At 56.3% G+C, this 114,477-nt stretch overlaps 2 protein-coding genes across 26 annotated transcripts; one reads left to right on the forward strand and one right to left on the reverse strand.

Annotated features, from left to right (window-relative positions):
• Nucleotides 1-24,298: 24,298 nt before the first annotated feature.
• GPC1 (glypican 1) lies at nucleotides 24,299-55,168 on the forward strand. The gene is made up of 9 exons (XM_070620235.1): nucleotides 24,299-24,739; nucleotides 46,197-46,355; nucleotides 49,512-49,903; nucleotides 50,618-50,783; nucleotides 51,649-51,779; nucleotides 51,866-51,985; nucleotides 52,081-52,214; nucleotides 52,588-52,763; nucleotides 53,101-55,168. Exons 1-9 carry the CDS (start codon nucleotides 24,574-24,576, stop codon nucleotides 53,331-53,333), a joined length of 1,677 nt encoding a protein of 558 aa, XP_070476336.1. The 5' UTR covers nucleotides 24,299-24,573; the 3' UTR covers nucleotides 53,334-55,168.
• Nucleotides 55,169-55,778: 610 nt separating this feature from the next.
• Nucleotides 55,779-111,676, reverse strand: ANKMY1 (ankyrin repeat and MYND domain containing 1). 25 transcript variants are annotated; one of them, XM_070620218.1, is made up of 19 exons: nucleotides 111,539-111,676; nucleotides 110,757-110,919; nucleotides 109,659-109,848; nucleotides 106,383-106,526; nucleotides 101,343-101,815; nucleotides 99,343-99,559; nucleotides 98,798-98,962; nucleotides 94,736-95,208; nucleotides 92,321-92,492; nucleotides 90,838-90,978; nucleotides 90,255-90,395; nucleotides 87,725-87,832; nucleotides 85,769-85,900; nucleotides 82,993-83,106; nucleotides 82,506-82,671; nucleotides 66,523-66,601; nucleotides 65,425-65,585; nucleotides 57,369-57,467; nucleotides 55,779-56,325 (listed from the first exon to the last, which is right to left on the reverse strand). In XM_070620218.1, exons 2-18 carry the CDS (start codon nucleotides 110,900-110,902, stop codon nucleotides 57,415-57,417), a joined length of 3,075 nt encoding a protein of 1,024 aa, XP_070476319.1. In that variant the 5' UTR covers nucleotides 110,903-110,919; nucleotides 111,539-111,676; the 3' UTR covers nucleotides 55,779-56,325; nucleotides 57,369-57,414. The 25 variants fall into 25 exon arrangements, with proteins under 25 accessions (XP_070476319.1, XP_070476318.1, XP_070476309.1 ...); XM_070620217.1 differs by having other exon boundaries at nucleotides 111,386-111,624; XM_070620209.1 differs by lacking the exons at nucleotides 55,779-56,325; nucleotides 57,369-57,467 and adding exons at nucleotides 64,123-64,346; nucleotides 65,287-65,313 and having other exon boundaries at nucleotides 111,386-111,624.
• Nucleotides 111,677-114,477: the final 2,801 nt, after the last annotated feature.

Genomic DNA, 114,477 nt, shown 5'->3' on the forward strand with positions numbered 1-114,477 from the left:
CAGGCTCAGCAGTCCGTCCACCCACAGCCCATCCTCTGTTCGCATGTCTTCAAAGGGAGCGCAGGAGATGCCACCTGCACCCCCCGCCCCGATCCTCCTCCTGACACTTTGGACCACTTGGAGGATTCCAGACCAGTCGCCGTATTCACTCCCTGCAGACCAGCTCCCCAGGAGCATCTCAAAGTAGGGTGTGGCTGGCCGGACGCGGATGGGTCCTTGGCTGTGTCCGCGGACGCTCAGGAAGGTGGCCTCAGAGCCGCTGCCTGCCATCTGTTACCCATGGGAGCAGAATGAAAATGTTGGGTCAGAGTGAAGGACCCACGGGGAACACCCCAAAATGCCAGCCCCGCTTGCCCCGGCTGCTTGTTTTCCTCTTTTCCAGATGTTTTGCACCTGTGTCTGAATCACTTTTACAATAGACAGGAGTGTAGAAATGTGAACCAAGCTAGCAGGCCTGAAGGGGCCGCAGCAGCAGCCTCAGGGAAGTAGGCACCACGATGGAGGCCTGGCATTGCCTCAAGCGGGGTGGGTGAAGTGGGTGGCGGGAGGCTCATGGAGCACGGGGCCAGCTCTCCCTCGGGAGCAGCCGACACCAGGCTCTGCACTCACTTTTATTCCATGCAGTTCACGCATTTGCCACGATCACCTTAGTAAGTGGCTGTCACTAACCTCTTTACCCAATGAGGAAATGAAGTTCAGAGAGGGTTGGCGACTTACCCAAGAGCCACCGCCAGGAGGAGAGGCCGGGATGGAGCCCAGGTCCTTAGACTCCTGACCTCGCTCTTGGCCGAGTGCCCACTGGGCATGTGGGATGCAGCAGGAGTCAGGGTCCCAGCACCCCGGAGCCCTCCTGGCAGGCCACGCCAGGCCTTAGACACACAGGCATGCCATAAGACGAGGCTGGTCGTCAGTCTGAGGACGTGTGGAAGTGTGAGCATCCACGGAAAACGGAGGGTAGAGCTCAGCCTTTGAAGCACTGGGAAGGGCACTGGGCCTGCGACCCCAACTGACTGAAGACCCCAGGAGATGCCCCCACACAGGAGGTGCCCCCAACATGCATCCCGGGCCACGAGGGCACAGGACTCACAGCTCAGAGTGTGCCCGGGAGACAGGAGGACACAGCTGTGGGGCAGGAACCAACTGCATGGGCCATGTGGCTACAACTGGCCCCCTGCATCCCTTCACACGGACATGGCTTCAAGAACAGCCTCAGTCCCCAGAAGCCCGGTCTGGAAGATGAGGGGTGAACAGCCCAGCCCGGACAGGGAGGGCTGGCTCCCAGCTCAGCGGTCAGCCTCTCTTCCAGCACCACTCGGATCTGGAATCCTTGACAAGATGCCAACGCCCGTGACCTCCTCTCTCCAGAGCCCAGCACCCAGCTCAGGTGGCAGAACAACTTAATGAGATGCTGGTACAAGCCGGGCCGTGCCATCCACAGGGACCAAAGGGGAAGGCCAGATCTCATGTCCCCCAAGGTGAGGCCAGGAGGGTACTGGGCCAGCAGCCAGAGAGACCCCTTCTCCTCACTTTCCACACATGACTTCCCTTCTCTGGCCTCAGCTTCTCCATCGGAGGATTGAGGGCAATGGGTAGAAGGGCCTGAGATCAAAGCAGAGAAGTGTCTGAATTGGGAGACAGGAAGCCTGAAGCCAGAGGATGGGCAGGTGGCCCAGCCCCGGTCCCCGCAGATGCTGCACCCACACCCCTGCCCTCGGGGACCCACAGCCCAGAAGGTGGGGCTGTCGTGCCTGCCCAGACAGGGCCCGGCAGGGCCAGGCTGGAGGACGCAGACATCAAAGGAGCCAGGCTGCCCACAAAGGGAGACAGGCTGGAGCATGAAGGCCACGCTCCTCTGCGAGTGTTTGCCTGCTGCCAGGTGAAAAGCTGGCCCCCCGAAGAGGGAGGGCGTCCTTGCCAACAGGAGGCAGCCCCCCGAGCACCATACCCCAGTCAAGCCCGTCCCGTGGTCCCACCTCCGAGTCCTCTCGAGGCCCAGGCCAGGAAGCGCCTTTGACCCAGCATTCCCGCCCCTGTGTCCCCAGCAGACGGCAATGCATGTGTCCCCCACAAAGGGGCAAGGATGTCCTCAGCGGCCCTACCAGTAACAGCCCCTGAGGCAGACAGAATAAGGCCTCTGAGACATCCACATCCTTAAGCCCCAGAGCCTGTGACTCACCCCTTTAAAGGAGAAAGGGACTTTGAAGACGGGATTAAATGGAGGAGCCTGCGGTGGGAGCGCATCCTGGATTCCCCGGGGCCAGTGTCAGAGCAGGGTCCTTAGAAGAGGGAGGCCGGGGGTCAGGGAAGTGAGCCCGGAAGCAGAGGTGGGGTCAAGGGGCCACCAGCCAAGGGACGCAGGGGCCTCAAGAAGCTGGAAAGGGCTCCAGAAGGAGCCAGCCCTGCCGACACCCTGATTTTGGACGTCTGAGCTCCAGAATGGTGAGAGAATAAAGCTGTGTTGGTTTAGCCCTCATTCGAGGATGACTTGTCAGAGCAGCCCCAGAAACTCATGGCCCCTATTGAGCGCCATCCAGGTGCCAGCCGAGAAAGGGGAGACCCAGAGCATGGTCACCTCACACAGGGGACACGCGGCCGACAGTCTGGGGAGTCTCTGCGCCACGTGGAGCGAGGGGCCCGGCAGGAGCGAGCTCATGCTGGAGGTGCCCCCTAGAAAAGTGCAGCCTGGACAGCACTCCTCTCTGTGGGGCCAGGGCAGTGGCACCCACAGCCAGAAGGAGTCGGGGGCCTGGAAAGAGAATGGTTAAGTTTGGCTTTTCCATCTGGGTGAGGTGTGTTCACAGTGCGTGTGAAAACATCCCACTGGACAAGTGGCTGCCACACTGTGCCTCTGTCCGTCCACACAGCCCCCTAGACAACAGGGGTCTCCGTCCCCACCCTCAGTCAGGGACCCCGAGGCGCAAGCCTGGAGCACAGCCCCTGAGCAGGGAGCTGGGACTGCCCACCCCCCTATCCTCCCTCCCTGAGGCCACCCTGGGCCCAGGCATTTAATCACACCTGGGAGAGGGGGCTCCCTCAGACAAGCCCATCGGCTCAGGCAGAGTCTTACCAACAAAAGCAGGCTCTGCCCCTCACACCCCCAGGGACCCTCTGCAGTGTCAGGGAAGAACAGGGAGCCAGAGGCCGAGGAGAAGAAGGAACGCCCCAAAGATAAGGCCCTTCCCTCCCAGCACTCCCACCCCAATGCAGATGGGAGCGGTCCTTGGCTGGCAGCCAGTGCCTACCCTGCCCAGCCCACTGCCGGACCCAGGCCCTCTCTGCCCTGAGGCGAGTGCTCAGCAGACTCCTGCCCTCCAGGGATGGTCTAAGCCACGAGTCCCACTGTGTCCGGGGTGCAGAGAACTGTCCTTGTCTGCCGAGAGAACACACTGCCAGAGGGCCTCAGCCCTGCACCCCAGGATTCCTGCCCATCAGTGCCTCCCCCCAGGCCCAGAGCAGGGCCCTCCTCCCTCCCCAGGCTGAGCTCCACTGCTCCAGGCTGAGGCCCCACCCAGGAGCTCCCTTTCTCCTCTCATCAAACTCATGGCAGCATTGGTCACACTCTCCACGGCCTGTCCCTGCCCCGCCTCCAGGCTCAGGGCCCTGCCCTCTGCCCTTATTGCCTCTCCATCCTGTCTCAGGCCCTCTGGTGCTCACTGATTCCTTTTGGCTGCGTGTCTTCACTGAGCAGGCCGGAAGGACAGAGAGAGGCCTGTCACAACCAGGGTACCCAACTCCGGCTGCCCACCCTGGGCGACCTCTCCAGGAGCATGGCCCCCAGGCCCCCAGCCTCAACTCCCCCATGCCCCATACCAGCTGTGACCTTTCCCTCTTCAGGAACCCCTCAGCCAAAGCCTCAGTGTGACATCCTCACACCCACCCGAGCCCACCTTCACCTGTCCTTTCTGTTCTCGTCTCCTGACCACCACTATGGGCAGTGAAACAGAGGAATTCTACCCAATCCCAAAGAACGGATGGTTCCAGCAAAGTTCAAACAGTTCCAGAGCATAGAACATAGAAGGAAAGCATGATGCTGACATCAAAATGCAGCAAACACTGCACTAAAGATCAATCTCTGTGAAGATCCATGCAAGAAAACAGGTGCTAGCCTGTTCGCACATTTAGAGCATCATAGCTCTTGAAAGTGGGGACGATTGCAGGGGGCCGTTACCCGCACGGTTCGTGGGCATCAGAGAAGGCATCTGATGAAATTCAGCATTCATTCTCATGGAAAGTTTGACAAGGTAATGACATAGAAACAGATGGACACCTCCCTCCATGGCAAAGATCCCTCCCTCGGCCCCACACCGGCATCGTTTGATGGGGAAACATATATTTAATCCGTAAGACCAGAGCGAGACCAGCTGTCCACACCAGCACTATTGCACCGCATCGCTGCAGAGGTGCTGGCTGTCAGCAAGAAAAGAGGAGAAACCAGAGGTCTTCACATGGCAAAGAGAGAGGTAAAGTTAGTACTACTTTAGGATAATCAAGGAAACATGGTTATAAGCCAACGGAGAATGTTGCATGATGACTAAGTACAAAAATAATTTGTAGAAACCTGTAGCTTTCACAAATACAGGACATAAATTGTAGAAGATAAAACGGAAGAGAAGATCCCATTAAAAATAGCAACAAAACTGATGAAATCCCAAGGAATAAACTTAACGAGACATGAAAAACTCTACATGGAAGAAATTTGAACATGTGTCTGCAAGACACAGATATGTTTTGAATAAATGAAAAGGCAGACTACGTCCTTGTGTGGGCAGATTCAATATCAGAAGGATGTCAATCCTCCATAGCTCTATCTAAAACGTTACGGTGATTCCCATTAACCATGTTAAACAGAAAAGCAAATGTTTAAATCAAAACATGTTATGAAGCATTATAATTAAAACCATGTGGTGCCATCACACCACACACGTGAACAGACTAGCAGCGGGAAGAGGCAGCCTGGGTATCAACATAAACACACATGAGCACGTGGGGGGGGGACCTGGGTTGTTCAATATGTAACAAGTGACCACAGGACGACTAGAGCTCGCTTGGGGAAAGGGTTATATATACATCTCACTTGTGACACCAAAAAGTCAAAGCCATAAGTACAAACAATGAAACCACGAGTGTCTTCAAAGAACCTATGAGAATGTTCTATGTCCATATCTTAGAGAGGGGAAGACCTTCTACACATGACAAAACCTAAAAGCCCTAAAAACTTGGTACAAATCGACTACTTAGGGGGACTTTTGCTTCTGTTCAGGATGGAAGAAGTCACAAGAGAAGGTCACACCCACCTGACAAGAACAACCTTCAAAACCATAATCTTGGAGCCTCTGGGTCACACACAGTCACCCCTTTGGCTGAGCAAAGCCGACCGGTAAGCAGAGAATGGCTGACATTTTCACAAATTCTTAAGGACCCGGTGGGGGCTGCCGTGGCAGTGTGGAAGCCCAGACACAAGAGGAGCCCACAGTCGGGGACCCACGCTTGCCCCAGGCCCCTCCGAGTCCTGGGACCTTGCAGGGGGTGTTGGAGAGCACAGGACGCCCAGCCAGTCAGGATTTGAGGGGTACAGGTGGACTGGGAGAAACCCACCTGCACCCCTGATTCTGCCTGAAGCCAGGCAGGTGTCCTCTGCTGCAGGGGCACAGGAACCCACCTGTGTTGGGGACACTGAGAATGAGGCTGGTCGTTGCCTTTGAGAATTGAGGGGGCCGACATGGAAACCCTGCAGCCAGCCAGCACCACGGGTGGGAGAAGGGCAGGAGAGCAGAGACCCTGGGGGCCCAGCACCATCCGGTTCGGTGCTCGGGTCGCGGGTCTGTAGCTTAGTTAATGGGATGGCCCCAGGGCTGTTGTCGGTTTGGACAATGCACTGTAGTCATGTCAGACGTCAGCATCGGGGGCAGCGGGTGAAGGGTCTCCGGGAACTCTTCTGTTAAGGTACAATTGTTTCCAAATAGAAAGTTAAAAATAGAAACAACAGAGGTGAGGAGCAGCTTACACTTCCTCTCCTTGTCCTCCAGGTGGGGAGAAACGGGGTGAGGACGCAGTGAGCTCAAAGGGGAACGCGGTTGTAGGAAGCTAAAGATCAGGGGTTGGCCGCGTGCGCCTGGGCGTGCACCCTTTGTGAGCACAGAGGGTGAATGCACGTACACGTGTGTTGTGTGTCTACTGCAGGCCTGGATCTGGCCCTGCTCCCTGCAAAGGATGGCCCGCCTCTGAGAGGGCTCCAGAAGGTCCTGGGGGAGGGGAGGGCGTGGGCGGGAAGCAGACCGCTCTGTACACACCTCAGCATCCCTGAATTCTGACCAAGGGATTTATTATTTATCCAGAAACATTCACTAATGGAAACGTTTTAAAATAGTAACCCGTGGATGCTGGGGAGGCCGGCGTAGGCACCCTGCCCTCCTGCCTTTCACCCCCTCCACGGCCTCTCTGGGCACCGCCCTCTGAACCTGATGTGGAGAAGCCAGTAGCTTCCCCAGGGCTCCTCCTGGGCTGGGCCTCCCAGGGGCCTCCCTTGCCCCATGACCCCTTGATGCCTCCGGTCCCCTGTCCCCATGGAGGTCACTGCCCCTTCCCCACAGGTCTCAGGCTGAGCCTGATGATCCATGCGATGCCGAGGGCAGCGGGAGCAGGTGGGAAGAGACGAGGCTGGCACGAGGAAGCTTCTGCCCCAGCTGCTCCCACCCCTGAGCTGGGCTGTGGGCTCCACTTCCATGAGCTCAGGAATCCAGGCCAGGGCTGGGCGCGCTGTGCGAGTGACTTGGAGAACCCTCCCTAAGGCTCGCATGCCGGGAGGACACGGCACCTTTGATGGAGAGGCCCGGCCCGGCTGGGTTCCCCTCTCTCTGAAGGCTTCCTGCAGCTGCTCTGAGGGCAGGGAAGGAAAGCCAGACCTGACAGGCCCTCCTTGGCCTCAGAGCAGCTGGCTAGGTGGCTGTCCACCCTGGCTGAGTAAGGGCACCTCAGCTGGTCAAGGAGGCATCTGTTGTGGCACTGGCCCAGCTCTGCCACCACACCTTCCCCCAGGCCCAGGCAGCTTGCTGGTGCCAGTCAAGAACCCAGCCTGGCTGGGGTTGGGGCCAGGGTCCCATCTCCTGGGCTGCGGTCAGCTCTGACTACATGCCTGGGCCCAGGCCTGACTGCACCGCCACCTCAGCCCCCAGCTCTGGGGCCCAGCCTCAGACCAGACTGCTGAGAGGCCTGGCTGTTCCCTGGCCTCTGCCGGGCCCCACCCGCTTCACGGCATAGCCACCACACCCTGCCTCCTCCAGGATGAGCCTTCACTCCCATCTCCCAAATGCGGCGGCCTCTCTCACAAACCCTCCAGAAGCCTGAGCCCGGCTGCAGCTGTCTCTGCCATCTGCATTCCCAAGGGCCACCAACCACCCCAAAGGGCCACCTGTCCTGAGTGCCACAAGGCCATAGCTATCACACCTCAGACCTCGGACTTGCACGTTCTCTCCAAGACAGGCCCTGTCCTCCCCTGCAGACTCTCAGCGTGGAACTGGTGAAGGGCGAGGCTCCTGGCTCCCCTCCCCCACCACCACCCGAGGGCTGGAGCATCCCAGGGAGGGACTGGAGGCAAGGCCTGCGTCACCCCCGGGTGGATGCTGGCGGGCCGTGGCCCAAGGCTGCCAGGGTGGAAACAGAAGCATTGAGAGGGGCCAGACCACCCTGGCTGGGGACTGGATCTGCCCATCACCTCCAAAGGTGCCCGTTGTGCCTGGGAGAGGGAGGGGCAAAGACTGAGGGAGGGGCAAACAGAGAGAAGAGGGGTGCTCAGGGAGAGGGAGGGGCAACAGGGAGAGGGAGGGGCACACAGGAGCACCACACAGAGCTTGGCACCCATGTGCCATCTGCAGGGTGGGTGGCGGCTGGAAGGACTCAGGTCCAGTCAGGACACCGGGTTCCAGCTCTGCTCTCCCCTGACCGGCCACATGGCCAGGCAGTGGCCTTAGTGGACCCTGAGCACGGCCCTCTGCGCCTCGTCTTGCCTCCGCCTCCCAGAAGCCTGCATGGGTGGGTTCCCAGGTTCAGAGCCCTCTGGACGCTGGGGGCCTTTGGGTCCAGTGCAGGGAGGGCCCCAGGACGGGTCACTGTGCCAGGGAGAGGTTCTCAAGGCACGTCCTGGGACAGCGGGGACTCCCATTGATGGCCACCCGTCCCCTTCCCTCTCTGCCCGGCTTCATCGCTGCGAAATCCCCGGGGTGGCTGCTCCCAGTGTGAGAGCTGAAGTTCTTCAAGGAGAGCTGGCCGGGCGGGCCGAGGGTTCAGGTCCACCCTGGGGCAGGGAGTCCTGTGCAGGCATGGGGGCAGTTCCTGCCAAGCCCTCCACCCGTCCTGAGGCCCAGGTAACCAGAGACACCGTGGGTATCAAAAGCAGAGGCACCTGCAGATGGATCCCAGGGGCTCTGGAGCCTGGGCAGCGGTCAGTTTTATGTGTCCACTCAGCTAAGCTAGAGTCCCCAGGGATTCAACCAAACACTAACCTGGGTGTTTCTGCGAAGGCATTTCATGGATCGGGGAGCATCTACAGTCAGTGACTTCAGTGAAGGAGATGACCCCCATGACAGGGGTGGGCCTCATCCAATCAAGCGAAGGCCTCAAGAGCCAGACAGGTTACCAGGAGAAAGAGGAATTCTGCCTATGGATGGCAGCATGGCTCCTGCCCAAGAGGGTCCAGCCTGCTGACCTGCCTTATAGATCTGTGAATTTTGGACTCCCCAGCCAGCCCCCAAATCTCCTTACATGTGTATCAAATGTCCTGTTGGTTCCATCTCTCTGTGGAGCCCTCACTGATACAATGGGGCCAGAAGGACAGGATGTGTGCCCCCTTCCCTGCAAGCGCCCAGAGAGCTTCGGGCTTGTCCACCTTATAGATGGAGGTGGGGTCTGTGTAAGCTATTCTTTCAATTAAGCCTTTTCTGCTAAAAATAAAGTTTGCAAACCAGTGTTGGAGCAAAACCTCATCAATGCCCAGAGGGAGGCCCTGCGGCCAAGGGCGGAAGTGACTGAATAGGTCAAGGGCAAGGCCGAGGGAAGCCCAGGTGCAGGCGAGGGTGCTGCCCACCCCCCAGCCTCCCACCTTGTCCCATCTACCATGTGGGGATGGAGCTGCAGGCAAGGGGTGGGAGACGGACCTGGCAGGCAGCCCCCAGCAGCCATGCCAGCAGCCTGGCCCCTCTGCGTGCATCGATCCCTGGCTGGCAGCCCCAGCTCTGTCATCAATCACCCAGAGTGGATTGAGCTTCACTTCTGGAAGATTCCAGAACAACCTGCTTCCACGGCTCCCTTTCTTTCTTGAGAAGAGCCAGTGGCCTCCTCTTTCTCCAACCCACAGGGACCTGGGGTGGGGCTCCAGGTCATTTTCCTAGGGGCTGAGTGCCCCCTTTGCCCCCAGTTGTGCATTTGGGACCCTCAGGAGGAGGGTTGGCTGTGGCGGCCCCAAGGGCTTAGGGACGCTGCCTGGCTCTTGCCTCAGTGGAGCAGAACTGGGCGCCCCATGGCCAGGCCCGGAAGACAGGCAGACCTGAACCAGAGCAAGACCCACGGGCCCCTCAGAGCCCCCAGACATGCGCCCCAAGGGGCCTGCCTCCCATTTGCTCTCTGCCTTTCCACTCCCCATCCAGGGAATCCAGAGAGGGCTGGGGCCTCAGAAAAGATTCAGGCGACGACTGGGAAATGAACCCGGGGTGGGCCACAAAACAGTGGAAGTGTGCTGGTCTGCACAGAGCTCTCTCCACAATGCACCCCCAGGGCAGGCCTGTGGGTTAAGAACTTAACTTGCCCAAGCAGAGGTCTGGCCTCTGCCCTCGGCTTCTGGGAGGCAATCTCTGAGCCTTGGAACATCCTCCCCAGTAGGAGTGACTTTGTTTTCCTGGGGTCCTCGGCCACACCAAATAGTGACAATGTGCCTTAGGGTGGGGTCTTTGGGTCACGTGGTATGAGTCAACCTCAGGAGGGGCTGGAGACTGAGGTCACCACTTGGACATCAATCCATGCATCAGTCAGTTGCGTCTACTGAGTGGTGGCCTGGTAGGAGCTCTGGACGTGGGGCCAGTGAGCTCTCTGGTTGGCGGGACTCTGTGACTAAGGTCACCTGTCGATGCTGGGAGGGCACCGCCTCCTGACTCCCCAGAGAAGACGGTGGAAGCTTTGTGTCAGGTGTTTCTCCTGGGCTCTGCTCTGTGCTTCTCTCCCAGCTGACTTTAAACTGTCTCCTTTTCCTGGGAAAACCCGCACAACTCCGGGTATAACAGCTTCCGTGGTTCTGTGAGTTTCTAGTGAATTATTGTGCTTGAGGGTGGTCTTGGGGACCCCAAGCGTGCCCCTGGTGTCAGAAGTGGGGGTGGTTGTGTTGGGCTGTTCCCTCCAACTTGAGCCAGGTGAACCTGGGCGAGGCCCCAGCCTGCACCCCCACCTCCCTGAGCTGCCATGGGGACACCTGTCCTGTTGTCCCAGGGAGTCCCAGACATGGGGGGGCTGGAGGTCATCCACTCACTCCTCTGAAGACAAACGACCTTGTTCACGGTGGGGTGAAGAAGGGGGCGTCTGTGAACATCTGAATGAGTCTGGCCACGGCCCCGGGGCCTCGGTCTCTTTAGCTGGAGGATGGTGTGGGGACAGGGGCAGCACTGGGGTGGATTTCCACCTCAGCCACCTCCCGGGGCCGCATTGCATCACGCTGGGTGGCCTGGTCCGAGGCCCCACCTCCACCCACTGGCCGGGCTCCCCTCAGGGCCATCTGTGCAGACCTCAAATTTTAAGCAGAATCAAAGGTTTTTTTGAGTCTAGGCAAAAATCTTGTGATTTTTTTTTTCAAATACTTTGGGCTTGGCAAATTCCAAGCTGGACTGGGCCAAGTGCTCCTTCCTCCTGTAATTTAAAGAAGAAAAAAAGAACAAAAAACAAAACCACTGTGCATTTCAGAGGAAACTTGGCCTGCACGCCATCCAGGCTGCCAGTCACCAAAATCGCAGCGCGGAGAACCTACGCCGTGTCCGAACAGCCTCACAGAGCTTTTTCTCAAGTTTCGTAATTTCCTATCTTATTTTATTATTATTCTGTCATTGCAGGGAGGTAGGAGCAGGCCCAGGCCCCAGGTGGCCAGGTGAGGCCTCCAAGATCCCCCTGCCCCGGGCTGCCAGGCATCAGGGCTGGCGTCCGGGAGTCAGCAGGCCAGGGCCAGACCCCGGCTGTGGGCAGCTTGCCAGGGGCTCCTGTGTTCTGAACCCTTGCCCTCCACCCTGCCCATCCACTTCAGAGGTCAAGGACCCAACAGACACTTTCCTGAGCTCCTCACGTGCCAGGACAGACACGGACAGGCAGACACCACCAGCGTGGCCCGGAAGAAAGGCCGTGATGGGCTCTGCTCAGCACTCCAGGGGGCATATGGGGAGGGGCAGCTCCACTGCCGCAGGGACAGGGGCCGGGGAAGGAGCATGAAGAAGGCTGGGGTCACAGCTGATGTTTGACCTGAGTCTTACTTTATGTGGGGTTCCCCGAGAAAACACATGGGGGGCAAAAAGGATAAAGGATAGGATGGCCTCCTGGGAGCAGGCCCCAGGCAGAGGGACCCTGGAAAGACCGAGATCCCTGGCTGGCCTCTCAGGAGAGGTGGGCAGTTCCCGAAGATGCCTCCTGCTGTCCGGTTCACTGGACATGCTGACTAGGCTCCTTCCTGAGCTGCCCATGTCCTGAATTAGTGGGTTTTCTGTGGCCCTCGGTGGAGGAGGGATCCTCACAGGGCCCCATGCCCTCTGCAGACGAGCACCACACCCCTGGGAGCCACTGAGCCACACACTCACGTGTCACGACAAGCCGCCAAGCCCATTCACAGGACCAGGAGCCAAGTGTCCACAACTTTGAGCAGTGGTTTCTGCTCAGATTAAGGGGTGCGCATCTTCATTTCCGCCATGTGCCCTGCTCTGCAGATCCACCCAGGGCACAGAGGCCTGCCAAGCACACCAGATCCACAAGAGCTGGGCCCAGACCAGCACTCAGGCCTCAGGAGGGGTGGCTGTCTCTGCCCTCCAGCCCTTGGGCAGCACTCAGTCGTGCTCCTTGAAGCACCATCTTCCAGATGACCAACTGGACAAAGATTTGTGGGAGCAGAGACTGCAGCCCCCTGGGGATCAGCTCCTGGGCATGGTGGGGGATGGCTCTGTCTGTTTGGGGTACACAAGAGGAAGGATGCTTGGGGTCTCAGTAGCCCTCTGCTCACACAACTCACTCATGCAGGAGTCCTCCTCCCAAGAAGCTGGAGGACATGGAATCTCTCCTGCAGACCCCCACCCCTTTCCAGGTAACCCTGGGAAAAGCCATGCCACCAGGCTGCCCGAGGCAGGATGACGCCATCATGAGCATGGGCGATGCCAACTGAGGACACTGAGCAGGCCATGAGAAGCCCAGGGGGAGGACGGGAGGTGGTCTGGCTCTACAGAGGACTTGCCAGACTGTGGGACTTACACCACCAGAAGCTGGCTAAGGCAGGCCAGGCCCTGCAGGTGCCGTCAGTCACTGCCCAGTTCAACAGCAGCCAGAACAAGGCAGAGATGGTGTGATTCTAATTCTACCCACAGTCCCAGGTACGTGGACACCTGCCCTGAGCCTGGAGGGGCCCACTGGAGCAGAATTCACCCAGATCACCAGAACTGAAGCGCTTGGAGGCTGACTAGCAAACCATAGCCAGGATGGGATTGCAAATGCCTCAATTCCAAGTCTGGTTTAATCCTGGAATGCAGGGATGGTTCGGCATCAGTAAATCCATAAATACAATTCACTGCGTTAAAAAGTGAGGAGATAAAAATGATATGATCATCAAAACAGATGTTGAAAAAATTGCATATCTTTCATACTAAAACTTTAAAAAGAAACCTCTTAGCAGAGAACGAATAGAAGAAAACTTTGCTAACTGGATCAAGGTTTCTCCTAGCAACCTTCAGCCAACATCATGATTAACGGTAAATCTTCAACAGCGTTCCCCTTCCAGTCGGGAGAAAAGACAAGTGTCTTCATCATTACCAATATTTCTATACTATTTCATCACTTGCCAATACCATACTTGAGATCCAAGCAAAGGCAATAACATACGAAAAAAAGAAATGAAAGGCACAAACATTTACAAATTAAAAGATCAAGTTTTGACTATTTCTGGAGGCTACCAAGAAATCGGAAGGTGGTCAACTGAAAAACTATTAGAACTAATTAGATCATTTAGTAAAGCTGAAAGGTAAAAAAAAAAAATCCACGTTCAATGGTCAATAACGTTCCTGACACCACATCCACCAATGAAAACGTACTGTCAAAAATACAGCTCACAGAGCCAGCCCTGATGGCCTGCTGGTTAAAGTTTGGTGTTCCACTTCGGCGGCCCAGGTTTGGTTCCAGGCTGCAGAACCACACCGCCCGTCCGTCAGTAGCCGTGCTGTGACAGCATCCCACATACGGGAAGGAGAAGACTTGTAGCTGGAACATACAACCATGCACTGGAGCTTTGGGGAGAAAAAGAAGGAGAGAGAGAGGAAGATTGGCGACAGATGTTAGCTCTGGGCGACTCTTTCCCAGCAAAAAAGAAAAAAGAAAGAAAAAGAAAAAGACTGTGGATAGTAAAAAAAAAAAAAAAAAAAAAAATACTGCTTAACAATAGCCAAAAAAAATCTAAAAATAAATCCAAAATATAAAAAGCCTAGATACTAAAAATTATAAAACGTTGCTGAAATGCAATAAAAACAACTAAATAAAGGATGAAATTTGAAATACATAAAATTCTCAACTTTGAGAAAAAAAATCAGTCCTCCCAGAACTAATCTATAAATCCAGGGCGGTTCTCATCCATTAATAATGGGATTTGACAGGTTGAACCCAACGTTCTCATGGAGGAGAACATTTGAAAGAATAGCCAAGAAATTTTGAAAATTAATAAATATGGGCCCCATAAAACTACAGTATTTGAAACACTGTGGTCTTGGCCCAGACAGAAATATGCAAGGAGATCAAAGGATGAGAGTCCAGAAATAGACCTGTGGATGTTGGAATGCATATTTACTGGCATTTCACATCAGAGAGAGGGAGGAGGAAATGTCTGCAACACAGATTCCAGGCAAAGATCTTTAACCCGTAGAGAGCTCCTCAGAAATCAATACAAAAAAAACCAACAACGAAGGTGAAAAATGGCAGTGGATTTGAGTAGACGGACTCACACACAAGGGCCTGGGGAATTTATGAAACATGTTCGACTTCCCAGTAGTCGTGGAGTACAGATGGAAACACTCAGAGGCGTGACCTCTCGTCGCCAGGTTGGCAAATGACAAGCATATACGTAACCAGTTTCTTCATCTGACCTGGGCTTCGGGGGGACAATTTGGCCAGATCTATTAAAATATTAAAATGCCCATCCCATAACTCGGCAGATGTGTTTCTGATCACCTCGTCTACAGAAATAGTCACGTGTGCTCACACAAAGCCATTGATGCAGTTTCATATTGCTTTGTTCGGAATAACAAAACTCAGAGGTGTGGTTAAATAGAGAGAAAATGCAGCCATTTTTCAAAATATGGCAACGAACAAGGGAGATCTGTAGCTGTTAACGTGGAAAGAAGCTCCAGGACTTAAGACTCAATTTTTTAAAAAAGCTGTACCGCAATGTTCCTAATAGACCTGAACTATTATGGCCTCTCAGAGATGTCCACATAAGAACCCAGAGAAAGTTCTAGAAAGGCATGCCTGCAGTGTTAACGTCAACCACTCTGGGTGGGGAATGTGATTTAGGGTGTCATGAGGGACTGGTTTTTCACATACTTCTGAATTCAGAGTCTTAACAATCACATGTAAATACATTACTAGAGTATTTTTTTTTTTTAAGTTTTTAGAAAGCTTTAAATTCTGGTTATTGGACACACAAACCAGATCCTGCCTGAGAAGAGTGGTCCTCACCTGCTCGGCCCTCCTCCTGCCCCAGCGCCTCCGTCCACCCTGGCAGGGCTGCAGCAAACGCTCCCCCTCTCCGAGGCCCTGCGGGCTGACCCTCCTGAGTGACTTCCCATCACGTGTTCAGACCACGTGTGTCACGTGTAAGTCCCATGTTCCAGGCCCTCCTGCTAACCTGTACCTAAGGCCACTCCGAGTGTCAGGGGTCCACTCAGCACAGCTACAGCCTGTCGCTGTGGGTGTTTCCAACCCCTGGCGGGCAGGGGGAGGCTGGCCAGCAAACGAGGTCTCTCTGTGTGTTTTTGAAGTACATTTTCCACAATTGCAATTAAATAGAAATGCCTGATTCTGGACGGCTTGAAGGTGCAGCTGTAGAAATGGTCATTTGGCGAGAATAGCTCCTTCCGGAAAATCTGCAGCCAGGGTAGGAAGGAGCCTGAGGCCAAGAGGAAGTGGCTCCAGGCTGGGGGTCTCTCTGAGGCAGTGAGAGGGGTCGGCAGGCAGACTGGCCACTGACCCTCTGCTCTGTCAGAAGACGGACACATTTGCACTTAGCGTCTGAGCCTCATTCAGAACACAGCCCTGAGGGGTGTGCCCCGTCCCCACACAAGGGGCCTGGAGGATCAGTAACTAGGACATCTGGAGTCTTCATGGGAGGACAAAATCCTGGGGGCAGGCCAGTCGGACCGGACCAAGCATGTGGGAAATTTGCAGCGGATGGATACAAGGGTGCTGATGTGGGGCTGTGTCAGACACCAGGGCCAAAGTGCCTGTCTCCACTGCCCCTTCCCCCACTGGGAGTTCTCGAGTTGAGAAGCCAGAGGTGGGGGTCAGGGAAAGGGCCCCTCTGCCCCACCCTGGCCTGGAGTGGGCTGCTGCCTTAAAGGATAGATGAATTAATAAACACTTAGACCAGATCCTCTCAAAGAATGCCCTGGGGCCTGTTGTGGTCCACGACCTGTGTGTGACAGGGAAGCAGCAAATTAAGAGCGTTTGTTTTGAAGCCTCTACGGCAATTTGGCACTGAGATGACCTTGCTTTTGCACATTATAACAGTGTCGATCCATCTGCAGTGGACGGGAGGCTGAAAACCCAACCTGAACCCCTGGCCCTCACCTCAGAGTTCGAGAAGCTCTTGTCTCAGGTGCATCTCCTTGATTCCTCCCTCCCTCCCGAGGGGACCTGCCTTCAGATGGCAGGAAGAACCCCAGCTAGACCAAACGGCAATTCTATGTTTTATTTTTTGAGCACCCACCATACTGTTTTCCACAGTGGCTGCACCATTTTACATTCTCACCAGCAACGAATAAGCGTTTCAAATTCTCCACCTTTTGGCCAACACTTGCTATATTCCATCTTTTTTATTGTAGCCAGCCTAGTGGGTGTGAAATGGCATCTCATTGTGGTTTTGGTTTGCATTTCCCTAGTGACTAATGATGTTGAGCAGCTTTTCATGTGCTTGCTGGCTATTTGCATATTATCTTTGGAAAAATGTGTATTCAAGCCTTCTGCCCATCCTTTAATTGGGTTGTTTGACCTATATAAATATATTTCAGGGCCAGCCCGGTGGCTCCGAGATTAAGCGTGCACGTTCCACTTCGGCTGCCCGGGGTTTGCCGGTTCAGATCCCGGGTGTGGACATGGCACCGCTTGGCAAGCCATGCTGTGGTAGGCGTCCCACATATAAAGTGGAGGAAGATGAGCATGGATGTTAGCTCCGGGCCAGTCTTCCTCAGCAAAAAGAGGAGGATTGGCAGCAGATGTTAGCTCAGAGCTAATCTTCCTAAAAAAAAAAATTAAAAATTAAATATATTTCAATATACATATAATGTATTCTGGCTGCTAGATCTTTATCAGAGATGCGATCTGCAAGCAGTTTTTCCCACTCTGTGGGTTGTCTTTTCACTTTCTTGATTGTGTCCCTTGATGCATAGAAGTTTTTAATTTTGATGAAGTCCAATTTATCTAGTTTTTTCTTTTTCTTTTTTTTTTTTTGTTGTTGGGAAAGATTCGCCCTCAGCTAACATCCTTGGCAGTCTTCCTCTCTCTTTTTTTTCCCCCTCCTCAAAGCCCCAGTACATGGTTGCATATTGTAGTTGTAACTCCTTCTAGTTGTTCCGTGTGAGCAGCTGCCACAGCATGGCTACTGACAGACGGGTGGTGTGGTTCTATGCCCGGGAACCAAACCTGGGCTGCCAAAGTGGAGCATGCCGAACTTTAACCACTAGGTCATCAGGGTGGTTCTCTAGTTTTTTCTTTTGTTGCCTGTGCTTTTGTTACCCTAAGAGCCCATCGCCAAACCCAAGGGCATGAAGATTTTGCCCAGTGTCTCCTTCTAAGAAACGTTGAGCTCTTCCATCCAAGTCTTTGGTCCATTCTGAGTTCATTTTTGTGTATGTTGTGAGGTAGGGGTACAAGTTCAGTTCTCCCAGCACCATCTGTTGAAGGGACTATTCTTTCTCTCAGTGAGTGGTCCTGGAACCCTTGTTGAAGAATCAAATGACCATATACGTATATGGGCTGATTTCTGCCTCTCTATTCTATTCCATTGGTCTCCAAGTCTGTCTTTACACCACTGTCATTTTTTATTGGTTTTATAGCTATGTAGTGAGTTTTAAAATTGGGAAGCATAAGCCCCCCAATTTTTCTTTTCTTTTTTAAGATTATTTGGCTATTCAGGGGACAACCTTGTTTCATGCCCACTTTTCCCATGAGAAAATGGAGGCAGCAGGAGATGGAGTGTCAGGTGTGCAGGCCTCTTGCTCTCAGCCCGTGGTTGCCAGCCAGGGCCACTGAGGCCACAGGCACCTCCCCTCCTGCAGGCCTGTGGCTCCTGGATGCCAGCCCCAAACACAGCGACGGAGGCCAGCCCCGGACAGGGAGATGGATGCCGGCCCTACTGTTCCTTGCTCCACTGGCACTGCCTGACGAGGGCGCTCCAACTTAGGCCCCTTGTCTCATGCTGTCTCCCTGGGGAAGCCCCTGGGAACCACAGCCCTGCATCCCAGGGCACCTGCATCGGGAGGAGCAAAGGTTGGGGCAGCAGGACAGGAGGGGGGGTCTGTTCCACAAGCACGGCTCATTGGAGGAATGGAGTCTTGCCGAGTCACCATGTGCCATGCATTTGGGCATCGCAGCCTACGACATGAGCACAGGTTTCGCGCCTGCAGGCGAGTGAATCGGGGTGAATGAGGTCGTGGAGAGAGAGGAGACACTAATCAGATGGTGAGGCAGAGGATTTCCCGCTGGACCCAGGTGTGGCTAGGGCAGCCCCGCCATGGCAGTGGGCAGGGAGCATGAGGCAGCCACAGAGATCTGCCAAACGCCCAGCATTCGAGGAGGAATCTGGCTGAACACAACCGACCGAATTTTAAGCAATGGTACAGCTTCCGAAAAGCTAGGTGGTGGCTTGTTTTAGGTGCTAACTTGTTCCTTCCTAAAAATGACCACTGGAAACCAGGTTCTCCCCCAGACACATGGTGGGTCCCTGGTCACCGTGGTGTGGACAGCGCCCGTCCTTCTGGACCAGCTCCATCCGGGGGTGAGTTTTCCACTGGGTTCTCGGAGGATGCCTTGAACTCGGGCTCGCCCTGGAAACTGCTCTTTTCTGGGGGATGGAGCAAGCCCTGAGGCCAGGCCTGTCCACACCCTCCGGGCAGGGTGAGGAAGGGACAGTGTAAGGCCTCACACGGCAAAAGACTGACTCCCTCCAGGACAGGAGCCACGTCTGCATGGACACAAAACCCTCAGCTCCAGAGTTCTGGAGCTGCATCAACCTGAGGCCTGTCCTAAGATTAGGAGGAGACCCCGGGGGTGAACCAGGGATGTCGGGGGAAAGGCGAGAGTTTGGTTTGGTTAATGGAATGGTCGACCGTGAGATGACAAGTGGGCAAGGCCCACAGCACGGCAGCTAAGGGCCTCCATGCTTTGTTTTGGAGGCAGAGTCGTCATGGACTTTTGATTGAAGCTGGTTTTGGAAAGATCAGCCTGGCTGTGCAGACTGGAGAAGCAAAGACTAGGGATGAGGGGCAGGGAGGGGCAGGCAGAAGCCATGTGGGGAGGGAGAGCAGGTGGGTCCAGCAGGAAAGCAGCAAGCCCTTGGCGTCCCCGGTGCCCATGTAGAAGTGTTTCTGCACCCACACCAGGCGTTGGAGTACTTTGTCCCAAAACGTCTGACCGTGCCTGGGTGCCCTGTGTCCAGGCATCCCCCTTCCTCCTGGGGACGGGCCAAAGAGCCAGGAGGGGCAGGAAAACAGCACAGGGAAGATGGCATCAGGTCGGGCCCAGAGCTGAGGGAGGGAGTGTCCTCCAGCTGGGAGCGCGGATGAGAAAAACAGACGCCAGCTCTGGAAGAGGCAGCTCCTCCTGGAGGTGCGGCCCCACCGCCCACTTGGGTGACCAAGCCTCATTCTGAAGCCACTTCCCCTCTGCTGGCTGTGGATAAGGGAGGCCCACCCAGGCTCCTGGCTGATCAAGGGGCTCAGCAGAGCCCAGCAGGCTGCCAAGGAGCTTTGCCTTGAAGGTTGTTGCCCCCAGCAGGGGGTTTGCAGAGGGATGGAAGGTGGGTTCAGGTAGGACCCTTGGGAATAGTGGTGCCCATGTTTTCTCTGTCCTGCAAACTCCATGCTCCGTGTGGGACCTCCCCCACGCTCCCACCCCGCTCCTGAGCGGCAGCCTCCCGGTTTGGGGAGCAAGGGTTCCCTGCAGCTCAGACTCAGATTTAGCTTCTCTGGATTGGGGACCAGGCCCAAGCGTGGAGTCGGGGGGCTTCCAGAGTCCCACTGAGTGTCCAGGCAGAGCCAGGATCAGCACCGCATTTCAGTGTGGGCTGCAGCAATCCCTCCAGGCGGGTCTTGGGCCGAGGTCCTTTATAAGAACAGGAGACCAGACAGGTGCCCTGAGCTGATCAGTGAGAGACTCCTGCGTTTTCCCCATGAGTCACCAGCGAGGGGCAGGGAGCCGGAGTAAACTGGTGGCATCCACAAGGCAGCAAAACCCAGGGGTGGCTCCTCCTCCCAGCTCCAAGGCTTTTCAGTGACAGTGATGGAGTGAGCCCTCGATTCTTTCCGATAGTAGCCCTGGCTGCTGTTTGCAGAAAGCCTTGTCTACCCAGGATTGACTTCCTCCCAGTCAGCCACACCCTGTGGCATCCACTTCCTCCCTCAGGCTGCTTGCTGCCCAGGGGTCCCCAGTGCCCTGCAGAGAAGTGGGGACCCTGTGTCCTCCGCTGCCCCCCAGGGCATCACAACACTTCCTGGGGCCCCAGCAGGCTCTGTGCCCTCTGACCCCGGGCATCTTACTGCCAGCAGGATGGGCCCTCTTTGGGGACACTATTGGCACCGACGTTCTGAGCAGGCACACGCGGAGGGAAGCGACTTGAAAGGTTCATTCTCTTTGGAAACTGGCTTTGGGGTCCCCAGTAGCTAGGAAAGGAAGCGCTGGTCCACAGGAACCCCGAGGGAGCCGAAGCTGAATCATTTTTGAGGAAGAAGTGGAGGCCAGCAGGCCCGCAGCCCTAACATCTGGGAACGGGTGACCTGCTGGCTCCCCAGTCTTCGGAGCAGTGAGGGCGCAGCAGTGAGCCGACCCGCCTGGCCCGGTTGGAGGCAGGAAGTGGGGGGCGGGTGCTGCCCTCCAGGACGGGGGTCACTCCTCAAGAAGACGGAAACGTGGGAGGGCCCACACGCCCCTTCTGAGATGACTCTAAATGGCCCCTTTCTTCTCGGCCCTCACTGGGTGGCAAACCCAGTCTCTGTCACGCGCCCACTGCCTGAGGGACAAACGCAGCTTTCCCCTCTTATGAGTAAACAGCTCTCACTCATTGCTTCCTTCCTTCCATCACACCTCTGTGCCCACAGAGTCTGGACGGGTGAGGACCCCAAGCAGGAGGGGGTGTCTTGGTCGGAGCCACAGCAGCCCTCTTGGGCTGGGCAAGCAGCACACACAGGGAGGGCTCGGTCAGCCCCCCCTCCACCCCCGGGACTCCCGCCGAGACCCTCACCCTGATGACCACGCGTCATGGGAGAGCATATGCAACGTCATGGTGGGGGGAGAACAGGGTGAAACGGTGGCCTGGGAGGCTGATGTGGCCCCTCCCCAGTGTAACCAGCCCTGGCTCCCCATGCCCCGGCTGCTTGTGTCAAGCTGTGTCCTGGCCTGGCCACCCTGCAACCCTCATCCTGGGCTGTCCTGGGGCGGCCCCACATCTGAGGGACCAGGGCCCTGGTGCTAAGTAGGGCGGGACCGGCAGAGACAGCCTGTGTGTCGGGAACAGATGGTCCTGGCTGCCGGCCCTTGGGGGCAGCTCCTCTGGGCTGCACGGCCTGGGATGGAGCCCTTTCTCTCACCCAGTAACGATGTCCACAAGTCCGTAAGAAGGAGGCACAAGCCTTGGGTCAGGGAGCAAGGAAGAAGACCCCATGGTCAGACAACTGGAGGAAAGCCAGGGGAGGAGCGTTGGGGATGCAGACAGCATCTCCTCTCCGTGCCTGTCACCTGCCTCTGGTAGCCTACAGCAAAGCCACCTCCAGCCATCACCGAGTGGTTGGCTGCCCCCTGCACTTGGCTTCCCTGCTCCTTGTCATCCAGATGCTCTGGCAGGCGCCACCCTCACGCAGAGCTGGGAGGACGGGCCCGCCTGCTGTCCCTCTGGGTCAGGTGCCAACACCACAGCAGGGCCCCTGGTCAAAGCCCCTGACCCTGGCCCCTGAGGGCAGGCCGCCCAGAGCTGGGTGCGCGCTGGTCACGGTGGCAGCATCTATCCTGCACTGCACGGGCAGCCACCATGCTGAGCGCATCTCTCAGCGCCTCTCCTAGATCCTCACGGGAGAGCTTAGGAGACTAAGCCGAGTGCAGCATCCAAAATCACACGGCTGCTAAGTGGTGGGGCCCGGATTTGAACTCAGGTCTCGGCTTCCTTTAGTCAGGGACAGGACCAGCTAGTTAGTGCCAGAGACGGACAAGAGACCATGCATTTGCTTTCTGCTCACGCTTTTTCCTCCAGTTGGCTTTCTGTTGCTTTCAATCAAGTGTCCTGAGGAGCACAAGCTAGAAAGAAACTGCCCTGGTGGGAGGCACAATGCGCCCTGGGAAGCCGTGCAGGCCGCCCACACCTGGGCACTCCTGTCCCAGCCCAGCTTGAGCCTCAAGCACGGGAGGCCGAGCACCCACAAAGCACCCAATGTGGACGAGACCAAGAGAGGAACAAACAGCCAGAGCCCCAGACTCCTGGCTGAGGGAGGGGAGGCTGTGGGCCACCTGTGCCCCACTGGGGACCTGGCAATCTACATGGGCCACCCCCATGGTCTTCCTTACAGCCATTCTTGAAAGAGACACTGTGCTTCTCACCTGCCCCGTTCCCCTTAACATCATGGCAATGAGAGCTCAGGATTCGCCTGGGGAACAACATGCTTCCTCCCTCGGGGAAGGGCCCTGGCTGGGAGTGTCGTGATCTGCAAAGGGACCTCGCAGGTGGCGGTAAGGACTTCTCTGGGGGGTGGAGCCATCACACACCTGGGAGGTACTCAGGCAGGGGATGTGCCCATGACCACCATGTCCTTGAAACCTGCTGTGTGAGCGTGACTCACGGACAGCCTGGCCACGCTGCTGTGCGGAGGCAGGGAAATGCACAGGACGCTGAGGAGCTCCCCAGTCTAGCCGGATTGTAAGGAGGTAACAGTCATGACGACAACAACAATAGAGAGAGTAGGTGACTCTCGAGCCTCAAGCGGAGGTGAGCTCCTACAGCAAGGGCCTGGGCCAGGTGTCCCTCAGCCTATCCAGGGTGGCCTGAGCCAGGCATGCAGGGGAGGAGGGATCCAGGTGGCAGTGCCAGATCCAGGCGGGAAGAAGGTGTTGCTGCACAGGGGTCTGTGAGCCACCAATGTGCTGAGGCAGCAGGTGCATGGGGAGGGCAGGAGCGCTGGACACTTGGGTGGGGTTCCCGCAGGCTCCACCTCGCACAGTGACTCAGTGTCTCCGTGAAGGGAGCAGCCTTCTTTGGAAGGCAGCGCAGGAGACCCCAGGGGAGGGATGGAGCACAAGCCCACAGGCATGGATGGGGGGATGTGGGTAGCACCCCATGGGCCTGTTCCCTGCTGCGAGAAGAAACCACAACCCTGAGATTCAGGCACCCTTACTGGCCAGCGACGGTTATCTTGGGGTCCTCTGCCAAAGGTGTCAATTTACGTGCTTCCTCCATTTCCACGGATCAGGATCTGGATTCATGGCTTAGCCCAGGCCTGGTGGTCTCTGGGACCTTTGCCCACGTGGCAGAGGGGAGAGTAGGCAGGTTGGGGGAGGGGCGCAGCAGCCAGGGAAGAGAGAAACAGAAGCCCTCCGCATACCAGCGCCCTCAGCTTCTCACAGACCCCGACCCACCTCCCCTCTGCAGCTAAGGGCACTGCCCGCTCACTCCGCCAGGTGCCCCGCCAGCCTCACCCAGGACCTCTCCTGGCACTCTCTGTCACCGCGTCACACACTCCTCATCCTCCAGCAATCTGACCGGTTGTTGGCCTCGACCCCCATCCCTTCTCCAAGAGGTCACGTGCCACGGCCCAGCTGCCCAAACCCACAGACACGCTTCTGCCCCCCTCACTTTTGTTTCTCCAGCATCCAAAGAACCACGTGGAGGAACCAAAAACAGGATGACCATCTCCAACACCTAAGCAGGTCGTTGGCTCCATACAGGGCTTGGAGAAGGTGGGGTCTAGTCCCTTGGCTAGCTTCCCGCCTACAGACCCCCACCCTCCCCCACAAAAACATCACATGTGAGCTGGAACCGTGAGAGAAGCGGCTGAAAACGCGATGGGGGACGAGGGGCTGGTAAACGGGTGCGGGAGAGGAGGGAGGCAGCGAACCGATGTGTGGGCGGCGGGCAGCGGGGACCCAGGCGCTGCAGGAGCGGACTCGCGGGGCGCGCTGCCAGGGCGCAGGAAGGCAGGGCCGGAGCAAAGGAGAACCAGGATGGGAGAGATGCGGATTTCGGCTGGGGGCGGGGACGCCCCTGATAGGCGCGCGGAAGGCGTGATGTCACGTCCGGCGGGGGAAGCCCTGCCTCAGCACCCCCGCCCCCGCCCCCACAGGTGGTGCCGCCGCCCCGGGCTCTGGGCGTGGGGGCCCGCCCTCGGGGACCCCGGCCGCAGCCCGCGCGGTCCCCCGTTCCTTCGCCTCCCTCAAGCAGTCAATAGATCTGCGCGAGCCGGGCGGGCCCCCAGTCCCCGGAGAGCGGGAGGAGCGCCCGGTGCGCCCCGGATCGCGCCCCCGCGCCGCGCCCCGCCCCGCCCCGCCCCGCCCCGCCCGGTGCTCCCCTCTCCTCCCGCCCTGCGCGCCCCTCCCCTGCCCTCCCCTCCCCGCCCGTCTCCCCGGCCGCCGAGGGGCCGGGCCGGCGGCGGGGGAGGCGCCGAGCCGGGACTGCGCGCTCGCCCGCCGCGCTTTGGGCGGCCCGACCGAGCGGCTGGACCTCGCGCCCCGCGCCGCGGCCGCCGCCGGCTTTTGTTGTCTCCGCCTCCTCGGCCTCCGGACCGCGAGCCGCGCGCCGGGACCTTGGCTCTGCCCTTCGCGGGCGGGGGCTTCGCGGGCCCGGCCGGGACCCTAGAGGGGCGCGGGCGGGCTGCTGGGGGCGCCGCCGGCCCCGCCATGGAGCTCCGGGCCCGAGGCTGGTGGCTGCTGTGCGCGGCCGCCGCGCTGGCCGCCTGCGCCCGCGGGGACCCTGCCAGCAAGAGCCGGAGCTGCGGCGAAGTCCGCCAGATCTACGGGGCCAAGGGCTTCAGCCTGAGCGACGTGCCCCAGGCGGAGATCTCGGGTGAGTGAGGGCGCGGCGCCCGGGGGCCCCAACCTGGCTGGGCTGCGGGCCCCGGACCCCGGCGTGCCCGGGTCTCCCCCTGCGGCCCCCATTCTTTCCTGCTCTCTCTTGGTTTGCCCTGCGCGGCCCCTCGCCCCGGGCGCTCGAATCCCGCCGCCTGTGCCCGGCCACCCGGACCCCTAGTGGTCCCCTGCGCCTTCGTTTGTCTGCACCCCTTCGGGCCCTCGCCTCCGAGCTCCGCGCCGCCCTGCCTCCCCCCGGTCTCCTCCGCTCCGCTCGGTCACTCCCAGCCCCCAACTCGCACACCCGCCCCTTCCCCGCGGAGCTTTCCTCGCCGGGCGGTGGGCCGGGCGGTCCCTGGCTCCGTGCCTCCTCCAGGGCCACGGCTCGAGCTGGGCGTCTTCGGCCACCGGCTCGGCCCAGCGCGGCGGCGGGGCAGGAGTCCGAGTCCCGGGGCGCTCCGGCCCACCTCGGCGCCAGCCAGGGCTGAGCTGCGGGGCCGGCCATCGGGGCGCAGCTGAAGGTGGCCGCGGGCTAGGGACTCCAACTCGGCTGTCCGGGCCTTTCCAAGAGGCGCCTCGTGTCGGGCCCGGGGAGTCCCGCGGGGTCCCTAGCAGGGCAGCCTAGGGGCCCCTGCGAGACAGGGAGCGAGCTGTGCGCTTGGCGGGGGGGCGGGGAAGGCGCGACCTCTTCCACCTCGAGCGGGAACGCCGCCTGGCAGGGATTCCTGATTCCTGCGGGGGAACTTGTGCTCGCCTGGTGCTCTCGCCCCGCCTGCCGCTCTGGGCCGCTGGAGTCCAGCTGCAGGTGGTCGGCGCCTTGGATCCCGCCCAGGGGCCATGTCATTTCTCTGTAAGAGCGTGGATTCTCCCAGGCGGCCTCAGCCCTGCAGCTGCCCGCAGTCTTGCCACCCCCTCCCTGCTGGCTTCTGATGAGCTTTGGGAACAGAAGTGGATGTGAGAGTGAGGGGTGGAGCACAGTGTCCTAAGGACCTCCAGGACCCCCAGGCTTCATCCTCAAACTGCACACGTGTCCAGAGCCGCACTGGGTCTGGTCTGTCTGGGGCACAGTGGACAAGGGCAGAGCAAACCAGATTCCTGCTCTTGGGGGGCTCTTTCCAAACGGGCGGGGGGTCAGGCAGGTAAGCGAGGCACTCAAATGGTGGCACAGGAACAGAGAATGACTAGGGCCACGGAATTCTGAATGATAGAGGAGTGCATGGGGGCGGGGGCCATGGCCATGCCTATGCCTTGCTGGGGACTGGGAGGAGGCAGCCAGGCTCTGGCCCCCTGGCCCCTAGAAGGGCAGATGCACAGAAGGCTGCCTTGAGAGATCCCTTGACACCTCCCCTGAGGTTTTGGAGAGGCCCCTCTCAAGGATCCCAGGGCAGGCCTTGCTGTGCCTCCCTCTGCTGACGGGGCCCTGTCAGTGTCCCAGCTCCCTCCCGGGTTGGAGGTGGGATGGGTTTGGGGGGCACACCAGCACAGGCCCTGGGCAGAGTTTGGTTCATGCTCCACCCCCACCTCTGCTCCTCCCCCCACATAAACAGGAACCTTTGCCCGGCCTCCCTGGCCATCCTGCTGGATCCCTCCTCAGAGCACAGGGTCTCAGGGTGGCTGAGCAGCTGCCCCCACCCAGCCCTGCCTCTTGGACAGAAGCCTTCTCCTCTGCCCCACCGCCCTCCTTCCCACATCCACTTGGCCGTGGTGCCCCAGGGGCCATCCTAAACTTGCTCACATTCACACGCCTCTGTTCTAGTTAGGCCGAGAGCCAGAGTGGCAGAGTTTGGGCAGCCGCCAAGGGCTAGGAGAGAGCCAGGCAAACTGGAGAAACTGAGGAGGGGCTGGGCTGGGAGGCTGGGTCTTGGCCCCCTGGGGTTAGGGTATACAGTTGGTTGCGGCCGGCATGAGCAAAGTATGTGGCTATCAGTGTGATGAGTGGGGGCGGGGTGCTGTCCGTCCCGCTGGGGGAGTATGGCCGCGCAGCAGCTGTCCCAGCATCGCGCTGGCCAGGGCTTCGGGCGCCGCCCACCTCTGGATCTGGAAAGCCGGAGACCGGGCAGGGTTGCTGCCCTCCCTGCCGATGGCCTGCGGCTCCTCCGTCCCAGCGCCAAGGGCTCCTCCAGGGGAGGTGCTCTCCCCGACCCCACATGGCCACACCCCCCTGAAGAAGGCTAGAAGTGAAGAGTGCCCTGGGGGCCCAGGCGCCAAGGAGAGCACCAGTGCCACGTGGGGGAAGGAAGCAGGGTGACCTCTCAGGGCAGCGGCCAGCCGGCCAGCCATGTCCCCTTCTGCTCCGGGTGACTAGTGCTGGCCTCCGCGGACCAGGCGCCCTCTGGTGGGCCCGCGGCGGCACACTGCTCTCCAGGAGCCGGGCGGAAGGTCCCCTCTCCTGCAGGCCCAGCAGCCAGACTTCTCCAGCGTGGGGACCCTTGGGGGTGGACCCCTGTTGAGAGTCCCCTGGCTCAGCTGGCCCCCCGGCTGGGTAGGGCAGAGACCCAATGCTTCCTCGGGGCTGGGAGGGAAGGAGGGCTGCCCTGGCTCTGCAGGGGACCTTTCCAGTCTCTGCCTGAGGGAGCAGAAATGGTGGTGGGCTCCTAAGAGGGGACCATCAGAGTGTGTTACTCTCCGTTTCTGACTGTGTGTGGTTTTTTGGACAGCCAGGCCAGGCAGTGGTGACAGGTGAGGCTCAGGCGTTGGGGGCAGCGGCTGGGGAAGGCCACCATGTGGCCCTCCCTCAGACCAGAGCGTTGTACAGGAAGCAGGGGCCAGGCACTGAACCGCCGCTGGAACCCTCTGCCGTGCTGGGAAATGCCCACCCTGGCTCGTGCTGAATCACAGCCCTTCCTGGCAGGGGCTCCCTCCTCCTGCCAGGTTGCTTCTGGTCCCCAGATGTTTCCTAAGCACCTGCCGGGGCTGCCAGCACTCGACACAATTCATCCCGAATTTTTCTGACCCTTTGCTGGGTCCTGGGACAGGGACCGCCTCTGTCTGTTCACCTCTGTTGTAGCCGCAGAACTGGGCCCAGCTCCCGGGGCTGAGCAGGTTCTCAGTGAACACTTGCTGGGGTCCCATGAATGTCCTGCTTTGTGCTGGGTCATGCAGGGTGGGTAGTGGGAGATGCAGACAGGTCCAGCGTTGGGAGTTAGAGGTCGGGGGGCATGGGACTGTCAGTGCAACCAGAACCGGCCAGCTGCTCCTCTACCCCAAGAATCAGGGTGGCACCAGCATGCAGGTGGAGCCCATACCGAGGACCACACCTCAGGCCCTGCTGTAGCAATCTTTGCTTCTCTGGGCTGGCTGTGACCTCATGGGGGGGGGGTGCGGGGTGGCGCACAGATTATGAGGGGAGGGTCCTCAGAAGCCGTGGGCCTCCCCCAACCTTGTCCTAGAAAGGGCTGTCCTGGCTGGGCCGGAGAGAGCCCACCCGGCGTCTGTCTCTCAGCCACGATCAACGGGGCTCTTGCAAGCCACCTGGTGCACAGCCTATCCCAAGACCAGAAGGTTCTGTGTCCCTTGTCCCGTTCAGAAGGCAGAAGCCTCCGTGTGTCTAATCTGGGTCCCCAAGGTGGTCAGCAGCCTCGGGCTGGGCCGCTGCTCAGTCCTCCACCATTCGAGCTGAGGTTTCATCATCCCCATCGTGAGGACAGGGCTTCGAGGGGGGGTGGCCCAAGGGAGCCAGGATTCGACAGGGCCACCTGCCTGATGCAATGGCTTGGGCCCCTTGCTCCAGCCTCTGTGCTGGACGTGCTGCTGTGCTCCTCCGGGAGGCAGGACGTCCTCCCCGGGCCAGGACAGGCAGCGTCCTGCCGCTTTGGCCTCCCACCCCTGTCGGCCTCTCTGTGCCTCTGTGTCTTCACATGTGACAATGGGAATAGTCACGACCACCCCCAAAGGTTGCTGGGAGGCAGAGCGTGTGGACACTGTGGACTGTGTGGGTGGCCTGAGGCCACATCCTCCCCCTTGTCCCCTTGGCTCCAGAGGTCTTCTGCGGAGGCATGAACCAGGCTCCATGTGACTCACTTCCCGGTAGTGTCTCGTTCACATGTTGGATAAGGAGGGGTCTTTGTAGACCTGGTTTCAGAGGAGTAAACCGAGGCCCAGAGAACCCATATAACTTTTTTCAGGGCACTCAGCCCATGTGGAGCTCTGGGGCCTAGAGTGCAGTCTGCAGACCCCAAAGCCTGTCACATTAACTGCTGCTCAGTCCCATGGTCTGTGTTTTCTGCAAACCTCGTGCCATCCCAGCCTGGAGGCCTGAGATGGGACCGTGAGGTCCTGGCCCTAATGGGCCACCAGCTGCCTTCTCCTGTCGGCTCTCCTCGGCCTGCTTCCATTTCTTAGGCCTCGTTAGAACTTATCTTACCTCCGTCTCCTCCTGAGCACCTGCCCTGGTCTCCCTGCCCCCAGCCTTGCCCAGCTCCATCTGGACAGCACTGCCCCATGACTCGGCCTTCCACGGGCCGGGCCTTACTCTCTCGCCAGGCCCCCGCTGCCTGTCCAGTGAAAGCCAGCTTGTCAGCCTGCCTTGGGGCCTGTCACTTCCACCATGCTAAGGGCTGTTCCCAGGCCCCAGGGGTGTGAATCAAGTGACCCCAGGATGCACACAGTGGGTGGCCCAACGGTATGCTGCTGGCCAGCCCAAGGAGCGGCCCCCGCTGTATCCCCAGCACCATGCTGGTCCTAGTCCCCCAGGGGCTGGTGAGCCTAGGCCAAGAGACAGGCCAGTCCCTTAGTAAGCTGGCTCCATGCTGGTGCTAATTAGGAACAGCGTGAGCTGTGAGCCCGTGATTGACCGGCCTCTTGGGCTGTGGAGGCCTCTTGGGACTGGGACTGGGGACGTGCCAGCCGGGTGGTACGCTGGGCTTTGGCGTCAGGAAGAGAGCACTGTGGGTGTGTCAGCCTAGCTGGCCCTGGACGGGGAGACAGGCGGAGAGGGGGACTTGCCCGAGGCCACATGGGCGTCAGGTCGGGCCTGGGCCCCATGTGTGCCGTGCCCAGGCCTGGACATGCCAGGTGGTGAGAGGTTGGACTTCTCTCCTGGAAGCCAGACCCTCATCCCCAAGGCCTGGCTTGGTTCAGGGTGGTTTGGGACCAAGATTCAGGACCCGTGTCTGGGTCCAGGTGAGTATCGGGCCCTGCAGCCTGAGCCCAGCCCTGCTTTTGTCCTATCTCCTTGCCTGGCATTCGGTGCCAACCCTGATTGTGTCTCACAGCCAGCACGGCCCCGTGGGGTCAGGTCATGGGCCACATTTGGGAGAGAAAACAGGCTCAGGAGGATGAGGGCTCCAGCCCAGGGCCGCCCACCCCGGAGCCCAGCTCCTCACCACCGCACTGGCTGGCGGCCTTTCTTGTCAGCGGTGTCTGTCTAGGAACAGGCCTGGGCAGGTGCCCTGAGCTGCCGGAAGTCTCCTGGGGTGGAGGAGGCTGCCATCCTTCTCCTCCGTCTGCTCCAGGCCCCACCTCACCCCAGGCTGCCTTCCCAGGTGGGAGCACATGGTAGCCAGGGTTGAGGTGAGGGCTGACCTGACCTCCCACACTGTGGCCTCTGTCCTGTGGTCAGGACCAGGCATCCAGCCTCCTCAGCTGTTCGAAGTCAGGCCATGGGTCCTGAGGAAGCTCTGAGTGTGAGAGCCCTGCTCTCTGGGCACAAATCCTGGGATCTGGGTGGGTTTAGGAACCCCTGGGGGCCATCTCTTCATCTGCCTGTCTTCCACGCGCTCCTGGCTGGCTCACCTTCCTGGCACATGCATCCCTCCTGCCCGGCAGGTCCTCTCCCTGCCCACCCACAGTACACGTTGGGCACCATCCTCCCTCAGGCGCTTGGCCCTGATGCTCAACTTCCCCAGGCATCCCCAACACAGCCCCACTTAGGGGCTCTCCCTGCTCCCTGGGTGCTCCCCAAGTCTGGGCAGGCCTTGGCTCCATTCAGTGCAGTAAACATCCCAGGCACCGCCCATGTGCCAGGCCTGGGCTGGGCGCAGGGTCAGGAGTGTACCAGCTCCCAGGGTTGCGGTGACAAATACCACAGACCGGGTGGCTTACACAGCAGAAGTTTATTATCTTGCGGTCAAGAGGCTGGAGTCCGAGATCAAGGTGTCGGCCGGGCTGGTTCCTCCTGAGGCCGCCAGGGGAGGAGCTGTTCCAGGCCTCTGCCAGCTTCTGGCGGTTGCTGGCGATCCTTGGCATATCTTGGCACCCGAGTCTCTGGCTTCATCTTCACATGGCCTTCTCCTTATGTGCATGTCTGTTTCCGTACTTGACCTTGGAAAAAGAAGGGCAGCAGTCCTATCAAGTTAGGGGCCCCCCAGCTCCCGTGTGACCTCATCTTAACCAGTTACATCTGTGAAGACCCCATCCTCAAGCAAGGCCCCCTTCTGAGGCCCTGGGGGTTAGGAGTCCGGCATATGAACTGGCAGGACGTGGTACAGCCCAATAGCAGGAGGCAGCCCCTCACACCTGCTCCTCATGCCCGTGCACTTCCCGTCCAGTGGGTGGAGAGCCTGGGCTCTGAGTATTTAGTGGTGGCGGCTTCTCAGGATAGGACCAGGCCTCACCGAGTCTGCCACAGGCTTGGGCTCATCGCAGAGATTCGCTCAGGCCCGGACGACAGAGTGGCGGGGTCAGACCATCCCCTGGCAGCCTCCTCACCCGTGCCCACCTGCAGGCTTCTCAGGGCACAGCCCTGGTCTCGGCATGCTCAGGGACCGTAGCTCTTGGCCTTGCATTGCCACCCGGTCCTTGCCCAGTTCCAGCCGTCTGTGGTTGGGAGGGCCCCAGAGTTGGCAGTGAGGGGCTGGCCTTAAGATCTTCATGGGGATTGGGGGCACCTGGCTGGGGGAGTTGTGACTCAGTGGTACCAGTGTGCCTTAGAAAGGCTCAGTGTTCCCACCTGCAAGTGGGAGGGCCTCCAAGCAGGGCCACAGCATGCAAGCAGGTGCTGGGCCCCCAGGTAGACTTCCGGAGGAGGCAGTGGGGCTGAGGGGCCAGGAGGCAGCCAGCAGCACCTGAGTTTGGAGGGTTTGGAGAGGGAGAGAGCTGGGAGGCGGGCAGCGGCATGGGGCCTGGGCAGCAGCTGTCGCCTGGCACAGTGGCCCGGCTGAGGAGGCTCGCTGCTCATTTGTGCTAAATGCTCCCTGGGTTCTGGAGGCTTGGCTGGGTGACAGGGCAGCCCCAGGGGGGCTCCATCAATCCTGCTCCCTTGGCACTTGCCCTGACCTCAGCACCCCAGGGGCCCGGAGCTCTGCCCACTGCCCCTGCTGCATCTCAGAGGAGGAGCGTTGGCTTGGGCTCCAGTAGGAGAGGGGACCAGGCCGTTTGCAAACCAGCCTGAGGCCCAGACTGGGAGGGTGAGAAGCAGACAGGAAACCAGAGACCAGCGCTGAGGGACTGGTAGGCTGTGAGGACCAGCCCGGGAGCACCATGAGGCAGGTCTCCCATCACCACAGGGAGGCTGCAGCGTAGGTGAGCCCCAGGGTCTTGTCAGAGGCATAGACAGCCACAGCAGGGCCTGGGGCCAAGGAGAGGAGCTGGGCTGGTGCTGGCCAGTAAGGGGAAACCCTACAGGAGGGCCGGCTCTGGGCCCCTGCCGCCCTATCCTCTCCTTCCCTCCTGCCAGGGTGCCCCCGGAGCCCACCAGGGCCTCAGTCCCAGGGCTTGTCTCCTGCAGCCATGCCCTGACCTCCACCAGCCCATTGCCTGGGGGTATCTGGAAGGCAGGCTGAGTATCATCTCATATGACCACTTAGTGTGCAGATGGGGAAACTGAGTCCCAGAAGGGGCTTCTCAGGACTCAGAGCCCTGTTCCTTAAGTGGCTTCTCCCCGATAGCCTCACTGCCCAGGCTAGACCCTGCCACATGCTGACTAAGTCACTTCTGCCCTGGTGTAGACTGGCCCCAGGTGTCTGGTGTAGGCACCGGGTGCCAGTGCCAACTCCTGAAAGGGGTGTCCCACAGAGGAGCAGGTATGAGGTGAGGCCACGCGAGCCTACCTTGTTAGGGTAATGGGGGTGCCATCCATATGACCTGGTCCTGTAAGCATGTGGTCCAGAGTGCAGAGGTGAGGTCAGCCAGAGGACAGAGAGCTGGGGGTCAAAGCCCCAGAACATAGGCCACAGAGCACCCCACAATTGCAGGGAGAGACGGCCCTGGCAGGCCCCGGAGGACCAAGGGGTCCCCAGGCTGAGACAGTGGAGGAACTGGGGAGGGGCCATGGAGGCCCAGGAAAGAGGTGGGGCCTGGGAACCTGCAGGCCCAAGTGGGGCCCTCGTGATGCCCACATGAGGACTCAGGCTTCAGGAAGGACTGGCCGGTAGCTTGAAGAACAGAAGGTCAGGCTCAGCTCAGCTCCAGCCCAGGATCTGCCAGCCAGCCACCCCGGGAGGACCTCATGAGATCAGAGCTGGTCCTGCCGATGGGCCCCAAATGCCTGAGCTCAGCTGCCGTACCTCCTTGTGAGAGACAAGGCAGGGCTTCACAGGCCAGGAGGCATGGAACCCTCATCCTTCCATTTATCCATCTGTCCTTCTACCCACCCATCCATCCATCCATGGGACCCTCATCCTTCCATTTATCCATCGATCCATCCATCCACCTACCCCCCCCCCCCCCCATCCGCTATGTGCTCACTCCTCTGCTAGGGACACAGAGATGAAAAGCCATGTTCCCCACCCCCCCAGAAGATCAGGGTCTAGTGACAAACTCAGTTGAGGCTGCCAGGCCCTCCCAAACCCAGCAATCCAGGACCTGGCAGGCACTGTGTTCTAAGTCTCATCTAGGACCTGGCTTGTCGGCCCTGGGATGGTGGATTTGGCTGCAGTGCCACCGACACCTTGAGGGACAGGCCAGCATATCTCCTTCCCAGGTGGGCAGCCAGGCCCTGGGCAGGTGCACCTGGCAGTGCCCGTGGCCCCAAGCCTCCCTGGTGGGGACATTTCCTGGGCTCGCCATCAGCGCCAGAACCTGTGAAGGTCTGTGGCCTGTGCACACCTTCGGGCAACATCCGTAATACTGAGGACCACTGTCTGAGAGCTGTGGGTGGCCATCCGGGCCCATCCGTGTATCTAAGCGTGTTCTCAGTACCTGGGGCCACCTGTTGTTGTCTGGGCCCCTGTGGTGAACTGTGTATGATGTCCGAGTGCATCCTCAAGCGTCTGGAGCCCTGAGTGCCCAGCCCAGGCTCTGGGGGCCACAGGGAGTACATCCCACCCACCTGTGACCACCTCCAGGCCCTGGAGAGAAAGATGATGCCACCTGCTGCTAGGGTTGGCTCAGGCGTTGACTTGCATCTCCCGTTGTCATGGAGCACAGGACACCCTGGACTGACAGCGGTATTTTAAAGATTTTATTTTTTCCTTTTTCTCCCCAAAGCCCCCCGGTACATAGTTGTATATTCTTCGTTGTGGGTCCTAGTTGTGGCATGTGGGACGCTGCCTCAGCGTGGTTTGATGAGCAGTGCCATGTCCGCGCCCAGGATTCGAACCAACGAAACACTGGGCCGCCTGCAGCGGAGCGCGCGAACTTAACCACTTGGCCACGGGGCGGGCCCCTGACAGCAGCATTTTAAAGGGGTGTTGCTCCTAAATAATTCAGCCCCACCATCCCTCACCTCCTCCCCCCGGCCTCGTGGGGGCTGCCTACAGGACACCCTCAGGCATCTTGGCATTCTCCCTTGGAGTAACTTAACACCAGGGACTGGTGCCTCCCTGTCACAGCGTATTTGGGAGTTTGGAGGACACTGTGGGCGGCCGTAGGTCAGAGACACAGCTAAAGCCCCCTTCCTGGGATATGGTTGTCACGGCAATTTTGGGGTGGGGTCAGGGAGGCCAGGGACCCTGTGCAGTGCAGGATACTCCTGAGCAGCTGGAAGGTGCCTTCCAGAAATGCCAGCCACAGCCCATTAGGAACACTTGATCCAAAGCCCTAGGCAGGACAGAACCAGTGTCCGAGGGAGCACAGGGGAGAGGGTACCCCTCTGCTTTGGGGCCAGGACAGCCTTGCAGGGGTGAGTGGTGGAGTCGGCTCTAGAAAGATGGACAGGTTAGTGGACAGATACAGGTGTGCACAGGCAGGTCATTCGAGGCTGGGGTTCTTAACTGGGGTGCACGGGAGAGGCCCAGGGCTAGTTTTAAACTTTGCTGAGAAAGAAATTACATCTCCATTTTTGCTAACCTCTAACCAAAATTCAACGTTTCCCGCGACTGTGGACGAGGCAACAGTGGTATTCTGGTATCTGGGACTCGGTCACCAATAGAAACCACTAGCATTTTTGTGTCTTTTTACATTTGTAGCGGAAATACTATTGACACTCATCACACCTTTGAGATCCTGGTCGCTGTTAGACCTGCGCCAGGTCTTGCAAAACCTGTTCATAGGATAGCGCGTGTGGTGCAGCCCACGTTTGTTTTATGACATTCTGATGACCGTTGCGTTGCACCTGCTTTCCTGGTTGAGCCTCTGCGTAATTTTTCACCTCATAAACATCATCCTGAGAAGGGGTCTCCGGGCTTCAGGAGATGGCCAGGGGGCCCAGGGCACAAAGAGCAGGTCCTCTGGCGGTGACCCAGAAGGCTGGTGGAGCCCGGATGTCTGCACCCAGCAGAACCTGCAGGGGATGGGAGCAGGGGACCAGGAGGTGGGGGGCGGGGGGGTGTCCAGGCACCTGAGGCTGAGCGGCAACTTGGCCAGCTGCCTGCAGGTGGGAGTGATGGGGACACTGAGACATGGCAGGCTCTCTGAATCCCTCAGTTGAGCTCCTACTGTGTGTCAGGCGCTGTTCTCAGTGCTGAAATGCAGCCACCAACAATGTTGGCGCAGGAAAGGACCCATAGCAGGTCTCGTGAGCTGTGGCTTTGCTGGCCACAGTGACCGCGTGTTACTTTTGTAAGTTAAAAGTAAAGAGAAATAACATATGTGAATTTAGACACGCACGTGGGGTTTGCAATCGCACATGGCCCCTGTGCTGTAGAGCAAAGACCCCTCCCCATCTGGGATGGCCTGGGGCCCCACGCGCCCCTTGGCCATTCCTGCTGTGAGCTTGGCCTTCTCGTCCTGTCTTCCGTGGGGACCTCAGAGGCTTGCACGGCCACACTGCACACCCAGCCCAAGGGCCCAGCCTCCACTTTCTCTGACATCTAGAGTTTGCAGCCTGAGGCCGAGGGGAGACCCGTCAGTACAGAGTCAGGAAGGCTGGGCACCAAGAGGGAGGGCCCGGAGGGCTGCTCTGAGGAGGTGGCATCTGAGCTCAAGGAAGGAGGGAGGGGCATGTTGACCCTGGGGCTCAGAGGGAGGCAACCTGCTGGGCGAATGGGTAAGGCCACGCCCCAGCCCAGGGCCGAGGTCTCTTGAATCCAGAGGCTGATCTTCTTGGCCATCATCTTAGGAAAGAGATGGGCCCAAAAGCAAGCCAAAACCTGGTCTCCTGGACCTGGCCAGCCTGCCAGGGTTCAAACGCCATCTCCACACTCACTTGCTGTGTGACCTTGGGCCAACTGCTGAACCTCTCTCTGCCTCAGAGTCCTTTTCTGTAAAATGGGGTTGGTAGCATTGTCCGCAGCCAGGCCAAGAGCCACAGCTGGGGGTCAGAGAGATCCAGGCTGGCGGGGAGGGACTCTGCCGTTTGTCACCCACCACTCGGCTATCCCCAGTCCTGGTCCTGGGAAGCTGAGAATTGCAGGAAGAGTTGGCTGCAGGCCTCTCCTGGAGGGCAGCCTACGAGGATGGAGAACGACCCCAGCTCAGGGCCATGCCGCCAGCAGGAGGGGCTCGGGGTGGCCTTGCAGGGTGGCGGCTGGTTTTCAGAAGGGAGCTGCAGGCCCTGCGGAGAGGCCAGAGGGGAACGGCGTTAGGCAACAGGTCTGAGCATTGAGCAAGTTCACATAACCTCTCCCAGCGTCAGTCTCCCCATCTGTAAGATGGGGATAATTGTGTCTTCCTGTTAATTGGGTCGCTGAGGTCCATCATTCTCTGAGGTGGCTGGGGGCTGAGGTGGGCAGGCAAAGCCCCCTCTGACACCCCCCATTCCCCTCTTGCTGCCGGCCTGGGCAGGGTCTGAGGACCCCAGCCAGGGAGCCCTGGGGACATGTGTGTGTGTGTGTCCATGCCTTCGTGAGACAGGGTGTTGCAGGTGGGGAGCCTGAGTGACTTCAGTCAGGCCACTCCCCACACCCCACAAAGGGCCACCAGATAAAACTACAGGATGCCCAGTTAAATTGGAATGTCAGATAGTGAGTGATTTTGTAGTGTAAATATGCCCTGAATATTTTAATTTTAAATAAACAGCAAATAAATTTTTAGTGTAAGTATGCCCCATGTATTTACTATAAATATGTCCCAGATATTTGGGGGGTTTTTTTTAATGGTAAAATACAATAAAGTTTCCTATTTTAACCATCTTTAAGTGTACAGTTGAGTGGCATTAAGCACATTCACATTGTTGGGCAGCCATCACCACCATCATCTCCAGAACTTTTTGATCTTCTCAAACTGAAACTCTGTCCCCGTTAAACACTATCTTCCCCTCCCCCTGCCCCAGCCTCTGGCACCCGCCCTGCTACTTTTTGTTTCTGTGGATTTGACAACTCTGGATCCCTCTTGAAGTGGAATCATGCCCGTATTTCAGGTCTGGCTGCTTTCACTGAGCATGATATGTTTGAGGTTCATCCTCCTTATAGCCTGAGTCAGGGCTGTATAGTATTCCGCTGGACGGATATGTCCCTTTTGTTTATCCACTCATTTGTCACTGGACACTCAGGTTGTTTCCACCCTTTGGCTGTTGTAAATAATGCTGCTGCGAACAGGGGTGTAAAGATTCTGTTGAAGTCTCTGATTTCAATTCTTTTGGGCCAGATACTTTTATACTAAAAAATAATGCATTGTTTATCTGAAATTCATGCTTGGCTGTATCCTGGACTGTATCTGCTGTCCCCTACGCCCCTACATTGTGCCTGCAGGGCTGGGCTCGGGCTCCCTGCTCGGCGCCCACACACCTGCGAGCTGGGTGTGTGCTGGAGCCGGAGGTGCTGCCTGGGCGGCCATGCTGAGTCAGCGGCCCCGGAGAGACCATCCACTGGAGACCGCCCAGACCTCTCCGGATGGCAGGCGGGCCGTCTGCGGGCATGTCTGCTCCTGCTTCAGCCTCGCCCTCCTGCTCAGGAATTCCCCTGGGACTGGGATCAAGGGAGGGCTTGCCGTGGGAGAGGCGGGGGAGGCCAGGCCTGGATCGTTGGGCTGCACTGGGCCCCGTGTCCGCGCAGCCGCTCCAGGCTGAGTGACCTTGGGCATGTCACTTTAGCTCCCTGTGTCAGCTCCATCAGCGGTAGAATAGGAAAGAGCAGCTGTTCTGAAGATTAAATGATTCAAAATCGCAGACAGGGCTGAGACCCTTAACAGCACATAGCAAGTGCTCCATCTCGTTGCGGGGATTGGGGCCTTTGTAAGAATAAGGTAGCGCTTGTGGGTGTCTGGCTGTCCTGCTGCCTCTGGGGAGGGGCCAGGGCAGGAAAGTGCTGGTTTCCCAGGGGAAGGGGAGGTCTGAGACTGGGGCTCTGGGACCATGATGGTGTTAAGCATTGTTTCCGTGAATGCCAACGCTGGACAACAGTTCTCTCCGTACAGTTTCTTTAGACACTTGTTTACTCAGCGCCAGGTCTGGCCCGCTGCTGGGCAGAGAGGTGAGAGAAGGGAAGTGGGGGTCCCCACAGGCAGGCAGAGCGGCTCTCCTCCCCTGGGGAGGGCCTCCCCGTGCTCAGGGAGGCCAGAGGCTGGGCAGGTGCTTTGGCCCAGAGAGACCTGGGAGGGCTTCCTGGAGGAAGGGAGAGGTGAATGGGCCTTGAGAGAGGGCGGAGCAAGGGGGAGGGCGTGTGAGCTCCAGGGGTTAGTGGAAGCAGCAAGTCATGAGCTGGATGGAGGTGACCAGAGGGGCTGGGATGCCAGGCGGGAGTGGCCATGGCCTTGGGGATGGCTGCCCAGCTTTGAGGGAAGTGGCTGGATTGGGGTGAGCAGCAAAGCCCCTTTGCCCCTTCCCATTCATCTGTTCAGTCTCCAGTATTTATGGGGCCCGTGCTGGGTGGGCCCAGGGCACGGCTGGCCTGGCGGGCTCCCTCGATGGCCCCTGAGGGTCTGCTCTGTGTTCTGGCCCAGCCGAGAGCCCTGCCATCTCTGCCTGTTGGCACTCACAGGGTGGGCGGATGGGCCTACGATGCGTCTTTTGGGGGAACATGGCTGAGAGGATCCCTGAGCCGTGTCGTCCCCTTCTGCAGTTCCAGGATGTCCCCTGTGGACACAGCCGAGGGGGCAGCTCCAGTCCATCTCCTAGGACTCCCCCCGCTGCCCTGGGGCCCCAGGAGTGGGGGAGGCAGCCAAGCTAGATGAGAGTGTGCAGAGTTTGGTTATTCCTAGGGGAAGCAGATCCGGACCTTGGGATGGAGGCCCAGGTCAGTGAGGTGAGAGACTGGGGCAGGGGCTGGGGGTGGGGCAGGTAGAGAACTCGTGGTGACTGGTGGTGGCCTTTGAGTGCCCAGACAGCAGTAGGGATCTGGTCGTTGTCAGCAGGAGAGGGGACTCCCGAGGTGGTGGGCTGCCACTGCCCATCGCGGAAGCAACCTGACACCTGCCCCGTCACCATCCCGGCTTGGGCCCTAGTTCCCCAGGGCACCCAGCCCCGGGCCTGCACCGGCCGTGCTGCAGGGGGACAGCGGGAGGGGGCTGGCCGCAGGGGTGGGCACCGGGCCGCGGGAAGCGAGGGGGCTGTGGGCCGCTGTCCCGCAGTCAGCGGGAGGGGGCGCGGGGCGGCCGCCCAGGTTTCCTGGGAGACGGGGGCGGTGCCGAGCGCGGCGGGGCGGGGACTGCGGAAGGAGGCGCGTCCTCGGCCGTGCGCGCCAGTGCGGCTGCGGTGCTGTCCCGCGCGGTGGCCGCAGACTCCTCAGCGCGCCTGCCCTGTCCCGCCCCGGCTCCTCTCCCTCCAAGCCCTTCCAGCCGGGTCCTCCCCCGCCTTTCCCCGGTCCGGCCGGACCCCCAAACCCCCTCGCATCCGCGCCCGGAGTCGCGCGCGCCGCCCGGAGCATCACCGCCGCCGCCACCGCAGCTGGGGACGCCGCTGCTGGAGCTGCTGCCGCCGCCGCCGCAAACGGGCTTCGGGCCACGGCCGGGTGGCGCCCGCGGAGCTGGGATCCAAGCTGGGTGACCCGCCGGGTCCCCAGTCCGCCATCTGCTCCTTAGCCATCTCCATCTCCCCAGTCCCACTGCATCCCCATACCCTCGCGCGCCACCCCCACCCACACTCCCTCCTCCTTGCCATCCTCATCTCCACCCTCGTCGTCCCGACACCACCGCCACATCCCACCTCAAGCCCGTCTTCGCTCTTGTCCGCGTCGGCATCCATCGCTCCATCCCCTTCGCCTCATGAGCCCCATCGCCAGTCTCCATGTCCTCACCGCTCGCCATCACCGACCCTCCTTTCCTCGCCATCACTTCCCCACCTTCACCCCATCTCCGTGGCCCTCTCGGCCGTATCTCCGCAGCGTTCCTGCCACCCCTCCCCACCCCATCCTTTCCTCTGCTCCCCCAGTGCCTGCCGCAGCCCCCTTCCTGCGGCAAGCCCCCCTTCCTCTTCTGTCAGACCCATCCCCCTCCGCTTGGCTTGCCGCAGCCCCTGCGAGCCCCCCTCCCCGTGCCTGCCGCACCCACTGCGGCAAGCCCCTTCCCCGCCAATCGCGTCGCCCTCCACCCCCCACCCCTCCCCCTCGCCTGCCGCAGCCCCCTACGGCGAGGCCCCCTCCTCTCCGCCTCGCCCGCCCGCCTGCCGCAGCCCCGGCACCCCCGCCTCCAGCCCCCTCCCCTCCGCGCCCGCCCTCTGCGCCAGCGCCCCTCGTCTCTGCGCGCCGCAGTTCCAGACCCCGCGCGCCGGCTCCGGCTCCACGGCCCGCGCTCCTCCATCCTTGCCCACCACGACTGGCGACCAGGGAGCCTGGCCTTTGTTCCGCCGCCTGCGACGCAGCCCCGGCCAGTCTTGCGTTGTCACCTCCGGCCTGCGGGAGCCCCTCGCGGGCCATAGGGGGCGGACCCCTCCCACCCACCAAGCTAGAGGTGTCCCTAGCCGGCGCCCCTCGGTTTCGGGTCCCAGTCCGTGACGGAGGCGGCAGAGGGGCTCGGTGCTGACGCTGTCATTTGGCTGAAATGGTGGAGGGGGCTTGGGTGGTCGGTGAGGTTGTGGGTGAGGGGTAGCGTTGGGACCCAGAGAGGTTATGGGTGTTGATGTGTTTGTAAGGGTCGGGGAGATGGTGGTTGAAATGTCCTCTCCGAGGTGGGTCTGAGGCTGCCCTCCTGGATGGACTTTAGACGCTCAGGTGTGACCCTGTGACAGGGACTGGCGGGGTGCGCGCGTTTCAGGGGGACGGGGGTGGGGAAGGTAAGAAAGGAAGGTCTGGAGCTCCCACCGTGATGGTGCCCAGATGCTGGGCGTTTGTCCAGTGCCCCGCAGCTGACTGGTGGGCATGCCAAGAGGATCCCCTGGCCCCCTGGAGCTGGATGGGGTCCCCGGGGGAGTGGGCATGGGGCAGTTGTCCAAAAAAGGGTCTATTGCTTGGAGGCAGCCTTCTGCATTCCCTCCCCCCGCCCCCGCAGTCAGCCAGCAAGGCGCGCTATGGGGTTCAGAATTGAGTAGAGGGGAGGGATGGGCAAGCAGCTCCCTTCCTACTTTTCCAGACAGACCTGGGCCTTTCCCTTGGTGTGTTTGGAGACCGTGGTACGTGGAGACTGCCCACGTAGCTGTGTCCCGGCACAGTGCAGGAGGCCAGTGCGGGCTAATTGTCTACACTAATTTAGAGGGAGTAGTCCAGGGGCGGCTGGGTGAGTTGATGCAGAGCGTCTGGGATGTGGCTTTAAAGGCGGGTCGAGCAGGCGGTCTGCATACTCCTGTGTGAGCAGTGGAAGCTTCTGGAGAGATGGGCTTGGCGTGGCGCCATCTTCCCTCTGCAGTCTCTTTGGGAGGGCTCTAGGGCCGCCAGTCACAGGCGGCTGCCAGGCTGGGTCTGGACAAATGAGGTCTGTGTCCAGCATTAGAGATAGTGACCACCTTTGGGATGGGGATCTTGAGCCAAACCATTGGGGTGACAGTGCTGGAGGTGGTGGCTGCTGGGTGGGGATGCCATTAGGGGGCTGCTCGTGCCCTAAGACGGGAGGGCTGGGAGCTATGGCTGTGTCAGCAGGTGGCAGGAGGGTGTGAGCCTCAAAGATGTTTGAGCTGTAGACTGACAGGTGCTTAGTGAGGAGAAGGGGGTCTGGGGGACCCCAAGAGGTCTGAATCTGGCAGGGGGAAGCACCTCGGTTGTCTGCCCGGCAAGAGAAGCACCTGCGATGGGGTTAGGGCATGAGTGCCGGTATTTTAACCTGAGGAGCAGGGTCAGAGGCCATCTGGGAATTGGGGACCTTGGGATTTGGTGGGGGCGGGTGCCTGGACGAGAGGCTCTACAGGGTAGGGGAACAAACCTCCCCTCTCCCCCTCCAGAAAATGTGGGATCTCCAGAGGAAGCTTCCTGAAGCCTAAGGGAAGGGAGAGTTCTGGAAGGAATAGTCAGCTGTTGAAAAAGCAGCCAAGGGACCAAGGACAAAAGGAGGGACCGTCACTGGGCACCTGGGGAGCAGCCTCAGTGTGGACGGGAGGGGTCAGTGGGAAGAGGGGACAGGCTGATGCTGCCCGCTGGGGTGGACTTGGCAGCTGTACGATGGGTGGGGAGGAGCAGGAGCAGTTTCTCCTGCCTGGCCTGAGTCTCACCTTTCTCCAGGTACTGAGCTGAGAGAAGAGGGGCGGGTCTGGGTGTGGAGAAGTTTGCAGTACAAGAGGAGAATGCTGTCAGTCTGACTTGCACACTTCTAGGGTCAGAGAGCTCATGCTTTCTCCAGGCAGACCCCCCCCCACCGCTCAACCCTTTGGCTCTGACCAGGAGGGGCGGCTTGCTTGTTGGGAAGTGCAGGGGTGCGCTGCAGAGCTCACCTCCAGCCAGCTGATGTCCAGGACCAACAGATGACCTGTGGGCCCCGGCTGATCTGGGCCAGGGCTGGGCGGAAGGGAAGCTCAGAGCCTCTGTGCCTCGACTACCGCATCCGCCCTGCAGCAGGCTTCGGGGGCCGCCTCGGCCCAGCCTGCCCGGAGCCTCAGGCCGGCGCCCAGGCTCTGGCTCCGTGTCTTCACTCCCGTGTGTGTCCGAGGAGGGAGGGAGGGACGGGGGCTGTGCTGGGGCTGCCGGAACAGCGCAGGTCACCGGGCCGGCTGGACGAGGTGGCCAGGCAGGGTTGGGGGGCTGCGGGGAGGCCACTGGGGTGGGGGCCAGCTCCCAGCTGTGAGCAGTGGGTGGGCCGACAGTGCCAAGGAGCCCCACTCAGAGCCTGCGCACCGGGGAGCCCCTTGTGTCTCTTGGTATTTTGTCTTTTCCTCTCTCTGTCAACTCAGTTTCTCTCTCCTGTCTGTGTGAATGGGAGGTTCAGGAGGGGGGTTGGGTCCTCCAGGGGACCAGGAGGGTTCAGGAGGGAGGGCAGCCAGCTGGGGATGCTGTCTGCCCCTGTGGCCCATGGGTGCCTACGCCTGAAGAGCTCTGTCTGCCCCAGGGATCTGCACCCTCCTGTCTGCCCACCTGCTGCCCCATGACCCAACTGGCCTGGGCTGGATGCCCATCAGAGCTGAGCCAGGGGTGTCACCTGGAAGCTCCAGGCTAGCACCTGCCACCTCTCCCTCCCCCAGGGCACACCCTCTAACTTACCCTCTCACCCCTACCCAGTACCACCAGCTAGGGATCCTGAGCTGCAGGTGAGGGTCCCCGCTGAGGGTGCTCTCTGGGCCCTGCAGCTGGAGGGGGAGGCCCACAGGGGTCGGGGTGGGCCTCTGGCCAGCATGGGATAGGGAGCCTCAGGTTCCTCCTGGTTGGGTGCACACGGCCCCACTGCACAGCCCCCGGAGGCCTGCACCCTCAAGGAGGTGGGTCCAATATCTGCCCTGCTGTGCCACCTGGGACCGTTGAGAGAGGACCCTCGGTCCTGCTCTGTATCCTGCTGTCTGCTCGCGAGGGTCCGGGGCCACACAGCGTCAGTAAAGGCAGCTGAGAGCAAAGGATGGTTGCTGGGAATGTTCTCATGTCCCAGCCCTCCCTGCCTGGAGGTGAACTACACCCCCAGAAGGAAGGGGGACGGGATGGGGGGGTGCCTCCTCTCTACCAGGCCCAGGGGAGCCAGGCTCTGTCCTTCGACCCCAGCTGGCTCCCACAAGGCCTGCACCTGGCCTCACTTACCCCAGGGGGTTGGATCCCAGACCCCTTACTTGCGAACCCCTACAGGCCAGGGCTGTCTAAGGGGTGGGCACACAAGTTGTCTTGCCACCCTGATCTATCCACCCCAAGGTCAGCCCTGTCCCAAGGTGGGTGGCCATAGCCCCCATCAGATGAGCATGCTAGCATCACTTCCAGGCCCTGGGAATGGGGGTGGTGGTCCTCCAGACATGCAGCCCCTGCAGGGGGCAAGCCCCCGGGCAGGAGGAGGGAGGTGTCAGCAGGGGGCACTTGGCAAATGAGGCGCTCAGGGCAGGTTTGTGTGGGAAGGAGGAGGGGGCTGTCCTGCCTCTGCCCTCCCACCTTTCTGCACCCCCAACCTCCCCTTACCCTCTACCTCTGAGTGGGCTCTCCCACGCCCCTCTGACACCTCCCTCCAGTCCCACCCAAGTATGCAGCGGCCCCCTCTCACTGCACCTGCGGCAGTGCCACCGTCTCCTCGCTGTCAAGTTGAGGGGCACAGAGCCACAGAGGGGCCCACAGTGTGACTCGCTGGAGCCCAGACACCATTCTCTCCACTGTGTCAGCTCCCCCGGGCGTTGTGCACATGGGATGCAGGAGAGAAACACACTCGAACTTAGTCTGACCTGGCCACCCCTACAGGCTCTCCAGGGGTCATCCAGCCTCGAGATCGTTACTTAGTCTTATTTACCCCCCAAGGCTTCTGCTAGAGGCTGCCTGACCCTCCAGCCACTGCCCACCGGGGCAGCTCGTTCAGGGCTGCAGAGTCCTCTCCAGGTTACCTCGGAGCCCCCCACCCCTCAGGATGCCTCAGGACCCAGAGAGCTAGGCCCAGGCTGCTCCACCCCCTGCCCACAGCTGTGCTGGCTGCACCAGCAGACACCTCTACCCCAGCCCCACAAAGCCCCTGTCCAGGCCAGACCCCTGCCTCCACTCCTACTCCGGGCCCAGCCCAGGCCCCCACCAGGAGAGACCCTCCTCCAGCTTAGAAGCAGGAAGTTCGGCCTGTGGGGAGTGCGCCGGGAGAGCTGGGAGGAGGGGTGGGGTGGGGTGCGACCCACGACCCAGTGGGTGTGGGGGCCTGCAGTCAGGCCGCCTGAGCCCTCGGCCCCTCCCTGTGTGACTTGGACAGGAAAGCTGATCTCGGGGAGCCTCAGTTTCCTGGTCTATAAAGTGGGATCACAGCGCCCACCTCAAAATGCAGTTGTTACAAAACTGGGACCAGCACGGTTTCAAAGGAGTGGATTTTCCTCTCCCTGAGGCAACCATCCCCATGGGCTGCATGGTGTGCCTGCAGGGTTGTGTTGACTCAGGGCATGTCCTCACCTGGTAATGGGACTGTCTTAGCTCAGGGCTATAAGCAGTCCCCAGGGAGCCAACACGGAGGCTGTGGCACAAGGTGTGATGGGGACTTTGAGGGTGCGGAGAAGGGACCGTCACCTGAAGGGGCCACGGGTTTGTCCTGCTAGATGGGGGCGGGGCTCGCCTCAGGCCCGCCAGCCAACTTGGGCCCGGCCCCATCCCCACCGGGGTAGGCCGCCCCTTGTGGGGCTACAGCCTCTGCCAGCCCAGAACTGGTCTCCAGGCTGCACGTGTCCTCGGTGGGAGCTTGCCCCCCATGCTAGGGCCGAGGAAGGAGACTCTGCCCTTCCCCTCGGGGATCCCTTCCTCCCTCCCCGTGCTCAGCCTGGGCCCAGGCAAGGGGCACCGGGCAGGCCTCCCCTAGTGAGCCTGGAGTCTGGCAGCCCACCCCCACCCGAACACAGGACCCCGAGGCCTCTCTGTGCTGGGGTACAGCTGAGAGCTGAGCTGCTCCGGAGCCTCTGGGATGGCCCCCCTGTGCCTGGTGGCAGCTGGGCGGGGCTGGGGGCTAGGCGGAGCTGAGTGGAGAGGACATCCCTGCACTGGGGCTCAGCCACCTGCCCTCTGCTTCACACCCAGCCCCCACCACCCCTCAACAGGGCTTGCCCCAGGCGGCCCAGAGGGCGGGGCCTGCAGAGGAAGCCCTGCTCCTGCATCCCTGTGCTGGCGTACCCCTCAGGCCCTGCGCCAGAGCTGTGTCCCCTCCCGCATCTGCCGTCCACACCCACTCTGCCCAGGAGACCCCTCAGAGCCCAGTTGTTGCGGTCCCCACAGCTGCCCGCCCCGCCCCCTCCTCTCCCTCACGCCGGCCCCTCCCCACAGGCGAGCATCTGCGGATCTGCCCCCAGGGCTACACCTGCTGCACCAGCGAGATGGAGGAGAACCTGGCCAACCGGAGCCGCGCTGAGCTAGAGACCGCCCTCCTGGACAGTGGCCGCGCCCTGCAGGCCATGCTCGCCACCCAGCTGCGGGGCTTTGACGGTGAGTGGGCCGCTGGAGCACGGGGACCGCAGGACACTGCCACTGTGGGGAGCTAGGTGCACAGGGCCCTTTCCCCGTGGTGGGGTCAGGGTAGTGCGTTAGCACTTGGGGGCTGGGGGCTGAGGTTTGGGGGCGTCACGGTTGCAGAAGGCTGCCCACGGGTAGAGGCCTGAGCAGGGGTTTCGTGAGCCCTGGAGTTGTCTGCAGGCCTCTGCGTCCACTGCATGGTGTGCACTTTTGGAGAGAGAGGGCCCGTCCCTTCTATCAGGCCCTCAGAGGGGATCCTCTGCTCTCAAGGTGGCTCCTTGTCACGCACAGAGCTTTCCCAAGCACCTGCCTGGGACCGGCCTTGCTCTGGCCACCAGGTGGCCTGGATCCAGGGAGCTCAGGGTGAGGGCTGAGATCAGGGGTGATGGGGCTGCAGAGAGCTAGGCCTGCCCTGGGGGGACACGAGGAGAGTGCGGCTGTGCTGTTTGAGTCATCCCCAGCCCTTACCAGGTCTCACGTGGTCAGATCTGGGCAGAGAGCAGCCGGCTGTAACAAGGAATGGTGGGGTGATGTATGACAGCGGGCACCTCGAAGAGGCCAGCGTGGGTGCTGGGGGATCCCCCAGGAAGGGACCTCTGAGCTGAGATCGAAGCCCAAGGTCTCAGTGGAGGGAGAAGGTGCAGGGTGGAGCTGGCGGGCTGGGGCAGTGAGCCTGAACAGAGAGAAGAGGGAGAGTGGGCACGTGAGGCTGACGGGCAGCCCTGGCATGACCTTGAGGCCCAGCTTGCAAACACCCGCAGTGGCTTCCATTGGAGGCCCGTGGATCTCAGCCCCTGGACTCCCGCCCACAGCAGCTGGCCTCACAGGCTCCCAGGGAGGGGTGGCCCCTGCCGCGGAGGACAGGCCGGGGAGCCCGAGGTCATTTCCACGTGGCTGCTGACCTGGCCAGCTTTAATTGGCCTCAGCTCATTGGCGCCTACTGGGTCCCTGTTGGGTCAGCTGGCATCTTTGTGCCTCTGATGATGACACTTGGAGCAAGCCTTCCCTGGCTGCCCAGGGAGGGGTGGGTGTAATGTGGGCGTCCCCTTTCAGTGCCACCTCACACCCAGTGCTCCTGGGCCTGTCTGTGGGTGGGGACCCTGCGTCCACTTCCCTGCGTCCCGGGGTATCCCTGAGGTCACTGAGACCTGCAGCACTTGATCCCCCCTTGCTCCCTGTTGGCACTCCTGGTGTCCCGTCTGCATGCATCAGTCCCTCTCCTCATGCCACCCACAGCCTGACCCGTCATCTCTCTCCTGCTCCCTTCTGCCATCATCCTCCTTGCTGTGCTGGGTTCTGTGTCCCCCACACTCTGAACTCCATCCCAGGCTCTGTGCCCTGCAGCCCCTCCACTGCCCTCCAGAAGGCTCTGGCCTTCTGATACTTATGCCGTCTTGTCTGGCGCGCAAACTCAGACACCCATTTGGGACCAGAATTTCTGTTAGAAGGGACACCTCATCTCTCTCCTCCACCTCCCTCTCTGCATGCCACCTCCCACCCCCACCCGCACCGTCATGCCTGGTTCTGGCCCCCTTGTGCCTCAAGAGCGGCCCTCGCCTGGGCCACCAGCAGCAGCCTTGGACTGCAGTGCCCCTGGGAAGTGAGTCTGGCAGGGCCACAGGTGGCTGTGTTCAAGGACACGGGGGCCTAAGCTCTCTCACCAGCCCCACCACACCCACCTCTCCTAGCCTTCGGGGGCAGCTGCCTCGGGCCTGGTTCAGAGCAGGACCCCGGTCAGGAGATGGGGCTGCGCATGGGTGTGTGGGTCCAGGATCCCCAGTGTGTAGCGGGGCTAATGATTGAACAACAAACTGCCCATTTAGGGAGAGAGACTAGGGTAGGGGGTTGCCAGGAGCCAGAACCCCACAGAGGGAGCTGGGATGGGAACCTGGACTGTCCACCCCTTCCCACAGTCCCCCAGCCAGGCCCAGGGGCTGTCCAGCTCCCACTTGGGGGCCGGCAGCCCAGCTACAGAGGGGTCTCCTGCCCCAGCCAGCCCTGCAGCCTGAGGCCTTGGGTGGGTGGGAGTGGGGGCTGGTTCGAGGATCTCAGGCCTGATGTCCACCAGGCCCAGAGCAAAGCCAACATGGCCCTGTGTCCCTGGGACACCGAAGTTTGGGCTTGAAAACCCCTGGCTGCCCAGGGTCCCGGGGCCTCTGTAGGGAGGGTAGCCACAGTTCTTGGGTCGAGTCTGAGTGGATGGTCTCTGCGGTCATGGATCCTGATGTCTCATTGCCGAGGGGGTGAGCGCTATTTGGGGCACATGCCAGACACACAGAGTATAGGGCATTTTCCCCAGCCATGGAGGTCTGAGGTGCATGCTTACACCCTGACCCCGGGAAAGCCTCCACCCGCCGTCTGAAGCTCTGGTCACGTCCCAAGGGCGGCAAAAGGTCTCCCCGCTGGGCCCTCAGACAGGGCGGCTTCCAGAGAGCGTGATAAGAGCTGGGGCCGCTTGAACCAGAAGGAAAGCATCCAAGGGAGACAGGCGGACAGGGAGAGCCAGACGTGGGGAGGACAGGGCAGGAAGGAAGAGGCAGAAGCCCAGGAGAGCCTCAGAGATGGCTGGCGTGGAGAGTGGATGGTTGCAGAGACCCCATGGAGCAGAAGGGCCAGCTGGGCAACAGGATGGGCGGGGGAGGTGGAGGGAAGAAAGGAGAGTAGCTGGGAGGGAGAGCAGGCAAGGCACACGCTGGACCCGTCTCCTGCAGTGGGTCCCACCCATCAACTCGGATGACACCCTCTGCCCCACCCACAGAGGCCCTTCCCCTGGTGACCCAGTGGGTCACTGAGACATCGTGTGTCTGTCCCCTGCCGAAGGCCCAGCTCAGAAATGTCAACTGGAGTCCCACATGGAGACCTAGAGACCCGGGAGGGGACCTCCACCCAACCCTCTGCACCCCAGGCCAGGAAGGGAGGTCTCCGGAGCCTTCTGGGGGCACCCAGGGCCTGTCCAGCCTCTGCAGCCTGGGGTCAGGGCTTTGATGACCGCACGAGCATATTCTCTCAGAGCATCGGGTATCCCGGGAAGAGCGCCCTGAATTCTGGTCCAGCTGCCACAGCATGTGGGTGGTGGGCAGGAGGGCAGGAGGCCCCCGGAAGGCCTCACGCCTGCCTCCTCGTGCCCAGATCACTTCCAGCGCCTGCTGAACGACTCGGAGCGGGCGCTGCAGGAGGCCTTCCCCGGCGCCTTCGGGGAGCTGTACACGCAGAGCGCCAAGGCCTTCCGGGACCTGTACACGGAGCTGCGCCGCTACTACCGCGGGGCCAACCTGCACCTGGAGGAGACGCTGGCCGAGTTCTGGGCCCGCCTGCTCGAGCGCCTCTTCCGGCAGCTGCACCCGCAGCTCCTGCTGCCCGACGAATACCTGGACTGCCTGGGCAAGCAGGCCGAGGCCCTGCGGCCCTTCGGGGAGGCCCCCCGCGAGCTGCGCCTGCGGGCGACCCGCGCCTTCGTGGCAGCGCGCTCCTTCGTGCAGGGCCTGGGCGTGGCCAGCGACGTGGTCCGGAAGGTGGCCCAGGTGCGCACAGAACTCCTCAAGACCCCCCGCCTGCCCCCACTGCTTCAAACCCCCGCCCCGTTCCCCTGTGCCCCTGCGCCTCCTGACCCTGGGGCCTGCAGACAGCACCTCTGCGGACATGAGCGCCACCCACTGTTCAGTCCCACCCTCAGGGCCAGGTTGGGTCCCAGGCAGGAAGGGAAGGGAGAGGAGCCTGGGGCTGGATACTGAGCCGGCTATAAGGATCAGGCGGATGGGAGACAAGAGAGCCATGGCTGGCATGGGCTGGGGCCTGAGGCCTCGCAGGCCCACTGGGTGACAGGTGTGGGAGGGCGTCAGCCTCAGACCTGCACAGCCCTCGTTGTGAGCACCTGCCCTCCAGCTGGGGTCCTTCAAAGGTCGTGCCCCCAGCCCTGAGCCTCAATCCCTCATCTGCACTGCAGGCGGGCAACTTCATGCACCCCTGGGCGGGTTAGTGATGGCAGTGCTCCAGGGAGCCATGGCACTGGGACGGCAGCAATTATTAGGATGAGCGCCCCCACGGCAGGCAGGCCCACGTGGTCATCTGAGAAGAGACGGGCCCCAAGAAGGGCCAGGGCCAGGTTGAGGTCCCACTGTGGCTGGGGCAGAACTGAGGTCTCCCACCTTGCGTGCAGAACCCCCCACTCCAGGGTCCTTGGGGCGCTGGGCCCACCCAGCCGTGAGGTCGGACTCAGGCTGCCTTGGCTTCCCCAGGTGCCCCTGGGTCCGGAGTGCTCGCGGGCTGTCATGAAGCTGGTCTACTGTGCACACTGCCTGGGGGTCCCCGGCGCCCGGCCCTGCCCGGACTACTGCCGCAACGTGCTTAAGGGCTGCCTGGCCAACCAGGCTGACCTGGATGCTGAGTGGAGGAACCTTCTGGGTGAGCCCTCACTGCCCCCACGTGTCAGAGCGGTCCGGGCCCTGCAGGAGAGGGCAAAGCTGGGCCTGTCCTCTGGAGCCTGGGGGGCAGGCAGTCCCAGGGTCAAGGGACAAGAATTCCTTCTGAATGTCCCTAATGGAAGGTGACTTGGGCAGCTGCCTGGGAGGGAGCCCTATGGGGTCATGGTTCATTATCCTTCCTCACTGAGCGAGTGCCCCAACATGCAAACTTTGTCAACACATGTGTGACACACGGTGGGCCAACACATGCATGAGTGATGCTGGCACTGACATGAGGTCAGCATGCCTATATGGCAATGTATGTAAGTACTAACACATGTTGACATAGTGGGCCCACACATATGCCAAAACACATGCTAACGTGTATATGTGATGGCAGGATGCAAGCCAACATGTGTGAGCTAACATGCATGTGGTGGGCCAAACGTCTCTGCCAACACATGTAAGCTTACATGTGCTCCACACACGTGTGTGCCAATGCCACACACAGCACACATGTACTGGCCTGGAGTGAGTCAACATGTATACATATCAGCTCATACAGGCTAACGTGTACGTGAACTGACACAGTGGCCCAGCACGTAGTCATGTCCACGTGTGTGAGCTTAAATCTGTTGATACGAGGGGGGCCGTCATGCATACGTACAAAGTGTCCTCCGTGTGTGTGCTCATACCTCCGTGTATTTGCTCACACTTGTGTGTGCTCATGCATATGTGTGCACTCAGGTCTCCACGTGTGTGCTCATGTCTTCATGTGTGTGCCCATGTCTCTGTGTGTGTGCTCATACCTACGTGTGTGCTCACACCTCCACGTGTGTACTCACATCTGTGTGTGTGTGCACCAGACTCCATGGTTCTCATCACTGACAAGTTCTGGGGCCCGTCGGGCGCAGAGAGTGTCATCGGCAGTGTGCACTTGTGGTTGGCAGAGGCCATCAACGCTCTCCAGGACAATAAGGACACACTCACGGCCAAGGTACGGGCAGGAGGGCGCAGTGGCTGTTGGGGGGTGCATCCCAGATATGGCCTCGGCCCCTCCAGGACCCCTGCGTCTCTCCCCAGGTCATCCAGGGTTGTGGGAACCCCAAAGTGAACCCCCAGGGCCCTGGGCCCGAGGAGAAGCGGCGCCGAGGCAAGCTGGCACTGCAGGAGAAGCCGCCCACAGGCACCCTGGAGAAGCTGGTGAGGGGCCCCTCAGTCGGCCAGGCCCTGGGTGGGCAGGGGGAGGGGAGGGAGGCTGGGCTCGGGCACCCCATGGCCTCACTGCTGCCCGGCAGGTCTCCGAGGCCAAGACCCAGCTCCGTGACGCCCAAGACTTCTGGATCAGCCTCCCAGGGACACTGTGCAGCGAGAAGATGGCCATGAGTGCCGCCAGCGATGACCGCTGCTGGAATGGGATGGCCAAGGGCCGGTAGGTGCCACCTGGCTGCCCACGGGCTGTCCCTCCTGCACAGTCTCAGCTGGGCCCCTTGTCTGGCCCGTGGCAGTGGGTGCTATGTGCACAGGACCATGCCCAACAGGGGGGACACAGCAGGACACAGAAAGCTGGGACAAGGGCCAAATCCTCACCGTGTGCCAGCTCCCTGCAGCACATACCATGCTCAGTGCGGCCACACTCGCTGCTGTGGGGCCTGCGTGGGCTCCTCTTGGCCCCTAATGGCCACTGGGGGTCTCAAGGCTTGCCACCACCCAGACGGGAGGCAGGGAGCAGGAGCGTATGCATGGGTGGTGCCCCGTTGCAGGGACCGGGACGGTGACCCAGGGCCTGCCCTCTTGGCCCCCAGGTACCTCCCCGAGGTGATGGGTGACGGCCTGGCCAACCAGATCAACAACCCCGAGGTGGAGGTGGACATCACCAAGCCCGACATGACCGTCCGCCAGCAGATCATGCAGCTGAAGATCATGACCAACAGGTTGCGCAGTGCCTACAACGGGGACGACGTGGACTTCCAGGACGCCAGTGAGGGCCGGGCCTCCCGGGGCTGGGAGGTGGGGCCCCCGGGGGGCTGAGAGCCATGGGTTCAGCACAGGGTGCCACAGAGCCCCACCCAGCTGCAGAAGGGCGCAGGGGGGCCTCCCAGCCCCTGGGCCTCATGCCCACCTCTCCTTCCATGTCCCCAAGCCCAGTTGAGGCCTGGCCAGGATGTCCACTCAGCCTTGGCAGACCCAGGGAGTGCCAGCCACCTGGGGGTCAGGGTGGAGCTGGTGGCGCTTGGCGTGGGGGGGGGCCCACACGGTGGGATGCTGCACTTGGGGTCCCCAGAGCCGGTGGGGCTGGAGCCTCTTCTCCTCCCCAGGCGACGATGGCAGTGGCTCAGGCAGCGGTGGTGGCTGCCCGGACGACGTCTGCGGCCGGAGGGTCAACAAGAAGAGTTCCAGCTCACGGACGACGCTGACCCACGCCCTCCCTGGGCTGTCTGAGCGGGAGGGCCAGAAGTCCTCGGCCGCCAGCTGCCCCCAGCCCCACCCGTCCCTCCTGCTCCTCCTCCTCACCCTGGTCCTCTCAGCGGCCAGGCCCCGGTGGCGGTAACTGCCCCCAGCCCCAGGGACAGCGGGCGGCCAAGGACTGACTTTGCCAAAATGCAAAACAGACAATATTTAATTCCCTTCGTCCTGGAGGTCCTGAGGCAGGACAGGGAGGGACGTGGAGGGACTGCGGCTCTGGGACTGCCCTGGGGGCGGGGCGAGTGGTGCTGGCCCCCCCAGGCCTGGCTTTGCTGGCCGTCCTGGCTTTTAATTTTGTATGAGGCCCTCAGGTCAGCCAGGAAAATTGTCCCCAAAAGCCATGTATTTCAGGGACCTCGGGGATGCCGGTGGCTGCCTCCCTCCTGCCTGTCGGCCTTTCCCGCCAGCTCTCTGCACCAGGCAGCAGTGCCGAGGCCTGCAAGGAGGCGACCCCAGGCAGGGTCTGCTGGAGAGTGCAAGCGAGCCTGTGCCTTCCTCTCCTGCCTCCTCTGGCTGCGAACTCGGGGCTACAGGCGTCAGAGAGCGAGGCCCACCCCTCAGCGCCCGAGAATCCTTGCAAGGGCTCAGGGTTTCTGCTGTCCAGGGTCTGGCGGGGCCTCTGAGATTATGCATGAATCCTTCAGACTCAGCGCGGCCCCCCCAGAGCCCCGAACGTCAGGGTGAGAGCCTGTCTAGTGAGGATGGCCCTGACAAGGCACTGTCCAGACGGCGTCCTCGCCAAAGACCAGCGAGTCCGAGGACGCATGGGTGAGCCACAGCCGGCACAGCCACGCTGCCTCTGGGCTCTGGCCATCGCCAGGAGGGCAGGCCTGGAGCCTCCACAGATGTGGGCGTCCCCTTCACACAGGGGGCTCACACAGCAGGCCTTGCGGGCTCCACGGCCTGCACAAGGACCTCTGGCTGTGCGGAGGGGCAGCCTGGCCACTGTCCTGTGCCCTCCCCCCCCCCCATCCCCACCCAGACCCAGGGCCAGGTTCCAGCTCAGGGTGACAGACCAGGGCTGGAGGTGACCCACAGCCTTCCCCTGGCCACTGAGATGCTAGGTGTCTGGTGAAACTTCAGCTCAGGGCCAGCGAGACCTGGCACTGCAGGCCGGAGGGACACCTGGGTCCCTTCCCTGACCCCACCAGCTGCAGGGGTCTGGGGAAGCTTCGACAGTCAAGGGCTTTTCCGGACAAGTATCCATTTACAAATGCTTCTCCTCCTCGTTCACCGAGAGCTGCTGCCTCAGCTCCTCCCAAATTGCTTTCAAAGCACCCGGGCCACCTTCCACGGCCCCAGGATCTGGGTGTGCACCTGCTTACTCAGGCTGGTGAGGCCCCTCCCCCAGGCCTGGGGCCTCCCTGATCCTGGGCCCCAGCTGCTGCAGGCCCTGGGGAGGGGGCTGGCACCCTGCCACAGGGGCTCAGGCAGGGAGGGGGATGGTGGTCCTGGAGGGGCTGGGTGATGCCGAGCCGCTGAGGCAGGAACAGCAGTTCTGAACGGCACTGGGGCCCTGAGAAGGCCGCTTAGCACTGCTTTGCTTCTCGCCGGGTTGCTGAGGCCTCTGACCGCTGGCCAGGGCCCCTGGCTCAGTCCTTGGACGTGTTGAGTCCAGGGTCCACAGCTCCACCAGGCAGCCCAGGCCCACAGGCACGCCCACCCCATAATAACCTGCTAGCACCGGGGCAGGGGCCAGCTGGACTCTCAGGGGCTCTGGGGCAGTGACCACCCCCATGCTGGGACGGCCCCAAAGGGGCCTGTGCTCTGGCCTGCCCTACACGCTTCCCTGGAAAGGACGGTCCTGCCACCGTCTCTGGCCAGGCATCGGCCAGGCCTGCTGTGTCCTTCTGCCACACGGTGTCAGCAGGAGACGTGTGTTCTTTGAGCCCTTGTATGAATAAAAGGCTGGAGACCTCATGTGGCTGCTGTGATCCCGCCCTGCACAGCCTGGCTGCGAGTGTGTGCCACGGGCTGTGCACAGCATGGCATGACCGTGGGCCTGTGGGGAGGTTGGGAGGGGCTTGGATGCTGATTGCACCCAGTGGTATGGATGCCCCCAAGGCCGCAGAGAGCTGGGTCGGTCTGCATCTCCCCGTACCACCCCAGGCAGCCTCGCTGGTACCCGGGAGAAGGCAGAGGCCCGCCTGCCGTCCACCCCTTTGCTGCTCTGGACACGAGTCTTCCAACTCCCCGGGCAGTTCCAGTTCCTGCCAAGTAACCTCAGAGGTGTCCAGGAGGCCAGTGTGTGGGGGCCAGCATTGTCCCGAGGCTAAACCTGGCAGGACGTCCTGATGGTCTGCTCTGTCCCTAGTGCCACAGAACCCTGCCGTGTCTGGCGCCTCTCACCAGAGTGGGGACCCCTGCCCCAGCCACCATGCCTCCCCAAGCAGAGTCCTTCATAATCTTTGGGGGAAAGCTGCCAGCCCCCCAGGGGTGCCCCACACTGGCCTCAAGGCATCACCCCTATGTACAGCACCCTGGCACCCAGCTCCTTGGTCAGAGGCTAGAGGCCGACACAGATGCGTGATCCGCTGAAGAGTCACTTTATTTGAGCATCACAGCCTGTGCCAGTCTTCCCGGCAAACATTCAACACAGCCTCTGTCCCCCTGGGCCCTGGAATGCTGAGGCCCCAGTGGCTGGGACCCCAGGTCCCCTGAGTGTGAGGAGCAGGGTTCCCCCAGGACAGGGGGCCAGGCAGCACACCCTGGGAGAGAGAACACGGCTCCACGGAGAGGTCGCAGTTCCTGAGGGGCCCCAGGGTACAGCACGGGCCTCCCCGGATGCCTGCAGGGCAGCGACTGTGTGTTCACCCACCTGCCTGCCCTTCTGCGAGTCCCAGGGTGGCCCTGGTGCCACCTCCTGGGAGATGAGTGTGGGGCAGGCCAGGAGGCAGCCTTGGGGCTCGCAGAGCCCTGTGGGGTCAGGTGGGTGGCCAGACATTACTTGTTGTAGGCGGAATAGAAGTAGTGTGGCCCCAGTGGCAGCTTCTGCGTCTCCGGTCTCTGGCGCCTTGCCTTGCCCCGATGCTTCAAGAGCGTCTGCAAGTTCTTTTTTAGAGACAAATGTTCTTTCCCTGTTGGGGAAAGGAGATCACAGGTGAGGTGGTGTCAGGACAGGACAGCTGATGGGCTGGGAGCAGGTGGGAAGGGGCCCCTCTCGGCTGGCCACCCCGCCTCCCCTGGGCCAGGCCTTGAACCACCTGAGCCCCCAAGCCCTGCCTGCCCAGGTACAGCTCCTGGTCAGGGAGAGGCCCCTTCCTGGTTGTCAGTCCCCCTTCATTCCTCACGGGAATCCAGGAAGCCACAGATGTCCTGGCCAACCCACACTGAGGACCAGAGAGCACCCAGCTCCAGGGGAGCCTCCTATGGGCGACCCAGGCACGCCAGCATGGGTGTCTGCAGTGCACACATATGCATGTGCACACACACGCGTATGCACGTGTGCGCACACATACAGGAATGCACGCTCTGCTCCCCTCCAGGTGACACTGAGCATTCCTTTACCTGGAGACAACCTCTCTGTCTAGAAATGATGTTTATAGTCAAAGCACTAGCTCAGGTTCAAGATGGAGAACTGACTAATGGAGAACTGATTCTCCCAATCCTAAATCCCAAGTGAATAACAGATTGGAACCTGGGTGTTTATGTCCCTGCTGGGAACTGAGGACAGGTGGCAAGTCACGCCTCAAAGCCATCAAAGATGGAGGCAGAGTCTAGGGGAGGTGATGGGGCACACGGACAGGATCCCGGGACACCCCAGCAGGCCCGCCCTGCCTCTGCAAAGCAGGGACCCCTCCCCGACGGGACCCCCACTCCCCAAGGTGAAACCTCGGTCCATCTAAGCATTTCCCTCCTTCCTCCGTGTGGCCGGAAGATATGAACAGCAACCTTCACAGATTCTAGCACAAACCCGTTTCGAACCCCGACCTGGGAGAGCAGAGAACAAGCCAGCAAGAAACTCATCAGAGATCTCAAAATAACGCAACACCATCCACCTGCAGAATCAGACCGACTGTGTTCACGTCAAAGTGACAACAAACGAGAGAAAACATCAGGAAATGTGTAGTTTGAAGAGGTCACAGCAACACGGTGGACTCAGCCGAAATGTCCCCCTTACCTGCAGACATGTCGAAATGCTGGACAAAATCACCAGCTATCGGAGGTCACAGGAGAGCCAGGTCCCAGGCACGAAAAAGTCCTGTGAGGCCGCAGTGACCTGGGCCGGAGGGGCAGGGGGAGAGTGTCAGATGCAAAAAAGCCCCCAAGGGTGTCACGGGTGAGCAGACAGGCATACGGCAGGGAGCTGGAGCTGACATCCTGTGTGGCCCGGACACCGGAACAAAAAGCTCTCCCTGCCGGAAGGGGAGGCCAAGACTGCTTTGCCGCCAGGACTCTGCGCAGAAACGACGTCTTCCATGAGCATTGAGTCCCGTGGGGCCTCCATTGCCCACAGACAGGAGCAGATGGGGAAGCATCCAGAGGGCTCACCCACCATGAGGCCGAACGTGATGCCCTCAAGGAGAGGGAGAGTGTCAAGTCCCGGGTGATGGGAGCTTAAGCGGAAATTACAACAGGCCGAAAAGCACCCACCACCCAGAGCCGGCACCCCCGAATGGTAGACGTTAGGGCAAACCAAAATAGTCTATGAAATGAGCATTGTGGAGCATCAGAGAGGACAAGAGAGATGGAAACCGTAAGGTTAGAACAAGTTTGTTTTTAACAAACAAAAGAAAAAGATTGGAAAAAGCACTAAGCAGAGCTGAGGCAGGGCACCCACAGGACACAGGTCGTGGGAGCCCCAGTCTGCAGGCAGGGGCAGGGCTGAAAGAACCACGTGGGGAGAGCAGATCTTGGACCCAGTGAGGCAGGAGGTGGAACTAAGACCGCCCCATAGAGATGGAAGCCCACTGCACCCCATCCCCAAGTTGGCAGCCTAAGCGCAGCCCCCGGGCTACAGAAGGCCACGCTGGCTGACACCATGTGGATGACATTCTAGAAAAGCCGAAGCTATAGGGATGAGAGTAGAGGGGTGGCTGCGAGGGTCGGGGAGAAGAGACCATCAAATAAATGGTGCTGGCCTGCTGGCTGTCCACATGAGAGAGAGAAAACAGGATCCCAGCTTCTAACTATCAATAAAAATTATATTTTGGATGGATTAAGGACCAAAATGTGGAAAGCGATGCTTCAAAACAGAAGACAACAGAACATGGACTACATGAGGGTGTGGCATGTCGACACAGAGCCACCAGCCGTAGAGGACAAGATGGACAACCGTGGCCGCATCAACATTCCAACCTGCATGAGACCACAGACACCATGAAATGCAGGCCACGGAATTCATGAGAAGCTCCTGCTCCCAATAAAGAAGGCAAATCAATAGAAAAAATGGACAAAGATGACGCACACACAAGGGGATTCACAGACGAGGCACTCCAAATGGCCAGTAAATAAATGTATGAGAAAACGCTCGGCTTCGCTTTGCTACTGAGGAAATGCCAAAAGAGTCCTTCAAAAGGATCCTGCAGGGTCCAGCCTCACAACGGAAAGGTCTAGGTGGCGGAGGGAGACACAAACGCACAAAACCACAAAACGGGATGGGCAGTGGTCCAGTTCTTTAAAAACCAGGCATCCGATGAGCTCCACTCATGGGCCTGTCCCATCCCAGGGTTCCTTTTACTTTTTTATTGATTTTTTAAAAACCTGCAATCTTGCACCAGGTCGCATCCAGGTTTTGTAGGGCCTTGAGGCTCATATGGTGGGGGACAGTCTCTTCAGAAACAAGAACACAAACCGCAGACAAAGCTGAGCCGGGACTTTGGCCGGTGCACGCTCACAGCCAGTCTGTAGACAAGGCCAGAGGAAGGTTTGGGCAGGAAGGCAGGAGGGCCAGGTGCCAGCTCCCCAGGCACTGAGGGCGACCTGGGGGCTCTGCTCTGTCCCTGCTGTGGCTGGAAGAAACCCACAGTTCCTGGCCCTTCATTTTCTGCGTCCTTCCTGAGACCACCCTGGCCACCCCCACCACCCGTCTCTCCAGAGAGCACAGCAGAAGGCTGGCTTCTGGGCGGAACCCCGAACCGGCAAATTCCAGGCCCTTTGTCTCCAACACCAACATTCCAAGCCCAAGGCCTCTCCCATCCGGTGGCTCCTCCCTGGCTGTGCCCCTCTCGGGCTCCCCTGCACCCCTTTATTCCCAGCTTCCTGGGCCTCTCTTCCCAAGGCTCCCCTGACCTGGCCTGGCCACCCCTCAGGGCAGCTGCCCGTTCTCCCGAGAGCCCCGGTACAGGTGTGGGGGTGGGGCGTGGGGGCTGGCTTCCAGACTGCTGTAAGTGGGATCAATGGACCACTCTACACCTCCTCTCGCTCCACCTCCTGGACCTCGCCTCCTCTGGAACACATCCACTGCGGACACTACTGGCCCACTGTCCTGCATGCTGGCCCCTCGGCCCACACCTTCCAGCTCCCACACCCTTACTGTGGTCCTTCTCCCACTGTCCCCCGACCTGCGTCTCTTCCTGCAGCCCAGGGCTTCCACACTCGCTCTGAAGTCGCCTGTCTGGTCACCCTGGACACCCCACAGCTGTGTCGTCCTGCCTTCCACCCGCCCCACCTCCACTGCCCCTGGTATGGGCCATGTGGGGCTGAGCAGGTGGCAGGGCACGTCTTTCCCAGCCCCAGAGAGGACCCCGAGAGTCCAGGTGGGTGGCCAAGAGGAGCCTGGAGAGGTAGGAAGATGGGAGCGAGGGCCACAGGGGACCCGGTGAGCCAGTGGCCATCTGGGCACATTCATGAGCCAGAGGGCGGGCAGGCATCAGGGGGAGGAAGGTGGGTGGGCTGGCCTAGGACCCTCAGCAAACCAACCCCTCAACAGCCTGCCGGCTAAGCCACCTCGAGTTGAACCCGCCCTCCACCTACTCGGCAATCTGCCCCCTCTACACAACACGCACAAATACACACACACCCTCCACAGCTGAAGGGGCGGGAGAAAACCACATGCCCCCGGCCTCCGCTTCCTGGCTCAGTGGGCGGTCCCCTCTTCTCCCAACTTCTTAGGATGCCTCCACACCCCATGCAGTCTCCTGGCTCCAGTGGCCATCCATCACAGACATCTTCCCTGAGTCAACGTGCACATTCTCTGTGGCCCCATCCCCCGCGGGTGCCCACCAGACACCCAGCATTTCTACACTGAACTCTGACCCCTGCACCACCATGCTCTCCTCTGTACCCCCAATCCTTCCAGCGCCTCCCATCAAACCTTAACCCCATCACCTTTGACCCCTCCTTATCTCACTTGACCTTCGGAGGATATCCAGAATCACAATTTGCTGCCACCTACTGCTGGGGTGTGACCCACACACAGTCCTGCCCTGGGCCCACTGCCTGGCTGGTGGCCACTCCTGCCCTCACACCTCTGACACTCAGCAGGGTCCCAGAGGGAATCAGTACCAGGCCCTCAGGGGCCTTCTCCTTCCTTCCGGGGGAGTCTAGATCCTCACGAGTCTCAGGCCCTGCACCCCCATCCCCTCTGACCTCACTCCCATCTGGCTCATTGTCTCAACCGCCCAGCTCCCGGTGACCCCCAAGCACAGCAGCCCTGAACACTCCACCCCTCAGCAACTTAGGCACATTCACCCCTTGCCAGCCTCCAGCAGGTGACGGACAGTCCCAGTGAGGCCAGATCCCCATGAGAGGGGTGGAGCCCACACAGGAGGGGCCAGCCTGGCTGGAGCAGGGCATAAGGGGCAGTGAGCGATGGGTGCGGGGAGGCAGCAGGGCTGGAGCTGCAAGGACCTCGATGGAAGGTCCTGCAAGTGGACGGAGGAGCAGCGTGGGCTGGCCTCTGGCCGCACCAGAGCCCAGGTGACCTCAGGGATGGAGAGGAGGGTAGGGGTGGCAGGGGCAGGAGGTTCTGGAAGCCACCAGATTGGGCAGAGCTGAGCAGACGTCCTGAAGGGTTGGATGTGAGGTGTGAATGTGAGAGTGGTCGGGGTGACTCCTACATAAAGGAAACTATCAAACGCGACCATAACGTCATATCGTTGCCTGGAAAAGTCAGCACTCTAAACGCCAAGCATCTGCTCATCAAACCAAACACCTAAAACAATTACAAAGTCCCAAGAAGACATTTGAGCTTGACAAACTGAACCCACAATTCATCCGAGTAAGTATGTGACAACAGGTAGTGCATGTCGCAGGGGAGACAGCAAGCTGAGATTGTCCCAGCGTCCGCGGGTGAAGAGCAGAGCGCGGGGCAGCAGCCAAGGCCTCCAGGACAACGTGCGCGCGCGGCAAGCAGAGATGGGTTCCTCGGTCACCTCCGAGCCCAGACACTCAACTCAGGAGAAGTTCTAGCTGGGTGGCTCTGTGGTCCCTTACACGAAAATTAGTTCGAGGTTGATTATAAAATTACAAGTAGGGGCCGGCCCGATAGCACAGTGGTTAAGTGCGCACGTTCTACTTCTCAGCAGCCCAGGGGTCGCTGGTTCGGATCCTGGGTGCGGACATGGCACTGCTTGGCAATCCATGCTGTGGTAGGCGTCCCACATATAAAGTAGAGGAAGATGGGCATGGATGTTAGCTCAGAGCCAGTCTTCCTCAGCAAAAAGAGAAGGATTGGCAGCAGTTAGCTCAGGGCTAATCTTCCTCAAAAAAAAAAAATTACAGGTAAAACAATAATGCATGAAAATCGTTTTTAAAATCTGTGTCCTGGCATAAGCTTGTCTGGGGACTGCTCCCTAAGCATTCCAGCAAACCAGACCCTGAAGACAGGGCAGACGGATTTGACACCAGAACAGAATTCCGTGTAGCAAAGTTCAAGCTGAGAGGGGTCCTTCCCATGCGAGGCAGAAGAGAGGGTAACGTGCTTTAGAGAGAGTTAGTACCAGTCAGAAGGAGCAAACAGCTCCAATCAGAGGGAGCAGGAGGAGGAACATAAGGCTGCATCCGCCTGAGGCAATGGTGCTCACACTCGTGTGAAATCCTTACGAGACTGGAAAAGATTGAATCTCTCGGTGATGCTCATTCCTGAAAGGGTGTAGGGCAGAGACACGCTCATTAAGCTTCCCAGAGAGCATGCTACGAAAGCAAAATTGAAAATGGGAATACTCTCAAAATCTGAGACTTTAACCTCTGTGAATTTAGACAAAGGGAAAAATAGGCCAATGGGGTGCTTGCACAGCATTGTTTCCCAAGAGGACAATGACACAACCCATGTGCCCATCAACAGGGCATCGGGCAGACACGCTCCACTCCCAATGAAAATGACAGGACGCACATGAGGTGTCAGAAAGGCAGGTTAAGGCTGCAAAATGAACCATTCTGTTTTAATCAAAATTTTAATTCCATCTTAAAAATAAATGGAGGAGGGGCATGAAAAAGCACATTTGCATGCTTGAGGATGTACACACATGTGTGCACAACTAAAATCTAAAAGAATATGTTCACCAAAACGTTCAGGATATTTATCCTTGAGCAGTAAGATTAGGATGACTGGCTCTCTTCATTTTTCTTTATTGTCTTCTGTTTTAACAATAAGCATATATCGCATGCATAATCAGAATAAAAAATAGTAAAACTGTTTTCCTTTGGGGAGAATTCCGTTGCAGAAAAATACTTAATAGCATAGAAAGATGCTCGTGGCCAAGTTTAAATAGGTCATGCTCGCACTTTGAGATACACACGTGTGTGGTGTGTGTGCGTGTGTGTGGGAGTCTATATAGACACACAGCTGGAATTGGAAGGACACCAAAGTGTTGGCAATGGCAATTTCTGGGTGTCAGGATAATTGTCATTTGTCTTTTCTTTCTGTATGTATATATCCTGTAACTTTTATCCAGTTAACAAGTACAGCTTAAAATAAGCAGTACTTATTAGGGGCGGTTTCCTTCCTGGCAGATGAAGCGAGAGCTGCCCACACCCCTCCCTGGGGTTCATGACCCCCACCCCCTGCCCCCTCGGCAGGGGCGGCCTGCAACCAGAACTGGCTGATGCTGGGGTACAAAGGCCCGGCCCCCCTCCAGAGAATGCACAAGGTCATTTCTCCCTCTGCCTAGGCGCCTCCCCACCCCTATCCCACTCACACAGAGGAACATCGTCCAGGATGCCCCCTAAGCGAACTTCCTGCATAGGGAGCCCCATCTTGGACAAGAGACCAAGAAAATCAGGCAAAACCACAGCTGTGGGAGGGGCTGCTTTGACCAGCAAAAAGCCGGCCAGGTTGGTCCCCATGCAGGCTCCATCACCCCATTCCCAGCCTCTTCTCCCACCCGCCCTGGCCCACCTCTGCCACTCTGCATTCAGCAGCAAGCCCCCCCGTCCTCCACCTCCTCCTTGGACGTGCCCACCACCTCCTCCTTCTGAGCACATGGTCCAGCCCTCGCTCCTCACGGCCCCTTCCCTCCCGCCCTCTCCTTGAAAGCAGACCCACCACTTCTGGCCCAACCTCATCGTCGTGCCTGGCTCACGGTCACCCTCAGTCCCTTCTCCGTGTCAACCGTGGGCGGTTTCCGTATCCACCGTCCCCTAGAACACAGCCGGCACACACAGACCCTCAGTAAATGCGCGTGCAAGAAATGAATGCTCTGGACACAGCAGGAAGCCTGGAGCCCGTGGGAAGGAACATGAGATGCCCCAGCCTGTCCCTTCTGAGCAGGGCGGGGAGACGGGGCTGTGGGTTCCCGGGAAGCCCCAGACATTCCCCAGAGGTGCAATAATCTCTTCTTCTGGCAACAATCTCTGGAGCGTGCTCCGGTCCTACCCTCATCCACCTGACAGGTGGCCCAGGTCTGAGCGGGCCAGGGAGATCTGAAGTGCGGACCCAGCCCCCTCAGAAGCCCTGGGCTTGCCGGGGTAGAGGCAGAGCGGGGCAGAGAGGGTTCAAAACACATGCAGTGGGGCCACTTTATTGCGAGGTCGTCAGGAGGGAGACGCTGGCACGCACAGACTTCCCGCATCAGGACAGAGGGGGCCCAGGGCGAGACTCCGCACAGCACGCACGGCCGCTGGGCCCTCCCCAGGCCTCGGCCTCGGGCGCTGCTCCTTCACTGAGACTCGTCCACCCTCAAGCACACGTCCTCTGGGGGGGCCCCTGGACTAGGAACTGGCGGGGAGGAGGGGGGTGAGGGCCTGGGCCGTCCCCAGGAGGACTCCAGTCCTCTGAGTCTCGGCTTCCCTGGTGCAGGGTGGGGCGGCAAGAGCCCCACTGGGGGTGAGGGTTGCACAGTCGTGTTCTGCTCTGTGCTTGCACGAGTGTGGGGTACACGGCAAGGACTGAGTGTCAGCTGTGAGGACTCTTCAAAGAGGGAGCCTGAAAGCCCCCTAGGCCCCCGTCCTGGGGTCCCCAAGCCAAGGGAGCTGTGACCAGATCTGGGGTGCGCCCCACAGTGAGGACTTGTTACTAAAAGTCTCATTTTACAAAGGGGAAAATGGAGGCAACATTGAGGGTCAGAGCTCAGAGAGGAACGGCTTTGGTGGCACGGGCCCATGGGCAGGGGTCACCAAGCCTCCCTGTTCCCACCGAGGAAAGGCTCTGAGAAGAGCAGGCAACACGTGCCCCACTCCCAGCCCCCGCAGGGCCAGGCCCACCCGGCCAAGTCCCATGGACAGCTTCACACGCAGCCTTGCTCACCACCGGCTGCCCTCGGAGCACAGGGCCGGGGTGGAATCTCCACTCACATGCTCTCAGCTCCTCCTCAGGTCACACACCAAAGGGGTCAGGGGAGAGGAGGGTGTCTCCAGGAGCAGACACTTGCTGCCACCCACACTTGTAGGGATGCCTGAGAGGGCAGGCTAGGAGGAACTTTCCAGAAGCAGCCCCAAGGCCAATGCCCTGTGGTGCACCAGGGCCCCCGGGTGTCAGCAGAGCCCCCAGGTGTCAGCAGAGCCCCCAGGTGTCAGCAGAGCCCCCAGGCACGGTGTCCCAGCTCTGTGGGGCCCAGGGCATGACCACCTCCAGGGCGCCGTTAGGCACAGTGTTGCCGCGGTAGATGGGGAACGGCCAGGCTGGCTCGGTGTGCTCCCTGTCCCCACAACAGGCTCACCTGGGAACTCTGGAAAGTGGCTTGAATCTGAGAGATTTAGGGCAATGATAGGGACCCTCGCTGGCCACCGCACAGGCCTGTTCCTGTGTCCCCAGGAGCAGCAGGCGCCCCCCAGCCCGGCCGGGCCCCTGGACTCACCGAGGGCTGCCAGGGCACTGCAGTCCTTCTTGTGGAAGTCCGTCCAGGCCTTGGTCTTGCAGTACTTGCTGCAGGTCAGGATCCCGTAGCAGCGGGTGCAGGGCACCAGCCGCACCCCGATGGAGCGGCCACACTGGTAGCAGAACTTGAAGAAGGGAATCCTGCAAGGGAGCCGTGTGGGCAGTCGGGCAGTGCCTGCCATCTGTGCCTGACCGACACCATGCTCCAGGCCCTTCCCCGCCGACCCCTCCAGACGGGGTGTGGGTTCCAACCCCACCATCCTCTGCAGAGGGTAGCCACTCGCATGTGGACGGAAGACGTGAAGTCCCCATCCAGGGATGTCCAGCTCAGGGCTATCTAGAACAGGAATCCAGCCCTGAGCCCTGGAAGGTACCCGAGTGCTCGCCAGCAGGGCCGGTAGGTGACCACGCCACAGCACTGGGGACCCTCGTGTGCCACGGCCCTCGTGTGGGGGATGGATTCCTCCCAACACGGGGAATGTCTGAAAGTGGGAGGAGCAGACCCCGAGTGGGCTCAGTGAGGGCTGTGGGTGACCCTGGTACACCTGCACGCTCTGCTTCAGGAGGAAAGTGAGCCCCGGGTGGGTGCACCACGCCTGCTGCCCCCGTCCATCACCCCCACCCACCCACCAGGGTTTCCTGGGCCATCAGGGATGCCCACAGGGATAATAAGGTGGGCAGGTATATAGAGAATGTTCCGGAAGAGCAGAGTGGGTGCAGAGCGTGACCCCAAGGAGGGGCTGGCCATGCAGGGGTGAGGAGGGGTGCAGGGCCCAGAGCAGCACTTCCACCATGACAGTGGGGGCCTTTTCATCTTGAAGAAGCAGAACCTGGGCTTAAACCACACCCAGGCACCCCCCTGGAGGACGGGGAGCCCTGTGCTGACCCGCCCAGAGCAGTTCAGGCCACTCCATGAGCGTGCGCCCTGCGACCCCATCTGCCACCCACGTCTTGGCCCGTACCCACAGCCCACCAGCAGGGCCTCGCCGCTCAGGGGTCAGACAGAGTGATGCTGTCCCGAGGGAGGTTGGAGCCAGCAGCACCATCCAGCCCCCGCGGCCCTCAGCCAGCAACTTACTGCCCCTGATCCTCCAGCTGCAGCGCCTTGGGCAGCCCCGTGCTCTTCCGCTTCAGCCTGTGGGAGGGCATCAGCTCCGCTGTGCCGAGAGAGAGACCTGTGTTACCTCCTCGGGACCCCCTGGTCGAGCCATGATGCCCATGGGCGGAGGGGGTGCTGAGCAGCCTGCCTTGACCAGCCTCGTACGGTGAGCCTGCTTCAGCGCCACAGGGAGGCAGGTGGGGGCCCCATGCTTTTGACAGCCCAGCGGCAGGTCCGAGGGCTCCACCACCTCCAAGAGGGGGCTTTGCCCCTTGGCCTCCCGCTGCTCCTGCATCCTTGCCCACCCATCTGCAGCCTCCTGGCTAGCTTGCCTCTGCACCATCCATCAGCTCAGTGTCCCCCTCACCACAGTGTTAAAAGGCCACTGGGCAGTACCAGGTTTCTCTGGCCTTCCCCAGCTCACAACACTCTGGAGGGAAGACTCACGGCTCTGCTCTCCGGCAGCTGGTGCAAGATGCACAGAGGGCCGGCGGACCGGAGGACAGCGGGCGCCCACAATAACCGACCAGGGTTCCACCGCATCCCTCCACCTCCATCTCCTTAGGCAGCACGTCAGTTCCCCCCCAGAAAGGCTGCCTAAGCTCCGATTCCTCATCACCCCTTAAGATGTAGTGACCCCGCAAACACCTGCTGGCCACGAGACAGAGATGATGGGAGCCCCGCCTTTCCTCCCCCGTCTGTCCCGTGCCCACCAGCACCCAGGGCCGCCGCTCAAGCTGCCGTGGGGACAAGGATGTGGGCCCCGGAAGCCAGCTCTGTGACAGTGTGAGCAGCAACAAAGCAATTGTCACATGGACCACTTGGCACAGGGAGACCCTTCTGGGAGAGGTGACGACAAGGCAGAACTTCAAAGTGGGTCTGGTCATGCGGCGGCACCACAAATTATTGCGTTAAAAGGAAACGTGGAGCTGAAAGGAGGGCGTTTCTGTTTGTTAGAATGGCGGGACTCTTTTTGTTTAACAACTTCGTTGACATAATTCAAATGCCAATTTGCCTACTCACAAGTGCACAATTCAAGGGCTTTTAGTACATTCCCAGTTGTGCAACCATCAGCACATCAATTTTAGAACATTTCCACCCCTCCAAGAAGGACCCAGCACCTGATGGCCATCAGACCGACTTCCCTCCCCCTCCAGCCTAAAGAAGCCCAAGATTACTTTCTGTTTCTACGGATTCACCTGTTCCGGACATTTCACATGGATAGACTGATACAATATGTGGCCTTTTGCGACTAGATTCTTCTGCTTGGTGTAATGTTTTTAAGGCTCATTCATGGTGTAGCATGTGTCAGTACTTCATCCCTTTCTATGGGTGAATAATAGTCCATGGTATGGAAATGCCACGATTGATTTATCCATTCATCAATTGATGGATACTTGGGTTGTTTCCATCTTTTGGCTTTTATGAATCATGCTGCTGTAAACATTCGCGGACAGGTTTTGTGTGGACATGTTTTTATTTCTCCTGAGTATATGCTTAGGAGCAAAGTTGCTGGGTCACGTGGTAACTCTATGGTTAACACCAGAGGAACTGTCAGACTGTTTTCTGAAGTGGCTGCAGCATTTTACATTCCCACCAGCAGCATCTGAGGGTTCCACTTTCTCCACGTCCTCAGCAATGCTTGTTATTGACTTTTTGATTACAGCCATCCCAGTGGGTGTGAAGTGACGTCTCAGTGTGGCTTAATTTGCGCATCCCTGACGACTGATGACATTGAGCATCTTTTCACGGGCTTATTGGCCATCTGTACATCTTTCTTTGGAGAAGTTTCTATTCATACTCTTTGTCCAGTTTCTAACTCAGTTATTTGTCTCTATTATTGAGTTGTAGGAGTTTATTTATTCTGCCTAGTCCCTGATAAGATAGACGATTTACAAATACTTTCTTACATTCTGCGAGTTGTCTCCTCCTTTTCTTGATAGTGTCCTTTGAAGAAAAAAAAGCTTTCAATTTTGATGCTGTCCAACGTATCTATTCTTTCTTTCATTGCTTATGTTTTTGGTGTCATACCTAGGAATCCATTGCCAAGTCCAAGTATATGAAGATTTACCTCTATATTTTCTTCAAAGAATTTTATAGTTTAACCTCTTACATTTAGATCTCCAGTCCAAACTGAGTTAATGTTTATACGTGGTGTGAGGTAGGGGTCGAATTTCCTTCTTTTGTGTGTGGATAACCACTTGTCTCAGCACCATTTGTTCAAAGATTGTTCTCACTCCCATTAAAAAGCCTTGGTGCTCTTGCTGAAAATCCACTGACTTAGACATGTGGGTTTATTTCTGGGCTCTCTATTCCACTCCACTGGTCTATGTGTCTGTCTTTATGCCAGTACCGCACTGTCTTGACTACTGTTGTTTTGCAGTCAGTTTGAAACCAGAAAGTGAGACCCCCAACTTTGTTCTTCTCTTTCAAGATTGTTATAGCTATTCTGGGACTCTCGCAATTCCACATGAATTTTAGAATCAGCTCCTCAATTTGTCCAAAGAAGTCAGCTGGGATTCTGATACAGGAGATGTCTCTCCATTTACTGAGGCCTCCTTTAATTTCCTCCACATTGTATCGTAGTTTTATAAGTTTTGCACTGCTTTCGTTAAATGTATCCATAAGTATTTTATTCTTATTGATGCCGTTGCAAATGGAATTGTTTTTTAAATTTCATTTTTGGTTTGTTTACTGCAATTGTATAGAAATACCATTGATTTTTGTATATCTTATATCCTGCAACCTTACTGAATGCATTTACTAGTTTTAATAGTGTAACAGTTTATTTATTTATTTTTTATTTTTTTTATTGAGTTGATAGGTTACAATCTTGTGAAATTTCAGTTGTACATTAATGTTTGTCAGTCGTGTGGTAGGTGTACCACTTCACCCTTTGTGCCCACCCCCCACCCCACCTTTCCCCTGGTATCCACTAAACTGTTCTTAGTCCACATTTTTAAATTCCTCATATGAGTGGAGTCATACACAGATTATCCTTCTCTAGCTGGCTTATGTGTTCACTTAATATAATTCCCTCAAGGTCCATCCATGTTATTGCAAATGGAATGATTTTGTTGTGTTTTGCAGCTGAGTAGTATGCCATTGTATATATGTACCACATCTTCTTTATCCATTCATCTGTTGCTTGGCACTTAGGTTGCTTCCATGTCTTGGCTATTGTAAATAATGCTGCAGTGAACATTGGGGCGCACAGGACTTTTGGGATTGCTGACTTCAAGCTTTTTGGATAAATACCCAGTAGGGGGATGGCTGGATCATATGGTAGTTCTATTTTTAATTTTTTGAGGAATCTCCATACTGTTTTCCATAGTGGCTGCACCAGTTTGCATTCCCACCAGCACTGTATGAGGGTTCCTTTTTCTCCACAACCTCTCCAACATTTGTTACTATTAGTTTTAGATATTTTTGTCATTCTAATGGGTGTAAGGTGATATCTTAGTGTAGTTTTGATTTGCATTTCCCTGATGATCAGCAATGATGAGCATCTTTTCATGTGCCTATTGGCCATCGTATATCTTCTTTGGAGAAATGTCTGTTCATGTCTCCAGCCCATTTGTTGATTGGGTTGTTTGATTTTTTGTTGTTGAGTTGTGAGAGTTCTTTATATATTATGGATATTAAGCCTTTGTCAGATATATGACTTGCAAATATTTTTTTCCAGTTAGTGGGTTGTTTTTTTTGTTTCAATCCTGTTTTCATTTGCCTTGAAGAAGCTCTTTAGTCTGATGAAGTCCCATTTGTTTATTGTTTCTATTGTTCCCCTTCTCTGAGAAGGCATGGTGTCTGAAAAGATCCTTTTAATACTGATGTCAAAGAGTGTACTGCCTATGTTTTCTTCTAGAAGCCTTATGGTTTCAGGTCTCACCTTTAGGTCTTTGATCCATTTTGAGTTTATTTTGGTGAATGGTGAAAAAGAATGGTCAATTTTCATTCTTTTACATGTGGCTTTCCAGTTTTCCCAGCACCATTTGTTGAAAAGACTTTCTTTTCTCCATTGTATGTCCTCAGCTCCTTTGTCAAAGATAAGCTGTCCATAGATGTGTGGTTTTATTTCTGGGCTTTCAATTCTGTTCCATTGATCTGTGCACCTGTTTTTGTACCAGTACCATGCTGTTTTGATTACTGTTGCTTTGTAGTATGTTTTGAAGTCAGGGATTGTGATGCCTCCCATTTTGTTCTTTTTTCTCAGGATTGCTTTAGAAATTCAGGGTCTTTTGTTGCCCCATATGAATTTTAGGATTCTTTGTTCTAATTCTGTAAAGAATGTCATTGGGATTCTGATTGGGATAGCATTGAATCTGTAGATTGCTTTAGGTAGAATGGACATTTTAACTATGTTTATTCTTCCAATCCATATACATGGAATGTCTTTCCATCTCCTTATGTCGTCATCCAATTCTCTCAGAAAGGCCTTGTAATTTTCATTATATAGGTCCTTCACTTGCTTAGTTAAATTTACCCCAAAGTATTTTATTCTTTTTGTTGCGATTCTGAATGGTATTGTGTTCTTGAGTTCTTTTTCTGTTAGTTCGTTATTAGAATATAGAAACGCTACTGATTTATGCAAATTGATTTTATACCCTGCAACTTTGCTGTAGTTGTTGATTACTTTTCCAATGGATTCTTTGGGGTTTTCTATATATAAGATCATGTCGTCTGCAAACAGCAAGAGTTTCACTTCTTCCCTCCCTATTTGGATTCCTTTTATTCCTTTTTCTCGCCTGATTGCTCTGGCCAGGACCTCCAGTACTATGTTGAATAGGAGTGGTGATAGAGGACATCCTTGTCTCATTCCTCTTTTCAGGGGGATGGGGTTCAGTTTTTGCCCATTGAGTATGATGTTGGCTATGGGTTTGTCGTATATGGCCTTTATTATGTTGACGTAGTTTCCTTCTATGCCCATTTTGTTCAGAGTTTTTATCATAAATGGCTGTTGGATCTTGTCAAATGCCTTCTCTGCATCTATTGAGATGATCATATGGTTTTTATTCCTCAGTTTGTTGATGTGGTGTATCACGTTGATTGATTTGCGGATGTTGACCCATCCCTGTGTCCCTGGTATGAATCCCACCTGATCATGATGTATGATCCTTTTGATGAATTGCTGAATTCTGGTTGCCAAAATTTTGTTTAGAATTTTTGCATCTATGTTCATCAGTGATATTGGCCTGTAGTTCGCTTTTTTCGTGGTGTCCTTGTCAGGTTTTGGTATCAGCGTGATGTTGGCCTCATAGAATGTGTTAGGAAGTGTTCCATCTTCCCTAATTTTTTGGAATAGCTTGAAAAGGATAGGTATTAAATCCTCTCTGAAAGTTTGGTAGAATTCCCCAGGAAAGCCATCTGGTCCTGGGTTTTTATTCGTTGGGATGTTTTTGATTGCTGTTTCAATCTCTTTCCTTGTGATTGGTCTGTTCAAATTGTCTGCCTCTTCTTGAGTGAGCTTTGGGAGATTGTAGGAGTCCAAGAATTTATCCATTTCCTCTAGGTTATCCATTCTGTTGGCATATAGTTTTTTGTAGTATTCTCTTATAATCTGTTGTATTTCTGCAGAGTCTGTTGTTATTTCTCCTCTTTCATTTCTGATTTTGTTTATTTGAGCTTTCTCCCTTTTTTTCTTTGTAAGTCTGGCTAAGGGTTTGTCAATTTTATTTATCTTCTCAAAAAACCAGCTCTTTGTCTCATTAATCCTTTCTACTGCCTTTTTTGTTTCAATAGTGTTTATTTCTGCTCTGATTTTTATTATTTCTCTCCTTCTGCTGACTTTGGGCTTCATTTTTTCTTTTTTCTCTAGTTCAGTTAGGTGTGCTTTAAGGTTGCTTATTTGGGATTTTTCTTGTTTGTTAAGATGTGCCTGTATTGTGATGAATTTTCCTCTTAATACAGCTTTTGCTGTATCCCATATGAGTTGGTATGGCATGCTATCATTTTCATTTGTTTCCAGGTATTTTTTTATTTCTTCTTTAATTTCTTCAATGATCCATTGCTTGTTCAGTAGTGTGTTCTTTAGTCTCCACATCTTTGTGCCTTTCTCAACTTTTTTCTTGTAATTAATTTCTAGCCTTATAGCATTATGATCGGAGAAGATGCTTGTTATTATTTCAATTTTTTTAAATTTGTAGAGGCTTGCCTTGTTTCCCAACATATGGTCTATCCTTGAGAATGTTCCATGTGCACTTGAGAAGAATGTGTATTCAGCTCTTTCAGGGTGGAGTGATCTATATATGTCTGTTAAGTCCAATTGTTTTAGTTTTTCATTCAGCTCCACTATTTCCTTGTTGATTTTCTGTCTGGATGATCTGTCCATTGATGTGAGTGGGGTGTTGAGGTCCCCTCCTATTATTGTGTTGTTTTTAACATCTTCCTTTAGGTCTGTTAATAGTTGCTTTATGAATCTTGGTGTTCCTGTGTTGAGTGCATAGATATTTATAAGCGTTATTTCTTCTTGATGAAATGTCCCTTTGATCATTATATATTGTCCCTCTGTGTCTCTCTTTACCTGTCTTATTTTGAAATCCACTTTGTCTGATATAAGAATTGCAACACCTGCCTCTTTTTCCTTGCTATTAGCTTGAAGTATTGTCCTCCACCCCTTCACCCTGAGCCTGTGTTTGTCCTTGGGGCTGAGGTGTGTTTCTTGGAGGCAACAAATTGTTGGATCTTGTTCTTTAATCCATTTTGCCATTCTATGTCTTTTTAATGGAGAGTTCAATCCGTTTACATTGAGAGTGATTATTGATGCATGTGGACTTAATGCTGTCAATCTGTCACTCATTATCTTGTTTTCCTGCATTTCTTTTCCTGTGTGCTTTAGCCTACCCATTTAACACTGCAATTTCTTATGCTGGGTTTCTTAGATTTTTCCTTATTTATGATTTGTGACTCTGTTCTGTATTTTATTTTAGTGTCTACCCTGAAGTTTGTATTTAGAATCTTGTGTATAATATAGTCTATTCTCTGGTGGTCTCTTACTTACTTGGCCAATACTAATTTAGACCCCCTTTGCTCTTCCCCTCCTAAATAATTATTTTCATTTCTTATTCCACCTCGTGTTATGAATTTGTAGTTAGAGTGATAAGATCATCCTTGCTTTGGTAGTTTCCTTACCTTTACCCTAATGCTATAGTTGAATATTTGCTATCCTGTTCTGGTTCTATCCATCGGTCTCCCTAGTCTGTGGTTTGTGACCCCTTTCTCCCTTTTTTCTTTTTTCAGGTATGAGAGCCTTCTTGAGGATTTCTTGTAGTGAAGGGCTTTCAGTTACAAATTCCCTTAACTTTTGTTTGTCTGGAAAAGATTTCATTTCTCCCTCATATCTGAAGGAAATTCTTGCTGGATAGAGTATTCTTGGCTAAAGATTTTTATCTTTTAAAGCTTTGAATATGTCACTCCATTCTCTCCTAGCTTGTAAGGTTTCTGTAGAGAAATCCGCTGAAAGTCTGATAGGGGCTCCTTTATAGGTTATTCTCTGCTTTTTTTCTTACTTCCCTGAGTATTCTTTCTTTATCTTTCCTTCTTGCCAATTGTACTACTATGTGCCTTGCAGTAGGTCTTTTTACATTGACAAATCTAGGAGATCTGAAAGCTTCCTCTACACACATTTCTCTGTCAATCCCTAGATTTGGGAAGTTCTCTTCAATAATTTCGTTAAGCACACTTTCTGCTCCATTTTCCTTTTCCACGTTCTCAGGAATTCCTATGATCCTTAAGTTCTTACTCCTCATTGAATCCACTATCTCTCAGAGATTTTCCTCGTTTTTTTTAATTCTTAGTTCTCTTTCTTCCTCTGTCTGGAGCCACTCAGCCTGTCTATCTTCACTTATGTCAATTTGCTCTTCTATGGTGTCTACACGGGCATTCAGGGAATCCGTATTCTGTTTTATCTGGTCCATTGTGTTTTTCATCTCAAGTAATTCTGTTTGATTCTTCTTTATGATTTCAATCTCTTTTGTGAAGTAACTCCAGAACTCATTGGCTTGTTTCTCTATCTTTCTCTCTACCTCATTGAGTTTTTTGATTATAGCTGCTCTGAACTCATTATCACTTAGTTTACCTAATTCCAAGTCCTCAGGACTTAATTCTATGTTTTTATTGTTTTCCTTCTGGTCTGGGGCTTTTATAAATTGCTGGATGGTAGAGTGGTTTTTTCTCATGGTGGTAGAATTCGGTTGCAGTTACAGCCTGTCGCCACTAGATGGGGGTCGAGAGCCACGTGTTCTGAGCTCTCTGCCTTCGGGCAAGATGGCTGCGCCCAGTGTGCTTTGCCAGGAGGGAGGGGCTGCTATTCTCGCGCACCGATCTGGATTCGGATCAGTTCTGTTCTCTGGTCTCCTGAGGCCCTGGGTTTATAGGGTCCCGTGTACAGAAGCTTTCCCCTGTCAGTGGGTTTCCTCTGAACCAGCGGCAGGAGTCCTGGATGATCCCCTTGTCTCGTGGCCTCTCCCCCACTCCTTCCCAGACCTGCGCAGCAGAGATCGCAGACTCTAGGGGAGGGAGTGATGGCACCTCCGAGGCCGTCTGCAAGGTTTATGATCTCCGCCTTCTCGGTATTGTAGGTCTCTAACGTGTTGGCATTAGATTTATTCTCTGAAATTCAGTTTTTCCAATCCTTTGTTGTATTTTGGAGGGGAGAGAATCCCGAGTCAGCTCACCCCGCCATTTTGCTCCCAACAGTTTTGTATTTAGATTATATATTTAGTTTAATATTAGTTTTAGTTAGTCTTACAAGTGAAAATAGATTCCTAGAATTTTCAATCTGCAAGATGATATCTGCAAATAGAGTCTAACTTTTTCTTTTCCAATTGGAATGCCTTTTATTTCTTCTTCTTGCCTAATTACACCAGCTAACAACTCCAGTACAGTATTAAATAGAAATGGTGAGAGAAGACATTCTCATCTTCTTCCTGATCTTAAGGAGAAAGTATCCAGTCTCTCACCATGGAGTCTCACATTAGTTGTGGAGTTTTATAGGTGCCCTTCATCAGGGTAGGAACTGCTCTTCTATTCCTTGTTTTTTGTGTGTTTTTCTCATGAAAGGGTGTTGGATTTTGTCAAATGCTCTATCAATTGAAATGATCATGTGGGTTTTTTTTCTTTCATTCTAATAATGTGTTATATTACATTGATTTTTGATTAAACCATCCTTGCATTCCTGGGATAAATCCCACTTGGTCATGGCATATAATTCTTTTGACATGCTGCTGAATTTTGTTTGCTAGTATTTTGTTGAGGACTTTTGCATCTATATTCATAACAGATGTTTGTCTGTAGTTTTATTATGATGTTATTGTCTGGCTTTGGAATCAGAATAATGCTGACCTCATAAAATAAGTTAGGAAGTATTCCCTTCTCTTTAATTTCTGGAAGAATTTGAAAAGGATTGATGTTAATTCTGTTTTAAATGCTTGGTGTAATTCACCGGTGGAGACATCTGTGTCAGGGATTTTCTTTTTGGGGTGTATTTTGATTACTTATTCAATCTCTTTAGTTGTTATAAATCTGTTCAGATTTTCTGTTTCCTCCTTTATCGGTTTTGGTAGTTTGTGTGTTTTCAGGAATTTTTCCATTTCATCTAGGTAATACAATTTGTTGGCATACAATTGTTCATAGTATTGACTCATAGTCCTTTTTGTTTCTGCAAGCTTGGTAGCAATGTTCCTGTTTTCACTTCTGATTTTGGTAATTTGAGTCTTTACTTTTTCTTGGCCAGGCTAGCCAGATTTGTCAGTTTTGCTGACTTTTTCAGTGAACTAGCTTTTGCTTTCATTGATTTTTCTCTATTATTTTTCTACTCTCCATTTCATCAATGTTTGCTCTAATATACATACATACATTTAGCTAGCTAGCTAATTAGCTTACTTTAAGTTTAATTTCTCTTCTTTTCCCAGTGTCTTAAGGAGGAAGACTAGATTACTGAGATATTTCTTCTTTTTAATATAGGCATTTATAGCCATAGATTTTCCTGTAATCACTGCTGTAGCTGCATCTCATAAGTTTTGGTATGTTGTGTCTTCTTTTTCATTTATATAAAAGTATTCTCTAATTTCCCTTTTGATTTCTTCCTTGACCCATTGGTTATCTAGGAGTGTCTTGTTTCACATGTGTTTCCCAAATTTATTTCTGTTATTCATTTCTAATTTCATCCCATTGTGGTCAGAGTACATAATTTGTATTATTTCTCTCCTTCTAAATGTATTAAGTGTTTCTTTTAAGACCTAGCACATGGTCTGTCCTGGAGAATTTCCAAGGACACTTGAGAAGAATGTATACTCTGTTGTTGGATAAAGTGTTCTATAAATATATTGGGTCTGGTAAGCTTATAGTATTGTTCAATTTTCTATTTCCTTGATGATCTTCTGCCTAGTTTTTATGTAATTCTCAATTATTGAAAGTGGGGAATTTACATCTCCAACTATTATTGTTGAATTGTCTAATTCTCCCTTTATTTCTGTCTGTTTTTTCCTTCGTATTTTTGAGTGTCTGCTGTTAGGCGCATATAGATTTATAATTGTTATATCTTCCTAATGAATTTGACTCTTTAATCATTACAAAATGTCTCTATCATCAGTAATACATATTTTTAAAATTTTATTGAGGTCCTATTGGCTTGCAATACTATTTAAATTTCAGGTGTACATGATTATATTTCGATTTCAGACTGTTCATGATTACCACCAGTGTTTATCTGTCATCATGCATATATGCCTCATTACCTCTTTCACGCTCCCCCAACCCCTTTCTCCACTGATAACCACTAATCTGTTCTCCTTATCCATGTGTTTGTTTGTTTATCTTCCACATATGAGTGAAATTGTATGGTATTTGTCTTTCTCTGTCCGACTTAAAGGGAACCTTCACATACTGCTGGTGAGAATGCAAACTGGCGCAAGCCACTATGGAAAACAGTACGAAGATTTCTCAAAAAGTTAAAAATAGAAATACCATATGATCCAGCTATCCCACTACTGGGCATTTATCCAAAGAACTTGAAATAAGCAATTCAAAGAGATTTATGCATCACTGTGTTCATCACAGCATTATTCACAATAGCCAAGATGTGGAAGCAACCCAAGTGCCCATCAACAGATGAATGGATAAAGATGTGGTATGTACATATATACAATGGAATACTACTCAGCCATAAAAAAGACAAAATTGTGCCATTTGTGACAACATAGATGGACCTTGAGGGTATTATGTTGAGCAATCTATTTTCTCTGGTATTCGTATAGCCATTCCAGCATTCTTGTGATTGCTATTTCCATGATATATGATTTTTCATCCTTTTACTTTCAATCTATTTATATTATTGAATCATAAATGTTTCTCCTGGAGACAGTATATAGATGGATCTTCTATTTTCATCCAGTCTGACAATCTCTGCCTCTTGACTGGATTATTTAATCCACTCACACTTAGTGTTATTATTGATATAGTTGGATTTACATTCACCATTTTACATTTTGTTTTCTATGTGTTTCATGATTTTTTGGTTCCTCTATTCCTCCTTTACTCTTTTCCTTTGCATGAAGTGAATACTTTTTAATGTAACATTATAATTTCTTTAATAATTTTAACTATATGTTTTGTTATTTCCTTAATGGTTGCTTTAGGGTTTACCACATGAATCTTATCAAAATCAGCTTCAGACCTATATTAATTCCAGTGAGATAAAAGGTTACTTCTATATAGCTCTATTCTCTTTGCCCCCTTTTTATGATATTATTGCTGTATATATTACATCTACCAATGTTACAAACCCAACATTACAATGTTGTGACTAATTATATAATTTTATGTATTCTAAAAAAGCTGATAAAGGAAAGGAGAAAAGTATATATTTACAGCTTTTGTTATATTAAACTTACTATTTATCATTTCTGGATCTCTTTATTTCTTCTATTCAATTTGAGCTACCATCTGGAGTCATTTCTTACCACAACACAGCTTTCCTCCTACCCACCTCCTTTGTACTATTATTGCCAAATATATTACATTTCTATATGTTATGGGCTCAACAATACACACACATATGCACACATATATAAATATATATTAAGATATGCACATATTATATAAAAATACAATGCATATGTATATACATATAAATTTTTATGTAAATTGCTTATATATAAATTATCATGCAAATTGCCTTGTTGTTGTTGGTTTTTTTGAGGAAGATTAGCTCTGAGCTAACTGCCGCCAGTCCTCCTCTTTTTGCTGAGGAAGACTGGCCCTGAGCTAACACCCATGTCCATCTTCCTCTACTTTATATGTGGGACGCCTGCCACAGCATGGCGTGCCAAGCGGTTCCATGTCCACATCCAGGATCCGAACTGGCGAACCAGGAACCGCTGAAGCGGAATGTGCACACTTAACCGCTGCGCCACTGGGCTGGCCTCGCAAATTGCTTTTTAAATCAGTTAAAAAAGAAGAAATATGCATTAATACTTCTTTTATAATTACCTTTGCCAGGCTCTTTGTCCATGTGGATTTGATTTCCATCTGAAGTCACTTTCTTTCAGAATACCTTTAGTATGTCTTTTTTTTTTTTTTTGCTTTTTCTCCCCAAAGCCCCCCGGTACATAGTTGTATGTTCTTCATTGTGTGTCCTTCTAGTTGTGGCATGTGGGATGCTGCCTCAGCGTGGTTTGATGAGCAGCACCATGTCCGCGCCCAGGATTCGAACCAATGAAACACTGGGCCGCCTGCAGCGGAGCGCACAAACTTAGCCACTCGGCCATGGGGCCAGCCCCTAGTATTTCTTGTAAAGTAGGACTACTGGGAACAAATTCTCACAGGTTTTGTCTTTCTGGGAATGTCTTTATTTCACCTTCATTTTTGAAAGTTAGCTTTGCTGGACAAAGGATTCTTGGCTGACAGCTTATCTCTTTGAGCACTTCGAGTGTGACGTCCCGCTGCCTTCTGGCCTCCACTGCTTCTGATGAGAGGCCAACTGCTAATCGTACTGTGCATCCCTAAGTGATGTGGGGTTTTTTTCTTACTGCCTTCAAGATTTTCTCCTTGTCTTTGACTCATGGCATTTTAATATGATGTATCTCTTTGTGGATCTCTTTGTCTTCATCCTACCGTGAGCTTCTTTAACTTCCTGGGTATATAGATTGATGTTTTACAATAAATTTGGGAAGCTTTCACCCATCACGTCTTTGACTATTTTTCCTGCTCCTTTCTTTCCACTCTCTGCTTCTGGTACTCATCTGTTGGTGGTGTCCACTTTTCTCTGAGGATCTCTTCACGTCTCATCAACCTTTTTTTCTCTTGATGGTCCTCCACTTTTCTAGGAGGACCTGTTCACTTCTCATCGTTTTTCTCCCTCCCCGGGGCTGATTATTATTTGCTTGTCATTTGTTTAGTGACCAGCTGGGTTAACTTTGCAAAGCCTAAGCTCCTCCCTGCAGTATAAAGCTTCCGCTGTTTCCCCACACAGGATGCGGCCTTGGGGATGCCCACAGTCTCCCGGGGATGACAGTGGTTTGGGTAGGCCTTTCTTTGTCTGTCTCTCTGCATGATCGCGCCCATGAATTGCAGGCTGATTGCTCCACTGGTTTCAGCAATGCTCTGGGGTACAATATGCTCCATAGACTCTTTCAATTAAATCAGGGCTCACTGACAGGATAGCTCCCAAGGTCAGTACTTGAGATTAGTTCTGACCACAGGCAAGCTCCTCCCAGCCATCTTTCCAAGTTTTCTCTGGCAACCAGCCTGATTATAGTTCAGGCTTTACCTCCACTGAACCCGCCAATCTCCTCACCTTCACCTCAACCTCCGCTGACTTTGAGAGCACCGTTAGGCTTGAACTTCCCCATGCTCTCTTGCCAGTGAAGTAGTTTCCTTTGGAATGAATCAAAGCTCTCTGTTTTATGGTGTGCTTCCCCCTTGGGTAAATCTCTGAGCCATGGCTCTAGAGCTGGTGGTGGGGACAATGGCACACTTCTCTTTTAGTGACACCCACACTTGAGGACCTGAGCACTCAGTGGAGGGGGCACAGCAGCCTCAGCTCTCCTGTCCCAGCATGGAACCTCAGCTTGCACAGAGGGCAGGGGTGGTATCGACTGGGTGGTGGTATGTGGTGTCGGTTGGGTGTGGGTGAGGATGTACGCACGGGGAGGGTAGGCTGTAGTGTTGCACGTGTGTGGAAGGGTGTGTGTGGGGCGATAGGTGCATACATGTGGGGAAGTATGGGGCATATGTGTGATGGGTGGGTGTGTAGGTGGGTGGAATGTGCGTAGGGAGGGGTGTGGGTGGGTGCACATGAGGGGCGTAGGGGCTGGTACGTGTAGGGGGCACAGACCCACAGACGGCAGCCTCAACTCCAGGAACTTGGAGGCTGCTGCAGCCTGAGCCTGAGACTCGATTTTGGCCTCCTGCATCACCACGGGGCCCAGTCTCACCATGGCAGAGAATGCTGGCAGAGGGGCATCAGGGTGCCCCCACCCAGCCTGCTGTCTGAGCGGCCGCTGCACCAGCTCTGTCTCCCCATCATCTGCAGTGCAGGCGTGGTTTCTCTGCAGTGGACGTGAAGCCCGAGTCTGGCTGCCAGTGGCCGGAACACAGAGGTCGGGTGGTGCTGGGGTGGTGCTGGGCAGGTGCAGCCACCTCCACCCAGAAGGAGAGCCTCACCCAGGCAGCCCCCGGCCCGTCAAGTCCCCAGCCCCCTCCGTGACGCAGGTGTGGAGGCCGCCGCCCCGGGCCTGTGACTTGGTCCCTCCTGGGGACACTCTGTCACACAGAGGAGAAACCAATCGCTGACCAGCACTGCTGAGGACCTGGTCCTGGGCGTCCCCTGCAGATGCCAAGGCCTCTCAGGTGCAGCTCCCTTGCTCTCCAGGAAGAGCATTCCCTTCCCAGGGCAGACACCTACTCATGGAGCCCAATGTTTTCCACCAAAAGTCGATTCTCTTTAGCGAGCTGAACAAGATCGTTCCTGCAACTAAGAAACAAGCTCCACGTGCACCTGGGGCTGTCCCAGGTCCCTCTCAGAATCCATAGGCCTTTCTCCCTTGTCCAAGGACCCTGCAGCCCTTTCCACCAGGCTCTTGCCCAAAATTGTTCACTTGGGCTGGCTCTGTGCCTGATGCATCACAGGCAGATGGCATGGGGCGCTTATGACAGGACGACCCAGGGCTTCAACTCCCAGAGCAGCTGCACCAGGCACAGGAAGCAGTCAGCATTTCAGCCCCTGGGGCACGGCAGGCCAAGCAAAGTTCAGAGCAGGTCCCTCTTCCTCCTCCTCCAGTGCCCCAGCCAGTCCACTAGAGACCCACGGGCACCCAGGCCCGGCGTGTCCTCAAGTCACACTTGCCTGCTGGCCTCCCATGGAGCAGGGGGGCCTTCCCCCAAGACCCTGCCCAAGTGAGAGTGCAGCCAAGTCCCGGGGCTGGGGCGGTCCTGCTGCCTGGCCATCACGGGGCAGAGACCCCACTGCTGCCCACTGGAGGACCCCAGAGCAACCTCAAGCAGCTTGGCCAGCACCTCGCTCCCTCAGGTGTCATGTGCCCCCCACCCCATGACAGCGGGACAGGTGGGTGGTGCTGACCCAGACCCAGGCCTCCTCTGCCACTGGACAAACATGCTGTTCACAGATGCGCTCCCATGGTGCAGCCTGAGGCCTCTCCTGGGCCCTGGTCCTGCCCCTCCGACCTCTCTTCCCAGGCTTGACCTACTTAGAGGCAGAGACACAAGGGCCAGGGGTACCCAACCCAGCAGGCGGCCCGGGCAGTGGCAGGAAAGGTCTCTCTTGTGTCCCTTCTGGGCCCATGAATCCGGATCTTCAGGAACATGGCCCAGACACCCAAGACGGAAATCCCAGTGTAAGTAACTGGGCAGAACAAAAACTCCCGGTTGGCTTGGAGTTTCCAGGAAGCGTGTGTGGGCCTCCCAGGACCGGGCCAGCCCGCCAGGCTGTGCCCCCTGCCACCCACCTCTCTTGCTCAGGTACAGCCTCTTCAGGTCCCACTGGCTCTCCTTGGCGAAGACGGCCTGGCGCAGCTGGATGCCCATGTATTCCAGGAGCCTCTTCCGGGCCAAAAACGTCTCCCGCTCTGCTGGCATCAGCGAGTGGAAGGGGCAGTGGGCGATCTTCCGGTCCTGCGGCACAGTGATGTGTCACCGCCAGTGACCTGGGGCACCAGCCTCTCACCTCAGGGAGAGCAGACCCCACTCTCAGCCCCGGCCCATCATCTACACTGGGTGGGGAGCACATCCCCGCTCACGGCAATGACACTCTGAAAGCCTGCACACAGGCAGCCACGCCTGCAGGACATGCTCAGCGTGCCTAGGTCTTCTCTTCCAGAAGGCCAGGAGCTAGCTTCGGGCAGAGGCATGAAGGACCTTCAGTCCAGCTTTGCCTGAGAGATACTAATGGCCCCAGCTCTACCCCCATCACCACTGGGAAACTCAAAGCCATACCTGGTAGAATCTGAAATACCCGTAGTCGACAGCTGTGCCCACAGCCACCTTGTCCCCCTGCATGAGCACAATGGGCTTCAGGATGTCAGCTCCGTAATTAATGAGTAGGTCAATCTGTGGAGAACAGAGCCTACATCAAATTCCCAGACACTGCTACCACCAGGAGGCGGGATTCAGAACCGGGGTGCCCACACGCCCAAGCGCCTGCATCAAGGCTGTGACCTGGTTGCCTGAGGCTTCCAGGCCCTCTGGACACACTGGCTGGATGGAGGAGGGCAGCCCGAGGATGAGGCCCCCAGCAGGTGAGCAGGCGCTGCCCAAACAGGTTGTTGTCACCTGCATTACCCAGGGAGGCCACCCTCTCAGGTGTGCTGAGAGTCAGCGAGAGACACAACATATGCGCCAACCTCATGGACGAGAAGTGAGGGCAGAGTGTCAAGGCAACGACTGTCACTGAAGGCAGGCAGGGCCACCTCTTGGGGGGCCCTCCCCGACACCCCACCCACAACACCACAGAATGACACCACATCTGTTGACACCTGGTGATAGTCCCATGCCCCCTAGACTGTAGGTGACACCATGGCCAACGCCAGGCCTGTCTTCTTCACCACCCCATCCCAGCATGCCTGGGGGTGCTCCGTGACACTGGATGCATGTGTGTGCGTGCGTGTGCATGGTTGCACGTGTGCACGTGTGCGCATGCACAAAATCAGAATCTTGGCCGATTAAGTTGGAAGGAGAGAAAGGTTTGCTTAAAGAAACGTGAGACCGTAGAGGACAGGCAGGGAAGGAGGACTCCAAGAAGCCGTTACAAATATTGAATGAATGTTGACTTTCTCTAGTGCGGGAGTGTGAAAGAACATCCCTATCCTAGGGAGACACACGTGGAAGTAGTGGGAGGAGCCGTGACGGGTGCAGCCCAGTTTCAGAGGGTTGGCCAAGAGGAGGTCCCAGAGAGAGCAGGCAGCTATGTTATAACTGAGGAGAGGGGAAATGGGGTCATGCTGTGGTGCTTTCAACTTTTACGTGAGTTAAAAAAAAATAAAAGCTAGTAAATGAATAAATAGTAAGTAATTAAATAGATGAAAAACCAACCGGTCAGCTGATTTGAGATCTGGGACAAGAACATTCAAGGTGTGTGTGGGTTGTCTTGATGCAACGGAAAACAGGTGGACGTCAGAAGCTAAGGGGCAACACAAATGGGCTGGGGAGGCTACCCAGGGCTGAAGATGAGACAATTCAAAGGTGAAAAAGAGAGAAGCTTTCCCTGGTAATTAGAGAGGCAGATAGCATGGCTGGGCCAAGCAGACTAATGACCCGCTAGTCCAGGACAGAGCACCATAATCCAGGATCCATAATCCAGGATGGAGCACCCCAGGGCCCCTAATCCAAGATGGAGCACCAGGGGGCCCCTAATCCAAGATGGAGCACCATGGGGTCCCTAGTCCAGGATAGAGCACCCCAGGATCCATAATCCAGGATGGAGCACCAGGGGGCCCCTAATCCAAGATGGAGCACCAGGGGGTCCCTAGTCCAGGATAGAGCACCCCAGGATCCATAATCCAGGATGGAGCACCAGGGGGCCCCTAATCCAGGATGGAGCACCAGAGGGCCCTAATCCAAGAGGGAGCACCAGAGGGCCTCAGAACGCACATCTTCAGGCCCCTCCCAGGCTCCAGATTGCTCCACAACTGTCTTCTTTTAGTATCCAACAACGTCTGAAAAGCAGGGAGCTTTCCCTCTCTGGAGTCTCTTTTAATCAGGACAGGATCTTGGGGGTAATGGTAGGATCCTTAAACTAGGACCCAGAAATTGGACATCAGGAAAAGGAGTCTTAGTTCTTTTTAAATACTGAAGTTATACTTTTGTGAAGTCAAACAGCCTCCAGGAAGCCCGACTGTCATTCTACAGCGCTCCCACCCCTCTGCCCCTGGTGCTTCAGCTGGTTGCGAACCACAGCATGTACCAGGATGGAGCAATGGCAGCGAGGATCCCACCAAGCACCATCGTCAGTGGGTACCCATAGAGGACCACACGGCGTGGGTGTGAGAAGGAGCTACCCAGGGGAACGGCTGTAGGCAACAGCACACAGAGGGGCCTGCCGTGAGCTGAGCTGCCCATGGAGAGGACCCTGAGCCCAGGGGTGGGAGTGAGGAGAGGGAGATGCAGGAGCAGACCTGCTTGGGTGCCAGGCAGGGCCAGAGCAGCTGGGAAGACGGAAGGGGGCTCTGACGGGAGCAACCAGCCTCCAGAGCACAGAGCACATTCTCGGTCACACATGAGCCCACAGAGGAAACAGCTTCCAAGCACAAGGAAGCCATCCCCATGGCCAGGAGACAGCACCCCGGATCCCTGCCCAGGAGACACACCGCGGACCCCTGCCCAGGAGACACACCGCGGACCCCTGCCCAGGAGACACACCCTAGATCCCTGCCCAGGAGACAGCACCTCAGATCCCTGCCCAGTAGGTCCCTTGTCTAGGATCCCAAGCCGTTGCCCAACTGACATAGAAAGATCTAGACTCCTGCAGCCAGACCAAAGCCACAGCCTACGTCTTCCTTGAGACTAACCAGGGGACTTTTGTCTGGCCTGTTGGGTGGGTTTGCCACTTCATGTTTTTAAGGGTCCACTGACATCCCCAACCCTCCACCCCAGAGCTAGACCAAAAGGTCCACAACATCCCCAACCCTCTACCCCAGGGCCAGACCAAGGGGTCCACCACACACCCTGGACCCTCCACCCCAGGGCCAGGCCCCCTCCACCATCACCCCCTCACCAGGGCCAGCTTGCTGTCCATGTTCCTCTGGTTCTCATAGGCGAAGTCACAGGCGACACACAGGGCACTGCCCAAGCCCTTGGTCAGGAGCAGGTTGGGGTCAGCTCCTTGGGACAGAAGCTCCTTCACAATCTGGACACAGACAGGCTTGTCAGCACCCACCAGGCCCCTCTCCTTAGGTGAGGAGGAAGTCTCAGGAGCAAGGCCACTGCACTAGTGAGCACAGTGGCGGCCACCCAGGCACTTCACATGCATCGTACCCGCAGGTGCACCTGCTGCCTGGCTCAGAGGACAAGGCTGGGGCAGGGAGAGGGCACAGGGTGGTTCCTCAGGGAGCACTACAATCCCACCCAGGCAGCCCGGGTCCAGCACTGTCTCTGTAGTGTCCAGTTGCTCCCAAGTGGTCCTGGCTCCTGTCTTGCTTTCCAGCCCAGGGGCACAGCTGAGCCCTGCCACAGTCTCCCACCAGCACTGAGCCAGGCACACATCCCTGGGACCAGCGTGCCTCTGCCCCTGGGCACCTGGATCACTGTGATCCCCTGACTGGACACAGAGTGGGGCATGACTCACTTGTTCCCTGATGTGTCCCCAGCCACTAGCCCAGGTGCCACCCAGGAAGCCAGGAGTGACAGCAGCTGTGGTGGGACACAAGAGACGCTAGTGTTTGGCTCACTCAAGAGCTTATGTTCCTCAGAATGCAGCTCTCTTTGCCGCTGTGCCCCACTATAACGGCCAGGCACAGAGCAGGCGCCCCATGGAACGTGAGTGAATGACTCAACACACCGGCTGAGGAGGGAGAGAGGGGACAGGGACCATGCAGAAGTGCCACAGAAGCCCCATGTGCATCAACACTGCCTTCAGCTTCTTCAGGCCTCTGCTGAAATGTCACCTCACCAGAGAAGACCTCCCTGGCCACCCAGCTAAAGTAGCCTACCCTCCATCATTCTCTGTCCCATCATAACACTTATCATCACATGAAATCATGTTACACACTGCATTATGATCTGTCTCCCTCAACTAGAACATAGGACTTTTGTTTCATTCAACATCTAATGCCTAGAATGGTGCCTGCCTGGCACATAGTAGATGCTCAAAAAAAAAACAGGTGAATGGGTGAATGGATTATAGATGGATGGGTGGATGGAAGGAAGGAAGGTGGGAAGAAATGAAGGAAGGAAGGATAGATGAATAATGGATGGATGATGGAAAGATGGATGATGGATGCAGAATGGATGGATGGAACGATGGATGGATGGATGGATATGTGGGTGGTGATGGATGAATGGGTAGATGAACGTGTGGTTGAGTGAATAGATAGATGGGTGGGTGAAGAAATGTGGAGGTGAGTAAGGGGGGTTGGATGGATGGGTAGGTTGGTAGGTAGACGGATGAACAGATGTGTCATTGGGTGGGTGGTGGATGTATGGATGAAGGGGTAGATGGATGTGTGTTTGAGTGGATGGATGAGTGGGTGGAGGAACGTGTGGGTGGGGGGGGTGAATGAATGGACCGATGGATGGGGGGTGGGTGGGTGGATGGATGGGTGTGTGTATGGATTGGGGGGTGAGGGGGTGGTGAACTAACATATCCCTTGGTGGCAGCAGTAGGTAGGAACTGGCCAATGTGCCTTTCCTAGTACACTGAGAAGTCAATGCCACAGTGCTTTTATGCAGGATATTTGGGACAGGCAGGGGTTGTGATCTAAGCCCCATGAGGGGAGCATCCACCCAAGTGAATCCTCATCCACATGGCTTGATTTCCCTTCTACACCCTTCCCTCTCTAAGGAGCTCCACCCATGTGGGGGGGGAGGGGATCCTCCACACCCTCTACACCATGCTGTCTTCATGCCACCACCACCAACAGCAAATCTCAACGACCGACTGGTGGGAGGGGCAGTGCAGATGGAAACACCTCCGTCACTGGGTGCACCGTCCCTGGGTGCAGCACATGCTCACCAGGTCGTTCCCGCTGGCGATGGACAGCGAGAGCGGGGAGTGGCCACTCCACAGCATGTTGGGGTTTGCTTTGTGGGAGAGGAGGAGCTGGACTACGTCCCTGGCACACTAGGTGGGAAGAGAGGCAGAAGGGCAACAGGTTAAAGAGGCGCCCCCTCCTGGGAGCACCTGACTTTGATCATTAACTCAAACACCATCAAGTCAGTTTAGTCACTTAATTGCTGTTTCCCGCATACCAGCTCCTTTCGTGGCACAGAGTCCTCTAAATTGGGGGAGACGAATGGGTGGGTAGGGGGGTGGATTCTCAAACTGAAAATATGTTTTCTAAATATTCACCATTTCCAGTGGAAAACAGGGTGGACAAGTGATACTTAAATTGATTTAAAGCTTGTTTCAAAGAAAGGGGAGAGTCAGGACCATGCGGCCATCATAGCATCGCCAGGCACACAGGAGGGGTGGCCAGAGGAGCATGCCCATCATGGGGCTCAGTGACCCTATAGGACCCCGGGGTTTGAAAGAAGCCCAGCTCGGCTGAAAGGAGCATTCTCTGGGTAGGAAGGGCCTGTCCTCGCCCTCCTGACCTTCCCTCCCAGGACCCCTCAACTCTCCCCTCCTCATCTCCCTCTGCACCCAGAGGTGCTCACAGGGAGTCACTCTTTGCAGCTTCTGTTCCACCCCCTGTATAGTCTCTTCTCTGGTCAGGCTCCCACATTGAGCAGTCTGCTGAATCTGCTCCCTTTATGGATGTACAGACCCCGTGGGCTGGCTGGGCCACTCTCCAAGCCCCCTCCCTGTCCCCCCACCCTCATGGGCCAGGCCAAGGAGGTGCCAGCGCAATCTGCTGAGGGGCTCCTGGGAAAGCTTCTCCTCCTCTTTCTCTCCCCACTGGAATGCAGACGTGATGGCTGGACTGCTGCAGCCCCCACCTCTCAGCACTGGGAACCTACACAGGCAATCTGTCCTTGACCTAATGATGACGTCGCCTCTCATGTTTCCTAACTTTGCCTTCCCCCCTCGGTGGTCACAAAAAGACCCACGAGGCCAGCAGCTGTTTTCATTTATGGGTGGGTAAACTGAGGCTCAGTGTACCATGCGCTCAGTAGCTTACTGGCCCGGGCTGTGCTGGCCACTACACCACAGAGGCTTGGCTCCCCAGCTCCCCCGACGCCCACCCAGCCCACTCAGCCTCCTTTGAGGGTTTCCCGCACCCACCCTCCTGGGAATTAATCCCCAAGGCAGACAAGAGGCAGCTGCTGCAGGGCTGGAGGGACCTGGGCCAGGCTCCGCAAGACAGGATCACAGCCGGGATCCCCAGTCAGAGAGGGTATGGACGGGCACAGGACAGTTACGGGCTAGGCCAGTGCACCCGAACATGCTTGACCCTGTCCCACAGCAGAAGGGCATTTCACACCGCGACCCTGGCCCCACCTGATGTGTCTGTAGGCCTGCCTGCGATGTGCATCCCCAAAATGTGTGCTGAAGCAACACTTCGGTGCACGAGTTACGTGCGATGCCCTCTGACATATTCTGTTCTACTTTAACCTAGCGTGTTCTAGTCCATTGTGGATGTGACCCACTCCACAGATTCTGAAACCCGCGCAGGGGGATGGTCTGCAGTTTGAGAACTGCTGGCCTGGACCAGGGCGGCCAGGACCTGCAGGGAGGGGCTCACGTCCGTGCCAAGGTCTGCCCCTTAGCTGCTGGCCTGGACCAGGGCGGCCGGGACCTGCAGGGAGGGGCTCACGTCCGTGCCAAGGTCTGCCCCTTAGCTGCTGGCCTGGACCAGGGCAGCCAGGACCTGCAGGGAGGGGCTCACGTCCGTGCCAAGGTCTGCCCCCTTAGCTGCTGGCCTGGACCAGGGCAGCCAGGACCTGCAGGGAGGGGCTCACGTCCGTGCCAAGGTCTGCCCCCTTAGCTGCTGGCCTGGACCAGGGCAGCCAGGACCTGCAGGGAGGGGCTCACGTCCGTGCCAAGCTCTGCCCCCTTAGCTGCTGGCCTGGACCAGGGCAGCCGGGACCTGCAGGGAGGGGCTCACGTCCGTGCCAAGGTCTGCCCCCTTAGCTGCTGGCCTGGACCAGGGCAGCCAGGACCTGCAGGGAGGGGCTCACGTCCGTGCCAAGGTCTGCCCCTTAGCTGCTGGCCTGGACCAGGGCAGCCGGGACCTGCAGGGAGGGGCTCACGTCCATGCCAAGGTCTGCCCCCTTAGCTGCTGGGCCCAAGGCCCAGTCCATCGCCCCGAGGGCTGTTGGCTCCCCCCTGCCCCCAACACACAGAAACACATGTGCACAGGCATCACCCAAGCACACACATACATGCCACTCGTACACACGTGCATCCACAGACACACACGGACTGACCTCTAAGTACACAGACACGCTTGTCTGTATACAGGAATGTGCACATAAAACACACACATACACGTATATGTGCACTTACATGTGCACACCCTAGGCACTCATATACAGGCACAGATGCTCGTGCACACATGCCACACACAGCTGCCAGCCGGCCCGGGGAGGCCCCGGCTCACCCTGTGGTTGTCCTCGCGCTCGCAGGCCACGTGCAGAGCCGTCCTGCCCCCCTCATTGGAGACGGCCGTGCGCTCGCTGTAGTAGATGCTGGCTGGGCCAGCTTCATTGTTGAGCTTCAGGTTTGAAGGCAACAGGTCTACCTGTGTGCAGACAGCGGGGTCAGGCACTGGCCCCCGAGCCTCTCCCCCAAGTGCCCAGAGACCTGCCACCTGCCCGACAGGCTGGGTGATGAGCCCCACGCAGGCGCAAGCTGGCACAGAGACACGCTTGCATGGAAGCTGCGGGTCTGAAGCACCATCCTGGGAAACCCTCTCGAGTGCTACTGCATGGCTCCCGTGTGCTTTCTGAGCCACCCTGGCACCCACGAGGGGCAGAGTCATTCTCGCCCCTCCCCTCTCGGCTCACACACGGTGAGCTGTGCACACGCTGTGCGGATCAGGCTGGTTTGGGGCACACAGAGCATTAAGCACAAGGGACTAGTGAAATAAAAGTGAAATTGTGAACTAAATGTACGACCCTGTCTACAGAGGCCCCGGGCCCGCAGCACCCCTGCTGCCCCTCCTGCGTGGCGGGATGGCACACCCTGTCCGGCCTGTACACGTCATTCTCATCGGCTGCCCTGGCGTCCACATCGGTGATGGCGTGGAGCAGCAGCTCTGTTATCTGGACGCCTTCTTCCCCGGGAAGGGCGGCTGCAATGTGGAGGGGTGTCAGGGCCCACAGCTGCAGAGGAAACGCAGGCGGGGTGAGGATGTGGTTCGCAGGTGAGCGGCACCCCACAGTGTGGGGGTGGGGCTCGGCGTGAAGGAGGCCAGTGAGAAGCCTGTCCAGGACGAGAGCACAGCCGCCTGCCCCACACCCGTCTGAGGGTCCCACAGCACTGCCTTCTCACCAGCCCGGTCGTGACATTCAGGACAAGGAGGCCTGCCCGCAGTGGACATGAATGTGTCCGTTCCAACTCCTAAGATGCTTCCTGCTGCCAGAGAGGAGGCAGACTAGGAGGACCAGCTTCATTTGAGACCACCTTCCTTCAAGAAGAGCCCTGGCCCCCTGCCAGGCCCTCCTGAGGCCACTGCACAGATGGCCATGCAGCTCCTGACTCCAGTCCCTGCCCCCGGCCTGTCCTTTCTCCACCCCTGGCAGCCTCTGGTCATAGGCTGAGAGAGTTGCTGGGGGACTGACTCTTGGTGGTGCCAGGTCAGTGCCGGGTACACAGAGGGCGTCAGGGGGACTCGGCCCTGGAGGGAGCACAGTGAAAGCAGAGGGAGGACCAGCCGGAGCAAGCAGCGCACTACGGATCAAAGTGGAGGACTCGCCAGCCTGCGCCTCCCAACCCCACCCTCAAAGCAGAATCGCACAGAAACGGGCAGGCGCCCTCGGAGCACGGCTAGAAGGAGGCTCGGAAACCGCTGACACCAGTCTGCTGCGCACAGGGCTGGTGCGGGCTCCAGCGGACAGGCTCCAGGAGGAGCGGGCACTCTCCCGGCACCTGTCTGACATGACCTCCTCAACATTTTAACAAAACAAGACTTCCATTTGAAAGACGAATGTGTCAGTAACAGATTCTTGACCGGGAATGAGTGAAGGGATGGACGGACACATGAATGGACGAATGACTGAGTGAGCAACGTCTGAGCTAAGTTTAAAGGTTGCAACCTTACTCAGTTTCAAAGATGGAGCCCAGGGTCCGGTCAGCAAAACTAAAAAGTTATTATTATCCTGGGTCTTACACCGAGAATCCTACGTTCCTGCACTTCTTTATGTCACACCCAGAAGAAAAGAAGGGAACGGACGGCCCGGCCGAGGGGCCTGGAAGGCCAGACCCGCCTGCCACGGAGCAGGGAGGAGTGCAAACAAAAACTGTCTGCCTTTGCAGCCTCGACACCTTCTCAATATGACAAAGAGCCTAAAAAAGTGACTGGATGGGTGTTTACACAACCAGAGAAGAAAAGCAGAATTCTGCAAGTGAATTTCAAAAGCCAGCGCTGACTCCACAGCCCCATGGGCCTCCTCTCGGCCAGCCCCTTCCTCTCTCCCTGCCCTCCCCTCGCCGGCGGGGTCCCACCTCCGCGGGGAGCTGGATGTCGGTCCTGGCTCCATTCTCCAGCAGCAGCTTCACCCCGTCCACGTCCCCGGCCCTCACAGCGAAGAACAGGACCTGCATGGGCACGCCGCAGCAGTTGGGGTCGGCGCCTCGGTGCAGCAGGAGGTTGATGGTCAGCCACCTGTTCCTGTGTCTGGAAGGATCAGCACGACAGTCACAGGCTGGAGGCCAGGCACAGGCGGCTCGCGGCCAGCTGCCTGACAACACCCCCAGGCAGGACAAGCGCTCCCGGGGAAGGACGCTCAGGAGGGTCCCGAGCCCTAGGGCCCTGGTTTCCAAGACCTCCGGCCCCTACCCTGGGATCAGGGCAGCCCACCCATCACCAAACCACCCTGAGCGGGCCAGCCCAGCCAAGCTAAGTTCAGCTGAGGCCCTGCCCCGCTTCAGCCCTGAGCGGTCACTTAGCCTCACTGAGGTCACCTGTGCGACAGGGTGTGGGGTGGGGCCGAGCCTTTCCTCCTAGGGTGGCTGTGAGGTGATGACATAGAACTCCTGGGATGCATAGGGTACGAGATTGTACCAGGCACACCACACACATACACACATCACACATACATACAACACACATACTACACAACACACACATACACATACATGTACACACACACCACTCACTCATACCCACCACACATATACACCGCATGCACCCATACACACACATACACACATACACACCACACATACATACAACACACATACAACACAACACACACATACACATACATACACACACACACCACTCACACATACCCACCACACATATACACAGCATACACCCATACACACACAAATACACACCACACACATATACACACCACACATGCATACAACACACATATGACACAACACACACATACATATATACACACACACCACTCACTCATAGCCACCACACATATACACAGCACGCACACATACACATACATACACAAATAAACACCACATACATACGCACACCACACACACATGCACACACGCACACCCACACCGGCATGCACACACCAGTGCACACACTGGCACACAAACACAACACACACTAGCATGCACATCTCTTACCAGGAGTGTGGAACTGGCACCAGTGGGGAAGCTGTGCCAAGACCTGGGCCTAGAGAGGCTCGGGTGAGTGGGCAGGGACGGCCAGCCCCACTGGGCCGGGGGAAGGTAAGGGAGGGGCTGCCCGGCATTGAGAATGGCAGACAGAGTGGGCAGGTGGAGGGCCTGGCTCATCCCCCTGATCCCACGGCCAGCATAGCACCGTGTCAGCAGATAGTACGTGGTGGGTGCATGTGCTCCAAAATTCTCATTTTCACCGAAGGCTGAAATGTCACCACTGACAACACACCCTGTCACATTTTCCTTAAAGCGAACAGCCACTCAGAAGAATGAAGAGCCATAGTGTGCCGGCTGTGGTTCTTTTGGGTAAAAGTGGTGTCCCGGGGGAAGGATGGAGAATCCCGTTTGTGGCTCCAGCCGTGGGAAAAGTGCCTTCCTCGACAGGACCACTCTCCTGTGGTTTGGGGCAGACGAGCTTCCAGTGTCCTCCCATCTCATCCCACGGAACATTCTAACAGGGCGTGGCCTCAGGAGTCGAGACTTGACACATTGATTCCTGTTGTTCCATCAATCGCATTCTCAGGTGAACCTGGCCTTCTCCCGTGCACGCGTGCGTGTGTGGGCATGAGTGGAACACAGCGCGATGTCACACAGGGACATGGCAGATACATCTTAGGATGACTAGGAGAATTATGTCTACCTCGCGGACTTGATGAAAGGGTCTGGGACACGCAGGGGTATACCTCTGGTCTAGACGTTGGTCTGGGAGGTGAGGGCAGGGGTGTGTCGGGGTGTGGGCGAGTGTGTGTGTGGGTAAGTGTGTGTCCGTCGGTAAGTGTGTGGGGGTGAATGTGTGGAGAGAGTAAGCGCGTGTGTGTGAGTGTGTGGGGATATGTGTCCATGAGTGGGGGGGTGAGTGTGTGTGTGTGGGGAGTGTGTGTGTGTGTGTGTGTGTGTGTGTGAAAGTGCATGTGGAGGCCAGTGGGGGGAGGCGTAGGGTGTGTGAGCATCCGCATGGTGCCCGCTGCCCCTGCACCAATCTGGGCACATTTCCTGGACTCTGCCAAGCCCAGCCCCCAGCACTGAGGCAAACAGAAGTCAGCCCCCACCCTGGGATTCCCATGGAGATAAGGCAGAGAACGACTCCCACCACGGCATTCCCTGCAGGCCTGTGGGGGAGTGGGGCACGCAGACAATGGGACACACATTCCTAGAAACAGTCCCTCCCAGTGGAACCTCCCAGGGGAAGTGATGCTGATCCACTGAGCACACGATTCCCTAAACGGGACCCTCAGCTTCGCCGCCCCGGCCCCGGCCACCTACTCAATCATGGACAGTGCCATCTGCCTCATGGTCCCTTTGTCGGAGTTGGTGGTGCCCAAGGAGGGGGCCTTCAGCATGCTGTGGGCCCTGGCGCTCTTCTCCATGATGGCCTGCGAGAGCTCGATGGAGAAGCTGTGCACACAGAGGTTGGACTCGAAGGCCGTCTCATTGCTGCCCAGCGAGCACGCGTCCAGGTTCCCTGGCACGTCATCCAGCCTCTTGCCCGCATCGCTGGTGCTGCCCCTGGGCGACGTGGACTCCCACCGCTGCAGGCTGCTCCTCAGGTTGGCGGCCTCCCAAGACTGCCGGGTGCCCAGAGAGAGGCTGCCCTCATGGCTGCCGGGCACCACGGGTGGCACCTTCAGATCCTGGCTGCCGCGGGTGGGGACAGATTCCTCATATGAGAGTGACTCCATGGCCACTTCGGAGAATGAGAAGGAATGGCTTGGAGACTTTGAGAGTTTTGGAGCTTCCTTTGGAAAATGCAAAAATACGTATCATTAGAAGAAAGAAGAAATCAGAGTGACAATCCCATGTATCACGGACCCCTCATGGGAGCAGCCTTCAAGGCACCCAGGTGGACAGTGCTAATGTGCCTCTGCACGTGCACTTTTCCAAAAACCCACAGGAAGGAAAGGACACATCTCGGGGCCATTGCATGGAAACCCCAGCCACACAACAGCCACCAGCCACACGTGGCAACTGAGCTTTCCAAACGAGGCCCCTCCAGAACCGGGGTGTGCCAGAAGCGTGAAGACACCAGAAAAAGAACGCAAAGTGTCTTCCTAATGATTGTTATACTGGTTACACACTGAAATGATAAATTTTGGACCGACTTAGTTAAATAAAATATATTAAAATTAATTCCACTTGTGTTAACTTTTTCTTTTTCATATGGCTCCTAGAAACATTTCAAGTACACACGTGGCTCCCGTCGTGGCTCACATTTCCACTAGATGGCGCTGCTCTCCAAGGGTGGTCCTTGGACCAGCATGAGCGTCCCCAGGATGCAGGATGCAGGGCCCCACCCCAGACCTCTGAGGCAGAAATGGCGGGGGTGGGGCCCAGGGGTCTGTGATTAACTTTTTCTGTGAAGGGCCAGATGGTACATAGTTAAGGCTCTGTGGGCCCAGGGGTCTCTGTGTGACTACAAAACCCCAGCATTGCAACACAGAAACAGCCATAGGTAACACATAAAAGGATGGCATGGCTGTGTTCCAACGCAACTTGGTCTACAAGAGCAGCGGGCAGGCGGACCAGGCCTTTCCAAGCCCTGCTCCAAGGGCTTCGGACGCTCGCTCACGTCTACGACCACTCTCTACAGGGGAGCGCGGGGTCGGAGGAGCGTGTCATCCCCACAGAGAGGAAGACAGCCAGGCGCTCTGACAAATAAATAAGACATCAAGAAAGAGGGAAGGAGACTAGTACAGATCGAAAGAAGCATGAAACCTTAATCGATGCAGTATGTGAACTTGTTTGAATCTGGATTCAAGACCATTCTAAAACGATAGTTATGAGAAAACTAGGGGAAACTGGACGCTGATGGAATATAGGAGGAGACCAAGAAATTGCTGTTTAATTTTTAGGTAGGATAATAGTGTTTGTGGTTATGCTCAAAAGAAAAAAAAGAGAGAGAGAGAGGAGAATGGGTCTTCAGCTAGTAGAAACACATACGGAAGGAGGTCTTTATGACTGAAGTCATCTGACATGGAATGTACCCTGAAATGACAGGAATTCAGGGGTCAGGGCAGGGAGTGTGGACGAGGTCAGACGAGCCACAGGTCAGCAACTGTTTACTCTGGGTAATGGGTCCATGGAGTTCAGGGTACTGTTCTCTCTTCTTTCGTGTATGTGTAATATTTTTCAGAATAAAAAGTTTCTTTAAAAAAAATAAAGGAGTGATTTTTATAAGGATTTTAGGAATAGAACTAAAAGGCTTTATGGGGCCCCAATTCCTTCATCAATAATTAAGCTACTCCAGGAGCCAGCCTGGTGGCACAGCGGTTAAGTTCGCACATTCTGCTTCTCGGTGGCCCAGGGTTCGCCGGTTCGGATCCCGGATGCAGACATGGTACCGCTTGGCAAAAAGCCATGCTGTGGCAGGCATCCCACATAAAGAGTAGAGGAAGATGGGCATGGGTGTTAGCTCAGGGCCAGTCTTCCTCAGCAAAAAGAGGAGGATTGGCAGTAGTTAGCTCAAGGCTAATCTTCCTCAGAAATAAAGAAAAGAAAAGAAAAAAATTAAGCCACTCCAATCGAATGAGGACTCTTCTTTGTACAGGGTCCCCGAAGACACTCAGCCTCCGCTCTCCCCATCCTGGGATGGGGGGCTTCTCGCCCAGTCCCTCCTGCTCCACTCCTTCATTCACTGGCTCCACAGACACCGACTGAGCCCCACTCCCTCCATTCCCGCACCCTCTGGACTTGGAGAGGCTGTGGAACAAAATCAGCCGGTCTCCGGAAGCTTCTGTAGGAAAGTTGACAGCATGAGGACCAAAACACTGCCACCTCTGTTCATCAGATCCCCTTCGAACTTGAAAGTTCGTCATCAGTGTAAGTCAACAACTTCCGACTCAGAAAAACAGAGTATACACACAAATTGGACCAAAGAAGAAACAAAACAAAAACTGCAGCGTTGGTTTTCAAACCCTCTGCCTGCGAGTTATGGCAGCATTCTCGTCAGCACTGACCACCCTGTCACTGAGCGTCTGGGAACAGCCTGGGTCACGGTGCCCTTCAGATGCAGCTCAGCGCCCCGCCCGAGAAAGAGGAAACGAGAACGGCCTGCAGGCTGAGCAGGGCGTGACCTGCTCCTCGGGACTCGGGACTCGTCCAGCCACAGACAGGCCCTCCCGGGATGGAAGCCTCTCCCAGCCTCCTGCGCACAGGACCCCACCCGGCTGCCGGGGGCTCGGGCAGGCCCTCAGCCGCTCCCCAGCTGCACCTGCTCACCATAAGGTCAGGCTCTCAGCCTCTGAGCTCCCACCCAGTCCTAAAATTCTGTGGACCTGGTGGCATAGTCATACTTCAAAAAATCAAAAGCAAGGGCTGAGGACTTGAACTTGAGAAAGGAGGACAAGGTGCAAAGTGTCTTGATAATCCCAGGAACTCTGCCTGGGGCACAGGACGGGCTTAGTAGGAGCCTTTTCTCAAGAAAGGGATTCAAGAGGTTGGGAGCAGGTGGGAGGTGTACCCGCCAAGGGGACGTTTTCCAGGTTGAAGTCACCATCCTGGCACCATTTCCTCACCCACCTAGGAGACGCCAGACCACCATCAGGGAATGCCCTGAGCCCTTCCAAGGGCTTTCCTGGTGGACCTCAGTCCTAGGCCTGGCCCAGCCTCGCACAGCTGACACTTAGGGTCCAGGGTGTGCTTCCCGAGGGGTGAGAACACCCCCTGCAGGTGCTGCCCCTCTGGCCTAGGGGGAGACGCGGACGTCAAGTTTGCCCCGCACTGCCGCCCACCCTGGGCTGTGGCTTGTCCTCGAGCCTGCTCCGCATGGCAGTAGAACTGTGAAATGGTGCAGCCGCCACAGCAGAACGGCTTGGAGGTTCCCTTATAAATTAAACATAGGACTATCACATGTCCAGCAATTCCAGTTCTGCATATGAACCCAAAACAACCGGAAGCAGGTGTGCAAACCAACGCCGGCATAGCGACGTCCAGGCAGCACTATTCGCAACAGGCAAACATGGACCTCAGTCCTGAGTCTCGAGGATGCCTTTCCCCATCCCTCCCACAGAGCCCCCTTTCCTGAGGCCCGCAGGAGGGGTCTCAGGGCCCCAGGCTGCTGTGCGCATGGCTCGTAAGGGACACACGTCCCTCGGCGTCGTGGCAATGAGCAGGACAGCTTAGTGAGTGCACAGGCTCTGTCTCCACTTCCCACCTTCCCGCCCGCCAGCCTTATGGCCAATTCACCCCATCTCTGAACCAGGTCTGTGCAGGGATGGGGGAGGCTGGTGGACGGCCGGGAAGAGAGACAGGTGGGTGGTCGGGTGGAGGGTGCACGGGGGACAGGGGGGTGCGGCCGCTGAGCCAGGCCTCGGGGGCCGACAGGCTGACCTGGGGCTTGGTCACTGTCCTCTCAGCGATGTTGGGTTTGAAAGAGTGGGCCGGGTAGTAGAGAAGGAAGCACATGTTGAGCGGCGTGAGGCCCTCATCCGAGCACTTGTTCACGTCGGCCCCGTGATCCAGCAGAAGGTTGACGACATCAGTGTGACAGTGGACCTGGAGGGAGAAGGCCCGCCTCAGAGACAGCAGGCACCCTCAGCCAGGGGTGAGAAGACGCTCGCGTGGGAAATGGCTCCTCCGAGTGCGGCCCCCGATGCTGTCATTAACTCGGAAACAGCGGACACCGGCTCTCACCGGGGCTTGGCCAAGGGACAAGGTCAGGCACGTGCCGAGGCACAGGAAAGTCAATGCGCTCCCACCATCTTTTCCATCTGACCCTGTATGTCCCACTCAGGGGCTGGGGGGACGTCGGCTTTACAGAGAAGGAGGGGAGGGCCCCGCGTCCTCGAAGGTGCCATCACCCAGGACCCTCATGGGTTAGCCCTGCTGCTGGGGGGACCTTGCAGCTGACACGAGCACGGGGGTGGGGTGCTCACAGCAGCCGCGGCGAGCACGGTGTAGCCCCTCGAGTCGGCCACGTCGGGACTGACAATGCTCTCCCTCAGGATCCCGTAAATCCAGTCGTAGTCGCCTTCCTCGGCCTTCAGGATCATATCCACAGAAAGCTGCTCCTTGGGCCCAGGCCTCCCAAAGCCGCTCCGGTTCCCCTCCAGGATGGCGCCCATGTTCCAGCTGGTGTGAGCCTTCTTGTTCCTGGCAACACAGGGGGACTCGGTGGTGTTAGACTGGCTCTGGACCCCCTACATCTACCACCAAAAGGGCCCACGCTGGCCCCTCCCTCCAACTCTCCCACTCCTCATTCCTTGGCCTCCGCACTGCCCTGGACCCTCTCTCCGCCCCTCAAGGTCCACTCCTCAGGCACCCTGAGCCCTGATGGCTGCACCACTGGCCAGCCATGGGCAGCATGGATGGAGTGCAGTGGTGGGACATGCTGCCCGCAGGTGAAGATGCTATGCTCAGGCTAAGTATCTACCCTGGGCAAGAATGGCTGCAAGGGACCCCATGAGTCGCGGATTCACCTGGTCCCTCCGTGTGTGCTGGAAAAGGGGCTCTCTTAGCAGGAGCCCTGGATGGGAAGGAGGCCAGGTAAACACACACACATGGGCCCAGCACAGGAACATGAAAGTCCCAAGGCCATTCACCACACACACTGAAGCTTCCTGAGAGCACATAGCCCCTCTCACAGCCAAGAACCTGTGGATTTATGGTGGCTTCTGTACCAAAGAGTCATCAACAATTACAGCCTCAGTTCATATTGGTGTGATGGATGGATGGATAGAAGGATGGATGGGTGGGTGGATGGGCAGATGGGTAGGTGAATGAGTAGATGAGTGGATGGATGGATGGGTGGGTGGATGGGTGGATGGATGGGTGGGTGGATGGGTGGGTGGATGGGTGGGTGGATGGGTGGGTGGATGGGTGGGTGGATGGGTGGATGGATGGGTGGGTGGATGGGTGGGTGGATGGGTGGGTGGATGGGTGGATGGATGGGTGGGTGGATGGGTGGGTGGATGGGTGGATGGAGGGGGGGTGGGTGGGTAGATGGGTAGATGAATAGATAGATGGATGGAGGGATGGACAGAGGTCAGGATGGATGCGTAAGTAGCCAGTTGTGCTCACAAACACACATTCTAAAACAGTTTAGTGATATATGAGGACAAGGTTTAGGAAAGAGTTTAAAATATTCTTGAAAATTTTAAATTAAAAAAATCAGTTTTCCTTAGGTGGCCACTAGCTGTGGGGTGGGAGGGGCGTCTTTGGAGACCAACAGCGCAGCTCCATCTTTTCCCCATCATCTTTGGAGAAGCCAGAGGCCCAGCAAGCCCCAAGCCCACTCCTGCCCTGCTCTCCTGCCCTTGGCTCTCGGGCCAGACCCTTATTAACACATCATGGTAACAGCAGTCCCTTCTCTCAGTGCCGACCTTGTGCAGGGACTTGACCTACAGGATTCTAATCACAGAGACGACCCTGCACAGGTTAGGGGCACCAGCTCTGACCGACACAGAGAACACATGCACAAGGTCCCAGAATGAGGATTTGAACTCAGCTATCAACTGAGGAGTTTATCCTATTCCACATCCCCTCGCAGGGTCTAGACCACCCTAGAGAGGACCCTGGCTCCACGCTCTCCAAGCGGCCTCCTGATGGCCCCTTCCCCCAAGAGCAGCTGAGCGAGATCCCGGGACCTCCGCATCCCTGTACAGTCATCGATGGCCCCACAGCCCTGCCTGGCTCCTCCACAGCCCCCTGCACTCTGGCAGCGGGTCTCAGCTCACAAGCACCGCCACCCTTCCTCATCAGGCTGCGTGAGTCAGTTAAACGGAAGTGTCTTTAAGTTAACCTGACAAACGGCTCTGAAAGCTACTCAGCCAGGAGCAGAGGCCTCAGGAACCCAGCCCTGAGCTCACGCCCGTCAGCGAGGAGAGGAGCGGGCATCCCAGACAGGAGGATGAGGAAGAAAGATCGAACTGATTACCTAAACTTGTAAGCTTGCTTCTGGATTTTGACCATCAAAGGGGTCTCATTTTTGATAAACCAGGGGTCCCCGTCCTCCACAAATGGAGGGATGTCATTAAGGAAGATCTGGGCATCTAAGTCTCTGCGGAAAGAGCAGGTCATGGGCAGGTGACTGTTGTCCGTTGAGTAGATATGCATCTCTGGAGGCAGAGTGAGGTCGTCATTCAGAAGAAACTGCTTATAGTCATAGAAAAAGGGGTCCTGATCCCCATGCAGGTCCCACTCCATTTTCTCCTCATCTGAGAGGCAGATTCTAGCAGGACAGTCCGTGAGGAAGCCCGAGAACTCAGGGTAGCTGCATATGGAGAAGCCGTTGGGAATCTCCGTGCACAGCTTGATGAGGTGCTCTCGGAACCACAGCCCCACATCCTGGCTGCTGTCAGGGTATGTCTCAATGCCCGGCCCGAACCGTTCATCTGCCTTGTACAGCCCCTGTGAAACAGAAGTTGGGAGGGCAAAAGAGGTCATTCAGCAGGGCTGTATATCTTGTGACCAGTTTCTTAAAATCAAAAGAAGAAAACGTAGGGGCCAGCCCTGTGACCTAGTGGTTAAGTTTGGCGTGCTCTGCTTCGGCAGCCCAGGTTCGGTTCCCAGCATGGATCTACACCACTTGTTGGCCATGCTGTGGCGGCAACCCACATACAAAATAGAGGAAGATTGGCACAGATTTTAGCTCAGGGCGAATCTTTCTCAGCAGAAAAAAAAAAGAAGAAGATGAAGAAAACATATTCCCAAGAAATGTATTCATTCATTCAACAAATATTTATCGAGGTTAGTACGCACAGACACAAGGACCAACAGCAAATGCGTAAATACAGAATGCAGTGGTGGGGAAGGTGCTGCTGACCCTGGCAGTCAGGGCGGGCCTCTCTGAGAACGTAAATGTGTCGAGGATGCCACATGTGGGCTCGTTTCAGGGAACCCTCTGCAGTGCTAACATTGTGGGACTGGCCCATGTACCCCAAAAGTCTGGGACAGCAGCGTGAAGGGTGGAGGTGCCAGGCACAGCGTCAGACAGACCCCCCTCCACCCTCGGCAGGTGTGAACCAAGGAGGAGGGCCTGGAGGAGGAGGGGGAGTTAATCCTTGCTTCCCATGAACCCAGAAAAGTGTGGCAATTTCTGGGCCTTTCTGGATGCTTCCATTGAGTGGGGCAGTCTCCGCGCTGGGTGGAGGATATGTGGAGATGGAAGTGCCAGGAGGGCTGCAGGCAAGAAACGATGAGCTTCAATGCCAAAGAAACGTCCGGCTTCCCGGGGGAGCTGCATCTTCCCTGAGACGGTGTAAGAGAACACCCGGAAGTCGCAGGGAGGGCAGAGGAACACGCCCAGGTAAAGGCAGGAGGCCTGAAGCAGTGGGGACATGCGAGTGGCTCCCTGGAGCTGTGCCCTAATCTGTGGCTCCCACCTCAGAGCTCTCCACCCTTCAACACACCTGTCTGAGCACCTCTGGATGCAAGCCTGGGGGCTGGGCACTGGGGCTCCAAGGCTGATGAACTCCTTCGGGTAATCACAATGGTGGGAATAGCACTGGGTTGTGATTCTGAAACTATTATGCATATTTTATGAGATAAAGCACACAAATTTTGTTAATGCCTTTTTTTTTTTAAGATTTTATTTTTTCCTTTTTCTCCCCAAAGCCGCCCCGGTACATAATTGTATATTCTTTGTCGTGGGTCCTTCTAGTTGTGGCATGCGGGACGCTGCCTCAGCATGGTTTGATGAGCAGTGCCATGTCGGCACCCAGGATTCAAACCAATGAAACGCTGGGCCGCCTGCAGCGGAGCGTGCGAACTTAACCACTCAGCCACGGGGCCAGCCCCTTGTTAATGCTTAGAAACCAAGATTTTTAAGGCTAAGAGAAAAGATATGTCGAAACAACATCATAGTTGTTGAGTAAAAACCCTATACCTCTAAATTGGAACTGGAGACATCAGTATGAACCAATGATGTCTTTTCTCACACAAACACACAAAAAAAGTATTTTCCAGATCTGCTACTGAAAAGGTCCCAAAATAATAACCAACCAGCACAGTCGTAACAAGCACCCAAACTGTGGTTTCTAAATATCCTGTCCCACAGAAGGAACCAGGCTCGATGGCGAAACAGTCGATTCCCGGCCCAGGGCAGGAAATGCATGAATTAGCCTGGAGCTGCTTGTCACAGCAGAAAGCAAGAAAGCTACCAAAACCCACTGGAGTTGTGTCAAAATCGCAAGAGCTAAACTAAAGAGGGTCCCCCAAGCAAAGGGGGGACGACTTGGGCACCAAAAAGCAAAATAACTGAAATGGGCTAGAACACATCAAATATATTAAAATCCACGAGCTTATAAAGATACTAAGAAAAATCTAACCCTCATTGATCACCATTGAAGGGTGTTAGGAAATAATTTATTACTCTGAAAACCGGTTAAGAGGGGAAAAGATAAAGTATTATCTCGCCTTTCCATACAAACTACCTCAAGGAACCAAAGAGTTGATGAATGATTTGTTTAAATACAGGAATTCTGATTGATAAATGAAGAAGGAATAATGGAAGTAGACTGCCACGGTCTTGCATTCTCTATGAATAACAGCCCCAGACAATGAGCACAGACGCTCTCTACAAGCATGAGAAGAAAGAGCGATGGGCTGTTGTAATGAACAGAAGGAGGTTGCTGCCTCTCGAGCCCAGTGATCAATTCTGACGTCACGTCAAGAAAGACGTGTCTCCAGATAGGATCTGTGACAAAGACGCAAAGGCTAGGCAGTGGAGAAATCATATTCTGTTCAACAAAAGGAGGTGGATCAACTGGCTACCCACACCTGAAAGAGGAGAAGCGATCCTGGCTTCATATGAAACACAAAAATTAGCTCCAAATGGATCACAGACCTAAACAGAAGCGCTAAAACCATAAGACGTAGAAGAAAACACAGGAGACAATCTCAGTAACCTCGGGTTAAGCAGAGATTTCTTAACTAAGACACAAAGAAGCCAGAACTAGGGAAGAAAAATTGCTAAGTTGGACCTCATCATAACTTTTTAAAATCTGCTTTTCAAAAGACACTGTTAAGAAAATGAAAAGGCAAGTCACTACCAGGAGGAAATACTTGTAAAGCATGTAACTGACAAACGCTGTGCCCAGAATAAATACAAAGAACTCTAGAAACTCTAAAACAAGAACACAAACAACTCAATTAAAAACAGTGAGCAGCACATATGAACAAGCCCTTCGCTAAAGAAGACACATAGATGGTAAATAAGAACATGAAAAGATGCTCAATGTCATTTGACATTAGGGTTCTGCAAATTCAGCCCATAATGAGCTACCACAATACACCCATCAGAATGGCTAAAATTGAAAAACTGACAATACCAAGTGCTGACAAAGAAGTGTAGCAACTGGAATTTTTCTATACCAAAGGCTGAAATGGAAAGTGGCACAGCCACATTGGAAAACCACTTGACAGTTTCTTATAGTTTACCATCCACTTGACCAGCAATCTTGCTCATCAGTATTGATCCAAGTGAAAATAAAGACGTGTGCACATGAAGACTTGTCATCCAATGTTCTTCGCAGCTTTATTCATAATAACCAAAAACTTGAAAGAACTCAAATGCGCAGTGATTGGTGAATCAATAAAAAATGTGTATGATATCTATACAATGGAATACTACTCCATGGTGAAAAGAAATGAACTACTGAAATATGCAAAACATGTGTGAACCTCAAGAGAATCATGCCTCAAGGCAAAGCAGGCAGACATTCAATACCAAAGACAGTGTGATTCCATTTATATGAAACTACAGAAAACGGGAAACTACAGTGATAATCAGGTTAGGGTTGTCAAGGGCTACAGGGTGGAGGGTGACGATGACTATGAGGAGGAGGGTTAACCGGGAGGGTGAGTTTACACACACAGGAACCACACACACTCACAAAAACCCCTATTCATATGTATGTTTATAGCAGCCTTATTACCGCCAAAAATCGGAAACAACCCCAGTCCTGTCAGCTGGGGAACAGACAACCGGGGGAGGACCCTGCAGTGGAGGACTCCTCAGCAATAAGCAGCATCTCTCGGTACACAACCACGCAGATGAATCTCAGACGCTCTTTGCCGAGTGAAAGACACCAGGCACAAAAGCCTGCACCTTGTACGATTTCACTACTACGGCATTCTCGCAAAGGCAAAATCATAGGCAAAAATGCATCTGCTGAGGGCTGGGGGTGGGAGCCGAGATCTGGGCTCCCGGGGTCGTGTTTGGGGTGAAGGAGCTGTTCTGTATCCCGATTGTGGTGGTAGCTACACACTGTGTGCTTGTCACAACTTTCGGAACTGTAAACTAAAGCGAGTGAATTTTACTGTGAATTACATCGTCGTAAAATAAAAAGGAGGAAGAGGTATCTGTATTTGCAAAACCAGGAATCTTCTTCAGAAAAAAAGGCAAGTTTCAAAAGAATATGCACAGAACGATCCAGTTTATGTATAAAAAAGTAAGTGTCTACAGTGCAGTCATTGTTTAATCTAGAGGATGTAAAACAATTTGCTGATACCCTACCCCTGCTCTGGCGAATGGAATAATAAGAGGCTCTCTCTCTCTCTTTTTTTTTTTTTTGTGAGGAAGATTGGCCCTGAGCTAACATCTATTGCAAATCTTCCTTATTTTTTTCTCCCCAAAGCCCCAGTACACAGTTGCATATCCTAGTGGTAAGTCATTCTAGTTCTTCTATGTGGGACGCCACCACAGCACGGCTTAATGAGTGGTGTGGGGATCTGCACCCAGGATCTGAACCAGTGAACCCCAGGCCACCAAAGTGGAGCATGTGAAGTTAATCACTCAGCCATGGCGCTGGCCCCCAAGGCTCTCTTATTCTCATTTTCTCTTTCATGTAACTTATTACTGGTACTATTATAATCACCAAAAATAAGAAAACTGTTTCTTGTTAAACAAACTTCCCTGGAACCTAAATATCTTCTTGTCCAGTGCCCTGAACCCACAGGGGCCCCGGCCCCTCACCTGGAAGAGCCTGGTCTTCATGCACATGGTGCCATAGCCTTCTCGGCAGCTGAGATAAAACGTGCCCGTGAAACTGCAGCCATCCGGCCACGTGTAGGTGCCCGAGCCGTGGCAGTGGTCGCGGTAAAACTGCCCGTGGTAGGACTGTGGACAGAGTGTTCAGTTAGGGGGGTGTCTGATGGGCTGCTCCTCACCACCCCAGAACCTAACAGGGGGCCTCGCACACCTGGCTGGCAACGAGTGGGGACTGCTGGGGCTGCATAGGTCTCATGGGGTGCCTGGCCACAGGGCCCCCTTCAAGTTCAGGTGGCCAACATGACTATTAGAGTTGGTCAAGCAAAACACGCAGATCGGGTACCAGGCGGTCAGCCCCCATGATGGCCACGCTCCCTCCTGCCCTGGCTCAGGCGGGCGAGTCAGGGGAGGTGTCTGGAACTGCCCAGACCTCCTGAGTCAGGAAAGGGAGGCTGTGCCCGAGTCGATGCCCTCCTTGGGTTTGGCGGAACCTGTCTCTCCTCAGCAGGTCTGGCCCAGGCTCAGCTCCCACCCTGCCCGGTTCCTGCTCAGGCCCACAGGCAGCAGGCGGGCCCAGGGAGCGGGGGCCACCAGACTGGGGGTCACAGCGTGGGACCCCGCACTTGAGGAAACACCAGTCTGGCTTTGATTTACAACTCCTCCATATCGAGGCCATGGACGTGGGCCTCTGTCTGTGCTCTTGTCCCGAGCCCTGCAAACCTTAGGGGTGGGTCTGTCAGAGCCTTCCCCTCCACCGGAGCCCAGGAGGAAAAAGAATGTGACATCCATTCCAAGCACTTTCCTATCCCTAGACTTGACTGTCATGCGTGTTGACGGCTGCCTTCCATATTGGAAGCAGGCTGGCTCAGGCACCCAGTTCACCGTCTGTGCTCACAGACCCCTCGCGTGAACAGGCCGGCGAGTATTGCCTGCTTAGAGTCCCTTCTCTTTCCTCTCACGATGGACACGACTCCCCATGGATGTGGCGGTGGACTGACCCCAGCCTCCGGGAACATGACCAAGCCTGTTGGTCAACCAGGGGACTCCTGACCTCCAGGCCCAGCCTTGATTTATGTGTGGTCACAGGACCCAACCCCAAGCCAGACCAATGTCCTGCTGGGGCCTTCTCTCTCTTTGAGGAGTGCGTGACACTGCCCTCATGGGCTTGCCAGATGGCAGAAGGTCAGTCCCAGCCCCCCACATGGCGATGGGGAGAGAGAGGTCCTGACAGGTCATTAGAACCCCCAGAGCCAGCCAAGCCTAGGGCTCCATGACCCCTGCTGACGGACTTTTCAGTGACAAGAGCTAACAAAGGCCCTTTTCCGTTTCAGCTGGGTTGAATTTGGGTTCCGTTAGCGGCTAGTCCTGAAGAGTTTGGCCAGTGCAAGGATGTCCAGCGAGCAGAGAGGCAACAGGCTGGGGACCGCCTGACTTCCCCCAATATTCATTTAATTTGTATGCTATTGTGGGCATATCAGAGTCTACCCAACTAAAAACAGTCCTAAGTGCCAAATCGTTTGTGCAGAGCCACAGGGGGAACATTGAACCCTCAGCTCCCCAGGTTGGTATGCGTGAGAGAGGACTTCTGTCCACACCCCAGGAGAGCAGCACTGGGGGGCCGGCACTGTCCCTCCCTCCAGCCCTCCCTCGCCCCCACACAGACCAAGAGCCTCATCTGACCAGCCAGAGCTGACACGCTCGGTCTTGTTCTTCAGATACACTTAGCATGTCCAAGGTCGCTGCTCATGAGCGGCATGCCCTGTTCCTTCTGGCCTCTCTGGTTCATCAGCTGCCGTGGCTGGCAGCGCAGCTGCTCAGTGGACCCAGAGATCCCAGCCAGGCAGTAAGGAGACTGACGGTCCCCCTCGATGACCCCCTGTTGTGGTCTCCCTTCTCAGGGTGAAGCTGAGGGCTGAAGGACAGGTTGGCACGTCCAAACCTCCTACAACCACGAACAAGGGCTGTCTGACCGCTGGACACCACACGGTGGATAAAGAGAAACTAGCCAAGGAGTAAAGAAACAAATGCTGAACAAGAATCGGTGCTCAAATCAGCAATGTCACGGTGACTTGCATTCCTTGACAGAAGCTCAGCAGAGGCTCAGGTCCGGCCGGCCCCGCCTCTGCCCTGATCACATGAGGTCTGGAGGCTCCTCTGAGCTGTGGGCACATTCCAGGCGGGGACTGGGTTGGGGACCCAGAAGCTCTGCCTCCTCCTGCAGCTACTCTTGCTCCCCATTCCCCAGGATCCATCCCAAGACCCCTCCTCGTCTCCCCCACCCCTCTCCTCTGACCTAGGGGGTCTAAGCGCAAGGGGTGAAGGGTTGGATGAGGCAGCTCAGCCTTGGGCACCAAGATCAAAGAAACCATGGCCCTAGAGGCAGAACAGAGCATGGAAAAGAGAGCAGAGCCGGGACCCCACGTGGCCCCTAAGAGGTTGTGCCAGCCAGCGCCTCCCTCCAGAAGAGCTTCAGTACCAGGCCACCGGCCTTCTGGGTCCTTTGAGCTGCCCCCAGACTCTTATAATCCCCCAAATACACACACACCCCTACATTGCCTCTAGACAGTCTCTATTATTTGCAAGCAAAAGATGCACAACATCTCGGCTGAATCACACAATGCTGAGGGCAACACAGGGCAGAATCCCCCACCTGGGCACAGGTGTAGCCGGCAGGGATGTGACACACCACCGGGAAATCTTCAGAACCCAGCATCCCCCTGGGGAGGCACGCAAAGCCCCCCAAGACGTAGCATACGCCCAGCTTTGCCACAAGCATGGCTGCTCCACCCAGCCAGGGATGCCAGGTGGAGTAAACAACTTCTGCCAAAGGCCCCTCGGAGCCTCCACTGAGGTCCTGGACGCAGCCTCCCGCGGACACCAGATGGTGCTCTCATTTTGTCTTTCAGAAGCTCCTTTCCTCCTGTTTAACCTTAAATACAGAGCAATGTCACCAATGTAAATACACAACTCGCTACAGTAATTCACAATTTTAAGACATTTACGCAGAATAAGAATTTATCTTCTTAAGTAACAGCTCCCCAAGCCGGGGTCTATGGACGCCCGGGCAAACTGCAGGCATGATCTTGCAAGTCTGTGAGGATGTTTCTCTCTGGGCATTTCTCAAGCAGGAAACATTAGTCTAGCATCCTTCCTGTTGGTGAATCTATGAGTTCACATTACATCCCTCTTAGAAGAAGGGAGACGGCCAGGGTTGGCCAAGCCCTGGGGGGAGGTGGGGAGGAAGCATTGGAAGCTACTTACCTCACCTGTAGGCCAAGAAAATTCCCCATATCCCAGCTTCATGTCCAGCCCGAACTCCCCTTGGTAGACGCAGCCGTCCTGCCACTCCTGCACACCTCGGACGAGCTGGATATTGGCCCTCTTCAGGGAGGTCCTGAGAGAGCCCTCTGACTCCTCCTCCTCCTCCTCCTCTGGGGCCTCTGCGAAGTCCCTAGGAGGATGAAGAGCAGGAGGAGATCACCGGAAACGGCCAGCTGGCAAGGTGGGCGAGAGCTGGACCACCTGGCTCTGCCACCAGACGGCTTCCTTACCCCCTTGTGACTCAGTTTCCTCATCTGTAAAGTGGGGACTATGTCAGCCTGCTCAGTTGATATTACAAAGTACCACAGACTGAGGGGCTCAAACAGCAGACATCTATTGCTCACATTCTGGAGGAGGGAAGTCCGAGATCAGGGTGCCTGTAGACTCGGTTCCCAGTGAGGGCCTGCTTCCCGGCTCCCCGACGGCACCTTCTCCCCGTGCCCTCGCATGGCCGAGAGAGGAAGCTCTAGTCTCTTGTTCTTCTTATAAAGGCACTAACCTCCTCATGGGGACCCCACTCTCATGACCTCGCCTAAACCTGATTGCCCTCCACAAAATCCCGTCTCCTATCCCCCAAAGGCACCATCACATTGGGAGTCAGGGCTGCCACATGTGGATTTGGGGACGGGACACAGTTCACTCACAAGATGTCAAAGTAAGGCTCTGAGAGGGGCACGTGGGCCATAGGAGGCCTGAGGCATGTCAGCCCCCCCCCCCCCCCCCCGCCATTAGCAACATACTGTGAAGAAGCCGTGCCAGTTTGGGGACCGCACAGTGTAAAGTCCTAAGGCTGTGAGGGGGTGACACCGCAAGGCTGAGTGGGCAGGCTGAAGGGAGCACGCCCAGATCAGGCACAGGCTTCCAGGTACCCATTATTGTCATTTTGCTCTGTGGCTGTTAACACAACGTGGAGGTTTTCCTATTTCTTCAGAGACTAATTTTTTGAGGGGTAAAATAACTTTAGCAATTTTTTAACACCTGCCTCAACGCTGGATGCCAGCTAAGTCTGGTCCCCAGCATCAGGGAGGGTCCCCGCACCTTTTGGTGAAGAGCCTGGAGCTCTCCAGGGTCCCCGGGCCCTCGGCGGTAGCAGCAGGCTCTCCGCCCCTGCCCTCCAGCAGGACTTCGGAGCTGTAAGCATTTGGGACTTCGTGACACAGGCCTGAGGAATAACCACCTTCCATGTCTCTCGTCTTCGAACCTGGAAGCAACACCAGAGACCCACATTCGCCCTCAGGGCTCCTGGCGGGAGCCACGCACGGCCCCATCGGCCTCAGAGAAAGGTCCCCTCCCCTAACCCGGGTGACGCCCCCGATCTTGTTGGGAGCCCCCGGGGAACCTCTGCCAGCACCCCAAGGGTGTCCCTGTCCCTTCCCTGGGGCAGGAACCACAGGAAGGGCCGTTGGGGCCACCCTCCCACGACCTCGTTCAGGCCACGTGTTGGAGTCAGTCCTTCCCAGGCTAACTGCCCGAGGGGGCCGCAGACAGCGGGCTCCCCCTCCCCCGCGGCCTCGGAAGCCAGCCCGCGACGGCGGCGGCACCGGGTGCGAGGACACGGCCGCCGCCTAACCCCACACTTAGCCTCCCACGCACGTCGGGGCCCTAATCCCTTCCCTGTCCTCCCGGGAGGATAGCGGGCCAGGCCCGGGGGCGTGGGGCGCACGCACAGGTCCCCACCGCCGCCTCCGCCGAGCTCGGGGACCCCCGACTCCGGCTCCCCGCGACTCGCCGCGCCCCTCCGGGACGCCGCCGAGCCCCTGCCTCGGGGCTGCACCGAGGCTCGGAGAGCTCGCACCAGCGCTCGGGGTCACCGGCCGCACCGGGTCAGCCCCGGACGGGAGTCCGCGCAGCGCAGCCTCCACCGGCTCAGCTCGGTGCGCCGGCAGCGTCGGGTTTCCCTGGAGACGGGCCGGCCGCCCACGTGCCCGCCGCTCTCCCCTCCGCCAATCCGCGCGCCCAAACGCGCCGGGCCACGCCCCCGGGCTGCTCCGGGACAGGCGACGCCCCTCTGTGACCTCACGGGACCCCGGGCCTCCCGCCCCCACCTGGTGCCCCGCCGCGCCCCTACGCCTCCTCCATCTCCATCTCGGACACCGGCAGGGACGGCGGGTCCGTCCCCAGGTTTAGGGCTCCCGGGGAGACTGCGCGAAATGCTCCCAACGCCCCGGGAAAGAGAGCACGGGTGTGCCTGTGGGAGGAAACTGAGGCACCAGGGAGTTCATGAACTTGCCCACGGTCACGAGCTAGAACGTGATAGAGTCAATATCTGATCAAGCTCTGCCTGACTCCAAAGCCGGGTTTTGTCCACAGGGTAAATGTTTGTGGAAGGCACAGAGGGGGAGCTCGTGGTCTGGTGGGGGGACAAGGTGAGTGAGGACGGGGCCCCAGGTCACTGGGAGAGAAGAAGGATTCGCTGTCTGGACGGAGGGGTCACTGGGGAAGACTTGATGGAGGGAGGATTCCTGAATAGGGTTTCAGAGGATGCACAGGAGGTCTCCAAAGAGAAAAGAGCACATTTCAGGGAAGCCAACTAGGATGTGCAGAGGCACGACGGTGGGGCAGCACCAGGGGCTTCGGCACCTGAAGCTGTTGGGGCTTCCTGGAGAGTGAGAGGAGGAGTGCCCTGCTTGGGGTTCTCAACCCAGACTGCCCCTTAGAACAGGGGGGAAAGAATATGAAGTGCCGAGGCCCAGTCCCTCCCCCACTGACTAGAAGGGCGTGGACTAAGGCAAATGTGCCAGGAGTCCCGGGTTCTAGGGTCACCGTCTCCCAATTCACCTCTCCCATCTCCCTTGGTCCCCGCCTTGGTTCCTGGATCCCCCCTCTCTTTACCTCTTGTCCTTGCCCTCTCTCTGTTGGTTCCCTCCAAGTGCAGCTTGGGAGGCTGAGCAGAGGCAAATTGAGCTGTCTTTAAAATTCATTTGTTATGAAAAGAGAAAGAAAAATGGTCAACTAAGACTTCAAAATATCCTACGAGCCTGTTAAACCGTATCACCTGTTGTGGGTTGAATAGTGTCCCCCAAAAAGATAAGTTCAAGTCCCTACCCCGGTACCTGTGAATGACCTTATATGGAAATAGGGTCTTCGCCAGTGTAATCAAGTTGAGGTCCTACTGGATTAGGGTGTGCCCTAAACCAAATGACTGGTGTCCCTATAAGGAGAGAGAGACTTGGAGACCCAAGCAGAGGGGTGAATGAACTGCTGGTGTTTCAAGCCACCCGGTTTGTGACACTTTGTTACAGTGACTCTAGGAAAATAATACATCCCCCAAATGAATGACTCTGAACAACAGCTAAAAGAAAGCTATCTGTGGCCGCTTTGGCAAGCCTGACAATTTGGGAAGATTGGCAAAAAAAATTCTAAATAAAATGTGGCCAAAGAAGAAAAGGTGTCCTGGAAACTTATGTAAACTGGAAAAAATGCAATATGAAATGCTGATATTTTGCTCCTATTCATAAGAATATAGGCACTGAAATTCTAAAAACCAGGCATGTGAAGATTAAAAAGCCCTATTTCCACAAATTGATACAAGTCCTACATTGACACTCAAGAATATGTTCAAAAGAACATTTTCATAAGAATAATATTTTAACATTCCTTGACATTATTCAAGAATATGAACTTTAAAAGTCTTTGGTGAACTAGTAAACTTGGTAAATTCAGCAAATTAGTAATTTAGCAAACTGTTCTTTATGAAGAGTGGCTTTCAGCACAGCAGCCACTCATAAGAGTCGTGGTATTTGCAAAGCAGAAAATGCCGACTGAACCTATCATTGTTATGAAATTTAATGGCATATGGCTGATGAAGCCTGCATGGGAAAGGAGAGTGGCATGTCTATTAAAATTCAATTGAAGACTTTGAAAAGTTGACAAAGGTCACTTAAAAGTTGCAATCAGGGGCCGGCCTGGGGGCATAGTGGTTAAATTTGCACACTCCAATTCAGGGGCCCAGGGTTCACAGGTTCAGATCCTGGGCGTGGACCTATGCACCACTCATCAAGCCACGCTGTGGCAGTGCCCCACATACAAAACAGAGGAAAATTGCCACAGATGTTAGCTCAGCAACAATCTTCCTCAAGCAAAAAGAGAAAGATTGACAACAGATGTTAGCTCAGGACCAAGCTTCCTCACCAAAAAAAGAAAAGTTGCAATCAAATTAGATACAGATGAAACACTGTAAGAGACTGTGGGAAAAATCATTTAAAAAATTCCAAAAGGATTCTACTTGCAGATTGCTCCTCAAATGCTTTGAAGTTCACAGGAAGGGAAAGAACAGGAACTGGAAGGCACAGCCAGGCACTGAGTGCCACCATGAGCCACACCCCACTGGCCCCAGCGAGACCATCATCAGAAGAAAGTGAAAGGATATGTGTGTATGTAGTGAGTCAAAATCCAATGTTTAAGGAGAGTGGGTAATTTTTTTGGGGCTGGGGACTCTCCTGCTTTAAATGGCTTTTTAGCTTGACTAAGTGATGGGTACAGACTTTATCATGTATCAGAATCATGTGGAGAGTGTGGTAAAACACAGCTTCCTGGGTCACACCCCAGAGGCCTGGGAATCTGCATTCCAACCACGTTCCCAGATGCTGCTGAGATGTGGACAGCACTTTGAGAGCCACTGGGCTATAGTGTGAGGTGCAGGCGGGGACGGAGAGAGAGATGACACTAGAGGGACAGGACAGGAGGGGCCTTGAATGCCAGGTTAAAGACAGAAGGAGCAAGACGTTTTTAAGCAGGCGGGCGATGCGGTCAGATGTGA

Source organism: Equus przewalskii, chromosome 5 (genome assembly GCF_037783145.1).
Source record: "Equus przewalskii isolate Varuska chromosome 5, EquPr2, whole genome shotgun sequence".
Lineage (NCBI taxonomy): Eukaryota > Metazoa > Chordata > Mammalia > Perissodactyla > Equidae > Equus > Equus przewalskii.

Excerpts from the sequence above, each read along its gene's own strand:
- GPC1 (XM_070620235.1), top strand. The coding sequence starts at position 24,574 with ATGGAGCTCCGGGCCCGAGGCTGGTGGCTGCTGTGCGCGGCCGCCGCG. Across the intron at positions 46,356-49,511 it reads CCAGCTGCGGGGCTTTGACG|ATCACTTCCAGCGCCTGCTG; the intron begins GTGAGTGGGCCG and ends CCTCGTGCCCAG. Across the intron at positions 50,784-51,648 it reads TGAGTGGAGGAACCTTCTGG|ACTCCATGGTTCTCATCACT; the intron begins GTGAGCCCTCAC and ends TGTGTGCACCAG.
- ANKMY1 (XM_070620204.1), bottom strand. The coding sequence starts at position 110,902 with ATGGAAGGTGGTTATTCCTCAGGCCTGTGTCACGAAGTCCCAAATGCT. Across the intron at positions 95,209-98,797 it reads GGACAGTGACCAAGCCCCAG|GAAGCTCCAAAACTCTCAAA; the intron begins GTCAGCCTGTCG and ends CATTTTCCAAAG. Across the intron at positions 90,396-90,837 it reads ACGTGTACAGGCCGGACAGG|GTAGACCTGTTGCCTTCAAA; the intron begins GTGTGCCATCCC and ends GTCTGCACACAG.